At 38.8% G+C, this 136,268-nt stretch overlaps 21 protein-coding genes across 36 annotated transcripts in view; 10 read left to right on the forward strand and 11 right to left on the reverse strand.

Annotated features, from left to right (window-relative positions):
• LOC106651225 (serine/arginine repetitive matrix protein 1) overlaps positions 1–13,580 on the forward strand; it is a 26,648-nt gene extending 13,068 nt beyond the window's left edge. The window contains exon 3 of the mRNA XM_014369665.2: positions 9,844–13,580. Within this exon, the coding sequence (XP_014225151.2) occupies positions 9,844–11,645 (1,802 nt within the window). The 3' untranslated portion in view covers positions 11,646–13,580. The remainder of the gene's footprint in view (positions 1–9,843) is intronic.
• A 14,420-nt stretch (positions 13,581–28,000) lies between these two features.
• On the forward strand, positions 28,001–30,620 carry LOC106651196 (putative uncharacterized protein DDB_G0282133). The gene is made up of 2 exons (XM_014369611.1): positions 28,001–28,084; positions 28,155–30,620. The coding sequence occupies exon 2, from the start codon at positions 28,189–28,191 to the stop codon at positions 30,370–30,372; it is 2,184 nt and encodes a 727-aa protein (XP_014225097.1). The 5' UTR covers positions 28,001–28,084; positions 28,155–28,188; the 3' UTR covers positions 30,373–30,620.
• Positions 30,621–36,052: 5,432 nt separating this feature from the next.
• Positions 36,053–38,515, forward strand: LOC106651165 (60S ribosomal protein L27a-like). Of its 4 annotated transcripts, XR_001339343.1 has the most exons (7): positions 36,053–36,135; positions 36,459–36,522; positions 36,615–36,712; positions 36,889–37,047; positions 37,125–37,261; positions 37,901–38,028; positions 38,491–38,515. XR_001339343.1 is itself a non-coding variant. In XM_014369552.1 (6 exons), the coding sequence occupies exons 1-5, from the start codon at positions 36,133–36,135 to the stop codon at positions 37,251–37,253; spliced, it is 453 nt and encodes a 150-aa protein (XP_014225038.1). In that variant the 5' UTR covers positions 36,053–36,132; the 3' UTR covers positions 37,254–37,261; positions 38,491–38,515. The 4 variants fall into 4 exon arrangements, 3 of the variants coding, with proteins under 3 accessions (XP_014225038.1, XP_023318308.1, XP_014225039.1); XM_014369552.1 differs by lacking the exon at positions 37,901–38,028; XM_023462540.1 differs by lacking the exon at positions 38,491–38,515 and having other exon boundaries at positions 37,901–38,415.
• A 23-nt stretch (positions 38,516–38,538) lies between these two features.
• LOC106651163 (splicing factor 3A subunit 2) lies at positions 38,539–40,201 on the reverse strand. Its single transcript, XM_014369551.2, has 3 exons — positions 39,896–40,201; positions 39,076–39,629; positions 38,539–38,931 (listed from the first exon to the last, which is right to left on the reverse strand). Exons 2-3 carry the CDS (start codon positions 39,619–39,621, stop codon positions 38,647–38,649), a joined length of 831 nt encoding a protein of 276 aa, XP_014225037.1. The 5' UTR covers positions 39,622–39,629; positions 39,896–40,201; the 3' UTR covers positions 38,539–38,646.
• Positions 40,202–42,053: 1,852 nt separating this feature from the next.
• Positions 42,054–50,285, forward strand: LOC106651218 (adenylate cyclase type 9). 3 transcript variants are annotated; one of them, XM_014369656.2, is made up of 12 exons: positions 42,054–42,905; positions 43,088–43,381; positions 43,473–43,743; positions 43,813–44,698; positions 45,379–45,657; positions 46,141–46,631; positions 46,710–46,868; positions 46,992–47,218; positions 47,282–47,620; positions 47,692–48,041; positions 48,116–48,681; positions 48,749–50,285. In XM_014369656.2, exons 2-12 carry the CDS (start codon positions 43,101–43,103, stop codon positions 49,142–49,144), a joined length of 4,245 nt encoding a protein of 1,414 aa, XP_014225142.1. In that variant the 5' UTR covers positions 42,054–42,905; positions 43,088–43,100; the 3' UTR covers positions 49,145–50,285. The 3 variants fall into 3 exon arrangements, with proteins under 3 accessions (XP_014225142.1, XP_014225141.1, XP_014225143.1); XM_014369655.2 differs by having other exon boundaries at positions 42,055–43,381; XM_014369657.2 differs by having other exon boundaries at positions 42,055–43,381; positions 47,013–47,218.
• A 3,204-nt stretch (positions 50,286–53,489) lies between these two features.
• Positions 53,490–55,208, reverse strand: LOC106651199 (TIP41-like protein). Its single transcript, XM_014369618.2, has 6 exons — positions 55,010–55,208; positions 54,672–54,923; positions 54,404–54,583; positions 54,112–54,334; positions 53,885–54,043; positions 53,490–53,811 (listed from the first exon to the last, which is right to left on the reverse strand). Exons 2-6 carry the CDS (start codon positions 54,854–54,856, stop codon positions 53,584–53,586), a joined length of 975 nt encoding a protein of 324 aa, XP_014225104.1. The 5' UTR covers positions 54,857–54,923; positions 55,010–55,208; the 3' UTR covers positions 53,490–53,583.
• A 262-nt stretch (positions 55,209–55,470) lies between these two features.
• LOC106651229 (protein prenyltransferase alpha subunit repeat-containing protein 1) lies at positions 55,471–57,825 on the reverse strand. 2 transcript variants are annotated; one of them, XM_014369667.2, is made up of 2 exons: positions 57,108–57,825; positions 55,471–57,017 (listed from the first exon to the last, which is right to left on the reverse strand). In XM_014369667.2, the coding sequence occupies exon 2, from the start codon at positions 56,830–56,832 to the stop codon at positions 55,531–55,533; it is 1,302 nt and encodes a 433-aa protein (XP_014225153.1). In that variant the 5' UTR covers positions 56,833–57,017; positions 57,108–57,825; the 3' UTR covers positions 55,471–55,530. The 2 variants fall into 2 exon arrangements, with proteins under 2 accessions (XP_014225153.1, XP_014225154.1); XM_014369668.2 differs by having other exon boundaries at positions 55,471–57,029.
• Positions 57,752–63,529, forward strand: LOC106651226 (WD repeat-containing protein 35). The gene is made up of 2 exons (XM_014369666.2): positions 57,752–57,841; positions 57,921–63,529. The coding sequence occupies exon 2, from the start codon at positions 58,016–58,018 to the stop codon at positions 61,754–61,756; it is 3,741 nt and encodes a 1,246-aa protein (XP_014225152.1). The 5' UTR covers positions 57,752–57,841; positions 57,921–58,015; the 3' UTR covers positions 61,757–63,529.
• An 82-nt stretch (positions 63,530–63,611) lies between these two features.
• Positions 63,612–69,849, reverse strand: LOC106651168 (dnaJ homolog subfamily C member 16). Of its 3 annotated transcripts, none has more exons than XM_014369558.2 (13): positions 69,348–69,849; positions 67,638–67,940; positions 67,506–67,572; positions 67,253–67,443; positions 66,881–67,161; positions 66,554–66,744; positions 66,155–66,486; positions 65,775–66,078; positions 65,552–65,700; positions 65,174–65,407; positions 64,886–65,099; positions 64,674–64,769; positions 63,612–64,597 (listed from the first exon to the last, which is right to left on the reverse strand). In XM_014369558.2, exons 2-13 carry the CDS (start codon positions 67,820–67,822, stop codon positions 64,475–64,477), a joined length of 2,367 nt encoding a protein of 788 aa, XP_014225044.1. In that variant the 5' UTR covers positions 67,823–67,940; positions 69,348–69,849; the 3' UTR covers positions 63,612–64,474. The 3 variants fall into 3 exon arrangements, with proteins under 3 accessions (XP_014225044.1, XP_023318305.1, XP_023318304.1); XM_023462537.1 differs by lacking the exon at positions 69,348–69,849 and adding an exon at positions 68,607–69,221; XM_023462536.1 differs by lacking the exon at positions 69,348–69,849 and adding an exon at positions 67,999–69,221.
• Positions 69,850–70,989: 1,140 nt separating this feature from the next.
• On the forward strand, positions 70,990–72,607 carry LOC106651224 (anaphase-promoting complex subunit 10). 2 transcript variants are annotated; one of them, XM_014369663.2, is made up of 4 exons: positions 70,990–71,336; positions 71,410–71,662; positions 71,732–72,424; positions 72,517–72,607. In XM_014369663.2, the coding sequence occupies exons 1-3, from the start codon at positions 71,315–71,317 to the stop codon at positions 72,021–72,023; spliced, it is 567 nt and encodes a 188-aa protein (XP_014225149.1). In that variant the 5' UTR covers positions 70,990–71,314; the 3' UTR covers positions 72,024–72,424; positions 72,517–72,607. The 2 variants fall into 2 exon arrangements, with proteins under 2 accessions (XP_014225149.1, XP_014225150.1); XM_014369664.2 differs by having other exon boundaries at positions 71,413–71,662.
• Positions 72,432–80,176, forward strand: LOC106651223. Its single transcript, XM_014369662.1, has 17 exons — positions 72,432–72,645; positions 74,160–74,296; positions 74,369–74,597; positions 74,678–75,230; positions 75,469–75,631; positions 75,693–76,104; positions 76,173–76,627; positions 76,691–76,833; positions 76,898–77,139; positions 77,213–77,461; positions 77,522–77,698; positions 77,767–77,924; positions 77,989–78,241; positions 78,309–78,549; positions 78,951–79,303; positions 79,366–79,683; positions 79,752–80,176. The coding sequence occupies exons 1-17, from the start codon at positions 72,558–72,560 to the stop codon at positions 80,117–80,119; spliced, it is 4,539 nt and encodes a 1,512-aa protein (XP_014225148.1). The 5' UTR covers positions 72,432–72,557; the 3' UTR covers positions 80,120–80,176.
• A 335-nt stretch (positions 80,177–80,511) lies between these two features.
• Positions 80,512–85,447, reverse strand: LOC106651141 (proton-coupled amino acid transporter 3). Its single transcript, XM_014369531.2, has 10 exons — positions 85,282–85,447; positions 84,177–84,297; positions 83,819–83,931; positions 83,613–83,745; positions 82,053–82,187; positions 81,870–81,979; positions 81,592–81,798; positions 81,185–81,515; positions 80,889–81,116; positions 80,512–80,807 (listed from the first exon to the last, which is right to left on the reverse strand). The coding sequence occupies exons 1-10, from the start codon at positions 85,445–85,447 to the stop codon at positions 80,591–80,593; spliced, it is 1,761 nt and encodes a 586-aa protein (XP_014225017.1). The 3' UTR covers positions 80,512–80,590.
• A 1,160-nt stretch (positions 85,448–86,607) lies between these two features.
• On the forward strand, positions 86,608–89,861 carry LOC106651167 (uncharacterized protein C6orf106 homolog). The gene is made up of 3 exons (XM_014369556.2): positions 86,608–87,932; positions 88,685–89,034; positions 89,112–89,861. The coding sequence occupies exons 1-3, from the start codon at positions 87,778–87,780 to the stop codon at positions 89,216–89,218; spliced, it is 612 nt and encodes a 203-aa protein (XP_014225042.1). The 5' UTR covers positions 86,608–87,777; the 3' UTR covers positions 89,219–89,861.
• On the reverse strand, positions 89,785–91,435 carry LOC106651166 (thymidylate synthase-like). The gene is made up of 4 exons (XM_014369554.2): positions 91,126–91,435; positions 90,790–91,053; positions 90,441–90,703; positions 89,785–90,113 (listed from the first exon to the last, which is right to left on the reverse strand). The coding sequence occupies exons 1-4, from the start codon at positions 91,343–91,345 to the stop codon at positions 89,904–89,906; spliced, it is 957 nt and encodes a 318-aa protein (XP_014225040.1). The 5' UTR covers positions 91,346–91,435; the 3' UTR covers positions 89,785–89,903.
• Positions 91,436–91,685: 250 nt separating this feature from the next.
• On the reverse strand, positions 91,686–93,397 carry LOC106651195 (thymidylate synthase-like). Of its 2 annotated transcripts, none has more exons than XM_014369610.2 (4): positions 93,188–93,397; positions 92,595–93,099; positions 92,268–92,530; positions 91,686–92,204 (listed from the first exon to the last, which is right to left on the reverse strand). In XM_014369610.2, the coding sequence occupies exons 2-4, from the start codon at positions 93,067–93,069 to the stop codon at positions 91,995–91,997; spliced, it is 948 nt and encodes a 315-aa protein (XP_014225096.1). In that variant the 5' UTR covers positions 93,070–93,099; positions 93,188–93,397; the 3' UTR covers positions 91,686–91,994. The 2 variants fall into 2 exon arrangements, with proteins under 2 accessions (XP_014225096.1, XP_014225095.1); XM_014369609.2 differs by having other exon boundaries at positions 92,595–93,127; positions 93,188–93,394.
• A 2,155-nt stretch (positions 93,398–95,552) lies between these two features.
• LOC106651174 (transmembrane protein 184C) lies at positions 95,553–99,811 on the reverse strand. 6 transcript variants are annotated; one of them, XM_014369565.2, is made up of 8 exons: positions 99,585–99,811; positions 98,638–99,419; positions 97,401–97,734; positions 97,289–97,325; positions 96,937–97,214; positions 96,650–96,856; positions 96,369–96,584; positions 95,553–96,285 (listed from the first exon to the last, which is right to left on the reverse strand). In XM_014369565.2, the coding sequence occupies exons 3-8, from the start codon at positions 97,649–97,651 to the stop codon at positions 96,000–96,002; spliced, it is 1,275 nt and encodes a 424-aa protein (XP_014225051.1). In that variant the 5' UTR covers positions 97,652–97,734; positions 98,638–99,419; positions 99,585–99,811; the 3' UTR covers positions 95,553–95,999. The 6 variants fall into 6 exon arrangements, with proteins under 6 accessions (XP_014225051.1, XP_014225052.1, XP_014225056.1 ...); XM_014369566.2 differs by lacking the exon at positions 99,585–99,811 and having other exon boundaries at positions 98,876–99,428; XM_014369570.2 differs by lacking the exons at positions 98,638–99,419; positions 99,585–99,811 and adding an exon at positions 98,554–98,614.
• Positions 99,812–100,001: 190 nt separating this feature from the next.
• LOC106651219 (zinc finger protein 37 homolog) lies at positions 100,002–104,172 on the forward strand. Its single transcript, XM_014369658.2, has 7 exons — positions 100,002–100,196; positions 100,585–100,857; positions 100,930–101,448; positions 101,597–101,759; positions 102,079–102,464; positions 102,541–102,964; positions 103,037–104,172. The coding sequence occupies exons 2-7, from the start codon at positions 100,639–100,641 to the stop codon at positions 103,324–103,326; spliced, it is 2,001 nt and encodes a 666-aa protein (XP_014225144.1). The 5' UTR covers positions 100,002–100,196; positions 100,585–100,638; the 3' UTR covers positions 103,327–104,172.
• LOC106651140 (Bardet-Biedl syndrome 7 protein homolog) lies at positions 104,166–107,480 on the reverse strand. The gene is made up of 12 exons (XM_014369530.2): positions 107,096–107,480; positions 106,820–107,015; positions 106,579–106,747; positions 106,412–106,488; positions 106,070–106,325; positions 105,746–106,005; positions 105,457–105,646; positions 105,153–105,383; positions 104,956–105,083; positions 104,756–104,865; positions 104,397–104,673; positions 104,166–104,327 (listed from the first exon to the last, which is right to left on the reverse strand). The coding sequence occupies exons 1-12, from the start codon at positions 107,253–107,255 to the stop codon at positions 104,201–104,203; spliced, it is 2,181 nt and encodes a 726-aa protein (XP_014225016.1). The 5' UTR covers positions 107,256–107,480; the 3' UTR covers positions 104,166–104,200.
• Positions 107,481–107,564: 84 nt separating this feature from the next.
• Positions 107,565–109,624, reverse strand: LOC106651220 (U11/U12 small nuclear ribonucleoprotein 48 kDa protein-like). The gene is made up of 5 exons (XM_014369659.2): positions 109,384–109,624; positions 109,130–109,301; positions 108,980–109,042; positions 108,628–108,775; positions 107,565–108,555 (listed from the first exon to the last, which is right to left on the reverse strand). Exons 1-5 carry the CDS (start codon positions 109,516–109,518, stop codon positions 107,661–107,663), a joined length of 1,413 nt encoding a protein of 470 aa, XP_014225145.1. The 5' UTR covers positions 109,519–109,624; the 3' UTR covers positions 107,565–107,660.
• Positions 109,625–110,123: 499 nt separating this feature from the next.
• Positions 110,124–115,160, reverse strand: LOC106651175 (protein transport protein Sec24C-like). The gene is made up of 14 exons (XM_014369572.2): positions 114,804–115,160; positions 114,012–114,722; positions 113,849–113,950; positions 113,586–113,765; positions 113,309–113,504; positions 113,112–113,227; positions 112,638–113,048; positions 112,442–112,568; positions 112,204–112,364; positions 111,288–111,669; positions 111,025–111,219; positions 110,755–110,946; positions 110,489–110,682; positions 110,124–110,418 (listed from the first exon to the last, which is right to left on the reverse strand). Exons 1-14 carry the CDS (start codon positions 114,930–114,932, stop codon positions 110,275–110,277), a joined length of 3,240 nt encoding a protein of 1,079 aa, XP_014225058.1. The 5' UTR covers positions 114,933–115,160; the 3' UTR covers positions 110,124–110,274.
• Positions 115,161–116,961: 1,801 nt separating this feature from the next.
• LOC106651139 (ankyrin repeat domain-containing protein 27-like) lies at positions 116,962–118,404 on the forward strand. The gene is made up of 4 exons (XM_014369529.1): positions 116,962–117,161; positions 117,256–117,852; positions 117,940–118,084; positions 118,258–118,404. The coding sequence occupies exons 1-4, from the start codon at positions 116,962–116,964 to the stop codon at positions 118,402–118,404; spliced, it is 1,089 nt and encodes a 362-aa protein (XP_014225015.1).
• The last annotated feature ends 17,864 nt before the right edge of the window (positions 118,405–136,268 follow it).

Raw genomic sequence — 136,268 nt, forward strand, 5'->3', positions numbered from 1 at the left:
GATGAATTTTTCATGAAACGAAGAAAAATCCAATGATCAAAACGAAAAAAATACGATGTGTAAGCTGAAATTTAAAACGATTAATCAAGCGCACCAAGTCAGGCTCATCACTAGATTAGATTAGATATTCATTGGTTACTACTTATCAGAATTGATGAAAAAAATGTCGCTGAGGAGCTTGGCCGATGCTCGGCGGTAAGATGGATGAAAGTTTTGCTGTGCTTTTTTGGCAAACAGAAAGAAAGAAGCGACGGCAAACAATGCCGTTGAACTTGAAGGCAACAATGACACAGTAAATAAATGCCTGGCACAATGAGACGGAATAAATATGCATAGAGCTACCGCCAGCAGAATATTAAAATTTACCGAAAGGAAAAAAAGCTGAAAAGAGAGCAGCAGCATGAGAGCGCAGCAAAGCACGGAAGCGCGCTTGCGTATGAATGAAGCGTGTGCGGCAGAAGCCAGACTGCAAGAGAATATATACAAATGCACATACACACACACACCTTTATGAATGGACGTTGCCACGACGAGGACAGACTTAATGAGCAAGATAAATATAGCAGCGAGTTGGAGCGCGCTCGAGTCCGTGCAGTGTGTGCGAATGCACGTATGTGTGCAGTCAGCAGAGTAGCGGGCATGTCCCCGCCTCCTTGCAGCTGCGTACGTGCAAAACGCGCATATTATACGCGCACTACACGAGTTGCGTATAAAAAGCCGCGACTCTGCTGGCTTTTCGAATCGCTACGTGGCGAGTCGAGTTGGCACTGGAGTCGCGTTTGGTCGCACCAACCCACGCGCGTTCGCTTGCACTTTTCACGATTCGCCTATGCAGATAGCCATTGTAAGCCAGGCATACGTTGTGCGATCTAAAAAAATCCGACCGATTATTGATTATATTTGTGCGCTTCATAGATTCAATGGATCAACTTGAGTCTAATTTCCACCGACTAATTAATCGATAGTTTAACTGGACAAATCTGGAATCAGCGAGCAAAGAGAAAAAGAAAACGTTCACGCCGGCTCATTGTTGGTAGGCGCGATCGCGTCGAACGATCGATAGCCGGAGCTACGTATATTTAATCGCTAGAAACAACGAATAGAAGCTCTTTCAAGAAGTCTCGAGCGTAAAAAACACGAGTACCCTCGGTCGCACGTGTATACTCGCATAATAGCGGTTATATAGAGCGACATCCTCCATGCGGAGCGCGCACTTGTGTAGGCACTCGCGCGCAGGGAGACTCGCATTTGTACAACGACGACTGCCTGTAGCGCGTGCACGTAGCGCGACAGACGACGACGACGACGACCATCGCGAACACGAAGAAAAGGAGAAGAAGCAGAGAAAGAGAGCAAAAAAGCAAAAGACACGAATTTAAGAAGGAATTCTCGGGAAACGAGATGCGTAAATGTGGATTTGCGCGCGCACAGTGCAACAATCGACTTCCTCTTTAGCTCTCTGCTTTATAACTGCTATGGTAATGACAAGCGAGCCGGATATTTTCGCTCTTTTTCTCCTTTCTCTTTTGCTCCTCTGTTGTGTGTATTTCTCCGCACCTATATACCTTCAAATAAGGTATTAAAACGTAGAACACACACGAATGCGGACGACCTTCTTCAGGACCTTGCCATGTCTTGAGCGTGTATACGTAGGTAGACACACACACACACACACACACACACAGACAAACAGACAAACAGGAACAAACATAATTCGAGTCCAAATCTTCGTGTTCGTGATGTATTCGTGCGTACGTACCAGCGAAAGCTCGCACCTTTCTGCATGTTTTAAATCGAGTTCGAGTTCAATTGCCGCCGTTGCTTCTGTGCGAACTATCGAACTTGCGCTCGCGACTACATTTTTCTGGATTTTCAACTAGTAATAATCACCAAGTCACGAGATAATTTGTCCAATCGAGATGCTTCGAATTTAGTTCCGTAGTCTGAGCTCTACAGAAACAATTTAGTGAGCTGTCTTGGTTTTACTTGGACGCAAAAAACGTGCATCTAAATGTAGGAGCTAGGCTTAAGCTGCGCTGAAATCATACACTGGAACACAATATCGGACCCAGTGCTAAAACTCCAACCCATGCGATATCTACGAATTTGCGCAGCCATCATTCTTCGGTCACACGTAAGCAGCGCGATAGACTTTTCGCCTTCGCTATTGTCTACCGTTGGCCTGCAATTGGTAAAATAGGTGAAATTATACGTTCGTTGCTCGTGACATGTCATCCTCGTGAGAAAGAGACTCGCAAGGCAAGCTAGAGATCGCGTCGCTACGCTACAGCCAGTGCAGCGCTACGTATTAGCACTAAATTTCAGCGCCATTGCAGCACTATTGCAGGTAGGCGAGAATGCGACCTTCAAGGTGAATTTCACGCAGTTTATTAATTAAAGATGGAGCGCACGCGGCAAAATTGTACCTACGCGTGCGCTCCATTTCCGACGCAAGCATAATGTCATACAGCGCTGACCATGAATGCCATATTGGTGTAGACTCGTGCAGGTGTATATCGTGCACCGCCATGCCTACATACTTGTGCGCGATGTTTACTTTGAAAAATTCGTCAGCCGATAAGATAACGATTGTCACCGACTCGATGCTCGATAAAAAAAAGCGTAACTCGTCCTCGAGCGCGCGTCGTGATTTTATATTAGTTTCGGAAGTGTCGGGCGCTCGAGCGATAGTTAGGCGCGCTCGTTGCTCCGTCCTCATCTCACAATGAAATTACGAGAAGAAATGAGCCAACGCGGGTGCCGAGTCTTTGCCGCGCGTTCATTCATAAAAGAAAAAAAATAAAAGTATGTCATGCGTGCCGGTTTGACCTTAAACAGAAATTCAATCGGCTTACTCGGCGCTCTACCATATAGTCGAGTTGCTAGTAAATTGCAGAGCAATCGAACTTTGCTATCCGGACATTATTGGAAAATCACTGCTAGATTCAGTCATCGGAGCGCGAACGCGTCCAATTCGCTCGACTATAAGTAGTCGAGTTTTCAATGCAGCAATACGTTTACACACACACGTTATAAAGAGAGAAAGAGCGCGATACAGTATTGACGTGGGGCGAGCGAGCTATGCTAGCTAGCGAGAAAGAAGCGGAGAGTCTCATTCATCTGTTGGACATCAATGATAGCTTCCGCCCATTCATAAAAAGTCGGCCTCTGTGCCCCCTCCCTGCGCTGCACGTTGCTCGTACCTCGACTCTCGAGAGTCTCGAGATTGGCGAGACTCGAGCCGGTCTCGCTCGCGACGAGATGTCGCTACCTACCGAGCGCCGATTGCCAACTTTTGCAGCATTATATGGGAGCGTGTATGCGATTTTGTTCATTTTTTTTGTCTCATCGCCCGGCTATGCATCGAGTTTTTTTTTAATTCACTCTTAGTGAGTCCTTTGGCCTTTTGCTCGCTATCGTCTCCGTCGCAATAATCATCGGGCTAATGATCAAGAGAGCCTGGAGTTGTAAGAGCGTCATCGTCATCATCATCATCATCATCATCATCATAAGGATAACGATGATCATTGGCATCGGCAACGTAGTTGGCTACATCTCTGCCTCTCGCCCACTGTGAAATTGCGCGCGCATGCGAGAACCGAGCGAACGAGTTCTCGAGCAGCGTATATATAAAATATATATATGTATAGACGAGTGTACGAGTGAGCAAATAGTATATGCGAACTCAAGAACGAGCGAGTGAGAGAGAGGAGCTGCTGGCGTGTAGCTCGGTCTCTCTCGCACACGGGATTTCCGGCGTCCGGTTGCACGCCCGCCGTTGCTCTCTCTCTCTCTCTCTCTCGGCCCCGTTCTCTTCTCGCCTTTTCATATGTGTATAGTGTATAGTGTTATATATCTTACAGAGCTATATAGGTATATGGCTGGCAAAGTTGGCTACTCTCGCACGACGGCGGTGGTGGCGGCAGCGGCGGCGACTCGTTGGCTTCGGAGCGGTAGCTGCCGCCACAGTCGCGCTGCACGAGTCGACCTCGCCTCATCTCTCGCAGTCGCACATTCGTTATACACAACAACAAAAAAATACACACTAATCGCCCATCGTATCTACGTATACGCGTGAAACGAGTCGAATGACGTAGAAAGCAGTTATTCGCTGCTGATTTTGCTGGCGCGAATCGGCCAATAAGCTCATAGGTAAATACACGACGACGAGTGCGGCATCCTAAGGCGAGCGTGTAGCAATTGAGCTTCATTCAGGAAAACGTTTGAATGGGCGCGCCAGCGACGCTACGCAAAACTCGGCATAGGAAAAAGAGCCTCGAGCTACTAGCAGCAGTTCTTATAGAAAAATATCGTTGCATCTACTAGTAACGCCCATCGGTCGCTGCTCAAACTGCAAACTGAATTAGTGCGGCTCGATTAAACAGCGAGAGGCTGACGAGCAAGAATCGAGTAAGAATTTTCTTTGCTCGACGAATAAAGTGCCAGGAGTTTTGTGCTACTCTCAGTGAGTCTCTGCCTGTCTCTTTTTCGCTCGCTCGCTCACGATCTATCTTTCTGCATATATATACAGACTGGAGTGTGCGAGTGAGTGCGTGCGTCTGTGTGTGTGTGTGTGTGTGTGTGTGTGTGCAACGTTGGTAGCAGCTCTCTTGGTGCGCTACACATCATCGCAGTCTCCGCGGTCTACGAGTTGTGCTTTCTCTCTCGAGCGCGTAAAGTTTAATATATATAATAAAATACAGCTGCATAGTTGTCCAAGTTGGTTGGGCAGTGTATGCAGTTGGCTGTTGGCGCGCGAGGCACAGAGAGATTCTGTCGCTACAAGTGCAGCGATTTTGCAGTGCGAGTGTGAGCAGCTTGTTGCAACGGTGTCTCTGTGTGGCTGCAGTGTGCCTGCAGTGTGCACGTCCGTGAACGTGTCGCCAAGTTTGTGTCTGTGAAAGAGCCGAGTTGCAGCAACAGCAGCAGCAGCAGCAGCCGAGCATTGTTGAAGTATAGAGTGTGCAAGCGCGCAAAAAGAAAAAGGAAAACGCAGCTCTGCTGCGCTGTGAGTGAGTGAGTCTATGTGTGCGTGTGTGTGTATACCGTGCCAGGCATAAAAAGTACGTGCATCGCATCGTGCTCTCTACTGCAGTGTACTTGTGTATCGCGCTGCGGTTCTGCGTGTGTGTGTGTGCGCCAGTGCGTTTTATTGTATACACGATACACACTGCTATTCTGCACTGCGCTCGTCGTCGTCGTCGTCGTCGTCGTCGTCGTCGCACATCGTTGCTGCACACTATATATAAAAACCGGCACATCGCGGGAAATGCGAGTGCAACGAAGCCCCTGCTACAAATTACAACCATCGCTTCAACTCGTCCCATGAATTTTCGGTGAGTCTGGCCTGCACCATCTGTCTCTTCGTGACCTAGTGTGCTGTCGTTTTATTTATTTATTTTATTTCCCTCTCGGGCCTTTTTATATTTCTCCAAAAACTTGCCGAGCTTGGAAAACTTTTTTTGGGCATTAAAAGCGCCAACGACCGTTGCGCAGAAACACTTTCACGATTCATACGGCGTTATCGCTCGCATGAATTTCGCTACGAGTGTGCGAATGTACGACCGGCAGTATAAATACGCCGACGACTGGGGAGAGCCGAATGCACGCGAGTGACTGAAAGCTTTGACCTGTGGCAATCGGCCGCTGCTGCCGCCGCTGATAGGCGCGCATTCCTTCGCACAACGCAGCCTACATGGCTATATACAACGTAAAACGCGCTCGGCGAAGCAGCTCTTCTCTCGCATGTATGTTTCAATGATCCGCTTGTTTCGCGTGCGATTCTCGCAACTCGCTCCGCTTTCCAAGGGAGTAGCCAACGACCAGAGAAATCTCGACTGCAGTGAATTCTCCTTCTCTTCCTTCTTCTCCTCCTCGTCCTCCTACTCCTCTTCCTCCTTCTTGTGACGTTCGATGCTCGAGCGCAGCTACTCGATAAATGGCCTCGTCGTCTCGCTTCCGGTCTAGCTTTATAACGACAAAATCAACGACAACCATTTAAAAATCAACCGAATCGCCAGATTTTTAACAGCACCGACTTGCAACTATTTTTATCAATGACTGCGTAACGAGTCTCCAAGAGATGCCAAACTTAGCCTCGGTCAATGGACATTTTCAGACACCTTTTTGCAGATTGGTAGTGATTTTTTTTCTGAAAAGTTACATCTATGTCTGTAGAAAACAAAAGCCTTTACGAATATATTTTTTCAATTATTCAATACAAATATACAGAAACATATTTCATATAATTCATATACTCTGCTTATGGTGTACTTTTAACATTTACGCGTAATGTCGGAAAACATTCAGAACAATAGTGTGGAAAATAGCAGAGCTGCAACAACAGTTGCTCATTAATTGTAATTCAACGTATCTGCCTCTCTTTTTTTCTAGAGCCTAAAATTGTAATCGTCGCGTTCAAGGAAAAAAAGAAAATATTTTTTTCTTGAATTCGAAGAGATAAATTATTTCACCTTGTGACATCGGACCGTTGGTTTCTTTTCTCTCTCTCTCTCTCTCGCTCTCTCTGTCTTTCTCCATCCTCTTGTGCGAAAAAGTTCCGGTCTAAATATATTTATGTACATATAAAACGATTCTTCCGGCCTAGTTCGCGGAAGTAATAGGCCGCTAGCACGCACGAGTCTCGCTAAAAAAGTTGAACAATGAAGTTACAATAGAAATGATTTGACGTATTTAAACGCAAAGAGCATGTGTGTGTGTGTGTATATGTGCAAATATATAATATATCTGTCGTCGCGCATATGTGTATGCGTATGATTGTATATGTATCTTTTATATGTGTGTGTACATGAAGAGGAAAAGAGAGAGAAACAGGAAATTAAATGCGCACGCGTTAGCTTATTCATAGTTATACACTCCAGACGCGTTTATGTATTCTTGTTTTGGATAAACTCAAAAATAACCATGGACCGCCGTACGGAGACGCATGTGTGTACGCGTGTGTATTCGAGTGCGCGACTGCTATACTACGACTGGCGTACACTTTTGCTCTATAATTACGGATCTGAAAATTTCTCTTCTCGCCGTGAGCGTGAGATGACTTAGTTCGTTCACCGCTAGCATTGCTGGTCGGACAAAAAGCGCGACCGTGCGCAGACATACCGAGTGACACATCTTCTATTTACCGAGCCCACCAACTTTCTGTAAATATTTCTCCCTCTTTATCTAATAAGCTTATTTTTTGAGAGGCCCTATCGTTCTATGTTAGCGATATTTTGGCTGAGAAATCAAAGACGCGCTAGCGTACTATGTCGTATAAAGAATTTTCTACATTATCTTGCAAACATGCATGGCAAAACTACGAAAAAGATCCCGAGGATCAATTGCGCACGTGAACGACACCGTGCACTCTTTAATTTTCCATGTATTGATTGATGAATCTGCTATTGGTGAATAAATATTTTTAGAATGAGTTTTACACGGCCGTTTGCTAAGCTGGTTAGAATCAAAGTTTGCTCACTTGCTTGCCTACCTAATTTTTTAATACAAAATTTCGGCTTTCAAATTTGTTGTTTTTAAAATTTCATCCTTGCTTTGTAAAATTGAGGTATTGGCTGTAATAAATCAACCCGGTGGTAAGAAATTAATCTTGTTTAGACGATCGGGTGACCTTTCAATGAAATGTATTCGAGATTAACTTAACGAATAAAAATATCTGCGGTAGGTTTGCGCGTTACACGAGTGAAATAAAGTTTAAGAACAAAGCTGAAAATCCATTCAGTTTTTTTTCATGGATGGATTGCAAATCCTTTAATGAAAGAAAATATAAAAATTAATGAAAATTAGCCACGTTACATCAATGAATATAATATAACATATTCGCATAGATCGATGGTCAATCGATGTTGTAAAAGGAGAAATTTTATTTCCGACCCATAGGCATCAAATAAATGTCCATAGTTGATAAAATGCGTTTGTGCAGATTATCTAGACGTTCGGGCCGCCTGGGTAGAGGTATATAAATATGTATTGTAGCATACGACGATGTAGGTATAAAAAAGCTGCATAGAATGCAGACAGGAACATCGGGTCACAAGATTGAAATTCCAGCGTCATAAGTTTCGAGCGACGAGAATATAATGCATGTGTGTGCATTGGTATTAAAAAGCTATACGGCGCGCCTCTTCTCGTCGTCGTCTCGTTTCATGTCCCACGGCCGATTCACCCTCTTTCTCTGTCGATACTTGGCGTGCACAGGCACGGCGACGCAGGTTATGCACAACTTATAAGTGCAGACACTAGAATGAAAACGGGATCAGCGCAAACCATCTGTCCGCGTACGATGCTATCTCGAATATATAAAGAACTCGCGCGTAGTAGCGAGTGAAAGAGAGAAGCCGTAAATGGCCAAAGGACGTCGACGTACGGCGTGGCACATTCGGAGAGACGCGTGCAAAGTGCCCGAGCAAAGTTTTACTGAATCGAGAAAAGAATGGGTGCGAGAGCGAAAGAGATGGACGAATCGTGAATGATGTTTGAGCGAACCTGCTATATGTATGCGTGAGTGCGTGCGTGCCCATCGACGTGCGGGGCGAAATACGAGCGCGCACACACACACACACACACACACATACACCTCGCGAAGAATGGAGAATCTTGCATGTACAGGAAAGAAAAAGACGGAGAGAGAAAGGAGGAACTCTGCACATCTGCCAGGATTCCCGAGAAGTCTCTCTCTTTCTCTCTCTTTCTCTGCGACGAAGGCTCGCAGGAAAGCAGCGCAGCTCATTCAAGCGACTGCTACGAAGCCTTCGTCTTCTCGTGCCTTCGTGCTCATCCACCGCAGTCTTCTCTCCATCTTATAGCAATACTGACTTGGCCTCAACCATATACCTATAGCGGCTCTCCAAGCTCTTTCTCTTTCCACCCGACATTCCTTTGTCGAATATCATCCTCGATACTTCTCTCTCTCTCTCTCTCTTCGATGTTTATATATGAGTAGTTCTTTTATACTTTTAAAGTAAAAGTTCTAAACAAATTAACGCAAAAATTTGGGCTTACCCTATTATAAATGAATTTTTCTTATTATTTACGAAAAACTGAAAAAAGGCCCGTTACTCCTTTCCTGCGTAGTTTTTTTACAATATCAATTTTTTAATTTTTAACGTGCACCACTTACAAATATTTAAAATATTTAAAAAATCAACTGTTTTTTATCAAGATGTGCGGTAGCGCCTAGCCGGAAAAATATACAAAATTACTCGTGTACAAGCGCTCGATCCAGTCGCTTGATGCTCCATTGCATATATTTTTAATCCACAACCACCGTATGAAACCACCTGCGATATATATTTAAATTACATATTGTATAATCAATATAATAATTCAAGTAGCTCATTGATCTTTTATTTTTTTCATTAAACGTTATCGTACTGTACAAGTCGTGTCTGCGACTATTTCATCGATCTGTCCAAGTCTTTACTTTTCTACGTGAAATTCGTGAATAAAAATATATTCTTTACTTTTACAATTCAAGCTTCTCATACATGTCTCGTCAATCGAAATGTATGTTTTAATTCCAAGTAGCAAATAAAAACGAGTTCGATGTAGCACAAAATAGCGAGGGTAAACCCTATACGTATTACATGCGCTATATAATGTGCTTCTTGAAGTCAGATTAATCAAATTTTGGATGCCCTCGCATATTAAATCATATTAGCCGTATGATGAACTATTTAAAACTTTTAGACAGCAAAAGGATAATTTATTTCTATGTAATCATATGTATTTTTCGTAGCTTATCGAGATTTAATTTTAAAACAAAATAAGTTGAATGTAAACAATGCAAAGTAATAAAATGTTTGGTTTGGTTATCGGTTGCAGGTGGGGATGAAGCTCGCTGTGCGAGGGTGGGAGGAAGCGGTTGCGGAGAACCTAGTGGCACCCTTGCTCATGGAAGCCCTTTGCCGCGAGCGCTACCACCTCGCGCCGGCGCAGTATCAGCAGCAGCAACAGGCTGGCCCTTGCAGCCATCCCTGTTCGACACAGCAGCCAGTACGACGAATCCACAGAAGAATCAGCAAGAGCAGCAGCAACAGCAGCAACAGGCATCACCGGGTCGCCCGGTTGCACAACAATGGGCTAGCCAGCATCAGCAGAGTCATCGATTTAGAAATAGCAACGTCCTGCAGAAGAGTTCACAAGAGCAAAGGAGATTCGCGACCACGACCGCCAAGAACGCGCCCCGGCCCCCAGCCGTCCCACAGCGCAACAGCGAGTGGCACTGGCTCGTGGCCCCGACGACACTAGCACCCCCCGTGCCCATCGTAGTCAGCCCCAGCAGCAGCCATCTCATGTCGCAGAATGAGCCGGCCGCGCGGCCGCCCTCCACGACCCCCGCCAGCTCTGGAGTGGCCGCCGCCGCCGCCACCACCACCAACAGTACGCAACAGTCTCCGGTTCTTCGGCATACGAGGCCGTTGCCGCCACCCCGGCCGGAGGGCCCGATCGCCCCCGCCGTGGCGCTTTCCACGCCATCGACACCGTCGCCGACACCCCTACGACCGGCCAGCTCGTTTCGCATGGCTGGTCGCGCTGTCCCGGTGAGACTGGAGAGTAGTAGCACGCCCCCACCGAGTCGAAGCAGCAACCCCGAGCAGCAGCAGCAGCAGCAGGTGACGGTGAGCCTGCAAGCACCGAGACCCGATGGAGAGCGAGTGACCAACGAGTACGTCGAGACGCCGTTCCGAGCCGGCCAACAGCAACAGAGCCGCAGCGACGAGCTGCTCGACGGAACGTCGCTGAAGAAAGAGGGCTCGGGCCCCGTGGCCACGCACAAGGCCCTACGGGGCTGCCTGTCGAAGGGCAGCAGCCAGCACGAGAGGCGAGGCCAGGCCCCGAGAGACGCCAAGAGCGGCAACGGCCTGCTACTGTTGACGCGCAATCAGCGAGGAGGAGGAGGAGGAGGAGGAGGACGAGCGACCGCCAGCAGAGACATAGAGCAGCTGGAGCAGTCGAGCCTACGGGCCAGCCAGCGGCTACAGGCTTCGAGCGCCATCACGAAGCAGCCGGTCTCGTTCACGAAGGAGCCGCTCGGCGGCTCGAGGCAGGACGCCAACAGCGCCAGCCTGTCGATCATGTGCGAGCGATGCGGCAAGTGCCGCTGCGAGTCGTGCAGGGAGCCGCCGCCGCTGCCCTCGCGCTGGCTCTGCGACAACGCCTGCCTCTGCTCGGCCGAGACGGTCCTCGACTACGCCAGCTGCCTGTGCTGCGTCAAGGGCCTGTTCTATCACTGCGCCGACGGCGGCCTCGGGCCCGGGCCCGGCTCCGACAGCCTCGACGAGTCGAGCGAGCTCGCCGGCAACTGCGCCGACGAGCCGTGCTCCTGCGCCGGCCCCAGGTCCGCCGCCAGGTGGAGCTGCCTCGGCGCCCTGGCCCTCTTTCTGCCCTGCCTCCTGTGCTACTGGCCGCTGCGCGGCTGCGTCGCCCTCTGCGAGGCCTGCTACGCCAAGCACGCGACCCAGGGCTGCCGCTGCGATCCCCGCAGTCTCAGGCCGCTGCAGACCAACGCTCGGCACCTGAGCTCGTCCTTGGCCGCGGCTCCCATCAGCACGGTCATGTCGGCCGCCGACACGGCCCGCGACCCCGAGAAGAGGCTGCTCGAGCCAAGCTTGCCCGACCTCTAACCGTCGTCCTTACCCTCCGACGGCTTGCCAATGAGACTGATTCGCATACTAGTGTCGCTGTTGCCTTCGAATTTGCCAAAGGAAGCTCGTCCAACGCGCTAACGCGACATACGTACTTTGCTCGCACGCACGCACGCACGCACACAGACAGGGCGTACGCGCACCCACAGAGAAAGAGAGAAGAAATAGCATGTTTGTGCATCGCCGTAGCCAGCACTACACCACTACATGGCCGCGAGTGCGATGAACTCGCTCACGCTCAGTGACGAGGACGAAGCGAGGCCGTCCAAGGCAACAAGAAGAACAAGCAGAAGAAGAAGAAGAAGAAGAAGAACGCGCCAACGCAAGGGAGGCTCGTTGGGCTCGCTCGCGCTCGCAGTCGCTATCGCAAGCAAACTCTGCTGTTGAGCCTAGCACTGTAGAGCCTCTCGCTCACAGACAGACGCAACTCTGCACTCCAACTTCTGCTTCTACTACGAGTATAAGCAAGCCAGCAAGAGTAAGAGACTGAGAGAGCAAGTGTAAGAGAGAAAGAAGCAAAGAGACTAAGACTGAGGCGACCAAGACCTCTCTCCGCATTGCGCGTTTGCGCTTATAAGAGTTGTATGTGCATAAATTCGCAAACGTGTGTGTGCTTCGTGTCGCACTGTATGCACGCTTATGCATATGTGTACACTACTCTCTTTATCGTCGTCGTCTACTCTTCCAGCAGTATGCTGATTCCCTCTTTGGATTTTTCTCTCTCTCTCTCCCCTCTCTGTTTTAGCCTTTAGAGTGTAGAAAAAGAAAGAAAGAATTTGGCAGGGCTGCGCGACCAAGACCAAGGGCCGCCGAAAGGAGAAAAAGAAAAAAAAGAAAAACACGTATGCATTGCATTAGTACAAGAGTTGCATTTAACGTGTTTGCTGTGTGAGTGTAAGTAAGTGTGAACTCGAGCGTTTGTGTGACGAACTGCATACATGCAGCAAAACAGAACCCAGATGTAGTCAGATGTACACGCATAAACACAGGATACGGAACATTAAGTATGTTTTATTCGTCGATATTTTTGTTACGATTGTTTTATATACGCATCGTCCGAGTAGAATACTCCAAATTAATGAAATTAAAATCAATGTGAAATGAGGCAAAAATGTATCGAGTGCTATAATGCTCGGCTTTTCTTTGAGAACAAGCCTCAATTGCCAAACGAGAGAATGCTGTGTAACTTACGTATCAACGAAACAGTGATGAACACAATCGTGTGATCCGATCGATTCTTAATCGTTCTTTGCGTTCTCTACTATGTGCAAATATCGACTGAATGTGAGAATGAGCAAATGGGAGAAAAATGGAAAACAGCAAAATTATTACGTATATAATTTTAACAATACTCCAACAAATCCATCTTAGTAGCACGATCACGACAAATAATGCGCGAGACGTCTAAGCTTTGGCACAGTATAGATAGCTCTATATACATTATAAATATAAAAATAATTTTTATTACATTGACAATAAATGATGAAACTAAAATATTTATTGTATAATACGTTTGTATAAAGCAGAATTTTTTACGATTAATTTATTCGTGGGCGTATCGCGGGTATATAATTAATATATTTACACAACAAAACGCAACGAAAAAAATAACAAAATATTTCCAATAATACATACACGTATATATTGTACATTCATACGTGTCTGTGTGTATATACGCATATATAATAATGTAGAAATGCGAGCAAAGAAAGTGAGAACGCCTTTTTGAACAATTTTTTAAACTATCGTTTTGGTATACAATTATATAAGTATATGTAAAAAAACGAGCCGAGAACCGAATCCGAAGTTTTCCTCGAGGGAGTATAATACTTTATTACTACTATAAACCGCTGAAACAACTATTATTATAACTATTATTACTATTATTATTATCATTATTATTATGATTATTTTCATTATTATTATTAATATTATTATTATTATCATCATTATTATCATTAATATTAATATTATTATTATTATCATCATTATTATTATTGTTATGATTATTATTATTTATTATTATTAATGTATCATTACTATAATATGCGTCATAGCGACTATCATTTCGTTTTCACTTTACGATCAAAGACATCCATTGAATAAAAAACTCTACTCGGTTCTCGGTCAGAAGCTATAATATTTGCTACGCAAAGATACAGAAAAAAATTAAAACATAAAAATTCAAAGAAGGATTGATAAAAGCATACTATCCCTCGTGGAATTTGGCGGAAGTATTTCGATCGTTGTAGAATGCAGATTTCCGCTGGACACGGCAATGATGTTAAATCATGATTACGGATTGAAAAAACAATTTATTATTTTTTTTATTAAAAAATTTTAAAATATTCATAAAAAAATATAAAAAATCCAAACAGACAAGTTATGTTGTTAGCTAAAAAATAAATCATATAATAAAGAACGCAATCAGTGGATTAAATAATAGTAATCGAGATAAGCTAGGAGAGAGGGAGAATCTTTGCATGAAAAGCTTCTGATTTAAGGGATGTTGATTATTGTGTCGGGTGTTTTGACTTTATTAATTTTTCCAGTATTATCTAGTCTTGCGAAAGTTTTGTCAGCGCGGAAAACCACGGTATAGGCTTTCTTTTTTTTCGATCAAAACAGATTAAAAAACTTTAGTTATATACGTGTGTGGGCGATGTAAAAGTTATACATACATATATAAATGAATATATAGTAAAAATGCGTATACATATTTATAGCGAATGTTAAGAATGTTTCTGAAATATCGATGATTTATAATACTTTTTATGATGACGATTATGCGAATGTGAGCAAGTTGATTATATGCCAGTGTCTTTGTACATCAGTGTATTTGTATGTTTCCGTAAATACCAAAAGAAAAGTGTACATTCTACATTTACATACAAACACAAATTTAGGAAGCTTCATAAGAAAAAACTGGAACTTTGTTACTGCGTTTACACCAAATTATTAAGCCTATATATATTTAATATAATGGTACACATTCATATCAGTAAACGCAGTAACAAAATTCTAACGCACGAGCATTTTATACGCATCGGTGTACGATGTAATTTTGCTAATAATTGAAAAAGCAGAAATAAAGAGGGCACACGCGTTCGTACCTATGTAGACGTGTTGACTGATAAATGTTGATCCAGGCGATATTGGCCAAGTGGGAAGCAGCCGTACATCGGCGATTTTTGTCCGAATAAAAAACGATTCGATTGTTGAGCAGCGAAGAGAGCGTAATGCAAAATGATTATTTTTGACTTGAAAATCAAAGTTGTAATGTTGAAATTGGCTAGACGAGCTTTGGCGACTCATCTGTAATTTTTACACATAATTTAGAAAATCTTTGTTTGACACATGGTCGTTGAAGAAGAGCCTTTTGCTCTTGGCCACAAGGCCAAATATCGTCAGTAAGTATGGGTATAAAAGATCTATTTTACCTTATTTTATATTTTAAAAAATCTTGCTCTCTAGAACATTGTAAAATTTGCCCGATTAATTATAATGTAAACAGTGGCATTATTGCTACTTGCGCGTGTGCGTCTCTGTGTGTACTGTTTGTAAGTGAATAATTTACACTTTTGTACATAAATACATACGAGTAGGCAAAAACATATTGAATGAGGAAAGGTGCAGAGAGACTGACAGACTTTAGTAACCTGCAAATTATTTGGGTCTTGTGTATTATTATTATTACAACTCGTATGGGAGCTTATGGTACATATTGGTAAGAGTAGTACACTTTTTAATGCCAACGAAAAAATACTTGTAATTCATGTTATCTACATATATAATGAACACGCGCATGTGCAGACAGTATACTCATGAACTCGTTGCTCTACGTACGAATGAAGCGAATCAATGGGAATCATCTATTATATCGTTCGGTGCGTGAGTGTGTGTGTGTGTGTGTGTGTGTATGAGTGTGATAGCGTGAATGTGAAAATTCGCAAATGTGTGTACTTGCGATCAGTACCTTTAAATATGTATGCGCATAAGTCTATGTTAATAAATACCGATGTATAAATATCGCGAGTAATAATAAAATTTGAATATATTATATGTTAAAATTATGCGCCGAATAATTATAATTATAAATATATATATATTGCGAATGAACGTTTTTTTTTTGAAATTAAAGATTGATGAGCGCCAAGCGTTTGATTCTTTCTTTTTATATAGGTATACATGGAAGCCCACATACTTGTATATTGTCTTGTAAATATATAATATATATATATATTTGAAAAAAAAATTAATCGATCGTTGTTTTTTGTTATTTTTTCTGCACTTTCCCCTTCCTCAAATTTCAACACACAATAAGTATCCACTACATTTTGAGTAAATAATTTTTTTTGATTCCTTGGCTAGTTTATATGGAAGCAGTCAAACTTGAAAAATTCTTTGAAATCTGCAATGATCGACGAAATGTTAAATGAAAATTACTATACTTTGTGTTACAGGGCGATATTCTTGAGGTTTGGAGAAAATTTAATTTTTTATTTATTATATTAAAAGTTTTTAGAAACATAACAAAAATGAACAGAGTAAAAAGTAAATTTCCCCCAAATTTTGAGTATATCTCTCGGTCAGCAGAAAGTATAGTGATTTTTACTCTAGATTTCACTCAGGATGGGAATGTTGAAATATTTGATTAATTCAAATACTTGGCCGCGCGCATTGACTGAAGAGATTTTTACTGAAAAGGATTCTTCGATGATGTGGCACAAATTTATTAGTAAATAACACGCCAAGATAACAAGGACTTTAAGCATGTATGAGGATGAAATTTTGATCAGTGAAAAACTGGTTGGAATTGCTGGTAAAGGATCCAGAATTCGATTATAAGGCTGCATAAAGCAGCTCTTCCTCGTTGCTGCGTACTTATGATGCAAACGTTGACGAGGAAACTTTCCAATAGCGAGCCTTTTTCCATCTTTTTATGACATCGCTACTCGGAAAACAATTTCGCGACCTCACGTTCGAATGCTTGCCTGCGTACGGGAAATATATGGGCGCGATTTCAAATTTTGACTCACTGCATCATTTTTCTTTTCGACGAAAATATTCACTACAGGTCATCGATGCAGAATGATTTATGCCACGATGTTTTTTAAGTTAAATTCATGACGCTATAGGCCCCTAAATCATAAGATATCACGAGGTTCTTTTTTTTAATAGCAATTTGTTGCTACTACAGCTATATTTATTAGCAAAGTCAACTTTGAATCATAGCAGATTTGAGTGTTTTTTTAAAGTTATCGGTGGAAGCAGCGGTAAATTTTTGTCTTCTCTAGGTTCAACGAAATTCACGACTCATATAATAACTTACACTTCTCATTGTTTTATTTTGTATTTAATGATCGATGTGCACTATATTTTCTGTATGATAAATTCGTACTGCTGGCTCGTTTAAAAAATGTATCGGTCAAAAGTATACGTGGACGTAGAAAAAAACAGAAGCTTATTGACGCCGAAGGTACATATCGATGAAAAAATGAATCGGTATAGAGTCGCGTTGAATCAAGAGACGCAGGAATAGTAAGGCAGTTGGGTTGGATGTGCGTTGGCGGAGTTGAATAGCGTACGGATAGTTGGTGTTAGAAAACGAGCAGCAGCTCGGCACGTTGGCGCGCAGGAAGAAACAAACTGGCTGCAGCAGTCGAGCAAAAAGAGAAAAAACGAGAGTCGTGGCGGTCGCAGAGACCATGAAGCTGATCTAAAAACATGCAATGGACGCGAAGCAAGTGTGCATAACCTCGGGCGGAAGTTTATTAGACTGTATGTGTGTATGCTTGTGCGTGGATAAAATGTACAAGTCAGGCAGAAAAGAGAGAAAAAAGACGAGTCAACGACGAAGCAAAAAAACAAGCAGAAGAAGACGAAGAAGCAGAAGAAGAAGAGGATGTATATGATATAGCGAATACTAGCTGGAAGAGCAAAAAGAGATGAAAATAAAAAAATTCTTGTATTTTTCACTCACGAGTCACAGGAAGGAGAGAAAGAGAAAGAGAGAGAGAGAGAGCAAAATGTGTGTTCGAAGAGCTCATGAGAGCAGTTATGCTGGAACTTGGGGCGATCTTCATGGAGTGTCTATATGGGTATACTCGATATGCTCAAGTTCGGATACTGCAAGGCTTGACTGTGGCTGTAATTTGGCTATATAGTTATCATAACGCCAGTATTTTTTATCGTTTCTTGGCTTTGCTAGCTAAAGTTGTTAATTTTGCCGAATTTAATTTTGTCGTTGTGCGCTCGTTTGCAGATAAAAAAGCACACAGGACGTTGACGTTGCGAACTCATACTCTAGCCGATCGTACGATTATTACTGGTCATCCGGCTGAGATTCGGCTAGCTTTAATGTCGTGAAATATAAGTCTACCGTTGGATCAGAAATAAATCACGAGTCGCATCCGTAGAGGCTCGGTCGAAATTAATTTCAACGAAATCGATTCAACAAGTACGATGTTGTCGCACTAGGTCGAAATCGCGCGCCGTCGACCAGAAGACATGGACAATGTGCTCCGGATAGTTGTTGGCTGAAAACGAGCTATCGGAAAGACCAGTTAGTCGAGCGGACTGCGCATCCGCTGGGTCTACGTAGTAGTAGAGCGAGAGTACCCTCGTCAGCCGCAGCTGCGATAGGGCGACTTTTTATAGACGACGACTCGGACACTTTTTCGTTTTCCTAATTCATTTTCCCTCTAGATTATGGCCGCCAACGTCCGAAAAAACTCGATTAAAGCAGCTCTCAACGTTGCTGCGCTAATTGCAAATCGGATTTTTTCAGATTGGATGCGGGACAAGTATAGGCCCGAGCGAGCTCTCGCACAGGGGACAATTCGATCCCTTGTCGCAGCCGCAGAAATGCCTGAAAAATCATTTTTGCTCGTGGCCCGAAGGCGACATTTCCAGCTGTTCAAGCGACCTGGAGGAAGCGACCGGAGTAGGAACTTCGGACGGGCTTAGCCACGGCCCACGAGCAGTACGATTAAGATATCGTGCAGAAATTTGCCAGCAACGGCCAACAATCGGCTGCGCATGTAAATGTATAGGACGAGCTGGCAAAAAAAAAAGAAGAAAAAACGAAATTCATTTCGAGCAGCCGCCACAAGCATTATAAGAAATGTATAGGACTGCCTGCAGACGACTACTCGAATAACAAGAGTAACAAGGGCCGCTAAATGCGCTACGGGTCCAGTAGGCCCACACGGACGCGGCTAATGGTTCACGATTCGAGGAACGAGCCCCGAGCTCTTGCTGGCAAAGGTGTAATTCATGCCCATTGATCCGACCAATCGTTACTCCATTTCCACGTATATTTTACCGAGCGAAGAGACTGCAGAGAGAGAGAGAGAGAGAGACAGACTAAAATACATACGGCTAAACTGTGTGCGAAGCGTATGCGGAAATAGCTACGTCAGCGACAGGACAATAGTCGCCGAGTAAGTTTACGTTGCTGCAGCCAAATAAAAGGAAAAGGTCGCGATTTCGTGCATGTCTATAGTCAAAAACCAAGTATTTCTCTACTCCTCGTGCACGGAGCCAAGTAGCAAGTCCCGTTATGCCCATTGTGGACTCGAGCAGTATTTATCGAGTTCATTGGAATGACCTCGTGTTGAATGACCAAAAATGGCGCAGCGTCGCATGTCCAGCTCGGGTCTCAAGCGGCAAGGCCACCGATCCCGCATACGCTTCAATTTCCCCTGAGATATTGCACATTTCGAGTGAATGCAGCTCTACGAATCGATAGCATAATCTGCAGCGATCGGTTACTTAATTCTCTTATGAAGCTAACTTGGATTTGCGATTCAAAATGATTCATCTCGCGAACGAACGAATAAAGCCAATTTCAACCGTATGCATGAAAGCTTGATGTAAATTGTTCTAAAGGATTATTAGTCATATGATAACGTGGAATTTTGATGAAAGAAATTTTTGTACAAGTAAAAATCGCGGAAAATCGGGAGTCATAGAAGATTCTGAGGTAAAATATTATTTGTAGCTCGTATAGATCGAGGCAGTAAGTACGTATATAAGAGGAGAAGTTAAAGGGGGCAGGCAAGAGTGAAGTTAACGGACGCGAGCAAGAGTATCTATATATATATATAGGAGCCAAGTTGGCGGAGAAGTTGAGACTTGGTACGCTTCAATGTGAGCATATATATATATATACGTACGATACATAAATGAAGAGTGATACAAAAAATGAAGAAAAATAAGTGGCCCTCTTTGGCTGTCACTGGTTGGCTGCTGCGAGCGAACGAGCGAGAAACGTATTGCAGCGGCGGTGCTGGTGTCACGTGACCGGAAGTAGTCTGTACTCATTCTACCCAACTCTATTCAGTAAGAGAGAGAGAGAGAGAGAGAGAGATGTTGCTGTCTCTGCTCGCGAGCCGCTTGCTTTATATTCTTGTCTCTCTCTCGCACATACACACACACACCTATTTGATAGACATACACAGATATTGGCATCGTACTCGTATATGTGCCGGTCGACGGTCTTCTTTTCTCTCTCTTTCTGATCTCTCTTTGCCGAGCGGTTGCTGCTGCTCGATTTGCGGCACGAAAAGAGCTTCGGACTCGTTCACTTGTTTTGCACTGTGCAATGTTCTTGCCCTCGATGCTTTCTTCGTAATTCAATCTATATCTTTGTGCGTACTTGTATCAGTGATATTGACTTGGCAGATCAGTACGCAGCTCGTTGCTTATTCGCTATTTACTTCATTTAATTTTCCCATTTCCCTTTTTTACGGACAATTATGCATTATTCTTCTATAATGTAAATCGGCGCAATGAAATTCAATGGGAGCCTTTTTTCTGGATGATAAGCTGAAAAATTTCAACTAAATTTTATACCTACGCTATCCGATAGAATCCTGATTAGGCGTATTGCGCAAATGTTAGGAAGCAATTTATTTTTACAAAAATCTTCGCAGTCATCGTGAAATTATTTGCCGTAATTCTCTAAAAATACTTACTGGCAGTTTTATGCGCGATCTCGGTATTTTCATCACGATCAGCGCTCCTTATCACCGCAACTAGCTAGCACGAGTCGGGCAAAGCGTAGAATTACAAATGAAATAATCTTAATTGAGAGAGGAAATGATTTTGCTGTAATAATCGCGCTGAGCCTGCTCAACGGAACTCTTCAATTAATATTATATACATACGCATCATATCGATTACGCTACCTATAACGACGGAAAATCGAATTCATTTCGGTATCTGCAGCACAAGTTGTAACTTGTGAAACCTCTACTTGATTCTTCAATTTTACTAGCTTAAGTATCTAATTCTTACAAGTCTCGTCGAAATTGTTGCTCTCTAAGTATTGACATTTTTTGCTAAATATAATGTGTTTTGGCAGAATAACTCGCTAGCTTTTAATAATTTTTCTAGATTAGAGGCTAATGTGTTTTAAGAAGCTGATTTTTTTTCAAATTTAATCTTAAAAATGGATGTTTCGAGTAGATTTTTTTTCTTAACAACTCGTCGGTTAGTATCACGAGTTAAAATAAGTTATCGTTCAATTGATATTTCGTCGATGTTTCCAACTCTGGTCAAGGATTAAATGTGTTAGTCGTCTGCTCGAAAGCGCCTTCGTATAGGCAAATGGATTTCTATATTAAACTGCCGGGTTCGTCTGAGATACAGACCTGTCTGCGTACTTATATTTGAAGGCGAAGACTTTGCTTGGGGTTCGCCGCCGAAATATATGCAAAAGTTGCTCGCTAGGCCAGCGGCGATGAGCCCATTTTGCCTGCTTTTGATATATATTTTCGTGTTCCCTCCTTTTCTCTCTCTCTCTCTCTCTCTCTCTCTCCTTTAGTTTCACATGTTCTTTATAAGCATGTCGTATCCATAGCAGCGAGAACGACGAACCGCCGCCGGTGTTAACAACTAACTGCTTCCGGAGGCCGCAAATCGTGCTAACGCTCATCCTGTCTCTCTTTCTCGCCCTCTTCCTTCTGCGATAGCTGCTTGGCTCTCGTCTCTTTCAGCTAACCAACTATTTTTTGCTTTCGTTAATTTAACTACATAATCTCGATGAGATCCTAAGACCGTATTATTTCAGAGTTTTTCGTCGTGCAGGCGATAAAGCACCCCGGTGCTGCAATGAAGCAAACATTTAATGATTCGGTCAAAAGTTGAGTCGATGATCGGCGCTCGAGCTCGTTTGCGTCAACAGTCGCAAATTTCGCTCACAACTATCCGCTGTCAACTTTATTTGAAATATAAATACAGAGGCGTACACACCTCGCAGCTCACTAGGAGCAGCATCGGTCAGGGCTATATACATTAAAATTCGCGATATTTTAATCTCGAGTGCTTGTGCGAGCTGTGCCCGTGAATACTCGTGACTAACAAGTATCTACATGGGCTGAATCCATTTACGTCTTTTGGACAATTTTTTTGTCTTCACCTGACAAATCTATAATTTTCATTTTTCGACAAGAAATACAAAAGGATTCAATGGAAATTCGATACTCTTAATGTACAAACGAATTTGATTCAGTTTCGTACATAAATCTCGATTGAAATAGCTTTTATCAACGGCATTTTTCAGCTTGTTTCATGCGTACACTTGTGCGGCCACGACGGTTTTCTTCGCCTTTGCGAATTGCGCAATCCACCGGAAACACCTACACACTTGACGCTTATATAGCCAAGTCTCGGTAAATTCCTGCGATCTCGCAGATACTCGCGTTGAGCCGCGAAAGACGAAAGGACGGGCTGATCGTGTAGTTTGCAATTGTCTGACGTGCGTATGTGTCTGCGTTGATTCCGGAATCTCACGCGTGCACGAAAAAGATTATAGCGGATATGGAGGAGTCAAAGTGCGCGACAAGGCGATTATTCGTTTTTGTCGTGCTTCGCATTGGAGCTTTGTTGCTCCTTTATTCGTCTGAAAAATTCAACGAGCATCTCTTGAGTGGGTGAATATGCGATTTGCGAATTGACCATGCCATTTCCACAAACCCAAACCTATCTTCGTGGAAAGATACCGACAAAATTCTGTGCAGGTGTTGAGGTTGCGAAAAAAATACAAAAAATACGTCCTTGATTGTTATAAACTTAGACATTAAAAATTGTATAAAACTTTTTTTACACTGTTAAGAAAATGAGGGGATCATTTTTTTTATGCCTCAATTAATTCAATTTTTCATGAAAATGCTAAGAGTGCGAAGGAAGAACCAATTTTGAATTTAGAACATGCTACGAAGTAGAAAAACCAAAAGTTCGTGTAAAAGATAATAAAATATTATTAATGGATGCAACCACGTTTGTTCGAGTCTCCTTGAAAACTCGTACTTGCAAAGTCCACTTTTGGGAGAATCGGTCATATTTCCTAAGTATGACTTAAGCAATTAACCATATCGTTAAACAACTGATTTATACTTTGAAATATTTATAATATTGCTACTAACTGAGACAGCTTGAATGTTTCTATAAACACCCACGATACATGCTACATGACGTATAGATAGACAAACGACAAAAGACAACTTTCTCTCGACGAGTTTGTCTGTGCGCTCGCGCTCGCCTCTGTAAATATTCGATTGAGGTTCAATCAAGTTCGAAACGGCGGAAAGCCGGATGAGGTCGTGCAAATATGTATGGGTCAAAATAATACTATTTTACAAAAACGTGCGCACCTATGTCACCGATCTTGACGCGCTTTTGGTTTGTTATAGTACATGGTAAAAGAGATCCCAAAAACAAAATTTTAGACCCCCTCCCTCCTCATACACCCGCTATAAACGTCTTTTTTCTGTTTATATTTATTTCGAAGCCTTGAAGTAATTAAAAAATCTGAAAAAATTCATGACGGTACTTTTCAACAATCCAAACAACCTTGAATTTTTTCAGATTTTTTGAGTGCTTAGTCCTTCAGATAAAATCATTGAAAAGTTTGAATACTTATATACGGTGGCGCTACGATGCAATATAAAGCCTGAACTTTTTTTCACTCATTTTTTCCATGAAAATACATTACCTTGAATTTTTTCAAATTTTTGAGTTAAGGTGATAGTGTCTATGGCCGAAAAACGCTATTTTCAACAATTTCCTCGTCGAATTTAAATAAATTCTGATCCTTTCATTTTTTCGATTGAAGCTTCATAGCTCAATCTAAAGCATCACAAAGATTAATACGAAATTCTGAAGGCATTTGAAAAATAATGTAAGCATGATAAATGTCTTGCTTCCTTTAAAAGCGAGGCGCCCGGCCCAGCAAAGGAAGTCGTCTCTCGCCAGCCAGCTAGAGCACATCGACTCTCGTCCTCGCGCTCGCGTCGAGGAGCTCTCGAGAGTTTTGACCTAGGGCAACTTCTTAATAGTGAACTGGGTCAAATCACAAATACTCGCCTTATAATTTCATCATCTTTTCTACTTTAGAGCTTCTGGCTCGGACGCCAGGTGGCGCAGCGCCACGAAAAACTCGTGCCCGCAAGAAGAAGAGTCGAGTTCAGAGTACATGTATACACACAATTATACGTTATATATCAAGAGAAAATTTTTGAATTCTCATTTTTGATTGTTTGGCTCTTCTCAAAAATTCTTTATGAAGTTCTTCATAAATTTGAATTGCGGACTCGCAGTGTCTCTTAAATTGTAAACTTCGCACCACAATGGGATCAGACTGAGTTGCTGTATCAATTGCGCTATGAATGAGATTCATGATTGCAACAAGTCTCTTGGCATCGAAAGATTTTTCCTCAATAGCAATGTCCGTTTCGTCATTAGGAGCGTAATTTGAAATTTCTTCAAGCTCTTCGACTAAGTAACTCGGTTGCTCCGAGCGTACAATAGGTAAGACATCAGAAGTTGCCATGTCTTCAATTCATTGACGTCGAAACGTCTAGCAATAACAGCCACTCGTTCACCACTTCTCAAAAGATTGAGCACTTTTAATTTTTCCGCGAGATTCAAGCCTTTCCTTGTTGGCTTTAACGATTTCCTTGGACTCGGTGCCATTGCAGTTAAATAAAAATATAAATCAAATGATAGAAAGGACTCTCCAAAAAAATACGTGTACATCGATGTCAAAAAAATATATTATTTAAAAAAATTGTACGCGTAAACAATGAACATTGCTACGTAAATACGCGTCATAGGGTTCCAAATAAATCCGCGTTATATGAGGGGTCGGAACATTCGATAAACCACGTTATCTTATTCTTATATCTTATATTTATATTTTATTTATTTTTTTTCTTTTTTTTCTTTTTTTTTCTCTACTTATAAAAAAGAGAACGGCCAAAAAGTGAAGCCGCGTAAAACGACCTCTGATTGGCTGACACTGACGACGACGCCCGACGCGAGCCGACTCTATACGAGTGCCTGTGCTGCTAACTGTCAACAGATAGTTAGTACTTGAGTGACCTCAAAATACGAATGAAAAAATTGACGCGCGCGAAGCGCGTTTGAAACGTACTATTTCTGAACTATTTCTGAATCTTAAACTAACCTCAAAACACAAAAAAAAAAATTGACACGCGCGGAGCGCGTCTTAAACGTCTAGTAGGGTAAACCGCGTTATAAGAACCCGCGTTATACGAGGGACTCCTGTATAACATATTCTCTTGTACGAACTTTTTCCCGGATCTTCCCGAGACTTTTGCTTCAAGTGCAGATCGTCAGCTTGAAATTCACATGTATTTTTCAATTCTTTTACGATTGATTTCTGTGGCTGCCTCGCCAGCATTGCGTAGATATGGGCTTCGTCTTGTGCATTGTCGGCCTTGCCTATCGGTCGACCCAGTACGTCGGCGAGTACGTTCATCTTACCAGGAATGAGCTTGATCGTCAGATCATAGTCCTGGATCATCAAGCTCCATCTTAATAATCTTTGGCTCAAAAATCGGCTGGTACGCAAAAACGTCAACGCTTGGTGTTCGGTACGCACTTCGATTGGCTTACCGTAGACGTAGCTTCTGAATTTTTCGAGAGCCGAGGTCAGCGCAAGTAGTTCAAGCTCCGTCGTGAAGTAGTTTAGCTCGGGTCCTTTAAGTGTGTGACTCGCCATGTAGACGACTCGGACATGGCTCGATCTCCTGACAGAGCGCAGCTCCTAGGGCCTTGTTGCTTGCGTCCGTGTATAGCACGTAACCCTTGTCTCATTGGTGTTTAAATTGATAAAAAATTCCAAACTATCGATTAAAAGTAATTTGGAATTGAATAAACTTTCAATTCTAAATTAAAAGTAATTTGGAATCGAAACAATTTTCCATTACAATTTAAAAGTAGTGTCACGGTATTCGCATGCCGTTTGCCGAATTGGCACTTTTTGCGGCGGCGAGCTCGGGTGACGAGCTCGCGCAGGTAGGAAGTCGAGCTGCGTAGTCAGTACACGAAGGTAGACTGTAGCATTAACAACTACCAATAATACGAAGTTGACGATCTACTTGTCAGTGTATTTATTTCACCTCTCCTCCTCTCATCCCGTTAACTCTAAGCTAGCGACGACGGGCGGAACCCTAATTACGACCCCCGTGACAGTAGTTTGGAATCGAAAAAATTTTTCATTACAAATTGAAAGTAATTTGGAATGGAGGATTTGTTCGACTTCAAATTACTTTTTTAAATTTAATTTATAATTCTGAAATTAAAAATAATGCAACCCTGAATTATACTGTAATTGTACAGTATACTGTACACTGTAACATTGTATACGCGTGTAGCTGCGGCCATCGCACAGATTGCGCCAGGACCAGTCTCTCGGAGGCTTATTCGAGCTGCTGTACATTCGACTCGATATCGTCGTGGCTTGTTTTTTTATCTCATTTTTTTTCATCTTCTGCGTAGCGTTAGATGGTTGTGACGTATTGCCCGCATTTATCGAGAGCTCGCACTGTCTATAGCTTATGTATTTTTCAGGCCCATCCTATTTGCTGGTAAATGATGCACTGGAAAAAAAGTATGAACGACTCTTGCCACACAAAGTATCGAGTTTTGAAAAGCCTATATGATTTTAGGCACTGTGATTTAATTTGAATGAGTTTATTTTGGAATTGTGTCAGAGGGATTGATGCAACGCCGAAGATTAAAATAATTTCGATTATCGTTTTAGAAACAAATAAGAGGGCAGTTTTGAACGATCTCATGGAAAAGACTCGTCGAATCGAAGCGCAGTGATTACATGTATCGAATGCTAATTTCATTTAGCAACTCAATGTTGCGAATAATAATGTTGATGCAGTGCACTTTTCATTATTACACTGTGGAGAGACTGCTGGGGACTGCAGGGAGCGAGTCTTTCGACTGTTTAAATAGAAATAAAGGGAAGGGGCGCATTAAAGGCCATTAAAAGAGCGACTGCGAGAGGCAGTCGGCTAATCCTCGCTCGCACAATCACGATCATGCAACGACCCTTCAAATTTATGCGCGTATTTGTATTTGAAAAGTCGGCTGGATACGCGAGCTGGCCTGGCTAATAATTAACAAACTTGTTGTAATAATAAAGAAGGCGGCCGGCCATTGTCGCGCGATCGCGATAATTTCATTAGCCAGCTCTCTTTCTGTTAAGCGCGCGGATCATTGGACCGCCTGGCGAATCGGCAAAAGCGCGAGTATAAATTTGTTAAACGCCCTTATACCCTGCTGCAGCCTGCTAAATGCCTGCAAGTATACCCTCGATTCGACTACGAGTGTTTTAATTACGCTTTATCTCACTGGATGCTGGCACGTGTATTACTCGAGCTATCTCCATCGACTCGGAGCTCCATCGACTTTAATTACGAGCCTGCTTGCTCTTATTTTTCCTCTGGACTAAAAAATCTGCTAAGACGAGACAGCTACACATGCAATGATAAAATTTTTAGACTTGGAATAGAAAAATTATAATCCATCATTGAGAGCGTTATTATTTAAAACAGAGATACTGATGTAGGGTAAGAATGAATAATTATTAAAAGCTTTTGATTAAATATTTTTTTGCCAAGTTATATATAAGGTAAATGTGGGTATATTCGCTTACTTTAGCGGAATTCTGAACAAAGCCGACACTAAGAAAACATTGCGAATGATAATTGAGATTTTTAATTATTGAGTACAACAGCAAATAGTTTGAACTTGATAGTAGCACAGTCCAACATTTTTTACATATTTACGATAAATAATGAAGTTTAAGCTTTACGCGTTATGTGCTGGTATTTTCGCTCCCCCATTGGGCCTAATTTCCATGGCTACAAAACACCAAAGTAGTGGAATCTATCTATTTTTGTATAATTTATTAAATATTATTATTATTGAATATTCAAATAATCCAATTCATTGAGCTCATTTTATGTATACCATAACTTCTATAATATAACGTATGTCAATTAAATTTAGTAAACATCTAATTTTGTTATTGAATCATCTGTAAGGCTGAACACGGAAATTTCAGTGTTTATTGGAGGAAGAAGCCGACAGTACGTAGGAAAAGTTGGAAAATTTTTATTAAGTTTAAATTGTTAATAATATAAAATACTTGTTATTTAGTTATTTTTGGAAAACTAAAATAAATTTTAAAAAAATGGACATCGTTGAGGACAGAACCAAGACATTCAAATGTCTTCAATGTGACCATAAATTTATCCACCCAACTACACTCAAGAGGCACGTTGAAAAAATTCATAACGATAATTTTTTTTTTAAATGCACTGTTTGTCACAAAAAATTCTCAAAATCATTCGATCTTAACGCGCATATTAAAAGTGTTCACGAAAAACTGAAGGAACTTAAATGTGATCAATGCGATGAAAAATTTACTCGAGCTCTCGATCTCGATAAGCATATTCGAACCCAGCATAACTCTATTAAGAAATTACTGAAATGCTTCACATGTGGTGCAGCATTCAGCAGACATTGTAATCTTGAAATGCATGTAAAAACTGTGCATACCAACTCAAATTCATTTGAATATATTATATGTGATAAAAAATTCAATTCACAAAATACTTTGAAGACACATATCGAAAAAATACACGTTGGTAATGTAAATCATGAATGTCAAAAGTGCCACAAAAAATTTTACAAAATGGAAAATTATAAAAAACACATCAACATTGCTCACCCTGAAATGAACGAATCTCCAAAATTCAAACGTAATATACATGATGAAAAAAGTAGTAACATAAATTTTATTCATGTCAACATGAATGAGTTGTCAAATAATATAAAAATGGAAAAATCACCAGAAAAAGTAGTGAATGAAAAACTGTCAACCGACCATACGTGTGACATGCTACACCAAGAATCGAATGTGAAAATTTCAAAATCGAATGAACCATATCAAAACTTAGTGATCAGTACGAATGTAATGAATGTAAAAAATATATGTCAGGAATCTCATAATCAAGGTTCACAACAAACAATTAACAATTTCAAAACTGAAAATTCATTGATTCATGCTGTGGAAGAGAATAACCCAAATCAAGAATTAAAAGCAATAGGAGTACCTCAAAATTTGTATATTAAAGATTCAACTATCGGAACGTTTTATTCTACCGAAGAAAAGGGATCAAATAACGCAGCGATGTGGAACATAGTGAGTAAAAACTCGGTTCAAATTCAATGCTTCAATCACAACTTGTCGCCGACTCAGACAATCGAAGCTAATGTACTTGACCAAAATTCAAACCAAATGGAATATATAAATAATACATACTCACAAAATCATTCTACTGCACGGGATCTAAATGCCCATATGAAATTTCACAACGATAAAAATTTACCAAACGTAAATAGCTCCCATGAAACAAAATTTTCAAATGAGGAATACTCATCCAATTCAATATACGGGGCAGATAGAGTTGGTCAAAATATTCTTAATTCGGAATTTATGGTTGTTAACCATGCTCCACAATTAATGCCATCTTACAATGGTAGATGTTTACCCGATGTCTCGAATATGAAAAATGTGGAAAATAAGGCCAATCCTTACTGTCACCAAACAGCAGCCGTTGATGGTGGATTCTTACCGGCAGTAATAAATTCACAACCAGTCACTAATTTTAATAACAATTACTTACCGAACATTTCGAATACGGAAAATTTTGTTTGTCATAACCCACGCCAAACAACGTGTTTTAATGAATTTTTTCCTCAAGTAGTGAATATAGAGAATACACGAGAATCTACCAATACTGAAAGCTATTGTTTTATCAAAGAGGAACCTAGTGTAAGCTATAAAAACTATGAACAAACATTTCCTTCAGAATCATCTAATCAAGATGTGCCCATGAACTTTGAACCAACAAATATGTTTGTTGAAAACGTTAGACAATCAACACCTTTTGAAATTTTCAGCGAATATTCAAAAATTAAAAAGTTTAATGGAGTTATTCCTAATGAAAATATAGAAAAAGAGTCAGTCTACGATAAAACAAAATGTGTCGATAATCAAGAGTTGAATCATGTACCATTTACTTGTTCCGAGACTGAAAATTTTCTCGATGACGTATTTCACTATTATATCGATGAATTTGATAAATTAATCCATGGGAATGATGAGGATCAATTAAATAATTTATTAGACGAATTGAATAAAGCATCGCCTGACATGAAATTTGAAAACATATTGGACAAGATAGATCATTTTAATATGAAAATGGATGTATTGCCCGGTAAATTTATGGAAAATTTGTTTGAAATGGTGAATTTCATTGAGCAAGTTGAAAATGTAAAAAATGGATTTGACAGTAATGTATATTTATGAATAAATATATTTTGACTAAGTATATAGCTAGATTAGCCAATATGCTTATTTAAATATACGAATTTTTTGCACACAAAAATTTAGTTTGTAATATAGTAGCGTTCTTAAAATAGAAAGTATCGCGAAAAAATGCATCTTTATCGAAAAAAATGATCGACGAGTTGGCTTCTTTATGCTGTTGCCATTTAATTATTCAGATCTATTTAGAAAATTATTGGATAACTGAAATAAAGCATGCATTAATGTTATTTTTATGGAATGATTTTTAATTTTGTCCTTTTAGTACTCTTATATTTAATTTGAAATGTGACTCGTGAGTACTTATAAATCTACTTAGTATTTGTAAATGATGAAGTGAGACAAAAATAATAAAAGTACGTTTATTGTTGAATTATTAAACAATTTAATTTAATTTTTTGAAATAAACCTTACTCTCCCTATATCTTTGAACGATTGATTACGTTTGTGGAATTAAATTTTCACATTACTTTTATTTATTTTATTTTAATTGTGTATTGTGTAACGTAGAAACCGTCAAGTTATTATAATGTATAAATGAATTTTATACTAAAATGCGTTATATATTTTGATTATTGCCAACTGTTTTGAAACATCTAGATTGATTTTAATTTAAAAGAAAAAATATTTCAACTCTTTTCCTTCAACTTCGAAATACAATTACCATCTTGCGTAAACGCTTTGATCAATCAACCGATCGGATGACCTGAACTACATGATTACGAATAAATTGTAATCCACAAAAAAAAGATCTACCTAAAACGCATTTTTCTTGAACGGGCCAAGGGATTTTTTTAAGAGAATAATTTATTTTTTCTATATTTGTACGTGAATGACTCATATTATTCTTTTTGCATAAGGTTATAAATGTCAGGCACAAGTTATGATTGGTTAATATTGACGTTGACAAGAGAATACAACGTCTATGTAAAATGCACACATTGCAGACTTCCTGAATGCTTGAGGAGTGGTTTTTTTATTTACTTCATTAAACTTACTTCATACATTAACAGTAGCACCAGCAGCATTTTCCCTGCTGTTTGATTTTTTCTGGAAAAAGGCTCTGCATCATGTAATATATTCTATATTTATATTACTATGTCCAATATAATAATGAACTTAAATAAAGTAAAATAATTACTGTAGTAAGTAATTAAAATGTACGCGTAACAATTTTTTTAACTGAAAAATTTTTAACTTTTAAAATGCAGACTTCTTTAGCATCATAATTTTGATTTTAACCATAATAAAATAAAATAATAGTTTGTAGCCTTTGGTTCTCCGTGCATTATCGAAGTAAATCAAAGAGAAAACTTAATTTTTTGCAAGCTGAATACTATAATGTAATGACTATAATCGCTAAAAGTTGTGCATGTATAATACAAGTGAGTATACGATAGAAACATCGCTCGTTATCCATTGAAACTTTATCGAAGGTCATTTTGACGTAAGCCCGTAAGTGAAGCGGCTTATCTATAATTTTATGAACGTGCTCTGTTGACGCGAGCGATGTACTAGTCTCTATACTTATGGATTTGTGCAAAAAATAAAAATTTGAACGATTAGAGCAGGCGGCTCGAAAGCGGAAAAAGAAAGCGAGTAGACGAACAAGCTGAGTTGGATAATACAAAGTCACCGTGCTGTAAGGGTTGCTTGTGCCAGAACTCGAATGCGGCATTAGTTTCAGTGGCGTGAGATGAACATAATTGTTGCGATGAAAAAAACGTATGAGCACAAGAGACTGATTTATGCAGCTATTAATTGTGATGGCATTTTCTCAGTATGTCATTAGACATTGTCACTGTGATCGTAAAATGAGTTGGGAGGATCGATGCAAGAAACAATTCGTTTGCAATTAATTGACATGGATCGTGTGAGGATAAAAGATGGGATAAAATGAAGTGGTTTTTGAAAATAAGTTCGCGCTAGCGCGTCTATGGACTTTATTGGAGTCGAAGGTGGCCGAAAAGGTACTTGAGCGCTACGTCGAAAAATTGAGCCGACAGTTAAATGTCAGGTATAAAAAAGCCAGCTGGCTCAGTCTTAGGACCCGAACATGGACTAATATGGACAGGGACATTCGTCGTGGATGTGGGCCACACCTACACCTACACTCTTGGCGCGATCTCGTACGTACATAATAGAGGCAGGCTAGCACGTATAGAGCTCTGCGGCTTTGGCGCATACATAGCCGCTGAGCTGCGTTCGGTGCGCGACGTGACTCAATCGAAGCTGCTTTCCATATTCGTCGGCTGGTGCGCGTTCCGCAATTGTCGCGAGGCGCCAATTAACTTATCCTAGTCAATGCTATTCGAGTCAGCAGAAATTCATCTGCATTGCCTACTTTAATTTTCATCCCGAGCACGGAAGAATTTTTCACTTGCTTTTCTCACTCGGCCTTTGACAACGCCATCCTTCCTTTAGTAAGGATAAATTTGACTCTTACGGAGCCGTGTACGACTGAGGATAGCGCGATTTTTAATTTTGCACGACCGGAAGTGCCGATCGCGGTGAGCTTAACGCACACATGTGTAATGAGCAGCTACGTCGTTCGACGCACCATCGACCCTTGCAATACCGTAGAGCGTTCTTTTAATTTTCCTTATTCATTTTGCATGTTTCCATTGATAGCTGCTTGTTGTCCGTCTTTTTGAGCAAATATGAGACTTGGCATTGTAATTCGAAATCACGACAACAATAGTTTCATATGATAACAGTCAAAAATCCAAGCCCGGATAAGAATAGGTTGAATTATTTTAACTCTAAGCCACGTAGATAGTAATCTCATCGTGGGACAGTATTGGATACCAGTATTGAGCGAGTACTGCAAAAATATTTTTTTTTTACTGGATCGATAACGGCAGCTGGTATTGGGCCGGTATTGCTGACCAGTTGTGGTTTTAATGTTCTTATTCCAGTATCTAGTCAGTACTGGACCAAGATGAAAAAAAAGCAGTACTGGTAGCCAGTGCTATGCCTGCAGTATTGGCCAGTAATAATCGTACTGCCAATTCTTACGTGGCATAATCCATCGGATACTGTACTTTGCCTAGCAATCGAAAGCGCTAGAAGGAAGTTTGGCGCGCGTAGAAATTTATGAAAAAGAATCAAACGTTGCGTGCGTCAGTTTTCCCGACGATCGGTTGAATCGTTGCCGTATGGTAGGTTGCATGCAGCAGCAAACGTTGCCGCCTTTCATCCGTGACGGTCCATCTAGCTCGATCTGCGCAATTGCGAAAGATTCGTCACTGAGATCGGATTGTCGATAAGCTGCAAGAAAAATAAATAATTAAAAAGGACGTAGTCATAGGATCGCCACTCGCTCGGCTCGCTCGCTGCAGAGAAAATTCCCCGCTCGAAACGTCATCGCGATTCGACGCCTCGCATCGTTCACGTGCATAATACGTAAAATTGAAATTAGCGATGCGTTAATATGGGCAGCTATATCGACGTTATCTCGCGAATCGCATTACATGCTACACATTGGCAATCTTGGACAACTCGATCGTTTAGTAACGATCATCTTGCACTTGCATTGCTAAAGAATAACAAAATCTTGTATCAGTTGAAAATGATAGTAAATGGCTGGTTTTCGTATAAATCAATGAGCTCTATCAGGACTAATATCGATTTTCTACTTCAGAAGCCGCGGGTCTTTTGAAATTCGATCGATATGGTTTAGGCTGCGGCTGTTACAAGCGTTGGCGTGGTCCGTGCTCGATGCAAGGCTCGAGGCTTAAAGCATGATCTCGAAAAAAATCTCGAAATGATAAATCTGCGCCATCTAAAACAAGAAAAAAAGATAAAAAGTAACGGCATCTTTTTTTCCGTGTATACAAGTACAATATATGTAGGTGCATGTTATATAGCGATATTACTATCATAGTATAGACTCGCCAGCATAGCCGGTGTACTTGCATGTGAGTGACTATAGGTATTAGTCTGACTTTGAAAGAAAGAGAAAAAGACCTTACTTGGTTGCGAAAAATTGACGCGCGATTTTTGCAAGGCATGTGGTACGCATGTGACACGTAGCGCCGACGAGACGATGCAAACAACTCGTCGTCGTCGTTTCTCTCTTCTTTCGACTCATCGCTGTTTGTCCTTTTTTCTCAAAAGAGATGCGCAGAGCTTAAACTAAACTTTGCACGTTTAGTATAGGGTAGTAGCAGAGTGTGTTCTATTATAATTAAAAATTGTCGATTGGGAACTTGCAAAGACTCAAAGGAACAGCGAGGAAAAAGCACTGAAAATGCCTATTTTTTATTGTGTCTTATTGTCTAGAGCTGGAGCTCGGCTCGATCTCGTGGTCTTACGCGCCTACGTCTTACATAAGGCAAAAAATGCGCTGTGCATGCTAAATGTGCGAGTTCGCGCGCGTAATGTCACAGCAGCACATTTCGACGACCACGCAGCGAGCGGAAGTGCGCCCCCGTACGCTTCCTCCGCACATCGCTGCCACAAAACTCGCACGCACGACGCTACTTTGCCATCGGCTTATTTTATGCATGCCCCCGTACTTTCTTGGGTGCAGTCCAGGCGCTTATTATGTATATGCTAATGCACGCTCATCGTCGTCGTCGTTGTCGTCTTCTTCTTCAAAGTGCCGCAAAACATCATCGAATCATTCTTGACTTGCACAAGTTTTCATCTCGTCAACACCCTTTTTTCCATCGACTGTTGGCATTGATTCAATAGCAGATTTTTTCTACCTTAAAATCTTGAGTATTGCAATTCTGTCTTTTACATCTGACTTTGAATTTTAAGTACATTTATTTATTTGCCTCCTATCCAATTACACCTAACATATGATTTCAAAAGACATTGCCAACGTTCAACTCTTTATAGAGTGATTTGACCAATCATCGACACTTTTATTCAAGTTATGGAAACATTTGAAGAAATTTGAAAATTATTATTCGATAAGTGCAGAAATTTTTTTACAACTTATATCGTAACATAACTTATGGAAAAGTTGTGAGATATTGGTGCAAAGGAATTTTCCTCGAGACCAACTACTGACCACTTTTTTTTTTTAATTACAACGTTCACAAATTTTTTCTTCAAAATCTCATTTTGAAATGCAACGACCTTTAAATTTTTGACTGTCAACATAAAAATTTTACCTATTTATTATAATTTTACAAGGAAGTAATAATTATTATAATTTTACAAGGAAATAGCCGGAAGTATCATGCTATTCCCTATTTGTTTGTCGATCATTAAAATTTTCTTTCTTTTGAAAATTTTGAAATTAACAATTATTAATTCATTTGCCAGTATATAAGTACAATTCGATTTTGAAAATTATCACAAGCTTTTCCATTGTTTTCGCATTATTTAATGCATAAAAATCAATCGGTATTTGGTACTTATAATCTCGTGAGATTTTTAAATCAAAAAAAGAAGCACCTGAGGCCTCTGCTTTCAATTGTATGTTGCTCTCCTTCGAGCACATATTATAGTGAATCGTAATTGAATTAATACATTATATATAAAATAATGAGTTAATAAAACATTTTTCTCTTGTCTCCAAGTCGGGTTTGAAATATTGTTTTCGAATAATATATGGGATAAGTGAGGTATTTAATTCAGTATAATAAAATGGGATTTTCAAATATTCACAACTTGAACTGTGGCGCCGCCAGAAGCGCTTGTGCGCAGCAGCAACTCCGTGTTGGGAACTATTAGCGGGTCGCAAAAGCTGGTCTTTTCGTTCGGTGTATCGCGAGAAGGTTAACCATGGTACGTGGATCATTTATAATCCAAAGATTTTTATAACATCGAAAAATTTTCTTAAATAATAATGCTGTCAAAAATCTTTTAACCAACCGTAATTAGGGTCGCAAAAAGTATATTTTTCAGTATTATTGTTTTTTACTAAAAATTTATACTTTTGGTTCTGTAACCTCTAATTTTGCATCGTCGACAAGCGTGCTATTAACGATTCATGTGTTACACTTTTTGTGCTTACATTCTTACAAGTTTTAATAATATTATCAATTTTTTGTACATCTCGTGTTAATTTTATAGTGTCAATATTTATAATTTTATTAATATAATTACAGTCGACACACAAGAAGAAGACCAGAAAGTTACGTGGGCACGTGAGCCACGGTCATGGACGTATTGGTAAGCTTTCCATTCCAGTATCTACATGAAATAATTGTTAATTCAGGTATTTCATTAGTATATGATTCTCATAAACACATTTTTAACTTTAGGTAAACACCGTAAGCACCCTGGTGGTCGCGGTAATGCCGGTGGTATGCACCATCACCGCATCAACTTCGACAAGTACCATCCAGGGTACTTTGGAAAGGTACGCATTTATGATTTATTGTTTAAAATTAGATTAAAATTAAATGATGAAATAATGCTTTCACCGGCGAACTGAATTACATTGAATGTATCTTGTTATCTGATCAATTACTTAAATATCTTAGTACTTTGCTTTATTTATGTGTAGTTATTAACTAATTTCTCTCACTGTTACAGTTAGGTATGCGTAACTATCACTTGAGAAGAAATCAAAAGTTTTGTCCAACGCTTAATTTGGACAAACTTTGGACCCTTGTATCCGAACAAACCAGATTGAAGTACAAAAGTGCTGATTCTGAGACTGATAAAGTTCCAGTAATTGATCTTGTCAAAGCTGTAAGTTCAAAAAATCTGATAATTTTTAAAATAGCAATGATGTATAATTAGTTTTATAATGACAATAAAATTTACAGGGATATTACAAACTTCTGGGAAAAGGTAGAATACCAAAACAACCAGTGATCGTGAAAGCTAAGTTTTTCAGTAAAACAGCTGAAGATAAAATCAAAGAAGCTGGTGGAGTCTGTGTACTAAGTGCATAAATCATTAGGTAATTCAATGACATTCTATTTTCTAGTTCTTTAATTTAAAATTGATAATATGATGATAATGAACGGGCGGACTGAAAGAGTGCGTACAACACTCATATAATCTTGTTGATTCGTTCTATTCTGATTTTAAATTGATGTAATAAATTAATGCTATAACAGAAAAATTTATATTTTATTAAATAGTTTATTAATAATAGTGTTTTTTTTACAGGTAAATATCTTCAGCATATACACTCCATAAATAGGAAAATATCATTCAGACAACTCACAATGTTTCAAAAATTCGAAAACTACTTGATCATTCAAAATGCATCATAAATGTGAACCCTCAAATTTTAAAAACAATTTTTTTAAAAGAAAAGTTCTAAATATTTTTGGTAACTTATCATGCTTTGAAATGATGCTGTAAATGAAGTTAATTTATAGTAGCAACTTCTTTTATAAAAATAAAATTCGTAAAAATTTCGAAAATTTGATATGATATGATGATATTGAACGGGCGGACTGAAAGAGTGCGTACATCACTCACATAATCTTGTTGATTCGTTCTATTCTGATTCAAGATTTTGTAGACATTTTTAATTGTAAACATATATAAAAGTGCGATTTACCAATGGTGCTTCTTTTTTTTGTTCCAGGTAACTATCTTAACCTACACAATGACATTCTTCAAACATCTCATTGGCAATAAAAAAATTTAGTTCAAAAAATCAAAAATTTTCTTTTGAGTTACTTATCTTTTATGAGCTCATCTTCAATGCAAATGGTGAATCTCAAAAAGTAGATTTAAATAGAGAAAATTAAACGGTTTTCACTTCATTGTTAATAATCACTTAAAAGTAACGTTCTGACTAATTTGCACATTACTATTTTTTTTTTTTTTCATTTTTATTTATTTCGATTCATATCATAAATTTTTAAAATTATAGAACTTTTAAATTGATTTTTTTTGTCAGACTTTATGCTATGTCTGTTTTTTATCAACTGTTTTTTTTATTTGAAGAGAAATATAGAAAATTGTTCTTCTTGTGTCACGTAGAGAAATCTATATTATATAAAGTTATTCTCCTAAATGATGATAATGAACGGGCGGACTGAAAGAGTGCGTACAACACTCATATATTCTTGTTGATTCGTTCTATTCTGAAATGAATATGATTTAAGTATTTTCAAATTTTAAATATGAATAAGAGGAAATGTACTAAATAATATTCAATTTATTTTTCAGCAATTTTTCATGGATTTTGTAAAAATAAAAAAAAATTATAAAAATCAATTTTTTTTGTTCTGCTTGAACCCTCGTATTTTATTTTTTTTTTATATGTAAATTACAAATTAAATAAATTAATTCTATGTCTTGAGAATATAGCTATTAAGTAATGGGTTAATTTGTCATTGTTGGTGGTGGCGGAGGTAGAGACATTCCTGCAGCCAACATTGGCGGAGGTGGTGGAACAGGGTTAAACATTGGTGGTCGTGGAGGGGGAGGTGGAACAGGCATCATTGTTGGACCTAATCCTGGTCGCATTAGGGGCACTGGAGGAGGTGGAACCTTTCCAATAGCTGGTTTTTCGTTCTTGAATGCAAATTGTAGAAAAAATTGTTTTGTGTCTTTGTTCCAATGAGTCCAAAATTTATTATCTCCCTTTTCAACTTCTCGGCTTGGAACCTGAGAAAATAAACCATTATTTAATTTTTTTAGATTTTGAAATGATTTTAATTTTCCATTATTCACTTAAAGTTATTAGAAGAAGATTAAAATACTGAAATTTTTGTAAAAACAATAATATTTAAGCAACTGATTAAAATATACCTTGAATGCAATGGTTTCATAAGGTTCAGCTGCAAACAGTAGATACTGCCATTTACGATCTGGTGGTTCAACTCTCTGTTCGTAAGCAGACATAAACCTATGTCGAGGAGTAACATTATCAGCTACTTCTGGATAGTCTACTTGAAATAGTAAACTCTGTTGACCAGATTCAGGATCCCTTTGTTTAGTTACTCTGTAACCTGGCCTACCAATTTTAACAAACTTTTTAGGTTCTACTTTTGGTTTTTCGGGTGCAAGAGTTACAGGAGCTTCCTTAGCTTCTTTGGCAGCCCGTCTAGCTAAATTGGCTTGATGCTTTTTTCCTTGAGTGTGAGCAAGATAACTGCCTTCATTATTGTGAAGTGTCAAACATAATTTACACTCGTAAGAGCCTAAGTGGTTTTTCATAAAATAAGGATCTTTGTTTAGATCAATTGTTTCGAGAGCCAGTTGTCGCAGGCGCTCCCTTCTATCTCTGTTAGTTTCTGACCATGAGGCAACACCTCCTCCACCGGTTTTTCCTCCAGGACGATTTTGAAAGTCCATTTTTATTTCTGTTGACAACAAGTATTTTAAGGTTAAATTGTAGTTTATGAAACATTCAGAAGTATCTCATAATAAAAATAAAAATTATTATTATAATACTAGCTTGTTATTTTATCTAAAAAATATTTGAAATAAAATAGTTTTAACATTCAGTACATGTTTTACAACTGGGTGATGTTAAATTAATATCAAGCATGAAAATAATCATAATTCTTACAATAAGAAAATTATTTTTAGAAATATTTTGTAGAAGAAGGTATTCATTTATACTCACATGGTTATTGTTAACTTTGCATGAAACAATGAATTGATGGTTTTTCAAAATCCATCAACCAAAGCTGTCAGCTTATTTTTTATTTATCTTCGTTCTCTCACTGACTACATTTGACTCATAGAGGCGCTGATGGTCGTTTTAATGTTTGAAGTGTTTAAATTCTCATTTCCAATGGGCAATGAATGGCTAACTGTTTAGCAGACGTAAAGCGCTGATTGTTGTAGTGTAGTGCCTGTTGCCATACAGGCCTTTTTCACTGCAGTCGTCACTATTGGTCACTTTACTGATTTGCCTAGAGGCTAAACAAACATTTTTTTATGTAAAAATACTAGTGGACCCTCTAGTTATCGACCACTGTGAACTATTACTTAAATAAGTAATAATTAAAGTAAACTTATGATGCAATGAATATTATTTCAATTTTTTAAACATTATATATTAAGAAAAAATTCATAACTACGCTTTTAATGATCAAATCTTTTTTTATATGATTTTCAACATTACCCTGGTCAACCCTGATCAAATACTAGACTAATTGTTCAAGTAAGCCATATAGTATTCGACTACCTGCAATAAACTTGAATAATTTTCAGCTAAATGGTTCAATTTAATTTTCAAGAACAAAAATTCCGTATATATTTCAAGACACCTATATTCATATTATAATACTTTCAGTCTTCGACAATAAGCATTTGATTGATAGTTCAGTAGGGTGGTCGACAACTAGACGATTCGCATTTTTTATCTCCAAAACCTTTTCTAGATATACTTCCAGCTTCCTCTGTTCATGTGTAAGTAATCATTCGAAAAGTTACGTTAGTTCAGTTAAGAGCTGAAGAGATTCTAAAAAAATGATGATAGTAATCAACATTATAAATGGTTTCTTGAAAATATTCGCGTAAAATGAAGAAGTTATTATCATTCTTAAGCCTTCAAACGATTAAATAAATACTTTACCTAAAGAGCGATAGAACATGCTAAAGCTCAAGTAGCTTCTCTCGAAGAGAGTGCCTGTAAAAGTTTAAAATCACGAGAAATGCCCGAAAATAAAAAGAAAAAATTACATAAATTTAATTTCACGTCAAGTATAGATTATAGATAGAATGTGAAAAATAACATAAATCGAATTTGAAATAAAAATAATTAAAAAAAAAAAAAAATTGTTTCGCTAAAAACAATTAGATGTCATATAATCGTGATACTTCAATTCTTAAATCTTTATCAATGTAATTAAATATCTATATGGAAATAAAATTTTATGGCTTAAAAAGTCGCGATTAATCGTGGTAATTTCGAAAGAATCTACTTTTCTTCAGTGGAAATCTTAAAAAATTTTTCAAGATAAAAACTTATGACGAAAGGAAATTTTATAATCTAACGATATTTAACATCTTTTAAAGAATTAACTGGGAATCCAATAGTGAGAATCTGCGGGAATAAGCCGTTTTGACACGATATAAACTCTGTTTAGTATTTACCATTAGTATCAGGAGGGTAAAAATATTTAAATAATAACATCGTTAATATGATTGCGTCCGAGCATGATGCGATTCCACCTGAATAACGCTGAAAATGAAAATGACTCTCCTAAAATGAATTAGGCTTGATCATAGGTCGCAAGTAAGGTATAGCGTCGAATGATTGTTATATTACAGCAATTCCAGATAAATATTATATGAATGGTAACAAATAACAAAACCCATATTATTTTTATAAATGTTTCGATAATTTAATCTGTATTATAAAAGTTGAAGCAGCTAACGGATCACGGATGTTATTCAATGTTTGCGCTACGACTTAAAGATCAAATAGCCCCGAGATATTGCCCACGGGTGCGAATAAAAGGTGGAAACGATCATGAAAAAAAATCAAGATCGAATTCACACGTACAGGCACTGCGATATAGTGAGATATACATTTTAAATAAGTTAAGAACGCGTTTAGTGTTATGTACACACTCGCCCAGCTCGACTCTACAGTTGATGTACAGAATTAACTGCCTCAGCAACTGAGCCGAAGATGATGGCGACGATCGACGATCACGAAGAGTCGATGAGTCACGCGGTCTGCCGTGCATGTTTGGCCATGGCGTGGTCGACCATATAGACCTGCAATGACACACATATAATATATAGCCGCGTGCCAGATAAACGGCGGATGTTGAAAGATCGGGAGCTTTTGTTCGCAGTCTCGGCTCGTAGTTTCAGTATAGCGCGCCGCACTCCGTCATACAGTCGCATGTGTACTTTGCGCGCAACTCATTCCCTATATCCGCTAGTGCAGTCAGCTGCAGTTTTGCTATATTACGCCTGTATTTGTATACCTATATACATATGCAGACGAGCAAGTCACAAGTGCCAGCATCGCGTGTGCGAGCTAAAGCCGTCTGCCAGTAGTACCTCAGTCAGCTCCACCAGTGCCGCCCGCGCGTACACATTGACACTCGCGTCAACACATTTACATGCCCGTATAGCAGGTATATTTGTACATATACATCATTATTGCGACAGTTTTGTAAGTTTACGTGTGATAAACTTGTGGTCTGCGCGCAAGCGTACTTCGCTAATACTGCATCAGCTCCGATTCTTTCCAAGTTTCGACTCCTGGCTGCTGGCTCTCGATGCTCGCAGCAGCTAGCAGCAGCTTTTTCAGCTCATTCACTGATCATTATCAGCGACGCCAGTCTCGACTTATTTTTATTTGCTCATCTCGAACCGTTGATGCTGTTGCTGCTGCTGCTGCTGTCACTGTCACCTTGTCTATATGCCTTCTCTGACACCTGACCGTGCAACATTACACCAATTCTTTAAAACATTGTAAACAATGTTTTGAACATGGCGAGCTGCGAAAAACAGCTGATCAGGACTGCTCATGGTGTCTACCTCTAATTATTGGCGCGAAACAGAGCAACAGCTCAATGTCAAACGTTTCTTCGGGACAAGCAGAAGAATGTCTCGAGAAACTAGAATTTACAAGGCCTTGATCCCCTCGCACAGTCGGACTACGTTCGGTAAGAGTCAATAGCACTTGAGAAAATTCGCTGCATTCCAACGCCCAAAAGTTTTCTCCAAAATCATGTTGCTCTAAAGTTCGAAAGCTCCGAGCTTTTCTGCTTCGCTTCGATTCAGTTTCTCATAACTTTTTCGCTTGTTGGTGCTCGTCTGGCAATGGCTATTGCTGTTATTGCAATAGCTTCTCAGTCAATATGTCCAAGTCCGCGTCCGACAAACGTCACTCTTCTGTTAGTTTCACTCGTGCCAAGGATGATATCGGTGATGCAGACGATGAAATCCACATGAGTTTGGCACCGTACCTCGAAGACTACTTAGCCTATGGAGGCCATGGACCAGGATGTTGTGGTGTTGGTCTACCGATGCCCTTTGAAAGAGCTGCTGCCAGATGTTGGTGGAATCCAAAGTTTGATTCTGAAAGCCTTGAAAAAGAATATAAAAATAATGCTTTCCCCCAAATTAGATTGCGCTTCAGGTAAATGCAACATTTTCTTTTCTTCATTCTTTTTCACCTTTTATAAAGACTGTTTCACTTTTAATTGCTAATTACTGCTCAAATTTTACAGATATGCATTGTTATATATTTTACTGGTTTCACTATCATGGTTTATTTACTTTACTGTATTAGGAATAGAAAATAATAGCCAATATTGGTCAATCTCAGCTATTTTATTTGGATTTCTTAGTTTGATAACTACCATTATGTTATACATTACTTTTAAAAATTGGTATAAAAAATGTGTAACAATTATGTCAGTAGTAATTGCAATAGTCCTCTGCATTGAATCATTGGTTTTATTGATTTGTGTTCCACCTCAGATTGATGGATTAACAATGGTAAGACTTTTGATTGTTAATTTAAATAAATTTTTATTGTAAAATGTACATAATTATTCATGTTTTCAGGTTGGACATTTTACTTTGTGTGCTGAAATTTTATTACTCGTCTATACTGTTTTACCAATGCCTTTATATGCTTGTGTCCTAATATGTGTTTTATACTCATCAATATTTGAATTTTTGACCAATTATTTATATGTATATGAAGACACAAAGAGTCAGTATGTGGTACCTGTTGAAAACACAAACAGTTCTCGTGGAGTATACCGAAGAATTATTGCAATGAGCAATACAATTATTTCTAGTTTGGACTCAAATATCACCCAGTCAAATTTTTCTACAAACACAACAGATTCTACATATATCGGTGAAGTCTTCACTGCAGAGAATTTTGATATGGGCACTAACTTAACTATTCACATCATATTACAGTTATGCATTCATATAATTGGTTTGCACATTCTTGTAATGACGTTTGTGCGAATGCGAGGAACTTTTATGAAAGTTGGTCAGTCTCTTTTTGTACGTAAGCAGCTTGAAATGGAGAAGAAATTAAAAGAGAAAATGATACATTCGGTTATGCCACCAAAAGTCGCTGAATGGTTGATGGCGGAAAGCGAGAGTAGACGAGAGAGACAAGACTCTTTAAAAAAAGGATCGATACCGTCAAACAATTCGGACATACGCTCTTTATTTCGACCTTTCAACATGCATTCTATGAATAACGTGAGCATATTATTTGCGGATATCGTTGGCTTTACCAAAATGAGCAGCAATAAGACAGCTGAAGAGCTTGTAGATATACTGAACAACTTGTTTGAGCGCTTCGACGAGTTGTGCAAGTCAAACGAATGCGAGAAAATCAGCACCCTTGGGGACTGTTACTACTGCGTGAGTGGTTGTCCTGAGCCAAGAGACGACCACGCCAAATGCTGCATAGAAATGGGACTAGGTACGTTAAGTAGCATTACGTCATTACTTATAGCGTATGAAGAATAGTTGCTTAAAGTTTGACGTTTGGAGTAGTTTCGGTGATTCGCTTGTAATTTTTAATGGCATCGAGTTACTAGTCGCGTCAAGGAGAAGTCGCTAGTATGTCTCATAACTTATTTAATTTTTGTAACAATTTTCAAGTCCAGTATGAAGTCGTTTGTTTTACGGTGGCAGACACGCATAAACGCACACTTGTTGGCGGTGGCCGCGCCGCGACCGAGATGCATAATTTACCTGCACTCGTCTCATTCGAATTCTTTTGTTTGTTCAATGCGTTGCCTTCGTTTACAGAGCGCAACAGCAGGAAATTTTATTTTACGGCTTAAATACGAGTCACGAGCACTTTTATCTCCAGGCATCTTCGTACTTTGTTGGAACTTTTAAACGTTTCAGAGTAGGAATTATTTGCTCCGAATGATTAAAAACGGCGGAAACGGGACGAGTTACAAAATTTCACTGAACGTCATTTTTTTACAAAGCCAATCGATAGACGTTGGTCGTGTCGTGCTGTCGATCGTATCCGAGCACGATCACGACTCTTAAATGAATTCTTTATGATCGCAATGTATTTTCAGGTGTTTTGCTTGTTGCTTGTCAACGTGCATAATATTAAAACTGAAAAAGTAATTGTTTTTCCAGCGATGATCGAAGCGATAAAACAATTCGACGAGGAGCGAAAGGAAGACGTGAACATGCGAGTCGGAGTTCACACGGGCTCGATACTCTGCGGTATCGTCGGCACAAAGCGTTTCAAATTCGACGTCTGGTCGAACGACGTAACGTTGGCCAATCATCTCGAAAGCACCGGTCAAGCCGGTCGAGTTCACATCAGCGAAAACACGCTCAAGTTCTTGAACAACGAGTACCTCGTCGAGGAAGGCAAACCCACCAAGCAGAACAATTCGCCGAATGCACCATGTGCGTGTGTAATTATAGCAGCTGTGCTCTTTCTGCTTTTCCTATAAAATATATATCGAAACGACGAGCGCATCCGCAGAATTCAATTAAGGAGCGAGCGCCGTTGCTCTCGAGATAATCGCGTGTAATCAATTGGAGCCCGTTATTAAAATATGTGCGTGCACATAGCGACGCTCGCGTGCTCGTTCTATAAACGCTGGCGCGCGGCTCTTTTGTTCTTGATAGGCGCAGATACCGATGCACGCGTATTGTCGTGCAACGGTTGCGTAAGAGCGCGTTACGCGAATCTATTTCAATCGATACGTTACGGCAATAAAAGCTCTCGATACGTTGTTCCGCGTACTCGCGACCGATGACGCTCTCATTGGTCTCTCTTTTTGCAACGACCAAATTTCTCTACGTATTAACTTTATTACGCCAGCATTTCGCTCTATTCTCCTTCAAATTCCAACAATGACTTTTTTCTTTTTCATTTTCTCGCAGATATAAAGACGTACTTTATAACTAAACGAAGGGCGGACGTCGTGAAGCAGTTCGATCAGAATGTGAGTCATGAGCAGGCGACGGATACAACACCCCGTCAACGATTGGCATCCTGCGGCAACAAATCCCGGCCTCATTATCTGCACATGGTCACGAATCCCAGCAGCTATCGCAACAAGGCCAGCTCCCTGCCAAGTATTCTAGATTCGGATAACGATGCCGAGTCTACTACGACCGCCGCGGCTTCCGGAGTCGAGCCCGACGATAGCGACAAGTCGCATTCCTCGACTCCTTGCAAGAAAAAGCGCCACAATCCTTGGAAATATCTGCAAAGACAAAGAACTACCGAAGAGATGTCTCCGCTTGAAATGGAGAGGCGTGAAGACAGCATCAGCAAGAACTTCGTCATCAGACCCGAAGTTGCGCAAGGATTACTTGCCAATATGGCTAATCCTGAAAGTATCGATGGAGACGTAGAAGAAGAGCTCAAGGTATTGCATCTTTAATGCACCAATGTAATTTTCCTACTAAGCTGAATGTGCCATTGATCAACGATTTCTCTTTTCAAGTCTTTCAATATTTGCTCATCCAGAGTCAATGAAGTTGATTCGAATCCTATGCCTTCTAGTCCTTTGTTAACGGGACAGGACTCGCTGAGTCACGCATCGTCTATCTGTAGCAGAAAAGATTCGGGTTTCCGGAGTAGAAGAAGCAGCATACAGCAACAGGTATGCTACAGGCTGCCCATAGCCATGCTTGAAACATTTCGCATAAGACTTTTTTTCTTTTTTCTTTTGTTTTTATCATTATTGCTATTACGTACGTACAACGCCAATCGGTTCCTCAATGAGATATATCAATGTTCTGATCAGTTGTACCTGATGAATGTCATCAATAATCCTAACGATTTACTGGGGCAAAGAGTTAGCGGTTATCACTCAAGTTCGACGATCGATTCAGCCAACGAAGTTTCATCGTCGATTCTTCCAAACCCATCTTCACCTGGAGTTAGTGATAATCCTGAATTTCGTGAATGTTTTCAAAATCTCCGTAAGCAGTCTGACCTGCAATTAATCAAGTAAGTGAACTCTTGAAATTTCCGAATTTTCAGGAACTTTTTAAATACTTTGGTCGATTGCAGATTAATACAAGATAATGTTATGTCACAACGCTCATACTTCGTTAACCCTCCGTTGTCTAAAACAACGCTATTTTTTAAAAACAAGGAAATGGAAAAAGAATATCGGCAACGAGCACATATTGCATCTGAAGAATCGTCTTGTACTCCACCGACTTTAGCCACTCCGCGTTTTAATACGTACTTCGATATTTGGGTATCCGCCATTGTATATACAAGCACATCGTTTTGCTTGTATTTACTTTGTGAACCGAGTAAGCTCTTCTACATATTTTTGGGCTTAGCTACGCTGATACAAGTTGTAGCCGTTTTACTTTGCCTTCATCGATTAGTTAAACCAAAGTAGGATGTGATTTTAATAATAACGCCCTAGAAAAGCGCTAAAAGAAATTAATTACTTACATGTTTTTTAGATCGACCCCTGGAACATTTTCTTACCTGGCAGCTCTTACCAGATGGTATCCTTGGCATGCGTTGGGTGCTTTTTTCGTTGGATTACCAATCGCTTCAATTCTGATAAATTTTTCGTGTAACAGTTTTTTTTCAAACTTTTTCCACCTTGAATATCATTTCAATCTTCTTATTGTTGTCGCTCTTGTGCACTTCTGCAATTTTACTCAACTCAACTGTTGGATGAAAAATTTTTTGGTCTCCGTGTTTGGATTGTTATTTTTAAGTTTAATTATATATAACAACAGCCACGATTCGCAAATGTTTGTCAACACTCGGCTCAATATTTCAAAAGGATTTGACATCGAGACAGGTATGAAAATGTAACTTTTTTCGATATTTTCTAAACTTGACGATTTTATAGGAATAATTTAAACATTTTTTCAGACTCTGATAATACGTCGACAATACTTTCTCGAATACTTTTAAATCATTCAATGTTAAGTTCTGCTAATCAAACACCTATTTTAGATGCCTCGTTTCTCGATGTTGCACAAGAATACACCACACGCTTATATAAGAGGGAAATTTTTCTAAATGTTTTTCTTATTTTACTATTAGTTTGGTTCTTGAATCGCGAATTCGAAATAAGTTACAGACTTAGTTTCCATGGAAATTCTGTTGCTGCTTCAGACAAAACTTGCGTTCAAACTATGAAAAATCAGGCTGAATGGCTATTACACAATATAATACCTAAAGATGTGGCTGATACGATAAAAACTACATCTAAATATTCACAAAATCATAAAAATGTCGGTATCATTTTTGCAAACATTGTCAACTTTAATGAATTGTACGAAGAATCTTATCTGGCCGGTAAAGAATACTTGAGAGTGTTGAATGAGCTTATAGCCGATTTTGATGAGCTACTAGAAAAACCGGAATATTCAAACGTTGAAAAAATTAAAACAATTGGAGCAACTTTCATGGCCGCTAGTGGTTTAAATCCAAGAGTATGATCTTTTGATAATTAATGTTTCAAACAAATTTTCAACTACTTATTTTAATTTTAATAATCAGATACGTGAACAAAATGAGCACGAAAATACGCACCTTCATCAGCTTATGGATTTTGTTGTGGAACTGTTCAAAGTATGCAATGATTTCAATCGTGATCTCTTGGGATTCAAACTGGTCATGCGAGCAGGATTCAACTACGGCGACGTTACTGCAGGTGTTATTGGTGCCACTAAACTTTATTATGATATTTGGGGTGACGCGGTAAACATTGCATCTCGTATGGATTCCACGGGTGTCCGCGGTGAAATTCAATTTCCTAAAAACTGCCTTGACGTTGTAAGCGAATGTTATAATTATGAACCTCGGGGTACAGTTTTTGTAAAAGGTAAGGGAGATATGGAAGTATTTCTCATGAAAGACAAAAAAACCAATAATTTTGACAATATAGAAAAATAAGATTCGTGACAATTATTGTCACGAGTTTGTATGGGCCTTGAAAAATTTCATTCATGGGGGTATTTATTTAACATGGAGTATTTTGGAAAAACTTTATTCATTGAAAACTTGAAGAATTTGATAGTGAATGTACTTGATACTACTGTTCAGTGGAACATGAATGAGTATGTTGAAAATGAATGTTCCCTATTCAATGGTTACTCTAAAGAATTTTACTGTGATAAATATAATTGAAAATGCCTTTATTAGATTTTGCAAAACATTTTTATCGAATTTTTGGATATCAAACTCTCAATTATGCTCTGTGAAACTAAGCAGATAAAAATAACGACAACGTGTGAAAACTCACTACAAACTTTATAAATATATTATTTGTCGATGTCATTTACAAAGAGTAACACGTTTACAGTTTTTGGTAATTTAACCGTGCTACTTTTCATAAAGGGCATCGTTTATATATTCCTATAAATATTCTATTTAAATAGTGCATATAGTTTATTGCAAGGGTCTTGAATATGTTAGTTAAGATGGTAGTATTAATTGTAAGAAAAATTATATTTACGTATTTGTAATTCGTGTTCGATTGTGATAAACGAACGCCTTACTTTTTCTCGTCGGCTGTCTAAAAATGAACTTTATTGTTATATATCTATTTAGAAAATTGATGTACATTTTTTTGTAAATATTAATGTACATTTGTCAAAGTATATTCGATTCATTTTCAGTTGCAACATATAAAGCTGTCGCCGACGAACATTTTGTAATTATAACATATTAATTTAGAGCTATATAATAAGCTTCCATATTGAGAATACTTCGTTTGTAAGTGTAAATAATTTTGTAAAACAAAATAGATTTATATTATCAATAAACGTTTAGCATCGATTTATTGATGTTTGGAGCATAGTTAAGGGTGTTAAAAAGAATTTTATTTTCGCATATACTATGTACGTTAATGATCTCTCAAAGCCCTTTAATTATAATGTAACTAAGATAATGATTGGGTACCTAAGATAATGATTGAATTACGAAGATTACTAGAATCTCGTTGTCTAAACTCGATATGAAAAAACGAATGAAGATTTATTTTGACTATCACCTATTGCGTACTTAAAATAAAAATTGCGCCTAAGTCAATGAATTGCCAGTTTTTTAATAACCACTATCAATACAATTGTATGTACATATAAATCGATATTTATTTATGTAGGTATAGTAGATAATTCAATAGTTTAGTTGATATAGTTTGAAAAAGTATTTTTATGAAAAGATATTAAGCCTGTCTTCCGAAATTTGATATCTTCTATTTTATCACGAGAAATTCACTTTTTAATATCACTACATAGTTGAAATTGTAAAATAATTATTTATATCATTATCAGAGCAAAACCTTTTAATATAACGACGTTATTTAATACAAAAATATTTAAAAACATTATAGCAAAGAAGTACACTCTACTCAGTTAAATAAATCTTGCCTACAGAACATTTTTATAATCTATCATTTGCAGATTTTATTGTAGCTAAGCTATCAAATCATATCATTTTTCATAAATTATATATTTCCTTTAATGAATTTTAAAATTTGTTTATAGCTTGACAAACAATTTATTAATTACTAGATTTAATTAAATTTAACCGACACATTAGCTATATTTGAAAAAGGCTTATCAAGAAACATTAAATAATGAAACAATGAATATTGATTACCAGATCACGTGTAGCAATTTAGATTTTTATAATACATTTGTACAAACTTGCACTTTTATATTTTATTATTGTGCGTTAGTACTCCAGGGTGCAATTTTCCGAATAGAAAAATAATATTTGCCATTACAGATGATGAATAATATTTTGAAAATTTCTAGTTAAAATTACTTGCTAAGTAATCAATTGCATGTGCAGCTAAAAAAAAAAAAGAATTATTCGTGTTATTAAAAGCATTTGTCTTTGAATTTTTAGAAAATTATCTTGTGCCTATTCCAAATGACGTCTCAATGATACTGTTTTATGTATTGATTTGAATTTAATAAATATTATAGATATTTACAGATACTTAGTTCAAAGTTTTTAGTAGATTTCATACATATGAAACTAAGGCAAGTTTTTTAAAATCTTTCTTGATTAAACAAAGTAAATCGATTGAATCATTTTAAATGAACATTCAATCAAGCTATCATATGTTTTGTCATTTTTTATTGGAACATCTTGTTTACAATGTATAGACATATTATACAAAATACACGAAATTTCCGATTCTTTTGATAGCTCTGCGCCATTTTCTTATGTATTTCTCACATCTATGTATTAATTGTAATCAAGATTCCCCAATAGACGAAGAAGCGCAAGAAAATTGAAGCGATTTCCGAGTCAGGGTAAAAATGAAAGTTTTTATTCGTGTTTTTCATATTTTTAAAGAATAATTTTTTGTAAGCATGGACGGCTTTTTTCCGTTAACAAAAAATTTTTTCATGTGCGTAAATAAAATTCATTATCAATTTTTATAGAACTTTGTACAATATTGGAAAAATTAATGTTTCTATGGTTAAAAGCCGAAAAACTTGTGGGTTTATATATACCAAATCAAACTTTATCGATGTTCTACGAGTGAAAGTAACAATAGTTTAATTCTAATCTCTGTGTATATTATTAAACATGAGTTGCAAATAACCAAAGATGAGCATCTGTTCAATTGATTTTACACTGCTTATGCACTTGTGAGCAATTGTGTTTATATAGAATACTTAGTAACAAAGTAAAGATACATATCCACATTATTATCAATGCATTTATTTTCTATAAAAGTATTGAGAAATGTCATAATTTTATCAAATTGTAATGCTACAGATCCTATGATGAATGATAATATTTATTTAATACAGCGAAATATATAAATAAAGATAAACAATCCGTGAACATTTACTGCGTTAATTTTTTTATTATCCTGATATAAAATAATTAAAAACAGTAAAATAGTAGGGCAACTCGTTAATAAGGTGCTATATACCCATGATAAGGTTTTGTAAAAAGTGGGCACCTGGGTACAACTTGTTGTTTGCAGCATTTAAAATAAACGATGTCGAAGATGTAGCAAAGCTTGCATTTATAAGCAAGATAAGTACGATATCGCCTCTCGATAAAGTACTAACTATATTGTAACTAAGTTATTCGAATGTTCGAAACGCAAACGCTGCAAGCAAAGTTCCGTAAAACCTGAAAATTTCTGATATAAAAATCTGAACAGTTATCTTATTATTTTATCTTCAACTTTATAATCAATTTGAGATTTATGTGAAAAAGTTTTAAATCAGAACTGTTCTCATTTTTGAACCTAATTTCCATCACTAGGTTCCTTACCTAAAATATTTTTTGGGGTCTCTAATTAAGTTACTTTCAATAAAGTTCTCTGTGCTAAGTTTGATCTATTTGTCCTTGAAGTCCATTTTTAAAATAATTTTATTCTTAATGAAAAATCTTATAGAGATTTTTTATCTAAAAAAAGAACTACTTGAGATGAAAAATGCATAGAAAAAAAGTCCTAGAATTAGTTTAAAAATATGTATGAGTTTTTTCACGATGATTCATCACTTTTTTTCATTGAGATGCTGAAAATAAAAGATCTTTCACATGTATTTTTTGACTAATTTGCATCAATTTGCATTTTTCTTCGAGTCGGGTCTTATTCGAGATACAAAAATCTCTAATATGTTTTAACAAACAAGAAAACTAAGCATTGGAAACTTCATTTTTAAATGCCACAAGATTGAATAAAAAATTACATAAATCGCGGAGTTGACAAAAGTTGCTTTTGTGGTAATTCACGGTTATCGTGTGCTTTTTTCGCTGAGCGATTGTTTGATTTGTCATTTGTTCAAAGCAATTGACAATTGTTCATTTCAATTGACCTTGATTTCACACTTTGTGTGAGTGCATTTAATTTTATTTTTAGCGTTACTAAAACGATTAATCAGTTTCATCACATTCTCATTTTTTAAAACTCGAAGTAATGGTTATAATAACTCTATAAATATCATGCTTCTTAGAAATATTCAAATTGTTTACATTGAAGAAAGTATCAACGGTTACTAATTATTTTAAATAAAATTATTATGAAAACATTACCACGAATTAAAATCATATTGGGATAAAGAAGTATAAAACAGAATACAGTTGAATTTGTAGCAAATTTCTTCATTTTTTCATTTGTTTGCATTATATATATTCTTGAAATTTCATTTAAAAAATATTTTTTCTGACAAAATAGATTCAGTCTAACAGTAGATTAGTTATAAGAGTTATTTTTATGAATAAAACTAGTTGCTTTTAAATGAAAACATATCAAAAATCGATTTTTATATTAAATAATTAATATTTTAAAACTCAAATTTACATTTTTCAGTTGTATTCATTAACAAATTGATTTCTATTAAAAAAGTACACTAATCTTTTTTTGGAGTATCAACAGCAGATTTGGTAATTTCTATTGAAGTAGTATTATTCTCCAGTCTTGCACTTTGTTGAGAAGAATTAATTAAGTTTTCTGCTGTAGAAGTTGAAGCATCTGGTATTTTTTCTGGCTGAGATACATTAAGTTGATGATAATAACTTTTAACTATAGGTAGATGAGGAGCTATTTCACTTGGTGGCACATACTTTGAAATATTGCCCTGAAAAATTTAAATTATTAATAATTCTGTTTTCTAATTTTAACAAAAAATGAAGGCTATAGGAAAAAATTACCTCAATATCTTCAAATTTGGCTTCCCTTGATGTGTACTCACGTATCATATATGGTTTACCCATTTCATGATACAAACGAGTATCATTTAATCTTATCATTACATTATCTATTCTTAAAAAATATTGTAGCAAAATAAAAAAAGATCCAGGCATCACTCTCTGAAATAAAACATTTAGAATTAATTATGTTCAACCACATAATTTTGGTAATTATAAAAATAACAAACCATTTTGACAGAAAGGGATGCAATTCCATTGTCATGTAATTCATCTTCAAATAATGTAAGATCAACATAAAATAGTATTTTTTCCTTTTTTTTTAATTTTTCCATATTAATTCTTTCTTCTGTATCTATAATTTCAAATCCAGTATAAGTACCCATATAATCAGTTGTAAATGTCCAATCAAATGGTTTGATTTTTTCTTGTAAATATTCTTTATTATCTGATCTATAATAATATTTATAATTATTAGAGTGTAATTAATTAAGTTTATGAAAATAATCATAAAAAATATACCTTGACTCTCTCCAAGCTTCAGCACAAGCTAATTCTATATTTATTTTTCCATTTGAAACTCTTTTCAGAGCATCTAGCGCTGTAAATTCTATCTTGGCTCCATTTTTATGTTTTAAATAGAGAATGTTATTTGGAAATACCATGTCTGGCATATGGGGCATTTCCAGGGCACGGCTATAACTATAACAAATTAACTCAATTTAGTTTTTAAGTATTCAATTTAGAATCAATGTCAAGGAAGCAAACTTTAATTTTTAACAATACTTACGAACAAAATTGACATTGATTAATATCTTCAGGACAACCTTGGTTTTCTTGACCAGTTACTGAGCATTTTGAATGAAGTATGTGAGATTTTGTATATTTCATATACCACGGTGGATAAACATGTTCTTCCTCATTTACAGGTAAACGTAAAATGTCAATACCTCCAGGATTTTTAATAGTAGTCATTTTTCAACTAGTGGATTATCTTCTATAGGAATTATTATTAACTTCAAAAGTCCTTTTTTTAGTATGCCTTTAATAAAAAATCATTATAAAATAAAAATAGCATTTTCAACACAGTAAAAATAAATTCACAATTATTATTGTTTTTGTTTTTACCTCTATAACCTTAGCTTTACTTTTTTCGCAAATAAGTTTACTTTTTGCGAATTTGATAATTTTACAAAATTGAACTCATCCGAGTATTCAAAGCAAATTGAGTATTAGCATCAAAATGTTTGGCATAATCAAAAAAAATTCTTTTCCAACCCGACCGAGAATGGAGACTGAATTAAACACTTTGCTAATGGTGCATCATGATGGGCTCAAAGGCCAATGTCGCACAGCGGCGCATGATGCGCGAAAGCAGACGCCAAAATTTTGCAACTGCTCAAATTGCAATTTCAATTAAACATTCAAAAACTAACAAAACTTGGTTCAGTTTTTTTTTAAATATGCTGATTACTTGAACTATATATAATAAGATAAGATGGGTTGGAAGAAAGAAAATTGAACCAAATATTTTATCTTGATTAAATTTTATCACATTTTTATTACAATAATTAATTTTAGGAAGGAAACAATAATTAATTTTATTTACAAAATAATTTAAAAAAAATTTTGTCCTAATAACTATATTTCTACAGTTTTAATGATTCATTAAGTTGAAGATTGACATAACTTAGTAACTTATGAAAATTTAAAGCCAGTTTTCTTTGACAATTGTTTTCATGCTTTGATTTTTCAATTAAGTTTTCATTGTATAAAGTAAATGCAATACTTAAAAGGCTAGGAGATAAATTTTCATTCTTTTTTGGAACACTTCTACTTGAAATATCTTTGGATATGAATTTCACAACTTGAAAGTTATCAAAGCTTGTATTTTCATAAAAGAAGTTTTTTGCATAAGACTCTTGCATGGTGTTTAATATTATCGCTAAAAATCGTCTGTGACACCATAGTGCTTCATGACCAGGAAACATGCAAATTAATTGTTCATTCATCAAACAATCCTCTATCCAGTATGAAACACTTATAATTGACTGTTCATACGCTATACCAGGGTCCTCAATTGACTCTGTTCCATGTAGTAGATCTAAAATGTCTTTGTGGGATAAGTTGGAGAAATTTGTTGCATCATAATACTCTTTTGCAATTTTTATGAACTTAAAAATAATATCTTTTGCTAATGACAGCTGTGGAGATATCCTATCTATTTCTAAATTATGCAATAATAGTAGTTTCAACAAAACTTGTCTATAACTCAATCCACTATAATCTGAAATGTGAGAACAACACCATTTTCTGGAATCTTGCCATTCCTTCCTTAAAAATAAATTAAATTGTTCTGGATATGATTTTTTTATCTCTGTAAGCACATGGCTTCGGTAACTCCAGGCGTGACAATTATTTTTATATCTTTCTGCTGCCATATCACAAGTTTGCATTTCTTTTTGGAACAGTAACAACAGATTGATACTCAAGTCATTTTTTCTTTGGAGAACATAATTCAAAATCCAACTTCTGTAAGAAAATGCTTCGAAACATTTTGGTTTGAAATATAAAACAATACCAATAAAACGCAATTCTTCCAGTGAATCAATTTTGCCACATCTTACAAATTCTCTTCTCATATTCCAAAATGTAGAAATGTCAGGATTCAATAATAATGCTCCAAATAACCAGCGAGATAGGGTCAATGTATCCGTTCTTCTTAAAATATTTTTTCTTGATTCTATCAAACTATGGTAAACATAACAAAAAAGTGGCTTGACACACCATGATTCTAAGCCTACAGCATTCTCATCATAATGTACTGGTGACTTGTTCCCATTATCTTCAGCGGGTATAATTTCAAAACTTGATAAGTTTTGATTTTTCTTAAAAATATTTTCAAGGTCTGATAAAATCCTTTCAGCCGCAGGAAAGCTTTCCTCCAGCATTTTACAGGCAGCGTCAATTATTGCTTATACGTTTTTCTATCTAAAAGACTTATACTTATCAAATGACTAAAGGTGTCCCATTAATAAATGTAAACATTTGTAATGCTTTGGACAAAGTTTTGCTCTATTACGAGCTCGTACTGTACGCACAAAGTCTAATGTACCAAGGAGTTGAAAAATGCCTCCTGCAAAAATAACTGTATTAAATACATAAAGAAAAACTTTAATTGAAAATGATAATGAATGTGGGTGCTGATAGTTGAGATTTCGATTACCTATCAGAGCTGACTTTATTTCCATTCATGCGAGTATAATATTGTTGCATCGATACGTGCCCGTCAGTCCCATAGACGTAGAATGATGCATACAGAAGAAGTAGATATAACTAAGGTTTCGTCCTTACTAGTTGGCTCGTAAATAGTATATATCTGAGCTGCAGGTGTATACGTGTGTAGCATGTTTTTATACTTATATAGGCAAGTATAGGAGTAAAGAGTAGCGTTGGTGCGCCCTTCAAGTATACATAGCAGGCGGCATAGCACTTGATTCATTTATTGCAGCGCGTATAAGGTGCGACACACCTGCTGAGTGCGGTCACTGCCGCTGTGCGTTAATGCCCGTTGCCGCGGGAGCTGCCGTTATTTTGCCTCTTGGCGTACGTGTAAAGTTGCTGTTGCTGCTGCTGCTGCTGCTGCTGCCTGACGCAGTCGCGCCGATGCACTGACTGCGGCACAAGTGCACTGCCACTATAACGAGTCTCGGAAGTCTCGGAACTGCTCGGTCAGGCTTTATCGTGTTTCGCTGTGTGCGGCAAGCGTTGCAGTTCGCAGCGCTCACAGAGACTTAGGTTATGAGCTTTGGTTTGTTATGATCGTTGACGCGTAAACAAGCCAATCGCAGATCGTACGTTAAAGTCAGTCGTGCGCACGTAAAGCGCAGCAGCCAAGAGCTCAATTAAATCGAGAAGCCCGCAAAAAGATGAGCCGCCCGATGAGCTGCGAGAGATGAGGTACGTAGGGGCAGATTATTCAAGCTATCTATGCGCTACGATGCCATAGCGATAATCGAATCGGCGCTTTTGCTCGCAGGCCTAACGTAAAAAGTTGGACGCGCTGAATAGCTCTGTGATCGTTGAAAGATCGGGAAGTTGGTACAAGGGAGAATCAGCGCTCGCAGCGTCGCGATGTACGTGTACTTGAGCAAGAAAATAGCCATCCCCAACAACGTCCGACTGAACTGTATAGCATGGAACCAAAAGAAGGGCTACATCGCCGTGGGTGGAGAGGATGGCCTGCTGAAGGTCATCAGGGCCGACACGAGCTCGTCTAGTGGCGGCGGCAACAGCCAAACAACATCAACGACAAGCACGACGACGACGACGACGACGACAACGACGACAACGACGACAACGGCTGCCGAGCCGACGAGCAACAGCAGCGGTGGAAAGGGGGGCCGCAACAGCACGAACAACGCGTCGAGCAGCCTCAGCATGAATCAGAGCCTCGAGGGCCACAACGGCCACGTGCAGGTGGTCACCTGGAACGAGGAGCACCTGAAGCTGACGTCGAGCGACCAGAACGGCGTGATAATCGTCTGGATGCTGTTCAAAGGCTCCTGGTACGAGGAGATGATCAACAATCGCAACAAGTCCACGGTCAGAGGCATGTGCTGGAGCTCGAACGGCCTGAAGATCTGCATCGTGTACGAGGACGGGGCGGTGATCGTCGGCTCGGTCGAGGGCAACCGGATCTGGGGCAAGGACCTGAAGGGCCTCGTGCTGACGGCGGTGCAGTGGTCGCCGGACGCGAAGCTCCTGCTGTTCGGCTCGAACGGCGGCGAGGCGCACCTGTACGACGAGCAGGGCACGTTCCTGACGAAGCTCGACAACATCGGCCAGGGCCAGGGCCAGGCGATCGTCTCGCTCCAGTGGTACGACGGCCAGAACGGCTACGTGGCCGAGGACTGTCCGGTGCTGGCCGTCTGCTACCAGAACGGCAAGCTGTACCTGCTGCGGGACGCCAGCGACGACACGCCCATCACCGTGGACTGCCTCATGAGCGTGAGCTGCTGCGTCTGGAACGGCTACGGCTCGCTGCTGGCCGTGGCCGGCACCTCCCTCAGCCACGAGCGTCGCGACTCCAACGTCATCTCGTTCTACTCGCCGTTCGGCGAGCAGCTCAAGATCCTCAAGATCCCCGGCAAGGAGGTGAGCGGCTGCAGCTGGGAGGACGGCTCCTTGAGGCTGGCCCTCTCGGTCGACTCCAACATCTACTTCGCGAACGTGCGGCCGGACTACAAGTGGGCCTACTTCGGCCACACGGTCGTCTTCACGGACGAGCGGGTGGGCCGCGACGGGGTCTGCGTCACCTTCTGGAACACCCGGACGAACGCGCGCTACTTCAAGTACGTGCGGGCTCTGCTGGCGGTGGCGGCGCACGGCGAGCACTGCGTCCTGGCGGCCCGCAACGAGGTCGGCCAGGGCCCCGAGCGCTTCGTCCTCTACGTCTGCAACGCCATCTCGACGCCGCTCGACACCAAGTACCTGGACCTCGAGCCGAGGCAGCTCTGCATGAACGCCACCACGGTCGTCGCGGCGATGCGCAGCCACTTTCTCCTCTGGAACTTTCGAGCCCCGCGCAGCTCGGCCCTCCAGCCGGCGAGGCTGCGCCGCGAGAAGGTCTACCACGTCGACGACACGCCCACGGGCACCGTCGAGATGGCCGCCGCTACGAGCCCACCGAGCACTGCCACTGACTCGCTCGAGCTGCCCGTGGCCCGGGAGAGCTCGGCCGGTCGCCGCGACACCGCTGACCCGATCTGCAGTATCTGCTGCAGCGACAAGCTCCTGCTGCTGGGCCGAGAGTCGGGCATGCTGCAGCAGTACGGCCTGCCCCAGGTGACGCTGAGCAAGCGCTACGCGACGGCGCGACGGCCCTGCCTCATGGCCATCAACAGCGACTCGACGCGGGCCGCCATCGTCGACGGCCAGGCGCTGCTGCGTCTCCTCGAGCTAGCTCCGAGCACCGGACCAAGCTCCGTGCTCGGCCGATCTAGTAGCGTCGAAGCCGCCAACGCCGCCAACGCCGACGACGACGAGGAACGCGAACGCCTCGAGGACGTGGCCAAGTTCGAGCGCAAGGACGCCTGGGCGGTCTGCTGGGCGCAAGACAACCCGCGACTGCTGGCCGTCATGGAGAAGAGCCGCATGTACATCTTTCGCGGCCTCGAGCCCGAGGAGCCGATGAACTGCGCCGGCTACGCCTGCTGCTTCAAGGACCTCGAGATCCGCTGCGTGCTGCTGGACGAGCTCGTGCGACAGCCCGAGTCGGCGGGCCCCGAACTGCTGCAGGACCTCGAGGTCAAGTCGCTGCGCGACACCCGCGACCTGTTGGCTCGGGTCGGCCCCAAGGAGGCCGAGGCCTTCGTGCGCGAGCGGCCCCACCCGAGGCTCTGGCGTCTGCTGGCCGAGCACGCGCTCCGGGCCCTGGACCTCGACGAGGCCGAGAACGCCCTGGTGCGCTGCGCCGACTACCTGGGTATCCGCTTCGTCAAGCGGCTGCGCGGCATGCACGACGCGGGCCTGCGTCGCGCCGAGGTCTTGGCCTACCTCGGCGAGTACGACGCGGCCGAGCGCGCCTACCTCGAGCTGGACCGGCGCGACCTGGCCGTGACGCTGCGGCTCCGACTGGGCGAGCAGCCCCGAGCCCTCCAGCTGATGCGCCTCTCGACGACCAACCTCGGCACCGGCAGCGGCGACGCCCCCTCGAGCAACGTCTTGTCGGACGCGATGCTCGAGCGCGCCGAGGCCAGCTGGGGCGAGCAGCTAGCCCTCGGCCAGCAGTGGAGGGCGGCCAGGGAGCACTTGGAGCGCGGCGGCGCCCTCGAACGCCTCCTCGACTGCCACTACCGCCTGGAGGAGTACGAGCAGCTGGCGGCGGTGGCTGCGCGCCTCCAAGAGCCCAACGCCCTGAGGCGCGCCGGTCGCATGCTCGCCTCCGTGGGCATGGTTCAGCAGGCCGTGGCTTGCTTCGTGCGTTGCGCCGAGCTGCGCCTGGCCGTGGACACGTGCGTGCGCGCCAACCGCTGGGAGCAGGCCCTCGAGCTGGCGCGAACCTGGCGCCTGCCCGGCATCCCCGAGCTGCTGGCCAAGTACGCGCGCCACCTTCTGTCGGCCGGTCGGCGGCTTCAGGCCGTCGAGCTCTACCGTCAAGCCGATCGACCCCTCGAGGCGGCCCGTCTACTGCTGGATCTCGCCCGAGAGCAATCGGCCAGTGCGCCGCCGCTCAGGCTCAAGAAGCTCTACGTGCTCGCCGCGCTGCTGGCTCAGGAGGCTCTGGGCCGCGCCCGGCCGGCCGGACTCTTGGCGGGCCTCGCCGAGGCTGCCGGGGCCGAGGATGCCAGGCTCCTCGAGGAAGCCTGGCGAGGAGCCGAAGCTTATCACTTTTTGCTGCTGGCGCATCGTCAACTCTACGCCAGCGAGCCAGAGGCGGCCATGCGAACGGCCCTCCGTTTACGCGAGTACGAGGAGCTGCTCGAGCAGGAGCCGCTCTACGCGCTGCTGGCCTTGGCGAGCTGTGCCTGCCGTGCCCTCGCGACCTGTTCCAGGGCCTTCGTGCGACTCGAGGCTATCGATCCGCGTTACGAGGAATTGGCTCTGGAGTTGTTTGGGGCGCGCCCACCTCGGGACGCTAAAGCTCCCTCCAAGGCCGAGTGCATCAGCTGCGAGAGTCTCGTACCGGATTACTGCGTTGCTTGTCCCAATTGCGCTAGTCCGTTTCCGGCTTGCGTTGTCACCGGCCGACCTCTCATGAACCTCGCCTCGGCTTGGCTCTGTACCGTCTGCAAGCACTACGCCGTTTCGGAACGCGAAGTTGTTAATATCAACAGTTGTCCGCTCTGTCACAGCATTATCACGTACATGTGAGCTCGTATGGAATTTCTCGTGTTTTCGGCTGCATGTATCCAATTGTCGTGTAATACGTAGTACAAATCAATTAGTTACTGCACGCCCGAATTTGATTCATTGGCATTTTTATGTAGGATTTAAGAACTTGTAAGAGTTACTCGCACACGTTTAATTAATTTCGACTACTTATGATCTCACTGAAAGTATTAATTATGTATACCTTTTTAGTATAAAACTGTTAAGAATTTATCAAAGCCAAAAGATTTTATTAATACTGTTGTATCAAATCAACACTTCACAAGTGCTTTTCAACAAAGATACATCCAAGGAGTTAGATAACGTAAAAATAAACCTAGTTAATAAGTAAAGATGTATTTATTTTTCATGTCATCAAATATGTCGTATTTATGGATTTCAACTATTTTTTTGTTAATAAAATTTTTAAACTAGAAACATAATGTACACTTTTTTGATCCTTCTTAACCAACTGAGATTCAGTAATCAATCGTCTAATAATTATTTTATATATAATGGTTATAAATTAAAAATCGATTCATAAATTATTCGTAGTTGTATCATACAATTTTATTTTATAAATTCAATTCATCACACTCTCAAAATTTAATTTCACGTATAATCGCAACTGTTCTCACACATCATTTACGTTTTACTATAAGAATCGTGTATAGTCACGGATAATTTTATTTAATCAAAGAACCATTAAAATTTATGTTTTTTATATAAAACATTTTGTCATGTGCACGTGTTTATGCTCCTTCTTGATGCATTTGACTCATTCGTGCGAGCGAGTGGCGCGATGCATAAATGAATACAAATAATTAAATAAATCAACGTTCAAGTATAAACATTGAACACATTTGTATACTTATTTATCATATGTTCATGAATTTTTCACTAATGCACAGATATGAGTGAAAGTAATTTATAATTATGAAAAAAAGCACACCTTTTGTTCCCGATAAAAGTATTTCCGATACCTAATATATTTTATTATATAACTGAGGTTATCGAAAATTCTTGATTCGAACAAGTTTTATGATTAGAAGATGCTTTGAAAGAGAAACAAACCGCGTTTAATGAAGTGCTGGAATTTTTTGACTCACTCACAGCTCTTGAAAGATATGATACGGGATGATTATAGTACTAGATTTGTATGGAGACAGACGCGTGACCATGATTTACAATTCGGAGTATCGTCGAAGTTTGTTCGTACAGAATCTCAAGTAAAATCCATATATATATTCTTATTTCTAAACGCGTACAGATTCTGTTTGTATATTTTCGATACTACCAAATGCAAATTTCATACATAATTTACATTAAAATAACGTCATTTATTTCATCATTATAATTCACATTAAAGTCATTCCAGCCTGCACCCGGCGCATCGTGAATTAAAACATTTTTAAAAGCTCCATTGTTAAATATTATCGCTCGTATTCAGCATTCAAATCTCAAAATAAATGCTCTATTTTTCAAACACACTCAAAACGCATCAGCGAAAATAAAAAACGATCGAATTCTTTTGCAACAAAGGTGATCAATCGTTCTTTCAGTCAATGCCTTACATCATAGTATTCACGTATTCTGGTCAAAAAATGACCGAATATTATATTATTAATTAAAATTTATCTAATCTATAACAACTCCTTTGACGCCAAGACTTGAAAATTAAACTTTGAATCTTTAATGTCCATTCACACAGGCTAAGTATAACATTCGCGAATTACAATTTCGACGATTTTGTATGATAACAAATAAAATAATTGCACAGCAAACACGTACTATTATTGTTTTTTAGTAATCCAAATTATGCGGTCTTTCAGCTAATTATATAAGTAAAACTTTGCTATTTTAGGTTTTGTGATTACTTTTATTTTACAAATAATTTACGATGAAGTTGTTCGTATTTAAGTACCATACCGATTGTACGAGATATTTTCTAAGTAAGACATCAAATTGAAAAATAAAAATATTTTCGAAGGTATCTATACATTCATTAATTAATGTACATAAACACCTATGCATCATAATTTTTAATACAAATTTATCAAATGTGTTTTTTTAACATTTCATTTATATAAGTATTTCAACACTAAGCATTGATATTTAATACATGTATATTTTTTCATAATTTTCCTATATTTTTTTTTAAATGTTGTAAACATTATTTCATTTTATTTCATATTAAATTGAAAAAAATTCGAAAACGTCAAATTGAATTATTTGTAAGCTGGCAGTGAACAGGATAATTATTTGTATGTATTCTGAATAAAACTAAATTTCGATAAGTGCTACGATCATAAAAAAATATATCTGACTAGTTATAAATTAATTTATAACAATTTCGGAAATGCAAATATATTTTTCAATACGCAGTGATGCAAAAAACACTGATTATTTTAAGATCCTGATTAAATTTGAAATTTAATATTTCTAATGCATAATCTTTCTAATACCGAGATATTCACAAATAATATAATATTTTGCAGTTCGGTAGTGAAAAAAATTTTACGTTATTTTAATTAAAAAAAAAACTGTTAAATCAAAACAGTCATTGATGATTTAACTAGTATCTTGAAGATAAATATTATGACTAGTAACAGTACTTTATGCACTCACATTGCACACTCACTTTATTTAGATATAAATATATTTATATGTGTATATCTGTCTACAAGTTCAGCGTCACACTTTATTCTGAAAACTATACACTTAGCGTACGGGAAAGTCTGGCCAGTAATTAACATAATAGCGTTGAGTTGAACCTTCAAATAGTCTATCCAACCACATAGGTAATCCTTCTAAAAGATTTTCAGTAAACAGAATTTCTTGTGTCTGAAAATATTTTTAAAATTAAATATCTTTTACAATTTCAAATAATTACAAATCAATCATTTTGAAAAATGCTTACTTCGCAATCGGAATCGGATGAACTGTCAAACCCGATAAATGCCCCAGATTCAGCATCATTTGGATGAGCCAAACGTTTTGTCATCCTCTCCATGCGCTAAAATTCAGTAAATGTATTTATAAGTTTTAGTTCTTCAATTTTTATTTTTTTATGTATGTATTCTGAATAATCTTTTCTAATTGGAATTCCTGTTGTACTTTTTCACCACATACCTTATTACCTTTACCCTTTTTACTTTCAGGGTGTTTTGCATGGTACATGCAAAAATATTTTCGATGACCATTTAATGAAAGAACTGTTCCTACACAGTTTTTAGCGTTGATTTTCAGGTTCCTTTCTTCAGGAAGGCATAAAGTTAATAAATTTTTGTACCACTCTAGACCACGTTCCATGGATAAATGACAAAACATTAATGGCACATTTTTCCTATGAACACAAATATACTTGACATTCTAATATAAATTACTTTTACTAAATGGATAATAAATAATATTTATTACCTATAAGGCCAAACAGCTTTGTGGAAAGCTGGTATTAATTTTAGTTTTGAGTCTTTATCAACAAGCAAAACAATAGTTCTGCATCCAGGTTTTAGCAGTCGAACAAGACGATTGTAAGTTTCCGTTCGCATTTCATAAAGCTTGAGCTGTTTTTGTGTTACTTGTGCTGTTGGTGTTTTGACTTTTTCAGAATTTTTTTCATTTTCAGCTTGTATACTGGCTTCTTCTGCCGCACTGCAATTAAAAATATTGTTGATTTCAGTACAATGAAAGCATTGAAAATACTCAAAATTATAAATGATTAAAGTTTACACAGCATGAACAATTCAATGGATAAATAACATAATATAGATTTAAGTTTAATAAGTTTTTACTTACATTAAATACGTCATTGCTTTAGCAAGAATTACTATCACTATGAATGATCCTAATACAGACAATACCGACAACACTTGTGCTCTGGTACAATTTTCCAAAATATAATCAAACATCATTATTGTTTTTTTTATGAATTTCTCATTTCGACTCTAAAATTGAAGATGATAATTTTTTACTTTAAAAATGTGAGAAAGAGGAGTGAATTTTTTGTACCAAATCTTACCAAAGCATGTTCATCTGAAAGTTCCTGTACTTCAGCAGCGTAAGGTAATGCTTCATTAGAACGCAATAATTTTTTAATGTTTTGCTCTAAATTCAAACGAGTTTGATTCCACTGATCTTCATTAGAAGTTACTTGAGACCAGGCAGATTTGAACCATTCATACTTTACATGACTAGAGTCTCGTCTCCAAATAATTACAATATGATGCAGAGGATCAGATGGACTACTTTCACTAGCCATAAGAGCTGATAAGAACTGTGGTTGTGTTTCTTTGAATAAATAAGCATATCGAACTCTTTCAGGGCTATAAAATGAAATCATATAAGTATCAGCAGCAATCTAAAAGTTGTTAAACTTTATTATTAAAATTAATAAAATACCTGTGAGGTGCAGCTAAAGCAGCTTGTCTGAATTTATGCCTCATTGTTTCATATTCATTAGTATTTTCAGTAATAAGAACAGCACACAAATGTTTCCTTGAATTTTGCCACACTTGAGGGCACACAGAATCCAACATAGCCTGATTAGAAAGTCTTGGCAAAATTAAAAATCGATTACTGTTGATAATATTGTGCATTGTATCAGTTGGAATATCTTGCATACTAATTGACGCAACAGGCTTTTCTACATTTTCATTAAAGAGTAATAAGGTGTCCGCATCTTGAGAAATCTTATACTTTTCCATTATACCTTTAGCGTTTTTACTTCCAGTCTACAGAAAATATGTAAATTTATCAGCAATTTTTAATTTTATCATTGCTAAAAAGTAAAAAATGTACCTGTACAAAACCAAAAGTTACATGGTCCCTATGTTGTAAGGCAACAGCCAAGTACCTAATCCTTGGTTTATCTTTATTTTCAAATATAAGGGCTCTAATTCTATTATCTGTCCAACCATTCAGAAAATTTTCTACATTATCGTCATTTATTTTATGCAGAAGTTTGTATGGAAATTTACTTCTCAGGAAATCTACAAGTAAACAATTAAAAATTTATAATAAAATTTTAGCTTTAAGAACTACATTATCTGGTTTAGGCACAGTACCAAAATGTATTCAATTAATTGTTATTTTAAACTATATTTGACAATTGTTTACAGTACTTACCAACAATTTTTTGAACACTGAATAAAGTTTCTTTGTAAGCAAAAGTATGACCATCGATCGTAAGAACTAAATATGGTAAGGAGCGGACACCCAATTTATTTAATAATGCTGTTTCTTTTTGCGCATGGACAGTGTGAAGGCTAATTCCAAATGGCTCCAGCTCATCAATTAGCCGCCGCCATATAGGCTCGACTTGTAAGCAAGCAAAACACCAGTCTGAGTAAATGAGAATTAAATGCGGCATACGATAACTTTTTGGTACAACAGTATTTTCAAAGGCTCTGAAATGAAAAGCATAAATATGATCATACAAAAACCTTAAGTAAGGATAAAAAAATTTTCATTTAAATGATAAGAAACTGTTAACTCTACTTATAAGTGATGCTCATTTCATGAAAAAGACTGATATCCCTGCTTTGATAATGAAATTTGTTAAATCCAGATAATAAATCTTCAAAGGGATCTCCTCCATCAAAATGATTTTCTCTTTTGTGTACTGGTATTCCTTCTTCAGTAATTCCATGGTAATCAAATTTTTTTCTTCTTTCTGGATCTGATAGAAGCTAAAATACACAAGTTTATGTAAAATTTTCATTGCAGTAGTTCTTTTAATATAATTCTATACCTCATAAGCTCTAGTTATTTCAACAAATTTGGCCTCAGCCTCTGGATGATTAGTTTTGTCTGGATGCCTGAATTTATTAAAAATGTTGATAAATAATTCAAAAATTTCATAAAATATTCATAAATTACAAACCATTCTCTGACTAAATTTTTGTAAGCTCTTTTGATTTCTTTAGAGTCTGCTTTTCGTGAGACTCCTAAAATATTATATGGATTTCCTAAAGGCTCTGCATTCACAGGTGACAGTTGCAAGGTGGCACAGAGCCCTAGTAAAAGTACAGAAACTCTCACTGCACAAGAGGATAAGTTTAATCTCATTATGATTGATTATCTTGTATCAACATTCAATTGATCAGAAATCTCTAAAAAATTGTCACTCTGAAAATCCTATTTTTAGATGCACTCGAAATCTTGACATTGTCTCGATATCTGGAAGCTGGAAATTCAATATTTATTTTTTATAAACAATGTGTCATTTAAACTCATTTTTTTACTTTCTAGAAAGTAACGAGTAGTTCATGGGTTAAACGTTTTCGTGAGCAATAATTTACAGTGTCTCAAAGATGCGCTTTAGCAATGGTGTTTCATGCAAACAATAATCACATAAAACTTGACGCAAATAAAATTCGATGAAAGAAAAAAAGTCAGAATGAAAAAGAGGAATGAAACACGAGATATATCAGAGGACTCGTATTACACCGTGTGATGATAACTTTAATTTCACAAATGTACGGGTGTTTCAAACGAAAACTAGCAGAAGAGATTTAAGTCCACGCGATTGTCAGAGAGTCAGAGAGAAGCGCATGAGAAGATGCAGTTAAACGCGTACTTTGAGCTAAATCTTATGTGAGTTTTATCTTACACGAATGCACATAATGAGATACTGTGCAGTATAGAATTATTAATGCATAAAAAATAGACAATTAATATAAATAAAAATGAATCATTGTTTCACCAACGACAACGAAATAAAGGCAGAAATTTTCACGCGCTAAGGAAAATATCTCTCTCGTATTCAACGAGCCCATAGAAATTTGGAATTTGGGAGCCAGCGATTGGGATGCGCGATCCTGTATCGGTGTACGTTGGTGATTTAGCTTACAATCATCTTTAAAAATCGTTCATCTAGATCGATTTTGATTTTGCTATAGCTATAATACGGCAACGATGGATGGTCCGAAACGATGATCAAGAAAGACAGGTAACGTATACGTAGAGGATGGCAAGAGGTAGTTGATGAAGAGCAGCAGCGGGTGAGCTGTGCGCGCGAGGATCCCGAGGAGGCTTGGGACAGTTGGCCTTTGCTAGAAGCTATAGCTGCGCTGCTGTGCGCGCGAGGGGCATATCAGCATCGAGCAGAGCAGTAGTTAGTCTTGGCGTATACACCTAGCTAGCAGCACACGCACATACGAGCGAGAAGAATAGACAAGAGGCAGAGTGTTACAAAAATAGACTGCGACAGATCAACACACACGGCCGCGGCTACTAGCTACTGGCGATCGTGTCGAGTGGCGAGTGCTGCTACAAGCTACAGCTCGCGAAAGCACAGCAGCTGCGCCTCGCTGACTCGGGGGACACCTCGGCGCGTTCTATCGAGACGAGAGCGATCGTCTCTCGGGGGGACACAAGGTCTAAAGGGAGCAATTGTCGATCGATGCGTTAATTTTGACTAGCCGCAGATTCGAGTGCGGATCGTTGCACGAGGTAAAGCGCAGGGAGCTTTGAGCGCTCGCGCGTCTCGCGGCTGCGATTTCGTCGGACGCACCCTACTCGGGGTTCACGATTGAATTTCCAAGGGGGGCAGAGTGTTAGCTAGCCTCCAAGTTGTAGATGTGGCACCTACCATTGGCCAGCCGAGCGGGTGGCGATCGCTCGACGTCTCGCCGCAGCTACGATCAGCAATTGTTTATGAGTGGCCAGTAGCAGGTCGCAGCGCGGCTGCCCACTGACTCCGAGGAGTGACGAAGCTCGTCGAGCTTTTCAGACACGTAGCGCAGCTCGTCATGGAGCACTACCCGCACCCAACTGTACGCGCACTCGGTTTGTTGTACGTATTCGTGATTGCGCTAAACCACTGTGCTCTGCGGCCACTGCGCCAATCCTCTATGCGCCAGTTTCGCTGCTACTCTTGCTCGATCACGCGAGACTGGGCAATTTTCCCTTGTACCCTGACTACTGACTGCTACCACTGCTCGAGTTGTTGCTGCTGATGCTGATGCTACTGATGTTTCCCTTTGCAAGATTGTCTCTTTCTCTCACTTTTAGCGTATCGTCGTCCCCTCCCACATACAATAGCAGCTCGAACATCGTCGGCTGGTCCGCAGCGAAAGCTCGACTTGCGACTGAACTGCCAGCAGCGCGACTGCTGCTCCCACCCCGCCTCGGTCGCCGCTTGCCACTATAGCGAGCAGCTCGGATAGTAGCACATCCCCTCCTTGAAATTCATCACTCGAGTCGACTGCTATAAACCCATACATATACAGCTTGTGCTTTGCACCTCAGTTTGTTTCCTGACGAGACTCTCTCTCTCTCTCTTTCTCTTGCTCTCTTGAGTAAGCTTTCACCCGCTACCCATGCTCGAGCTTCGACTTTTGCAACATTAATAATGCTCTGAGCCGCGAGCTTTTATTAGTCCATCCAAATACGTCGATACGTCAGTTTAACGCAACGACGACGCTACAAGAACATTTGCTGTCTCATTTTTTTCTTTCATTTTTTATAACTCTTGTTCTGTCCAAAATCTGGACTTACAAAGATACTTGGAAAACTTTTAATCTATTATATTACTGTACAGCGGTAACTTTGTCACGATGTTACACACAATCGGACCCTATATACTATAATGTTTCTAGGCAAACATTATTCAGTAAATAAAGCCAGAAGTACAGCTGTTTTGGACACAATTCATATCGACGTTTTGACTTTTTTTCAAAATCAATACGTGCCAACACGTGGCTATGCTTTTCTTATTTACAAACACACTCGGCAATTTTATTTGTATTTCTTAACATATTTTTCTCTTTAAAAAAAAGAGAACGATTCATCATTTTTTGAATACCATCATTCGTATTTTTTTAAAACTTAAAATGAAACTGGTAGGCAAATCTGACTGTGATAAAAAAAACGGAATTTTCAAGTCTGACGTTATGAAGTCTTAAATGAATTACAGTTTCTAAATTTAGATTCATTTTAAAATATTAAACGTTCGAAAATTTATTCTTACCGATGAGTTTAGTTAGACGAGGTATTTTTTTCTATAACGCAAGAACAAAGTCTTTTAGAAATCATCCGAATTGAAGACTTTCTCTGAACTTTACCTTAAATGCGTTCGTTACATGTTCTTTGATAGCACTACTTTTAAATAATGTTAAATAAATTAATAAATTACATGACATTTTCACGATGCAAAAATTTTGAAATTACGCGCTAATATTTGATAGGGCTTTTTCACAATCGTCACTATTGGTCTCTACGATTTGCTTGGAGGTAAAATATGCAAGGTGTTGCGGGTTTTGTAAAAAGAGAGATCTTGTTTGTTTTGCCTCCAGACAAATCAGTAAAGTGGCCAATAGTGACGACTGTGAAAAAAGCCTATTGTCATACAAATAGCAATCAGCGTGTTTTAAATTTTAATCTGTCCACACACTGACGCAACGCAACCAATAACATCAAAACCAACCTAGTGTTTACCAACGCACGTTGCGGGCAAAAATGTCATTTTTGACAAATTCTCTACAGTCAACGGTGTGATAAATTGACATGTTTCATGAAAATTGGCCACTTTTTTAACAGCATTTAAGATTCATCAAAATGAGCAAAGCAAATGCTTCAGGTATTAATTTTCATGCCAAAATATCAATATGTTTCAAGTTCAAAATATGGCTGATTAAAATGATTGTTTATAGTAGTTGTTGATCCAGTGCAAGAAGAATTAGCTGGAAGGGTTAGAGAAGTTGGAAACCATGCTATTTGGAGCTTATCTAGCTGTAAACCAGGCTTTGGTGTTGATCAACTTCGAGATGATATCACTGAAACATACTGGCAATCAGATGGACAATTACCTCATCTTGTAAATATTCAATTCAGGAGAAAAACTACAATTAGAGACATATGCATTTATACAGACTATAAGTTGGATGAAAGCTATACTCCTAGTAGGTATGAAAATAGTATCAACATTAATGTAACAAAATTCAATCATGATGATAAAAAAATTCATCTTTTTAGAATTAGCATCAGAGCTGGAACCAATTTCAATGATCTGCAAGAAGTTGAAGTAATGGATCTTAATGAACCAAGTGGGTGGGTAGTAATACCCGTAAAAGATCTTAATGAAAAACCTGTGAGAACCTTTATGATTCAAATAGCTGTCATAAGCAATCATCAAAATGGACGAGATACTCATATGAGACAAATTAAAGTTCATAGTCCAGCTGAGGATGTTCTTGGACCTCATTCTCAACTAGTGCCAGGACAATTTCTTACAAATGAGTTTCAAAGATATGCTACAATAAGATAGACATATTTTTTTGACTAAATTAGTTTGTTAACTTTTTGTGAGTTTTTGTAATTGAATATTTTTTATTTTTAAAAACATTTCAAGTTTCCCAGTATTTTGCCATATACATACTCTACTCAAATGAAATATTTTCATTTGAACTTCACTGTGATTATGGAATGTAGAAAGTGTAAACAAAAGATTAGGCTAATCTGTTTGAACTATCAACTACAATTGTAACTCTGTTAGTTAACAGGATCAGTTACATCTAATAATTTGTATAGCTAACATCATGCCTTATAAACAGGTGATCATCATCATTGTTTTTTGTCTGTTTTTACTTTTATTAAAAACTTCAATAAGTGATGACTCTGATAAAATATTTAATAATCAATTTTATAAAGACATGGCTGTAAAGTATGGTATGGATAAAGATTTTTGAAACACTTGATAGAATATTATGTGGTGATAATTTTATTATGTGTTGCTGGTTTATTTAATCATGTTCTTATAGAAAATGTTAAATTTGATAAAGAAGCTCAAAAATTGATCGATATGGAAATCAATCAATTTCTAATAGAAAAGCTTGAAAAAAAGAAGTATTTTCAAACAAGGAGATGGCATAATATTGAAAATCAAATAGGTAAATAAATAATTAAAAATTACTAAAAATTTAGTATTATATTTACAATTCATAACAATATGTACATTTTTAATTTTCATTCATGATTTATTGATGAAAATTTGGCTTCTATTCCAAAAAGTTCCTTGAATGCATGTTCTAAATTATAATTGATTAAAAATTTTGCCAATCGACTTTTATCATTATGCCCATCTGAATTAGGAAAGCATAGTTCTTGAAAATTAGAAAACTTTTTATATGTACTCATATCATTGGTAGGATCAAAATCTTTTTCTATAAATTTTATGAGTATTCTGTGCCAGTTCATGACTTTCAGTTGTTGCCAATAACATTCACAGTCTTTTAAATTTCCCTCGATGCATATAATTCCAGGTTTTCCAACAAAACTAAAGCCAGTTAAAGAATAGTCTTTTGCCATATCTACAATATTTTTTCTTTTTATTTTGCTATAAATATGATGACTGTATATCCAATAACGGCCAAAATTAATTGATTCATCTTCTCTCTTTGAACATTTTGATTTATTTATACTATTATTTATGGAAGAATCTCCAGAAAAAGAATCTGTATTGTCTTGCAGCCATGATATTAGGTTATAAATAATGGGTTCACCTTTCATCTGGGACTTCATAAAATTACTCAAAGCATTATTTAAGTTTGATTGTTCATTTCGATTCAACATTGAACATCTACAATAAACTGTTGGTTCAGCATAAGGATAATCTAACGGCAAATTTACAAGTAATTCAACTGTGCCCTGAAAAAAAATTTCCAATATAAAGGTTATCTAAATGTTTGATAATCTTGCAAAATCGTACACTTACTTTAAGAACTTTAATTTCTATGTCGTATTCCAATTTGAAAGGGAGTTCATTTCTTTTGCCTTCAATAAAGTCATTGATATCTGCCAAATTACCATGATCAGACACTGATACTTCATCAGGGTACACTGCCTGTAAAGTTTCCAATTCTGAAATTTGAGTCACTAAATTTTCTTTTACATCTGCTGATTCTGATGACATTACTGCAATTTGTTACGGTATTGCAAATGAAACTCATATGTTCACTAATTTTTCAAAATTAAGTTGTAGAATTGACAAAAAATGGTCAAAGCAATGAATCAGGAGTTTAGTAAAATTTCAAAGATATGGAATTATACGAATTTATTTTGAGCGAATAAATGAGATTCGAACGAGTACTCGTTTTTACTTTCTAGACATGAGTGCATACGCGCACTGTGTTGTCTCTTGCTATATATAATGTAAGCTGGGGAAAAAAATCCAAGTAAATATGGGTATATCAGATCGTGGTGCACAGTACACACTACGGAGACTTGGAGAATGGATAGTATAAGTACCGCGAAACCAAAGAGAGGGAATAGCAGAGCAGTGAATTGTAAGGCTTTTAAAACGGCGCACACGCAATATTGTTAATATATTGTATAATGTAACTGCTGTATAATTTAAAATCATGCAATATGTTACAAATTTTACTAATCCACGCGTTTATTTCAGATGTTTTCAGAGGACTAGAAGAAATTCTATCTTTAAATATATCGAATTTGCAAGACGTTCATTTTTTCAAGCAAGAAAATAATCAATTCTATGGATCGGTTTTAACTCTTAACGAGATAATTATATATCGTTTCTTTGTAAGTTTCAATAAAATAGTTATAACTATACGAGGCTGTTTCACAATAATAAATGGGTCTTCTAAAATTTAGGATAGTACCATAGAGCAAGTGGCCTCTCGTGAACTTGGAGGTACTTCCAACTCCAGCAAATACGATGTCAAGTCAAATGGAGATGTATTATTTGTACGAAAAGATACGGACGTGGCAATTTTTAAATTTTTCATGGAAGGCAATCGATACGAAATCGAACAGTTACAAAAAATTACCATTTCCGATATCAAAGATGTGTTTTTCGGTCGAGGATCAAGCAAGTTATTGGGTAAATTCATTTTGAACGATCTTTGTGATTCTCATTTTTTCGAAAAAACTCTATCGTGTGAAATTTCTTCGAAATTGCAGGTATTTCAACGCCATCCAAGCTTTATGTATATTCTTGGTCTGGAAAAAAATTCACTTTACTTTCTATTCTACCATTTTCTACCGAATCCGTGATCCCATTCCAGAGCAAGAATAATACATCATTCGTAACTTTGGGCGAAGAAAAGACGCGAATCTTTCAAAGCATCCGCGGTCAAATTGTACCCGTTCAAAACATACGTAGGAAATTTCATGACGGTGCATTGGTGCTGTTGAAGGATTCCAGTGACACCGAAAATCTATTGGCTTTAACGAATGAAAATCAAACAATATTATATCATCAGATTTACGATAAGATTTTCACGCCATTTCAAGAACTTCCAGCAGCCGATCAGGTTGATTCAATACATAATCACGGACAAACTATTTTATTGCTGCTGAAAAATGAGGTTGTCAAAGTGTACTTGTACGATGGTCACCGATTTGTTTTGCGAGATCACGAGCTTTTTGGCGTAGAAAAGATCGAGAAAGAAATTATCAATGACATGGAATACCTACTCGTAAAATGGGCCGATAATACCTGGAGTTTGCATAGGTTTGCCCAAGATTAATTTGATTTTTTGGAAACAATATTTTTTGTATTTCGTTTTGATTTATATTATTATAGAAGTGCCTTTAAATACATACCTATGACTCCATAATGTTTTAAAACTTTTTTTTTAATCGATTATATTGCACAATTGTATTTGTAAAGAAATATTATACATTCAGGAGTCGATTGAAAAAAATATTTAAAAAATTCACAACGATTAATTATAGTTATTTTTCGAAAGGATGCAGTGGGGTAGAATATCAAAACCTGAACTCCATAGAGAAATATTAGCTTGGTGCTTAGCAGTTAAAGATAGAACAAGAACCATACCAAAATCATTTTTAAATTTAGAAAAATCTATTCACATTATTGGAGGACGAATTAGAAGGATCAAAGCCAAAAAGGTGAGTATATGTCTTTTTGCAATTACCAAACTAAAACTATTTTTATTTTTATGATTTTTAGATCAACGGCATCACTATCGAGAAACTTGATGAGCTGAAACAAAATTACATCAATTTGATGTCACATTTCACTGAACTTAACACCCATTACACTGAGTTGAGAACAGTAAAAAGTCCTGTAAAAGTTCGCACTTTTCGCGCATCTAAAGCTCGAATAAATTGTTCCAACAATCGATGCACTGCTAAAAATCTTGTTGTGAAACATGAGTGCGATTTTACGAACAATCTAAGAAAAATTCACGACCATGATGTAGAATTAGACTACGTGCAAGTCAGGGAAATAAGTGGATTTCCGTGTCCTGCAGCTGGAATCGTGTTCAAAGATGTTAACTTTACAGGCCTGCTCAATGGTATTTCTTGGATAAATTTACTGGAAAATACTTTGAAAACAAGCGGCGATCAAATTGTTACTGGTAATTAAATATGACTTGATATAATCAGACATTTTGGCTGGTATAATAATACGTGTATACTAATACAGCCCGACATACATTCGACAAGTTGATCACATCGTCTCTCTTCGCTCAAAATATTGACATAGCTTCATCTTACACTCGTCAATCGGTCAAAACTGACGCGATTTATGCTAGAGAGCTAAAATTAAGCGATGATACCGGTCTTCTACCCCTGGATGGAAAGCCAGTCATCATGTCGGGCACTCTGCGTACGAAAAAAACTGTACTCGCTGGACCCATTGAACTACGCGGTGGCATTTACGGAGCTGGTAGCAAACGATATTCTCCAGTGGTGCACTTCTTAGACTCGACGTATCAACTAAACGGAGACTATGCACTTAATGACCTACATATTATTGGCTCATTACAAGCTAAAGATGTTACTCGACAGAAAGGCCAATCTTTGAAGGAAATAATTGATCTATCAATCTCACTCGATGCCAATGTTCCTGTAAGATTAATTTTGAGTAAAGAAAAAACGGTAAGTCGTACTGCTGCTATAAAGATATTTTTAATGAATTAAAATATTTTTTATAAAATTTAGATTTGGACCAATATCACTGTGAATACGTTACCGCATTGGCTGATGAAGACGAATTCCCATCCGGTCCAAGTAACGGGTTGGAAAATTGCTCCCAAATCTGTCATACTGTCCAACGCTCTCGTTTCGAGATTGCCGCTACCAAAGTCAGATAAAAAAATCCCTATTTATTTGTATCAATAACAATAAAGTTATTTGAATGTATTCTAGGGTAGAAACTCGAATATGCAGTGTTGGCGCCATCGCACCAGGAATCAGAACAACGAATCTGAGAGTTGAAAATATTACGGCAAAATTCATTTTGAGCGATGAAGTTTTTGGCGCTGACGAACTTGATGCTGTTTTACGAGATTCCGTAACGTCATTAAAACAAGTGGATATGTCAAAAAAACATCTCGCGGGTAGAGTGTTCGTGAAAAATGTTTATATTCATGATTTTGAAAAAAATTATGGTAAGTTCATAATTGCTTTTATTATTTTTTAATGGAAAATTTAGTTCACTTAAGGTAGAAATTATCACTGAAGGTTTGCAGAATTCAAAATTCAATTGGCTTACACCGAAAATCATAAAAGGACCACTACAATTGCAAAATTTTGATGTCAATTCAATGAATACCACAGGAACTATGAAGTTTTATTTACCTTATAAAGTCAAAAATTTAGTAGTGGGTAAAGATTTTCATGTTCGTAAGATCAACGATATTGTTATAGATAAATTATTTAGAGAAATCATTTCAAATGATGTTCAAGAGTTTTCAGGAAATATAACGTTTGGTTAGTATTGATTGTATTATTTATTTCTAAAAATAAAAATTACATAACAATTTATTACAGGATACCTTGAGGTTGACGAACTTGAAGCTATTAATAGTAATATTGATTTATCATTTCTGTATGGTAATATTAATATCGGTAATAAGGTAATCGAGACCGATTTAATTCTCGAAAATGACATAACAATATTAAACATATTATCTTTGTCTGATAATATTACTACGTACATGGTGGAAGGTGACATTTCATTCTTATCATAGACCTTCTCATCATAATGTACCAAATAAAATATTTTTTATCTGCAGGATCAGTTAAATTTAAGAAAGAACCAACTATAAAAAATTTGGATGGAAAAAGTTTACCGAAATATATATCTGAAACGTGGGTTCCTTGCAGCCCTTTTCCGCAGCCACATAAAATTCATATGGCTGATATGAATTTAACTCAATCCTTAAACGGATCTGTAAGATTTCCTTTTTTTTGTAATGCGCAGTATCCGAAATTATTTTATCGAAGAAAAATTACAGGCTTTATTGAACTCACCAAAATTTGGATATTGGAAAACTCTTCGTAATCGAGTTCTTAGTGAAACTGATGATCAAGAAATCGATGTTCCCGTACATTTGAGAAAATCTCATGTTCCTAACATCATCACGAAACCAGGTGTGATTCTTTTTTGCAGTGATGAAAAGATACATAATCTTTTGTATCAAACTTTTACAAAAGATGAAAAACCAATAATAAGGATTCCGTGGACTATTGGTAAACTGATTGTCGAAGGTAAAATATCTCAGATTGGTGATTATCAAAATAAAAATTAAATTAAATTTTGTCGATATAATTTTAGGAAATATCAAGTTACAAGGAAAACTTAATAATTTCAATTTGACTTCCGATGTTGCGCGGTACGATGTAGAAGATAACTTTGTGTCGGGGGAAACAGTTGTCAATGAACTGTTTGTTCAAAATTTGACGAGCGAAAATTTTGGTGAATGGTCCAAAGATGCTCTGTTACAGTCGAAAAGCCGTGGTTATAACATCATCTCGGGGCGTAAAGTATTCAGTACTTTTAAAACTCGCTTCATAAAGTTAGTATTTTTTATCATACATGTAAACTATCATACGTTTTTAAGTCATTCATCTCAGATTTCGATTATTCCAATTCATCTATAAAACAATATTTAAAAGAGATGTATAACATAAAAAAATGTTCATACCATTTGTGACACATTTTCATTAATCTGTTAAAGCCCAAAACTCATAAATTTTTGTTTAATTTACGATACCACAATTTTGGGTGATATGGAGGTGTAAAAATTCTACAGCCCGATTCTGAAAGTACATAAAATTATAAATAAGAAATCATGTCATTAAACATTTTACATTTTCGTGTCATCAAAAATTGTCGTATCGACAATGAAAAGAGATTCGGGGAGATTTGAATTTCATAGAAAGCAAATAGAATTGAGTAAAATATATGTTAATGTAGCCTCGAAGGTGATTTAATGGGAAAGAAGATCGAAAACTGTTTTTTAAATGGCAGTGATCAAGTGGTGCTAACTCCAACTTTTATAGAAGGATACGTTACGAGTACTTTGTTAGCCACTCAAGGTCTTGTCAATAATATTAACTTGACATCTTTTAAACACGGTTGTTTAAAGTTATGTGAGTCAGCACAAAACGTAAAATCAAAAATGGTATTCTCCGGTAATTTTAATATCGTTGGAAATCTCATAGTTCAGGAAAATTTTTCAAAAATTATTTTTAATGAGTCCAACGATGAAGAACACACAGCGTCAGGTTTGCTACCGTTAATAACTGCACTCGAAGAAATAAAACAAGGTATATAATTTTTAATTTCAATGTTAATCAAACAATGCAGTGAATTAAATTGTTACTTCTAGGTTACAAAAAGTTTTGGTATGCTTTCGAATTAGAAAAAGACATTGATATGCTTGGAAAAAATCCAATCCTCACGAACTTCAGTCACTCCAACTTTCAAGAATTGGGTGATTGTGTAATAGTGCACTTTTCGAGTATTGTATGTAACGAACTAGAGGTTTATCATCTAAAAGTGTTTATCAATGCAACGAATTTTTTGATAAACAAGATATTATCATTGGACAATGGTCCTATTATTATACAAGTCAGTGCAGGATTGAATAGTAGAATTACGATTCACGCCTACAACTCCCGCACGAAGTTCTTTGACGTTGTTGCAAGTACGAATTTTCGTTTCCTAATCTTGTGTTTTCCTACACTTTTGCATAAACAAATTATTGTACAACAGGTATTCGAAGCCCTGGAATATTACAAGCGTCTGTTGTTGCCCATGAGCAAATCATTTGGATAGTGGCACAAATGAGACTTAGTATGATGATAGTGCGCTTCGGACCGTTTGGAGAGTTAAAAAAGTACCACCTGCCTGCATCGCGATTTTTTTTACTCGATCGTGTACCTGCAAGCAATGAGCTTGTACTTGTACGACAAGATGGAATGTGGAAGCTTGATGGTCTTGATGGTCCAAGATGCGAATTTCATGTCTTAGTAAAAGCTGACCATGTAGAGAGCTTTTCAAACAGTCATGACTTTTTTATAAGACTGATTAGTGCAGGTAATGTTTCGCTTGTGCTGAAGGCACTTTACGTTGGGGTTTAATACTTTATGTAAATTTATGTTTTTTATGTTTTATATTTGTTATTTACTGTTATTTACTGTTATTTTATTTGTTATTACTTATTGTAAAAAGTAAGAAAGTCGATTTTCGTAATATTGTATTTATTAATTTTAATTATACAATCGGATCATTAAAGCTTGTTTTTGAATGCGTATGGAAGCATACAAAAAATAAAAACAATCAAACACAACGATATTTTTAATATTTCATTAAGTTCTGAGGACTAGTTAACAACATCTTTATAAGACCTGTCATACGGTAACCATGTTTAAATTTGTTGCAATTATCGAGGGTACAACCCTTTACTACTTTAAAACGTAATGGTGAACTTTTCCAACACACGACTAAACTAAAAAAACGTAATTCCTCGCAAATAGATAATAATAATTTGAAAAATTCAATTTGGAAATGATACAATTAAACTTATACGAACAAGTTTTGTAGCATAAGTCTTAATCTAATCCTGGAACGAATACGCTAACGTTCATTATGCATGGTGGAATGAACTGAACAAATGTGATGGTATTTTGAACGTTTATGTAAGTCGAAGAAACGGTAATTAATATCCCTATTACAATGATGCAGTATCCAGTCCAATCTAGTAGTCGTTCCTGGGTAAAAATTTTATTTCCTGGCTTGAGATAAGCATCGGGCAATAATTGTTGTCTCCTGCAAGATAAAATATGAATAAAAAATTGTGCATACAAATTACGATGCGTAAGTGGACAATGGCACAAGGGCAATACAAACATTGGTCTCTGCAGCGACGGGCGGGTAGCATCGAGCATCATCGGTAAGCTTCCAGTTCTGGGAATGTCCTTACCGTCGAGCTTTGGGAAGCCACCCTCAAAGCTTTTGATGCTCACTTCCGTGCCTGTATAGGGATTTATTTCGATTTGATCCTCCGAGTCATAGTAGACGAAGGAGTAGCCGTTGTCTCGGTATTCAGACTCGTTTCGAAAGCTGTAGTGCGTCGATCTGCGAATTGTCGCGTGGACGACTAGAATAGCTACGGGAAAACGTGGCTGGACTATTAGAACGCTTACTTGGAATGGGCTCGAGGATCTCGAAAGATGTCGGTCGAGGCGCGGATGCACCTCTCGGGCTTGGTGTAGGGAGCTGGCGTCGACCTGTATCGGGTATCGGGATCCAGGCCCGCTCGGCAGAGATCGTCCGGCGCGGAGGAGCGCCTGATGGTCGTGCGGCGCATGGCCCTGGCCTTGGAGTACATGAGGGGCGGCAGAACGAAGACGAGCGGCCCGGTGAGAGTACCGCCGATGAGCGACATGACGATGTCGAAACGCGGCACGGATTCTCCCAGGGCCACCCCGAGGGCGACGATGGACGAGCGCAGCAGGCAGCGTCGCCACGAGAAAGCTTGTGGGCCGACAAAAAACCATCATTCTCGATCAAAGCTGTCAAATTGTGCAATTGCGTTGGGTGGACTACTAACAGCGCTGGATCTGCAGGTGGTCCTCGATGTGCTGGAAAAGGGCCGAGTGGCCGATGGCGCTGGTCAGGCAGAGCTGCAGGGCCGAGATGAGCACCGCCGCCTGGACGATGGGCCCGGGTGGCATGACCTGCAGTATGTTGGCCGAGGTGTCCCCGCCGTAGCGCCAAACCGCCAGAGCCGTCGTCACGGCGAACAGCGTGCCGCTGACTTTGCCCCGAACAAACAAAGCCTCGATTAGAATGATCGGCCTTCACTACAACACCTTGAGATCAACTCACCGAGGAAGCCAAGCATGACTGCTTTGCCGATGTGTTTGGGCTTTTTCATGTCCACCTGGATCGTCATCAAGGTCGGATGAACGTCGAATTGAAAAGCCAACATGCCGTAGCTGCGAGTCAATGTAGCACAAGGTTTGCATTTTTTTGATTGGTTGGAGTTGTTTGTAAGGTTGGAGTACTCACCCCGCGATGAAGCGCTCCCAGGCCGGTGAGCTCGGCACCGGTGTGTACGAGTCGCTCGCGTCGTCCGAGAAAATCGACCACCAGATGAGCAGCGACGTGACGGATATCGTCGCCGAGGAGATGGCCACGATCGATCTAGCAAAAGTTGACGGATGTAATCATCCGGATCGTAGCTATATAGGGGAGAGGCGGGTAAGTGGAACATGGCTGGTAACCGTGTCACCCCCATAAAAAATGCAATTTTCAACTTAAAATTATGAAATAAATTTTTTCATAGTCCTTTCATCATTTATGATATTTATACGAAAAAAAATTTTTCAAAATCCATTTTTTTTAACAAAAAAAAAATTGTTGAAAATTTTTGACTAAAAAATCCAATATAACCAATATTTCAACTGAGTAGCAAAACGATTAAAAACATTTTTTTGCTTTTGAAATTTATATCACTAGAAAGCTAGAAGCTTGAACTTTAATTTCCTTTTTTTTTAATTCTTCTACGATTAATATTAAAAAAGTTATTAACAAAATAAAGAAGGTACTCAAACCGGGCGCGAGGGTCACCTTCCGTCGGGCACTAGTGTCACATGACGACCTATCAATAACCCATTCACGTCGAGAATAATGAAATTTTTTGTTCGTGATCGACGCGATTTTTTTTTATATTTTGAAACGCAAAAAGATTTTGCGCATACATAATTTCATGTAAAATTTAATGCCCTTTCAGAATCCGGGCTCAAATTGAAGATTTGATGCTTCGTCAAAAAGTTATGGTTGTTTAAACAAAAACAAACGTAAAAATTTGCGCGAAAAATCAACTTAAAGAAATTTTTTCCAAGTGTTGCAGTATAAAATTCGAGGTATAAATATGATGAGAGGTAATTATGGATGTAGAAGTACCGTAAGGAATTTTCCTAAATTTTTTTAGCTACTTTTTCTAACAAAATGGCGTCCCTCAAGTGAAATGTTTATAAAAAACCAAACTTGATTTTTATCTTGAAAACCATTGGGTTTAGAGAAAAAGTTTATAGAACAAAAAAGTCTTAAAATTTATCAAAGAAAAGCCCCAAATTTTTTCAGAATTTTCGGAGACGATTTTCAATTTTCCGACAATTCGTCGAGTGCAATCTCTTAAAAAAATCTCAAAAAATTCTGAAAATATTTGAGAATGTTTCTCGATAAATTTGGAGACTTTTTTATTCCATAAACTTTTTCTCTAAACTTCATTGTTTTTGAGTAAAAAAATATATTATTCTACACATATATGTATTTTTTGCATGATAATATACATGACACTCGTGCCCGACTCCTATGGCACAATTCCCGGCCATTGAAAAAAGACGGGCAATTGTGACAAATTTTTTGAAATTCAATAAAAAATAGAAATTTCATTGTAATTTTTTAATTTTAATATATGTTATAGAGCTTGAGCTCCCCTTTGCAATGATCGTTTCAGATTTAAAAAATTTTAAAAATTCGCTTCAGGAAGCAAGTTTGAAGTTATGGTGTCACTCATGCCCGTCTCTCCCCTAGATGCTGCAACGAAGGCATTTTTCAACTCACTTCATGTCGCGAGGGCTGCCGAGCCACATGATGGGACAGAGCAGTACACCGACCAGCAGCAGCCAGTAACAGAACGACAAGTTGAACTGCATGTCGGAGACTTTTAGGCCAAACAGTTGCAAGTTCTGCGACGCTGTCCAACAAACGCAAACATTTCTATGTGCTCGATTGCGAACTTCCTTAATTTTACTCGTTGCTCAACGTACCTACCAGCAAGTTAGGTATTCCGCCGGCAAAAATAGTCAGGTCCAACAGTACCGACACGCAGGAGCTCGCGCCTTTGCCCAGCGTCAGCTCTGTTACGGCGGTCAGTGGATACCTAATTATAAAATTAAACCTATCGTCTAATAGTTATATTTTGTAGTGGTTCAATCGAACGATGAGACGAAAACCGTGTATGTGAAAACATGCATCATATTATGCTTAAGCTAATTTCGATCAAGGACAGAGCCATTGATCGCCTTACCTCATTGATGAGCCTACTGTATTCGACTTGAGTTAAAAATTCGGAAAAATTATCTTCGACGCTCGCTAAGTATATTGATAAAGTAAAAAGTAAAGTACCGGCTCTTCCTCGTGATATTGGGGTCCAGCGATCTTGCGATGTTCCATGATTTGCCAAGTAAGCTCGCGGTATAAATTTGCAGAGCAAAAACTACGAGCACCAGTGGGACACCAAGCAGTCCTAGAAGAAAATTTGCTTTGATTGATTGCGCTCGTGCAGCTATTTGTACTTGTTCGACTCAAACCTCAAGATTATTCACACAGTTTTTATTAATAAACATATACGGTATATATATCGCGCGGGTATGTGTTTATATAAGCGGTTGAATTCGCTCGCACCTCACTAAGCAACTAATGCCAAGTCTGGGAATCGTATCGTGTAATCAATTTCGCTTCGTAGCACACCACCACTAAGTATATTTTTTTAATATACAGAAGAATGTTTTATTAAAAATAAAGATAAAAGACCGCTGCAAATGCATTGGTAAGGAGCTTTCTAGCCAATTTAGAAAATTATTTCCCACTCTTTACGTAAATGAAGCTCTTTCTAACTTGATTTGATTCGATTCATCATTCGCAATTCGGTAAGTATTCAAATTCATTTTTAGAACAATTATGAAAAACCAAAAAATTCTCATTTTTCTCATTTTTATTTGGAAGCTCATCAACAAGCCTTAACACTTTTTTGTTTTACTTTAGTTTTAGCTGTTCTTCTTTCAAAATCGCTACTCATATGTTGCAAAAGCCACTTAAACCAGCATAAAAATGTAATAAATTTATTTTTTTCGAGGTGGATATCGCCATTATATTTTGTAAGCTGAGAAACGATGACATAAATAAATTGCGCAATGGTATATTCATAAGAGCCTTTGCTAGCGGTTGTATATCGATCACGCAGTGATCCATGTCGCCGAGACGATTCAACTTTTGTCTATCAACGAGTCCCTCGCACTTAATTTTCATTTTAGAAACGAAAAAGACAAGTGGTATTTTTCCGCGATCCGCGAAGCGAGGAATCGAGCTAGCTGGGCAAAGTTAAGCCCGCAGCTTTCAATCGCAAGCTGAGGAAATCGATAGAAGCGCAAGAGGCGGAGGGGCGAATATTACGATGATTTCAACGAATTATTTGGCGATTTGAATTTGATTAGGTAGAAATGAGGCATACCGCACTGGACGATGGCGCGTGGCAAGGCGATGACGGGAAAGACGCCGAAGATGTCGACGATGCAGAGCGTCGCGAAGAGCAGCGAGAGTCCGGGCGCGGGATGCCTCGCCGATGGCAGCAGGGGCCTCTGCTCCTCGGGCTTACTCTTGTAAGTGTAAGTCCTCATGACGAGGCGAGGTCCGGTCGCAACTGCGCAGCCGACTGCTCGAGCCCAACGTCGAGCGGCGTCGGCGTTCCGACTCGCCACAGCGCGAGTAATTCGATACCCCGTTGCGCGACGCGCTCCAACCTCGTCCATACGATCTCGAAGACCCGCAAGTGTACCTCATGCCGATTCGCCAGACCAATGCCTGATCTTTTCAGCTACGTCACGGGCCACTCTTTGCTTCGAGAGCTTGCCTCGCGCCATCGTCCCGACTATTGTCCCTTTTTTCCTTCTGGAGCTCTGCTACCGATTTTTTATCCGCGCTCTGCAGCTCGCAGCTCCTATACGATTAATCCTATCTATTTACCAGCGAGGCTTTAATCCCAGCTGCGTTGCATAAATCGATACTACAATCGATTGCCGCTTCAACTTGCAAAGCTGTAATTTATAATTATAAGCTGATTATTTCGAGCGAAAAGGGTCTACCGCATTGGGGGCCACCACAACTGCGCGAGAAAATTCCAAGAGAGAAAGTGAAACGTCGAACGATGCTTGATCGATCGCGCGCAACGATTCGGGCTACAATTACAAATCGCGCCATCGATCCTAATCAATTTTTTTTCTACCATTCATTGCAATCATTATTAACGAATATTAGTTTAACTGATAAATTATTCATCATCGATGTACTTTAATTTTCTGCGGCTTTTTATTTAGGCTTATACTTTCTGAATTTCTAAAAACTCAAACATGAAAAATGCGCTTCATCAGGGTAGAATCAGCCATATAATATATACCCAGATAGATATATTCAATGGAACAATTTTTATCCTCCCCCAATTTTTCTTGTTGCCACAAATATTCTGCTTTTTCTAATTTAGCCAAAGTAAATGAGAAAGCTGTACAAAGCAAAAAATATCAAAATTCTCCTCGAGTCTCGGAAAACGACATATTTTATTCGTTGAAAAAAGATCTATGTAGGACTAGATAACAACTGCTTCAACAAGTCTCACGACGTTGCCGTTTTGATTATTTATACTGCTATGACTGTTTAGTGTTCATTGAGCGACTATATGAAGGTGCATCTACAATAATATCTCGCTGCGGTCTACAAGTGGTCAGTCTGCAGCCCCCCTCTCAATTCACAACCCCCTTAATCGAGAGTCAGCAATCAGCATGAGATAATGTTCAGACTATCAGTGTAGAAGCACTCGCGAAACGCGAAATGAACTTGTGAATTGAGTTGCAGCAGCAGTTGGATATAGTTGCAGTGTGCTGCAGCGCCAGCAATTTTAGACGTTCGTCATTCGTCGTGCGTGTGCGTGCGTGCTTGGAGAATTCATGTGTGCGTGTGAGTGTGTGTGTGGGGGGCAGTGACAATGAAAAATTCCTAGTCGAAAGTAAGAAAACGTCGCGCTAATCGACTACGATCAACGGATTCGAAGCGAGCCGATGCTCTATAGCTTGCGGGCCAAGCGCTCAACGCGATAGCATTCGAGGCTCAAACATCGGACGGAACCACGGCAGAAAATTGATGCGCGCTCGAGGCAACGACTTGCAAGCCTACAGCAGCAGCAGATCGCCGATCCAAATAACCAATTTGCGCAAGGCACAATAGCAACTATACATATCGTACAAAAGGGCTTCTGCCGAGAATCCTCTGGGCGAGACGTAAGCCACAGCTTGTCTGATTGACTCGAGTTTGAGCAATCGACACTCGGTCCATCGGATCAAGCTCGCACGCGAAATCATAACATTAAATCTTCGTAGTTACTTTACGACAATTCGCAGCCATATATGGCCGACTTCATTACAACAATCTTCCGCAGGCAGTTGATGTAATCAGCTACATACATTTCAGTGACGGATAAAAAAAGCGCGACTGACTGCCTTATTGTGTTTACATATATTCATGTCTAGTCAGAGCAGCAAAAGCAGCAGCATCATTGAACGAGCGCAAAAGTGATGGCAGCAATTTGGTGTTTTCAAATAAAAGGAGCGACTCGGAGAGCTATCTGAACGCGTCAAAACATTGAATGCGCAGCAACAGTAGTAGCAGGGGCAGCAGCAGCAGCAACGTGTCTCTTCCTCTCTCTCTCTTTCTTTTATACACACATCTCGTGAGCCAAGTATCGCGTGCATTGTCGCCTTGTAGCATCGAGTTCGAAAGACGACTTTTTAAGCTGCGCGAGTACGGACTCTGGTGAGACGCGACTGCTATTCGTTATACTCGTACGTAACAAGTGCATATACTGATCTACACGAGGTACACTTGTCGATCGAGAGTCGTGAAACGACGATTACGCTACGCTACTTATACGCTACTCTAAGTTTCCAAGTATACAAACATCATGGACGTGGACGAACTCGATCAGCACTTGCTGCATCAATTCAGTTGCATGGGCACGACCGACAAGGATGACCTGGTCAAACAATTACAGAGAGTGCTCGACGGGAGCCACCTCAACGAGGCCACCGCAGCTTTTTTCCTCGACATGAACAACTGGTTAGTAGCATAAACATTACATGTACTCTTTGTAGACTCGTACTTATTAGCCCGCGACATTGACTTTCAACGGCTCTCTCTCTTAATTTCTCGCCAACTCACGATCCTACACAAATCATTTTTCAAGCTTACCCCTAAATGCTTTAAACATACACCATGTGCGTATTAGTTGTAATGTTTGCATACACAAATTGCAAGCATAGGCACTCGCATACTCTTGCACGCTTGTGCCCCTTTTGTGTATACAAATACAATGCACTACGACGACTCGCCACACACGTATGCATGCGTGAGCTTGGTTTTTTCTCTTCTCATATCTCTCTCTCTCTCTCTTTTTTCTTTCTCTCATTCTCTTTAGATACAACACACTCCTTTGTGTCATTTTCTACGACATGCATACGTGCATTATACGTTGCCATTGCATCTATACTTCATGCACTACAGGAATGCTTACAGAGAATGGTACAAAAAATGACATAACCTACATTAATGACTCATTTTAACTACTCCTAATGCCTTACAGTTCCAATCTACCGTTTTTTTCTGCAAGTAACTCATGCTGCAGCTTACTTTTTGCTTTCAATGACACTGAATCAAGTGACCAAATCTTAAGTTTTCTAATCACCTGCAGATATTGATGCAGCAAATTACTGATAATGTCGCTTTTTAAGTTGGCCCCAAATGAAACCAAATAAATAACCAAATTAATGTTATGATCATCTTACTATTATCATCACTTTAATCCTAATTAGGAACTTACAAGCTGCAATTGGAAGTTACTGCGATTTTGAGGCAACATGTAAGTTACCAAGCATGAACTTGGTATGTGATACCACAATTGGAGAAGGAGAATCTGTACAACCAAACACAAAATTTGTCAAATCCTGGATTGTTCAAAATAGTGGTCCTGAACCTTGGCCAGAAGGACTATGTTTGAACTTTACCAGTGGTGTACAAATGGGAGAAGTCACAAGCATACCAGTTCCAATGTTGCAACCAAGAGCAACTACAGAACTCAGTGTTGAATTAGTGAGCCCTCCAACGTTAGGTGTATACCAAGGCAAATGGCGAATGATGACTTCTAATGGATCTTACTTTGGAGGTATGTTATATTTTATAATTTAAAAATTTAAGAATCATGTTATTAGTTAAATCTAACAACGAAAATCACTTTTTTAGATATCATTTGGGTTATTGTGACAGTAAGTGAAAGTGGTACCTTAGCAGTCACTCAACAACTTCATCACCTCAGTACATCGCATTCAAATGATGACCAAATGTTGTAGCCTTCAAACTAGGCTTGTTACATATAAATTTTCTAATACTTTGAACTCACAAGCTAAAATAATTTTCGTTATACATTAGATTAAAGTTTTTAATCTACGAGATTTGATGGAAGAACTTGGGGTTTTTTTTTTAAATAAGCATCATATTTTCTTCAGATTTAAAAAAAAAACTATAAATATAAAAACAGATTTTAAAATAATCTATTTATTAAATTATAAAAGAGGAATATTTGATTTAGAAGTTTGTTTCTAAAAGATTTAAATTCATAATTTTTAAGTAAAATTTTGGCCTATAAAATGTTTTATTCTTGTGTAAGATATCTGATGAAACTTTAAAATTTCTTTATGCAAATTAAATAGATAGAGCTAACTATTTTGTAAGTTATGCTCATTTGAGCCAAGAATTAGAGTGAATTTAGAATAACTGTAGTCCAAAAAAAATCAATGTAAATTAAAACGAACATGGTTATTCTTTTGTTGTACTTGAGCATAAAAATATATATATTGTGATGTTTTGACTACCAATTTGTAAACAATATTTAAAGTGAAAAGTCATAAGAGTAATGTATATCTTAAGATATGAGTTTATTGAATATACATATAATTTTTATTAGAAAAATAAAAAAATAGTTATTGCTAGAAATAATTGTTAGTATTTGAAAATTCCTTCTTCATTACAATACTGTTAAACAGCCATAGGCATAGAAATTTTTGGATGTGGATGGTAACCATCTAGTTGAAAATCAGATGACTTGAAGTCATCAATTTCTTTAACATTTCTTGTTATTATTAATTTTGGAAAGGGTTTTGGCTTACGAAGTAGCTGCTCTTGCAGAGCAGGTACATGATTGAGGTAAACATGACAGTCTCCCATAGAATGTACAAAATCACCAGGCTGTGAAGAATGAAAATAAGATATTTTTAACTAAATAAAATAATTCTTTCCTGGAATATTGCAGGAAATATATTTATATGCTAATGAAAATTGCTAAAAAGAATCAAAAATGACTTATGGCAATTGTATTTACTAATTTGAAAGAAATTATTGTTAGAACACCTAAATAACTTATATCTTCATCTGTATGACTGCTGTGTAAACTATTGTGAAATAAACTTCTTTTGTTAATGTATATACATTTAAAGCAAGTTTAAGTATTTTTGACTTAGTATCAACATTTTCTGCAATATTCCTAATTTTGCTATTTTATTATAATTTTAATACCTTTAATTTTGTAATATGAGCTATCATATATGTCAATAAGGAATATGAAGCTATATTAAATGGTACACCAAGTCCCATGTCAGCACTTCTTTGATAAAGTTGACAAGAAAGTTCTCCATTAGCAACGTAAAACTGAACCAATGCATGACAAGGTGGGAGAGCCATTATTGGAATGTCAATTGGATTCCAAGCTGACATAATGATTCTTCTATCATCTGGTTTATTTAGAATTGTATCAATTACTTGTTTTAATTGATCAATGCCTAAAAATTTATATAAAAATTTGAAATTAGGATCAAAATTTATTCAATTGTTGAGGGTGATTGTTGAAGAGTAATAATGTAATTACCTTGTCCAGTATAATCTGTATGCATGTTGACATATTTTGCTCCAAAATGCCTCCACTGAAATCCATAAACCGGTCCTAAATCGCCAACTTCTCTATCCGTAAAACCACAGGAATCTAAAAATTCTCGCGAGCTATTAGCATCCCATATGTGAATATCTTTATCAGATAATTCTTTGGCATTCGTTGAACCCTTAATAAACCAAAGTAGTTCTTCGACCACTCCGCGCCAAAATACTCTCTTTGTCGTTAAAAGAGGAAATATACCTATTGAGAAAGATTATGATAGTTTTTTCGGTCGGAAAATTACTATGATGAAAGATATAGCAAATATTATACCATCTCTAAGGCTGAAGCGCATCTGAGTGCCGAAAATGGAATGTGTACCAGTGCCAGTACGATCCGTTTTGACATTACCCTTCTGAATGATTTGTTTAATTAGTTTGAGATACTGATATTCATCGTGATCTTTTGAATCGTCATCAGGGTGAGTGTGTCCATTCTCTCGTTGGTTGTCGAGAGAATTGTTGGCTTTGCTTATTTCACAATTTTCGCTCATTGTTGAGGCTATATAAACTACTAAATGATCAACAACGTGTCTGACTGAAGCGCGCTAAAATTACGCCTCGCTCTTCTAGTGGGGATAGGATAGGACACATCTATGGAGTCACTCGAATCATACGCAATGTCTGTGCCGGCTTTGTGTATTGGTGATTTAGGCCTCATGGCATTGGCTGGACCTATAAAGAAACACGACGACTCATATTTAAGAGAGTTATAATTTAGAATTTGGCGCGAACTTTGGGATTTTTATTATGTATATAATATTATTTAATTTTGGTACGTATTAAAAGATCAAAAGTTGAGAAAGTGGATAAAATAATATCATAGAAGGAGGATATATTAAAAAAATAATCTTTATTTTCGACAGGTTTAACATGCAAAAATGTTAATATATTAAATACAAATGTGCTAATTAATATCTATACAATCGTATGGTTCAGATTATGAAGTATTTACACTTATCGTAAATTCGTAATGTATACATTTATAGTAATATTATTACCTATACATATATGCTAAGCGTATGATTGCATACGCAGAAAAAGGAAAAAATGTAATCATTCGAAATGATGATTAGGTGAAAAGGTCGAGCCAAGTTGCCTGTTAGTCGGACGATCGCGAGCAGCAAGACCAAATAAACGAGTTTACACAGCCATTGGCATGGGGAGTTTAGGATGACAATTGTAATTTGTGATTTCGAAATCGGAAAATTTAAAGTCGTCGATATCATTGACCTCGCGCACTATCCTGAACTTGGGGAAGGGCTTGGGCTCGCGCTTGATTTGCTCCTTGACAGCCTCCACGTGGTTGCGGTAGACGTGAGCGTCACCCATCGTGTGAACAAAGTCGCCGGGCTGCGAACGATAAATCCAAGTTAAAAATAATGTCGATTAATCGAGCAAGTCGAGTCTAATTACCTTGAGCTTGGCCACGTGCGCTATCATGCAGGTGAGCAGCGAGTAGGAGGCAATGTTGAAGGGCACCCCCAGACCCATGTCGCCGGCCCTCTGGTACAAGTGACAGGAGAGCTCGCCGTTGCAGACGTAAAACTGGGCCAGCGAGTGGCAGGGCGGCAGGGCCATCTTCGGGATGTCGACCGGATTCCAGGCGCTCATGATGATGCGTCTGTCGTCGGGATTATTTTTCACTTTGTCGATCACGTCGGCCAGTTGATCGAAACCTGCGGCAAATGGTACGTCAGCTATGGCTAGTGGCATGATATTAATTACTAGTAATTGACTCACCTTGGCCGGTGTAATCCGTGTGCATGTCCACGTACTTGGCCCCAAAGTGCCTCCACTGGAAGCCGTAAACCGGGCCCAAGTCGCCGACCTCGCGATCCCGGAAGCCGAGCGAATCGAGAAACTCGCGAGACGCGTTGGCGTCCCAAATTTTAATACCTTTGGCGGAGAGCTCGTTGGCGTTGGTCGAGCCACGGATGAACCAGAGCAGCTCCTCGGCGACGGCGCGCCAAAATACTCTCTTGGTCGTCAGAAGCGGAAATTGGCCGTCTCTCAGGCTGAAGCGCATCTGAGTACCGAATACTGAATGGGTGCCGACGCCGGTGCGGTCGTCTTTCACTATCCCCTTCTTCAATATCTTTTTGATGAGGTTTAGATACTGGTGCTCCTCGTGCTCCTCGGACTCGACTTTGCCGTTGGCCAGCTTCATCTTTTTGTTGTTCACCGCGCCGTTTTTCAACAAGGTGATGGTCGTCATTCTCCTCCTTCCTATTATTTTCGGCTACTTCTATATACGAGAACCCGAATTCAAAGCTCTGTAAGTTAATGTTCACTCGTTACCGTTGAAATTTCAATTGGTGTCAAGATCGACTTACCGAAATTCAGCGAGTTTCGCGCTGTGCAATGCTGCGCTGCTCCAACGAGAACGATAAAATCGCAAGATCTTTCACGCACTCTACGATCGCCACGGATCGAAAGAAGTCAATCTTGGATGCTGCGTCGGCTTTATATGCGCTCGAGATCGAGATCGGCGCATTTTATTCTCCGACTGCGCTGCATTGGCGCCCGTCACGAGAGCATGCGGGGCACACGTTCACGCGCTATACGTAACCAACGCCACGCGCTCCGACACCACTCGATCTTCAAATTTATCACTTCACTATCGAACTTCTCTTTTTACGTCTGCGATTGTATTTTATTATTACGAGCAATCATTTTTAGAGACTCCTTATTGCGGTCAACAATTGCTCGAATTATCATCAAAAATGTCCCGAAGGGTCAACACTTTAACGTTTCATTTTCATCGGATACATTTTGATAAACTGCACATTTTTACTTGTACTGGCTCGCCTAAATTTATCTTAGTCAAATACTTTTCAATGGCTATTGTACTATCTATAGTTTAATTATTGCTTGTGAGCTAAAAAAATTAAATGCTATATCGTTAAGTACGTATAATACGGCGCATAAAACGATGTTTGTAAATATTGCGCTTGGTGAATGCTTCGAATTTCCGCTGAAATCCAAGGAAAGTTACGCGAAAGCGATTTTTTCACTATAACATAGTTTTACCCAGACTTTATCGTAAAGTACGTTTATTTTTTTTTCTCAAATGTGATTCAACGTTATCGTGATTTTTTTCTCATTGAATAAATTCAATGATGATCGAGAAAATTTTCACGTGATCTTGTTAAAATCATCGCTGCTATCACGTGAGATAAAATAAACTAACAAGAAGACCACCCCATTTTTTTCAGAGACTTGGATTTGACATTTTTCATAGGGGCTTCAGAGACCTTTGAAAACAGGTGACGGACGGCTTTAAAAATTCTGAAAAAATTCAGATCGATTTTTTGAAAAATTGTAAGACTTTTTTGTTCTTTGCATTTTTTTTGTTTAAGTGCTTCTGTGTCGATATAAAAAATAGCCAAGATTTTTTTATAATGTGGAAAATACTTTAGTAAACTGGGCCCTAAGGCCCATGAGATTAAACTAAACACAGGAAGCTTTATTATTGGGCACCAGGAGACACTAAAAAATTTTTGGAGCAAATCCATGACCCGGAGTTAGGGTGGTCTCCTTGTAAGTAATATTTAATATGAAATCAAGCAAAAGCCTATAAAAGTATTCCTGCGCCACTATGATCTACCTACAACTTTATTTTAAAAATATTACATAAGTACTGATTGTGTTAACGACGACGAGTGTCTCGGATAAAAATCAATTTTAAGCGCAATACGTCCCATTGTGCTTATACAGCAATTTTGTTTGAAATTTATTTTATTACATTGTTACAAAAACCGTAAATTTTACTAAAAGTTAATCTTGAAAGAACTTTTTGCCAATCTTCAGTGTCATAGAGAAGCTAAGATAAAATTTATCTCTTCCTTTTTTAACCAATTATCGTCATGTTTGATTCATCATTTTAAATCATCGCATTCATCAGCTTAAAAATGCATGATTCCACATTAGTTTTACTATCATTCGAGATTGTTTCCAATTCGATTTTTTTCTTCTAAACAATTTTTTCATTCAGCAACTTTGAACTTTGAAATAAGTACGGTTTTCTTTGCAGCCAAATTGAATGATTTAACACCGTTTTATAGTGAGGTGTGCAAATAATAAACCCATTTTAAACGTGTGATGAAAGTATAATTATTATTATTAAAATCTTAAATTAAAACATATGATCTAAAACAATTTTTCCAATACAACTAGTTTAAATTCATTTTGGTTTCTTTTATTTCAACGCCATTATGTTCGAAGCAAATATCATTTCTCTAGAATAATTAGAGGAGTATTGATATAATCATTCAAATATTTCCCAATCTTCAATTTACTAAATACATACAAATATCATTTCTAGATATTCTAAGCATAAATTTTAAAAATATTTACAGTATTTGGTGAAATATCATTGGTAATGAATAATTCAAATATCTTAATATCTAAAATGAGTCAATTTGTAAATTCCTTGTTGTTGGCATCAAATGGTTTAGTATCTCAGTTTTCGAACGCATCTTCTCGTATTAATTACGAGTACACGAAGTATAAATTTATGTACAATAAAAAACTCCCTTCGTTAATATTATCACAAAAATAACTATTGTTGTAATATAACATCAACATTCAACATTGTTTTAATCCCATTTTTTCTATACAATTTTTTGCTAGCCAATATCTTAAATGAAAATAACACAAGCTTAATAAGGAATTACAAAGATTATGAGAATGTGAAGATTACATCAAATTTATAGTTAATTTATTAGCGTTGCAAGAAATGAAAACTTTGAATAAAAACCTTGCACATCAGTAAAGGCTATTAAGAAATTTACCTTGCATAAAAAATTAATTAAAGATAAAAAGAGCATTTTTTTAATGTATTGCTCATATGTAAGTCAAGAGACAAGAAATATGATGAAAAATTAAGTTTAAATTTTTTCAAATTCTTTTTAGTCATTAGCCTTTTTAAATTATATTTTAGAAAATTTCACACAATACTCCGTTTGTAACTTAGAGTAAAGTGAAAAAAATATTTACAATGAATTAAATAACCATACAACAATCAACATGAACAGTTAATAATAGCTACTGATAGCTAATTATTAATCTCACTGAAAAAATCAGTTGGTGTCTAGTGGTTTCTCGATTAGAGAAACTGAGAATGTTTAAGTGCTGATGCTTCAGCTACGTCGTCACACTATTGCTTCCACCAGGCGATGGTCCATCTGGGCTAACATCTAAAGCTTCGCCAGAATTCGAAACCTGATAGCCTGAAAATGAAGCTACAGGTGCACTTTTGGAGCTGATCGGAGCACCTGCTGTTTCGGACAATAAAGAAGTACGTTCATCTGCACTACTCCACGCTTGTTGATAAACACTTCGACCTCGTATGCGTCGACTCAACGACGAACCTACTACTCCTAAATGTTCTTTAATATCATTATGAACATCTGAGACATCCCACATTTGTCTAAAAGTAGAAATACATATTAAGATTCGTTTTATTTATACACTAATAATATTAACTTTACAACATTAGTGTGTTGTCATTACCTAAAAGCATCCCACCAAGCTTGATTTTGTGAAGAATTTGCAAAAGCTTTGTAACTAAAACTGTAATGATGAGCAACTGCAGCTAGGAACATTTCGATGCAAATTAAGAAATCTTGAAGTTTTGAGGCTATATTTTTAATATCAGCTTTGTCATCAGTATCAAAAATAGTTGATATCACGTCAAAATATACAAGGAAAGCAATTATAACACCTTGGCTGCAAAAAAAAATAAAAATTAGTATAAAGTTATATAATATAAGTATTTAACATTTTTAACTTACAAAAATGAAAAGAATACAACAGCTTTTATGCATAAAAATTTTCCCACTGGATTCATAGGCTTCAATGCCTCTTTATTGGCACGATAAAAAAGAACTAAACAGTACATAGCAACAAATTGTGATAAATTGTTGAAAGCTATCATGTAAGGAAATGCCACATCTGCTCTGAATTCACTTTCACCATAAACACCATTTAATTCACAAATGCTAGTAAAATAAAGTTTCTGATTAAGAAAAGTGATTAACAACGGTTGGAAAATATTGAAAATTTATAAAACATAACTCACAATGAAATAATTGTTGTTATGGGTCGAACAACAGTGTATTGTAAAATACCATGTTTACACATGTGAACAAATTCTCTACCCATTTCCCATTTTGGAAGACAACAAAGAGGAAACATATGATGTATTTGTGGTTGAATTTCTAATCTATGCTCTAGCTGATGATCCGCGTTAAGATAAGCAAATAAAAACATTAAGAAATTATAAATTACATATGCTTCATAACATTCTCTAATACTGTCCACATATATAGTTCCTTCTGGGTACACTAAGCCAAGCCACTAAAATCAAAATGATTTTATTAGTTGAGGTTTTAATCATTTCCATCAGTCAATTCAAATGTCTTTATATTTACCGCATTGACTGCATAAATAGGTACCATCCATAATACTCTAAAGATAAAAGTAAAATACAATTTTAATATTCTCTATAGCGAAGTTAAATTTTATAAGTATAATGATACATACCTTATAATATATCTTTGAAGTCTTGGCTGTGTATAATAAATCATATGCTGAATGATTTCATAGAATGATATTGGAAGAGCCAACAGAACAAATGCCCCTCCAACCAGTGCACCTTGATCTTGTTTCTTAAATCCATTTTTTATGGAATTGTCTATTAAAATTGGAACCAGTATGATAATGAGTAGAGCATAAAGGCATGTCAGTACTGGAAGGATCCAAAGTCGCCAGTGGCGACAGAAATTGTTCGCCATTGTAAATTCAGAGTACAGTAATATGCAATAAGATCATTTTCATCTCTGTCTCACTCTTTTTCTCGTTCTCTGACTTCTGATAACTGCAATTAAATATAGTAACGATAATAAAGTTTATGTACATTAAATAAAGAATTATAATACTAGTGTAAGTTAGTTTGAACAAATAGCTTTAATGCATTATTTTCTTTTTAAAGTATGTTCATTAATTTTGTTAAAAATCTTAATACCAATTATCTGAAATGAATGCTTCGAGAGAACATTGAAGTTACATTATAAAATTGTAGAGCACAAATTGAATACAAATATTGCATTGATGTATAAAATGTGGAACATGAAAAATAACTCATAGGTACTGATACGTGGGTGATTATACGAAAAAATCGTATTTATACGCAATAAATACCTATCGGTAGTTAATTTATCACCTCGTAAGCGCAAGAAGCGTCCGAGAAGATAAACAACAGACAGTTTTAATGTTCAAGAAAAATAACCTCCCACTTGTATGTAGGAGAATGAAAAAGAAAAATAAGCGAGATGTCCATGAGGAATGCAAATTTGCAACGACTATCGGAATACTCGAGAGACGCTATCGTGCATAACTATACTGATTAATCACTTGCGCGACAAATCTTGTTTGCGAGCTTCAAGTATAGTCGCGCAAAATATAAAGCTATATAGATATAAGGAGTAACATATATCGGTGCACAAACTACAAATACGCGAGGAGTTGTTGCATAGAGATTCATACGTGGGTTCGAGTTGCAAAAACGCCCAATAGAATTATAAATAATTAAGCTTATGCAAATTCACAAGAAAGCACGCAAATTTGAGTAGAGCAGCAGCAGCAGCAGCTCAAGTAGCAGCTCGGGTGATTATATTGCACAAATGATTTGCTATACCGTCGAGTGGAGTAACCGCAAGCGAATAGCGATATTATAACACTGATTGTGTGTGACACATCGTATAGCGAACTCAGTACGTACATAATCAGTAAGCCTTATAAGTCGTCGATTGGCGAGCTGCGAGGATGATCGAGCACCACTGGTATCTTGACACTCTCGACAATCGACTCTAGATTACAGGTGTATGTATGTAGCTATAGCTCGCGAATATCGTATCAGCAAAGTCTTCTCGAGCTCGCTAATGTGTGGTGATTGGCACAATTGAAATACATTTTAATCACCCACAGCCAAAATATAACCCAGGCATGTAGATATCTACCTCTTTGGCTGATGAAGTGGTTTATAAAAAATGTACACTCAAGATTTCAGCATGAGTCGTGACTGAGCAGACGTCATATTCCAATAATCGCACGAGATGCAGTTGTGCGGATAGATTTTAAATTTCATGAATTTTGCTTCTCATGCCGACATCAACTGCGAATATTCTCAAAAATAATGCGCTGAACCAATGTAACACTGAGTTTGTAACAGTTGCATGAGATTTACTTGAGTACGGCGAGCACTTGTTTTTATACTTGTTGCAGGTTATAAATGATGTGTATAATTATATATTATGAATTATCGAGGTGAGCTTTCTGCGCCGCGAGCAGCGACGTTGCCGTGCACAACTGTCAACTGCTGGTAGGCTGCAGACGACTCGACGAACAAATAACAATCCAACTATAAGATTTCAGGCTTTGGTCAAGTATCTTTGATCTTCGGCGGCGTCTGTCACTTGGGATATTTACTGCTACTATCAAAGGTGTTTGTATGTACACAAACACTGTCACCTGTCAAGCCGTAACTAGAAGTTGCACGTATACCTAATATACAAAAATTTTATGAAAAAAAAGAAAAGCTATTTAGAAAGAACAAAATCTATAAATAATAGATTGCAGTCACTCGCAATCTGATGGTTGATAGAAATAAATAATTTTTACAAGTTGCAATAAATATTTAAAGTTTGTATCATTTAGATTCGTATTTACTGTTTGGTGGTAAAGTTTATCATTTGATAATTTTTGCACGTGCGAACGTCAACAACTCGTCGTTACCAACTGATCGATGGATGGTTTGCAGTATAAGTAATTTTTGCGAGATGACGATATTAAATTTACTCATTAACTCAGTTAACGACTGTCATTACCAAATTCTTATAAAATAATAATAGTAATAAAATTATTGAAAAGATATAAATGTAAGAAACTGTAGAAGGCAAGTTATAACTGCATTCTGCACTTCTGCAGTAGCTAAAATAGATGTTAAAACACTCCAAAGATTATTGTTCATGCGCATTCGTAAGGTAACCAGCAGAAGTGCACGGGGCTCCCTCGTCTATCTAGTGAGTCTTTTGGTGGGGAATCCAGCTCAGAAGCGCAGCGCAGACCAGAGCAGCCATCGTCAGACATCCGGCCAAATGGCGACCGAAGAAGCCATAGGCACTGTTGTCACGTTGTGTACTTTGCAGTGTTTCATTAATCATTGTTTACTAGCAGTATCGGCGCACCCGATAGACACTGCCATACTGGTACCGGGGATATCCTCGACGACCGGGGAGGCCCCTTCAAGGGCGAAACCGGCCGCCGACCAATTTTCCAAGGGTAAATAATCTTTCTGCACGATCATTAAGTCGACTGTTGTTCTCTTGCATGGACGCTCGTTGACCTTGGCTGTTCCTCCTCACTGTCTAAACTGCACTTTTTAACTTTTGCAATGCACCTACTTCGTGACTGACAGTTTAGGCCGCCAAATTCGAATTTTTTATTCCATAATACATTCATAATATAGTAATTCCAATACTTAAATTTGAGTCTCTACTTTTTCCTACAATTTTTAACTTACACCGATACAGTGTCTTACTGCATACAGTCATTAGTATATTACCTTTTTGAGGCCTCTGTGTATGATTTTTATATCAAGGTTTCATATATTACGAGTCAAATTATTAAAAGAAGTTTTTAACTTATTACATACTCTGTGTCTTTACAGTTGTTGAATGAAGATTTTGAGATCTCAATTGACTCGATAGAGTAACATTTAATCATGGAGGTGGTTGCAACGGAAGATGAGGCCCAGACAGTTTTGTCATTAGAAGGCATGGAAGGGGCTCAATATATGACCCTTCCTGAGCGATACTCTCTGAATGAAGAACTTATTTCAGAAGGAATGGTCGTTGATATGATTAATGGAGTTACCACAGATTATACTAGTGGTGCACAATATTATGAGAATGATGATGTTTTGCGAGAAGTAATGACAGAAGTAAGTCTTCAGACTTCTATAATTAGTTAAGGTAACAAAAATGTATGTTAATTTTAATAATATTGATTTTAGGAGGATCAGAAACTAGCAGAAGCTCTTGTTGCGGTTCAATTAGAACAGCATCAAAAACAACAAATTCCTATTGATGCAAACCATGGCGGAGTTATCATAGAAGAAGTGTCTAATCTTGAAGATTTACCACCTGTTGACCCATATCAGATGCAAACAATTGAGGAACACAATCAACCTCAAGTTTATTCATTGATTCAAACATTCAAAAGAGGCACTCACATGATAAAAACAGAATTTGTCGATGTTAAATGTGAGGAAGAACTAGATATATCAGCAGAGAGTAGTGAAGATGCAGTACAAACTCCAGGAATTAGAAGGTCTTTACCTCACAAGAAAAGAATTGCTAAAAAATTAAAACAGCAATCTAAAAAAGTTGGACAGAAAAAAGATAGTGCCAGTCTTGATCAAACGGGAGTGATAGTAACAGAAGTAGAATCTAAATCTCAAGGAAATATATTCAAATGTGAAATTTGTGGTATGAGGTGCAATGCTCAACTGACATTTTTTGAACATTTGAAGGTACATATAAAATTGGTATTACAGTCATGATATTAGTATACTTCTGTTAAAAAAAACGTTTTATTTAAACATTAACTTATATATTCTAAACTTTTCTTTTATTAATAAATATTTTGTTAATCAACTAAATACAATTTCATACTTTTAGTCTCACTATGAACCAGTAAAAGAAGAAAAGAAAACAATGAATCAGCCTGTGAATAATAATATAACTATTAATATGCTGGGATCATCGGTTCAAGGAGTTGTCGAAAATGTGATAGAAGAATTTAGTGAACCAGAAGATTTAATGGAAGGAATTCGTGATGTTGGTATGTTGAATTATTCAATGTTTATTATAAATATCGAATTATTATCTGATTTAAGATATCTCAGTTGAAAACTAAATTTCCGTGTTCGTGAACTGAATGCAATTTTAAGTTTTCACGAAAAATCGTGTGAATACCTAAGTCGTTTAAAAAAACCCAACATATATGTTTATCAGCCTCTGCTCTGCCCTTGCTGCTAATTACATGAGCTCTGGGACTTTTCACTGTGGTTTAAATGTGTTATACACTATCATAGTAGAGTAATTAAAAATTGTTGATAAAGTTTAATTTTATATTTTAAAATTGCATTATTGTGACTTAGTTGAAGAGACTGGAGCTCACATCGATGATGATGAAGATGATGATGGCCAAATTGTTGAAGAAGACCCATTACCAGAAACTACAAATGATAGTACGGTATGGACAATAGATGAAGTCCAGGAACATATTGAACAAGAAGACATGGAAGAACCACAAAATATAACCCAACAGGTTTCTTTTGAGTTGGATAGTTCTAAAACCTCTGAAACTGTTAAGAAAAAAAGACAAAAATCTAAAAAACCACCTGATGAATTAACTTGCACAGAATGCCGCCGATCTTTTCATCACAAGAATAGTTTAGTTTATCACATGCGTTCACATAGTGGTGAAAGACCACATCAATGTGAAATTTGTGGAAAAAGTTTCTTTGCTGCGAGTGCATTAAAGGTAAATTTAGTCAGAAATTTTAATCAATGCAATTTAGATTTTTGAAGAGTAAACAATAAATAATTCATTCTTTTAGGTTCATAAACGTCTTCACAGTGGCGATAAACCATACAAATGTGAAGATTGTGGTCGTCATTTTCGACAATGGGGAGATCTCAAATATCACTCAACTAGTTTGCATTCAGAACAGCGACAATTTCAATGTGAATATTGCGGCAAAGATTTTGCACGAAAATATTCACTCATCGTTCACAGGCGCATCCACACTGGTGAAAAGAATTATCGTTGTGAATATTGCAATAAAACTTTCAGAGCTAGCAGTTACTTGCAAAATCATCGCAGAATTCATACTGGTGAAAAACCACATCCTTGCGACGTTTGTGGAAAACCATTCCGTGTGCGCAGTGATATGAAACGACATATGCTAACACATTCGCGCTCTACCAATAGAGTTGATAGAGCTGCAACTAAAACTGCAGTTGCCAAAAGTACACCAAACAGTGAGTATTTTTTAATCATTATTTTTCCCATGTGCTTACAAAGATCTCTTAAACTTTTAATGAATATTTTAGATGATGGCAGCATAGCTGACGAAGAGTCCTTAGATAAAAGAAGGACGATCAACGAGATCGTGCACGAATTGAAGTTAGAAGTCGAACCCTGTGCTGCAGCTGCTGAATTAGCGGCTGCCGTGGCTGCTGCTAGTGCTGGTAACGATGACCAGTCTATTTTGCCTCATGTAAACGTACAAACCCTTGAATACGTGACTCAAGCAAATAATGGTGATACACCTAACGATCGCGATCCGCTCGGAGCTGTTGTCCGGACCGATGGCCTGTTAGTGGATTTCCAGCTTTTTTAAAAGAAAACTTAAATCATGGAACGATTATTTATGACTCATTGGTTTTTTCTCTCACTTTGATATACAAAAGTAATTGATGAACTTGTGAAACTGTAATCGCAGGCTATAGTATGGCGACATTGTAAAATTACGAGGAATTTTTTAATTCTAGCATGATTAAGTTTTAAGAATGAAAACTTAGTTTGAAGTTAAAAATATATATTTACATAATTTATTTTTCGAGTAATTGAACCATAGGAGAATGCTTAATTTTCTTAAAAAGACTGGTTATAATTTCAATAAGTGATTACGATATGCGAACTGTATATTTGGAAGAAAAAAATCAGCTCTGTTGGTACCTAATGTATTTATTGAGATAAAGAAGCTATTGCTTCAACCTTGATATCCCAAACTATACTGAGCTAACTTGTTTAATACTTATATTTTTATTGTTTAGTTTTTATTGGCACCAACATTTGTTAATTTGTCATAATTTAGTTTAATTGCGAGCGAAATATGCTGTGAAGATTTTTAACTTACAATATAAATTGTTCAAGAATTCACAGCGTTAAAATTGATATTGTTATGATTCTAATTTACCTATTAATTAATTTAAAGAATCGGCCTGTATATAAAGCTCTATCATTTCATTAAGTATTCTTAATCATAAAATAAAAAAATCAAGGAATAATCTTATAAGAAAATGCGCATAAAGCTATGTAGCTCTTAATAATAATAATACGTACGTCGTGAGTTAATGTAAATTTTATTTCTCATGAAAATGTGTAACACTTTTATACACCTACACACTCACCTGTCAGTGTTGAAAAATATATTTTTTATTACATAGCAACGTTTACAGAAAAACAGTGTGTTATCTTTTGTTGTTGATCCCTCATTGCAATAGTACAGGTGCTGAAATCAGCCCAGTGTCTTTTATAACAAAAGCTCGTAATAGCGCCGACAGCTCCATCGATTCCAGTGCATCTTGTAGTTTCTCTTCGGCTTGTTTGTTGGATATGCTACAAGCAGTAAGCATCGATCGTCGTATCATAAAAATAAATGTAAAAATCGAAAAAGCTATGACCTACCGGCGTGAACCTTTTGCCCGCTCCCAATCGACGTAGAGGTCTACTACGATTCCTTGAAGCCTCTTTAGAGCATGGGGATCATTTTTGTACTTGGCTCTCAATTCAGTCTCATCGTTGATAATGTGTTGGTACTCGGTACAAAGTTCTTTCGGGTTGTTTTTCATTTCCCACTCTTCAAGCGCATCGAGACACTTTATTCGCTCGAGCAGAGTTTTGGCTTGTGTAAGTTTTGGATAAATCACTTCGATAACTCTATTCATACTAGCTTCGGAGACGTCTACATGAAAAAAGGCCCACACGTGTAATACGATGAACTCTTAGAATTGTGAAAAAAGTAAAGTTTATCGTGAAAAACATACCAAAATAAACTTCAAGCTTGATTTTTCTTTTGGTAGCTTCTTTTGTTAAAATGTCTCGTAAAAGTATGATGGAGGTAATATTTTCACTTTGAAAGTTGGCTACTCCTTTCCTAAAAGAATCGGTACGATCGAGCGTAATAATTGAATCGATACATTTTTTGTAAATTGAATGAGTCGTTGAAAAGACGAATATAACTGACCTGTATCGACACTTGACGATCGTGCCTACGGCTGTAGATCTGTAGAGCAACGAGGCCTCGGCTTCTTCGGCCTTGATGGACGGTCTCTCCGGTACTTCGGGCAAGGACAACGCGAGCCACGCGTGCATCTGCAATTATTTCAGATTACGCTGGACATGAATGTTAGTTTTAGAAAAAGATCAAGGTATTAGTCGCACTTCGGCCATGGAGAATCCGCCGGTCAAGCGCAACTCGTTGAAGGGCCCAATGTGCTCGTCTCGCGGCTCTTGGTCGTTCGCGTGGATTCTCGCGTGCAGCGACAGGGCGCAAAGATGCACTTGAATTCTGCGGCAGCACTTGGGTTGCAACTGCGAAGTCACGTAAACCCGCAGAGTTCCAGGTTGGCCTTCGATGCTGCGGAACTTGATTTCCAGCCGGTTGGTGTTGTCCTAGGATCGTTTTGATGAAAATAAATCGCGAATAGGAAAAATACAGAAAATATAGTTAAAAATATAGTTATACTTGGCAGCGGTAAGTCGCCAAGACGTAGTTGCCCTCGCTGGGATTGCAACTGGACAGACTGAGGACGGCGTTGTTGTTCTCGGAGTCGATGAGCTCCAGCGGCGTGTCCGACTGCACGAGGACGTTGTCGATCGACCGGTCGAGTTCCAGGAAAAACGTGTACGACGCGTCCTCTTGATTGAGCGCCAAGCTGCAACATGCCTCGATTCGATAGTACTATTCGTTCTAATGTTATAATAATAATTATTATTGTTGTTAAATAATAGAGATGAATGGAACGGTTTGTCACCGATGGTTCAGGGACAGAACGAGAGGCTTGAGATTGTCGCCGAAGAAAGGAGAGCCCGTGGGCTCCTTTTTCAGCTCGTCCGCGAGCTGCTGGAGCTCGGCCTGGAGCTTGACGAGGGCCGCATCGCCGTGCTGGTTCTGATCGACCGGTTGGCTCGTCAAGCCGAAGATCTTGCCCGAGTAGGTAGTGACCAACAGCTCGGGGAAGTCGGCCGAGCTTATTCTGCCGCCGAGCACGCAGCTTATGCTCTCGCCGGCGTTCTGTCGAGCAAAGCATCCTGTTTCATTGAAAGCTCGCAAAGTTGAGTACAAGCTCCGATCTTACGTATTGAAATCTCCTCATTGGGATGGGATCGTCCTCGGTTGGGAAGGTGAAGATCTCGATGGAACCGTCCTGTCTGCCGATTATCAAGTCGACCGAGTCGTCGATTTTAAAGGAATCGAGCGACCTCACCTCCGAAGCTGCTTTGTTCAGCAGCCAACTGACTCGGATGTTTTTCTCCTTGTCGAGCATCAATAGGCCCACCTTACCGTCCATCGTTCCCATCAACACGTGCTCGTACGACTCTTTGTCTTCGTCTCTGAAATTTATACTTATGATATTTATACTCGTTTTCCTTCACGTTTCCTATTTGAACGAGTTTGATTCCTATCGATCGGTTCATACCTGTAGGGCGTGAGAACGGTGGGCACGCTCGGCAGCCGCAACACAGCGGGACTCTTGGTACTGTGAAGAACTCTAATCTGAACAAAAGATGTAGGAAAATAATGCGACATTTCGAGTGCACACATTTGCAGGCCATTTGAGATTTGCTAATACAAGACTATAATTACCGCGCAGTCGGCGCAAGCGAGTATGGCGATGACGACGTTCGGGCCAGCCGGAAGCAGAACGACATCGAGCAATTTTTCCCCGGCCAGGTACGAATCGGCATCCTTGCAGTCTCTGTAGCGGTGGTACAGGTCTCGGGCGCAAGCTGCCAAATCCGAACCCAATATGCTCCTTGCAATTTTGGTTGCAAAAAACATTAGTGCATGCTCTCAATAATACCCAGTCAAAATATCCTACACTCACATGGCAGAGATGGGCTCCATTAAGCTCGTATCGAATTCGAGAAAGACTTTTCCTTTTCGCGTGTAGCCCATGACCGTGTTGCCGTGTGCCAGGAAAATCTTGTCTTTCGGTACCGACGCCCCGCCCAGCGAGAGCCTGCTGATTTTTGGCCCTGGCAGTGACTTGAACAGTACCTGCAGCTCTCCTCGCTTTTGACCTGCACCATTTCAAAGCCACTTATTCGTCATCTTTTTCCTATTCGATTGGCAATATTGTTGCTTTCAGCGATTTCGATACCGTAAACGTGAAGGACACCATCGTGATCGCCCACGACGAAGCTCTGAGTGTTGGGCTTGCCGACGGCTGCCTCGCTCGGGGGTAACAACAGAGTAGTGGCCCGCGACGTAACACCTACACTCGCGTAATCAACCCGTGTCAGCTGCAGCGTTTGCAACATCCTATGCCACCTTCTCGCTTCAAACTGCTCACTATTATTGCCTAGCACCAAGTTTCCGCGACTTTGTTTACCGGCTCATTCGTTGATCGAACGTGTACTTTTATTTCTTGTGCAGCTATTCGATAAGCTGCCTCTTGCGAACGCCCGAGTAGGGTGACGCCGACGCGCCCCATGGCAACCATTTATACCAACACGATCATCCTCGCTTTCATTATAATTTCTACTTCATTTTCAAGTAGTACTTTATACATATAGAATTCCAAGCATGTTTAGGGATTATCTTAAATCGAAAATTTATAGAAAATTCGATTTTAGAAAAATAAAAACATTTATTCGTAACAAATTTCAAGTTTTACAATTTTATAAATTAGATAATGAATTCAAAGTATATACACTTTTTCCTCCTCAATCTCGTTCATGTTTTGATTTTTTATGACTTTTATGGCTCTTATGACTTTTATGACTCTTATGACTTTTGTGAATTTTGTGACTTTTGTGATTTTCACTTGAATCGTATTTGTCATCGTAAGCGTCGTACCTTTTTTCTCTATTTTTGTAATATTTTTCTTCTTCGAAAGAGTATCGCGATTTTTCATCTTCTGATTTGCTCCGATGACGCTTGCGTGGTCTTTCGCGATCTTTTTCATGATGCTTATGCGCACGTGAGCCATTATATTGTTCATGTTTGCGATCATCACTGCTACCATCAAAATATTTATCATAATTTTTTTCTTCGCTTCTTTTGCGATAGGAAAAAGTTTCATTAGTTTCATCAGGATACTTAACAATTTTTTTGGCATCTCTGTGATTATTCTGAACGGATGTTTCATTACGCTGTGGAAACAATTTTTTATTCTGCGATTCATGTCTATCATAGTCTCTACTTCTATGTTTGTGATCAGGCTCGTACCTTTTATGAATTTTATCGTTTTTTTTATAATCAAAATCGTGATCTTTTTCAATACTATACTTTGATGAGTCTTTATTCTCTCTATAATTTGATTTACCAATTTTTTCTTCATAGTTCATTTGAGAAACTTTATCGTAATATTTTTCTTTTATTTTTCTTTCATTGACATGTTTTTCATATTTGCTATTTTCACTGTTAACAAGTAGTTTGTTATTAGTTGTTGAAATATGTTCTACATACATTTCCATTTGGTTTTCAATCACTTCTTTCATGATCTCATAGTGTGACTTTTTATTTGTATGCACTCCTCTGTGTTTTGTACTCCGCCTTTTAATATCTCTCTCTTGTGCTAAAAGTTCTAGCAGTGGTGTACTTTTGTTATCTAATTTACTATAATTAAAAATTTATTAAATTATAATGTATAGATCAAGAAAAATTAAAATTTTTTTTAAGTATACTCACTCTGGTTTATTAAGATCAACAATATCTGCACCAATATCAGGAGCTAAAGTATTGGCAACTATGTATTCATATAATACTTTTCTTTCATCTCTTGAAAAGTCACTGGTCATTCTTTGTGACGTTAAAGGAATGAATCTTTCATTACTTCCTATACTCGAAAATTAGATGAAAGAATTAATTAAAACATTTTCAAATGTTAAATTTATGAAATTATGATATTAGAATGTTAAAACAAATATGCAAAAAAGGATATGAGTCCAAAGTAGACACACCATAAAATATTCTGCAAAAAATTATTGAAATTCAATCATATAAAAATATGTTTTGCGATTAAACTTATGTAATGTCATACCTATATTCAATTCAGGATTGTTTGTTTTGGCTTCTTGAAGAATGGTGTATTGAAGTTGAAAATCTGAATAAAATAAATGTGATATTTAAATTATTATTAAAAATTATTTGTTAAATGAAAATTTTTCTTCAGGTTCTTATTATAATTTACCTATAGTAATGGTTGAAGGATCAGATGGTTCAACAGTTGTTTCAGGCAAAAAGACACATTCGTTTGTGTAACCTAAGGACTTGAGTTCACAATTATGTAGATGTCTTGTCAAGATCTTGTCTGTGAGGTTATGACCTTCATTAAACGGACACTTGATATATGTTTTATCATTCTAAACATTAAAAGTGTTCAATTAAAACATGATGGTTTAATTATAAATTAATGTAAGTACAAAGAATTAACGGGGAGCCTACATTGTTAACTGTTTTTCCGACATCCCAATTGAGCGATGAACATGTATCTGAAATAAGTGTCGATGATTCTTCTAAAAGATTTTCTATACTTTTAATAAGTTCGTTTTTCTCATCTTCATTTATTGTCATCGACATTTTATCCAATTATAAAAGGTTAATGTGTTCGTGAAAAAATTAAAAGTTCTTTCACATAACACAAGAATACAGATTGACAGTAAACATTACACATAACATCACACAACAAAACACAATACACAATGTTTCTATCTGTACATGACGTATGTAAGTAGCCAACAGTATCAACAGGTTAAGACTTCATAGAGTGCGCTACGAAATCTTTGATTTAAAATCTACCCGGCTTTTGGTCCTTTAGGCTTTAGTGGACTCTAAAATCGAGTTCACATTGTTGTCTTTATAGGACTTGAAGATTATAGATGATGAATGGTAGAAAAAATCAAACACTTTTTTATTTTAAGCAGTTCATTGTATTAAAAATAGAAACGCACTTGCACATTTTTTAAATACACAAGTTTTTGTATTCATTTGTAGTATTTTATTTAAAAGTTATCGATTTTTGTATTTACAAACTTAAACATTCATTATTGTTAATTAACGATTCAGTTTTTCTTCACAAAACATTCTTTAAAATATTATAAAATAGCAGTTTAAAAGCAATTGATTAAAATACAAAAAAATGATGCAACTTATCAACTTTGTTAAATAAACATTATCAAAAGAAATTTTTAACAAGAATGATTTTTAAAAATATATTCATCTCGTGATTGTAAATTACACAACATGTGTTATATGTGTTCTCTGTGCTGTATACATAAATATATAAATATATAAATATATATATATATAATTTTTTATTATAAACAATAAATGATATCAATTGCCAATAAGATTTTGAACTTCTCTATGCATTGTACACAAAAAGTCTACATAGCCTGGACTACCATCAGGTCCTCGATCTTCTACCATTAATTGCTTCATCATCATTTCCATTTTATCATGTTGTCTCATTAGTATCATCTAAAATTGATAATTAAATGTTATTTTTACATAAAATAAAAACTTATCACAAAAAAAAAATTATAAATACCTTCATGCAATAACGTCTCTCTGACTGAATATCTCCTATTATATTTCTTACTCGAGTATTTAAAGGATTATCCAAAACAGGAATTACATTTTTATCAGTATCAATTTGAATTACAGATGAAACATTAAATACACCTTGAGTCCATTGTGAATTCAAACTCAAACCCAACCACAAGAACATACTGATTCCGTTTTCTGTAATTAAAGATTGTTATTTAATAATTTTTTTAAGATTTTTTTAAAATGATATTTATCGTAATTATTTACCTATAATGTAAGCACCATCGTCTTCAAATTTCTCTATCGAACATCGCATGACAGGAGGAAGGTCTTCACTCAGTGGATCTACGTTGTGAACAGGAAGAACTCTTGGGTACATAAAAGCTAAAGATTCTGAAATTGGCATGGAAGTCACTAACATCATAACATGTGATTTTTGATCAATAGTAACAGCAGGACCTTGGAAGTAATAAATAAATATATTAAAGCGATACTATAATGTTTCCTTTCTAATTTGATTTTATAATTTTGCAGTACCAGCACTAAAAGCGTCGCTCTTGAATATACCACTCAAGTAAATCGGTAAAAGTTTCATAGTCTCTGGAAGTATGAGTTGTCCTGGATTAGTCATTTGTGCACAACTTTTCCTGTAGACAGCTAATATGTTTGCAGCACGCGCCATAAGACCATCTTTGATGGCTTTAGGTGAATGATCAACCATTTTCATAACACCTATAAAATTTTTTATACATGATATGCAAGTTAAGTTTTTTATTAACTGAAATTTTTTTTGAACTTACTTTGCTTCAAGAGGAAATTCAACATGGCATCTAAGTCAGTTAATCTATATATTTCTACTAATGAATTTGTTGTCGGCAAATTTAAATTTATGATTCTAAGTCTTCTAATTCCTCCGCAAGAAGTGTAAAGTAATGCTGCTTGAATGTAAACACTTTCTTCTTCTGCTAACTTATCATCGTGTTTTATTTCGATCGAAATTGTTTTATCAGAATCAATACTACCCAACTCTATATCAGTTGTATTTTGCATATGTAAGTGTCCATAGAAATCTGTTGGTCTTACGCCAGTAGAAGTTCGAACTCGCATTACAGCATCAAATGCGGTAGGTCGATTTATGTTATTAACTATATCTGTGATCAGTCTTTCTCCATCAATATCAGACTGAATCGATGAAAATACGTGAATATTGAATTAAATATTAAAAATAATATAAATAATATCACGCACTTAATTGTTAAAATACATTTTCTTTAAGAGTAACTCTCCTCAGTAAAAACGGAAAATTTTGAATCTATTTCTGTCACACTTTTTTTTTTTTTTTCTCTCTCTCTCTCTCTCTTTAGAAGACACTTTACTAACAATCTTCTACGTTTCGTTTATAAATAAATTATAAAATTTAGTATGAATTACTCCTTCAAGGTCAGTTGTTAATAATTGACTTTTAACTCGAAAGGAGTACTTCATATTAATTTTTTATAGTTTTGTTAAGGTCAACGGATATGTTTACGAAATTTAGAAGATTGTTAGTAAAGTGACGGAAATAAGTTCAATATTGTTAGTTTTTGAAATTTTTCTGTCAGCGTTACCCTTAAAAAAAGCGTATTTGAACTATTAAATTTATGAAAATACGTCAATTTGAATAAATGCTTAAGTAATATGTGCTTATTAAAAAAGCAATGATGTAAAATAACTCACTTGGAAATAAGTATATTTGTAAACTTCTCCTCCTGTAACACGACTAACTTGACCAATGGTAGCTACATCAATGTAAGAATTGTTTAAAAGGAATAGGTCAACACTACATCCAGCAGCAACGCAGTCTTGTCCCAAGGTTGTATAGTAATTAGTTTGAGGAACTAGAAGTAATAAATATGTAGTAAATTTCAATTTTAACAATAAGAGAATAAAAAATGAAAGTGTATATTAAGCTTACCAAGAACAGTTTTTTCTTTGTCTGTTCCTATCAAATTACGTTCATCACGATTTTTCAGCCTTCCTGGAGCTTCACGAGTAGGCAATGATGAATGAAATACCAATAATTTTCCAGCGCATTCAGAAGCCTGCAAAAGTTATGAACAAAAATCATATTATTAAAGTTACTAAAAATATGTAATTTACTATGTGTGTACCTTTAATGCCTCTAAACCAGCTTGAATAGCAGGCCCAAGAACAGTTTCAGTCTCACGAGTTTCACCAAACATTATTGGAATTTGAGCCATCAGAGCATCAATAGTAGATTCACTTTCTTCTATATCACACAGAAAACCTTCTAATAACGGCATAAAAATATCTTCAATATCCCCAACAAATAGCATTTGAGGTTGAGCAAGATTTGCTTTGCAATTGTAGAAATGAATTGAGTTGTTGTACGTGATAAATCCAACCTTCATGTTTGATTTTGTTTGTCCAACATCTACTGGTAAATTGCAAAGAATATTTTTCATTTGAGAACACAACAAATTAACGAAACCAGATTTCACATTGTTGTAAGATACATCAATTACAAAAATCAGAGCCGGCGGTTTTGGTAAAACATTATTCTGAAAAAATTCATTTTATTTAATAAGTTATTAAAAATTCAAATTTATCATACATTAACTTACTCTACAATATTCTTTTAAAGCAACATATTCAAAAGTTCCCAAAACTAATTCTGGCCTCTCATGGCGATCCATTCTTTGACCCGTATGGTCCAAATGTTGGAAATATTCAGTGGGAACTAAAAAAATTAATTTTTTAATGTAATTGATTATTATTTTATATATGAATTTCTTGAATAATTATTAACAAAAATTATTACCATCTGTGGTTGCTTTACAGAACATGCACTGAAATCGTCTACCAGCATCAACAAATTGCATGTAAGGGCACATGTATGCTTTACACCGAACACATCGTACTGGGCCAAGTTCTCCCATATCGACAATAGGCGGTTCATATTCATCTTTTTCAACAAGAGCCATTGGATTTAAAACAATACCAAAAGGAACTCCAGCCTAAAATATTTTTCCAGTATTTATAAGTCACTATACATGTCTAGGTGATCTGATATAAATAAATAATATTTAAAGACATACTTGTTTCATCAAATCCTGAGTAGTAGGAATAGAATATAATGTTGACTTAATAAATCTGGGAGATGCATTGCCCTGGTCTTGAACAACAAATTTTGTTGTAACCATAGGAGGTAAGACATTTTTTTGATTTGTTGCAAATATTCCACTCCTATTTTTTTTATCTTCTTCATAGACAGCAATCTGAAGAGATTGTTTAAACATTAGTTAACTGTATTTTTAAAAACATCAAATGATTATCACAAAATTTTCAGCTTTCAACGTACTGGATTTGGCATATGATCGTTTTGTATTTTACCAGCTTGTTGGTTCTGCAAATTGTTTGTCATACCACCATGATACATGTTTGGCTGATTTCCATACATGGGCTGGAAAAATGTATAATTTAAATAATAAGTTTCTTGAAGAAAATAATAAATTCTTTCTTACTGCTGGACCAGATCCATATTGAGGTTGTTGCATATTTTGATTCATCCCATAAGGAGAACTGTTTATTTGCATTTGACCCATTTGTGTAGATAACGATTGTCCAGGTGGATAGGAATTTTGTCCTAAATTGTGATTAGCATGCATATTAGTCGGCTGATACGATACTTTTCCAGGTAAAGCCGGCATTAATTGAGGTGCATTTTGTCCAATTTGACTCATTGGAGGTGGACCTTGTCCAATTTGACCTGTTGGAGGTGGACCTTGTCCAAGTTGACCGGCTGGAGGTAGTCCTTGTCCAGGTTGACTTGATAAAGGTTGCCTATGTGCAGACGACCCCATAAGAGATGATCCTTGCGTTAGTTGATTTAGATGTATTGGAGGGCCCTGCATAGGGGGACCTTGCATATGAGGACCTTGCATAGGAGGACCTTGCATAGGAGGACCTTGCATAGGTGGACCTTGCATAGGAGGACCTTGCATAGGAAGACCTTGCATAGGAGGACCTTGCATAGGAGGACCTTGCATAGGAGGACCAGAGCGTGGTGGTCCTTGCATAATAGAAGCTGGAGGATGTTGTCCTTGCATTAGAGGACCTGACATAGGAGGTCCTTGATTAGGCTGACTGGGTAGATTTGGAAGTCCTGTTGAGTTGGATTGGCCAAGTTGACCAGATGGTGCAGCATTGTAATTTGGATGATTTCCATTCAAAATCTATGGAATTCAAAGAAATTTTTGAATGAAAAATGATTAATTAAAAATTTTCAAGAATGCATTAGCAAAAGCATGTCCTACCGGTTGTCCAGGTCCATAAGTTGTTTGCTTATTATTCTGGTTTACACCATATGGTGAATTATTGAGCTGACCAGGCATAGCTGGTGCAGCTGGGTACTGTTTTTGCACGGGTATTGGATTGGTATACATATGGACGATGTTACTAGCACGACATATATAATGAAAATGACAATCTGTCGTTTTACTTGTAGGTTGTGCCGCGATAATCGGGTCGATATGTTTGTACAACACACGGCTGATCGGACTGACGTATCTTTTCCATAGGCCCGCAACTTCTGCTGCTGATGCCTTGCTATGTCTACTGCTGCCACGTCGGGCAGATTAACAGTTGTGTTGTGCACCGAGTCTGTCTTTCTTCCCTCTCTTTCTCGAGTAACGTAACGCGAGCGGCAAGTGCGATACAGAGATCTGTTCTGTATTATGTCGTATGTACAACGTTTAGTTGTGGCGGGGGGACAATCGCGAATCGGCCAGTAAAAGTTACAACTTACACGTCATGCTATAATTTCGATTTTGCGCGAGTGATGGTCTTGAGTGCGCGATGCGCTTCGCGTCCAAGTCAACTTTTTTACAACTTTGTCCCCCAAGACGTGTACTTGACTATGGTTGCAAAAAAAAGTAAACTCAGTTCCGATCCGCTAAATACTGTAAAATTCAGGCTTAATCCTTGAATAAAGTCTTTAACTTTTCCGGGCTAAAGTGAGCCTGACATTCTGCAACCCTGCAGACCTTTGGAGTACATCTACAATCATAGGATATTTGAAAAAAATGTTTAAAATTTGGGGTTTTTTTTTTAGGGGGGGAGGGGGTCACTATAAATCGTATAATTTTTGAGTTCAAGGACTAATAAATGGCCGATTCTCTGTCAACTCAATCGGTCAAAATTTTTTTTCTATATCTAATAGGATGAAGACATTGTTTAGGATGTCAGAAATGTAGAAAAAAATTAATAGAGCGATTGGGGCCTTCTATCACCCTTTTTTAGAATTCCAAAGTTGGCTTTTTTCGCATTGTTCCGTAATTCATCAAAGATCGCAAATATTTCATTAAGCTGTAGCTCAGTGTAGAATGACTCAAAAGTAAAAGTGCACGGAAGCTTTTTTGTTGGAAATCGTCCAAATTTTCAGAAAAAATGGGTCCCGAAGCGATCTGAGCACTCTGGAGGCTTCTACAATAGAAATAACCAAGAAAAAACAAAAAACACAAAATCTAATCAAGTATGATCCGGACTTTCCTTTCTACAACTATTTACGAAGCTTTCTCAACATGTCAACTACTCCCTTGTAAGTTTTTATAATGGTTGAGCCTTGGTTTGCCCTGGAGATGCTAATATGTGTCGAAAAACGTGCAAAAAGGCCTCTAAAGCAGGGTAAAGGCTCAGACCTTGCAAGACGAGCTGTGATATGCGTAAATCATGCAAGTGCGTCGATGCACCGCTGCTCATTTTGCAATATCGTTTCATAAGCGATGTATATTAGATCCTCGGCTGCTGCGGTGACTGCTGAGTCAATTGATGGGCTGTCAGAGTGAGAGTACATGGAATTGTACACATCGTGAAGACGCGACCGAGAAAGCTCGAGCGCAGGAGTCGCTGCTCGTCCTTCCCGCATCTTCTCACGACCGCGCAGCTCTCAACGACGTGCATCCTCGCGCGTGATTACGCCTATAGATGATTTACGCGCAAAAGCTTCAAGTTGATAATTTACACGTGTTATTAATGTATAATTGCTGCGAAATGAGATTTCATTCTCTTTTTATGCATGATATACGTTTTTGAATTGAAACTTCTATCGGCGCGTTGGATGGAGATGATAACTTATAAAAATTGAGCGAGCACGTGATAATCGTATATAAGGAGATTTCTCAGAGAAGGGTCCACTAGATTGCTTCTGTATTGTGCCGGTGACTGTTATGGGCGTTTTTAGTCAGTCTTTTACATATATAGCCTCGTGTAACTCTGTATCTCTCTCTCGCGCTCATTTGTCTCGATCGACGCTCGAACGACACATAACACAGTTAGCTTATATAATCCGTTACGGAGCCGTGACTACGCGAAAGATCATCTCTACTCATCGACTGCAGCAAGTGGTTCTCGTAAAAAATAAAAAATATTTTATATTACAACTGAGTGTGTGTGTTGTATGCGAGTGTGTAGACAATGGCCGATGACACCCAAAATCGTTCAAGCAAATTGAAAGATATGCCCGAAAAATATCGACAAATTAAGGATGAAAGTCACGAATTTATTCGTAAACTTTATACCTTCACCAGAGATTATCAAGGCCAACTTCTGAAATACAACGGGATTGAGCTGGAACCTCTGGTCGACTTTCTGATCAAGACCGGCTGCAAGGACGAGCCCAATATTGGATCGAATCACGCCGATACATGGTGTTCCCTACGGGGAAATTTGGAGACCCATCGTCTGCAAACTTTTTCAAATATACGACAGATTCGACGTGAATTACGCCGCCGACTCCGGCGTCACACATTTTCATCTAGCCTGCTGGTTTGACTGCGTCGATGCAGTCAAGGAATTCCTCGAGGCCGGTCAAGATCCCAATTGCATCGCGAGCGAAGAAGGTACACGGCTTCACTTCGCTCTGGCTTTCGAGCAGAAGGAGATCGCCAAATTGTTGCTGAAACACGACGCAAGTCCCAATTTAGCCGATGCAGAGGGTCGGACTCCTGTGCACGTTGTTTGCAAGGAGGCATGGGAATTACTGGACGATGGTGGCTTGCTGGAAATGGTATTTGAAATTTGCAACGAAAATCAGCAGCTGTTGCAGATCGATGCCCAGGACAAGTTGGGTAACACACCATTACACTTTGCTCTGATCCGTAAGGACAGAAAATTAATTGAATTACTGCTGAGAAATGGCGCCAATCCAAACTTGGCCAATGCGGAAGGATCGACTTTCCTGCATGTTTGTTGTCAGGATCGTCATGATGACTACGACGCTTTGGACGTATTCTTTGAGGTCACCGACGACGTGCAGCAGTCGGTGCAAATCGATGATCGAGACAAGTTGGGCCGGACACCGCTACAGTTGCTTCGTTTTTCCCACTGACAGTTACTTTGGTACGAGGTTTGACCTGGAAAGTAGTTATTATAATTATTTTAAATTGAGACTAGCTTATGCGGGGCTGTAGGCGTCGCCGAGCAACTTAAAAATAGAGGATACGATTTGGATAGATGCGATGTCCGAACGATCATGAAATTTTTCGCCAAGCATGGATTGTTTAAAAAGGTGATAGATCTTAAAAAATGTTGGTACGACGTAAGGGAGTGCGCGATTGAAGTGAAAAAAATTATGATAAGAGATGAAGATCCGAGTCTATCGTTCTAAAACCTGATCCGGTTACGACCTGAAAAGGCGGCGAAACGACTTACGTATATGGATTATCACGAGTTTTCGCTTTCTCGCCAATTGTCGGACAGGCTCTCCAATAGGCATTAGGAGCTTTGCACTGTGAATCTGTGCGAGATGATGTCAAGAAGATTTTTCCGGGACTGGGCGCTAGATTGTTTCTGGGAGTTGATACGAGACTGACTACAGGATCTCTGCTGCGATATGATCGTCAAGAAGCTAAGGAATGAAGATTTATATAATATTTGCGAGGTGGCTGGTATAAAAAAAGACAGTAAAAAAAACAGTGTAAACAATGTAAGTAATAGTGCTAACAAAAGACCTGTGAGAACCAGGAAAGCTCCTGACAGGTTAACATATCGATAATTAACTGTTAAACTTTACTGTATTTTGTTCATATTTGTTCTGTTATTCATATTCGCATCTGTTATTATTATTATTTTTGTTTTATTATTCAATTTACTTTGATGTAAATTTTTTTTGTTATTATTTCATTTTAATTTTATGCAAAATACCATAAAGTTTCATATTTTGCAGCTATTCTTGTGCATGAGCTGCTATATCAATAAATTAATTTCGGTATGCATATTAACTTACAGGACTGGTTTTTATTTCTCAACTTGTTTTGATCTTCATTCCAGATACTGCTTTAGGCTCTATACGGTAAGAAAAGCACGACAATAGGTCAACATCTAATAGTAAACACGTAAAAACGATTTTCAAAAAATCTTTGAAAATGCATCCCTATTCATTGGCTAATTTTAAGACTTGTTTATTCTGTTTTTATTTCCTTTGAATTTTTCTACCTTATAATAAAAATAGGGGTGTGCGAGTACTCGAAAAAGCTCGGCTCGATCGAGTTGAGCTTTTTTGTCGAGTACTCGGCTCGAACTCGATTTTTTGAGTACTCGAATTTTTCGAGTTTTGGTCTACTCAATTATACAATGAGCATTATCATCTATTTTGTAATTGTATGGTCATATAAACGCATTCGTATCTATTATATACAAATGTCGTGACATATGTCGTATAAATAGTCCCGTTCGATTACACAGATACTTTTATACAGCGACTGTTCAAGGGAAAATCAGTAATATTGAAAAATTCAATTTTTCAAATTCAACAACAACGGGTCATGAGCTCGATGCAAAACTTTATATACCGCTGCGAATGCACTTATGACCATGCACATGTCATTGCATCTTTAAGTAGTCCAAAACTCGAAAAAACTCGAGTACTCGAGTATTCCAGACTCGACTCGAACTCGACTCGAGCTCGACGAGCCGAGTTCGAGTCAAGTGATACTCGAAAAATCGAGTACTCGCACAGTACTCCTAGTACCCCTAGCCTTCGGTATAAATAAAGCGTCCATGGGTCCTTCTCTTAAAGTTATGATGGTTCCAATTAGTAAAATATGATATCAAGTACAAAAAATGGCGACTGGAACACGAAAATATATAAAGAAATTTTTAACTCAAAAACGTGGATTCTTAAAATTTATCAAAGAACTCATTCATCAGTAAAATTTTTTTCTCAAATCACCGACGACTCACCGGCCGTGGCTCACTCACAGTTGGCCGTGGCAAATCTCAATCCAATTTTGGTCGATGTGCTTTTAGATCATGATGCTGATCTCACCAGTTTCGCAGCAGAGAACAAAAAATGGCTCCCAAACAATCAGTACGGCTTGCGAAAAAGTAATTCTTGCATCGACAATTTAACTAATTTAATAATCACTGTGGAATACGCGTTTAATGAAAACCTTGAAGCCTACGCTGCTTTTCTTGATATTGAGGGCGCGTTTGATAAAGTCAACATCGAACTATTATTACAGAGGTTGGCCGCGAAGGGTGCTTCTTTACTGGTCGTAAAATTTGTAAAATTTCTCAATGCGGAGCGGTCCATTTTCACTGATCTAAACAAAAAAGATCACACTATAGCCTACTACTATTTACGCCGCTTTGATAACGGACAACCTCACCACGGAGATATTCACATCGTGCTTCGCTGATGACATCGCTGTTTACGTCAAATCGGACCCATTTAAAGATAAACTAGCCTTTCTCGAGGAAACTATAAAAATTCTAGACACAAACATCTCAAACATAGACCTTAGCATCGCTCCAAAAAAATCAAAGTTTTTGCATTTTCACAACTCCCGCTTCAAACCAAAGGACGAACAAATTAAAATAAAATCACACATAATCAAATCAGTAGAAAGTAATAGTCTTAAAAGTGAACATTTCAAATAACTGTAAAAAATGTAATAATTGAAAACCTACATGTAATCTAATTTAATTCTGTTTTCTTAAATAAAAATAGTGTAAATACTTCTTTCGAGGCGAACACACTTTAATATAAAAAGTATCTACTACAGCATATATCAAAAAATCAATTTCATTAAAATCAATTAAAAAAATTTAATTCACAATTCTAAATGAACCATTCTAAAAATCAGCTGTATAAGAACAGTTGTAAGATGTGTAACGTCTTCATGTACATGTAAAAATTTAATTGGATACCAAGCAATTCAAGTGATTCAATCGAAAACAAAATAATTAAAAACTTGAAATATAAATTCAAAAAAATTAAAGTATTTCAATTTCCAATTAAAAATTTTACAATAATAAAAAAACCTCGATAAAAACCGCTACAAGATGTGTAACTGAAGTTAAATTTGATAGCAAACAATTTCAAAAATATAATCCAACTAAAACAAAAAGGTATTTGATGTTATGTTTCTAGTGGTTTTATTTGCTAATATTTAAAGTCGTAAGACGACTGTTCCAGTACCCAGCCAGTAATGTTTTAATATCCGGCCATTTTTTGTAAAATTGTGACAAAAAATTACAATTTTAATGTTGAAAATAAAAAATTTGAATATTACTCTTCTAAGCTGTTTCAATTCACAAAGAGAGTAATTTTAAATAAAAAAGTGGCTAGTATTTAGTCTCGAGAAACATCCCTTTGCACCGATATCTGTAAACTTTTCATTGGAAAATATTTCAATGGATTTATTTAAAAAAACGTTGTTAAGCAAAAAGTATCTTTGTTAACTAATAATGAAATTGATTATAAGATTTAAATCATTTTAAAACTTGTCCAAACATTTTTAACTTGATCGAAAACAAAAATTTACGAATTAACGAGAATGATATTTCACGAAGTAAAAAAGTATCTGTAATAAGTCTCGGTTTTGCCTTACGATACGTCAAGTGAGATTATTGTAATGGGAGCTCGTTTGAAACGAGGACAACGTACATTTATTATATATCGAAGAAAATATGTAATGCTTTCACTATGCAAAGGTTTTTTCTAACACATGCTCGAGACTCTGAGTTGAATAATCAGAATCAATAGGCAGGATTGTTTTGTGAAGTAAAGCGTCCTTGTAAGTCAGTTTTGATTGCACGTCAATCGAAGGGATTATTATTTGCAGTTATATACGTCGACGAGTATGTTTGACGGACATAAATCGTATACGCGGGTGAAGACGTTTGCAATAGATGGGTTGAAAAAGAAGTCGGCTGCAGTCGGTAAGTATAGTATATCGGCGAGTAACGACTGCAACGGCGAAAATAGCCAACTCCTTGGATCGAGCTTGCGCGGGCCGGGGAAGAGGAAATGAGCGAGCGAGTCGCGCGTCAGGCTCGTAGAATCGCAGTCGGGCATGTATGGTCGATGAGGCAAGAGTACTCGGAGATTCGAAAGAGTCGGCAACGGAATTATGGCGGAGCTGCAAAGTTGGCGTAAAAGAGATTAACGAGGCGACGCTTATTTAACATCGACGCCTCGGTTGGTCTCGCGAGTCGCGCTAATGAGTACAAATGTGACTGCTTACGCGAGCTAACAGCCCGAGAGTTGGCAATTCGACTCGCTGAGCTTTGCTACTCGGAGACTCGACTCGCTGCATACATAAAATAGTGTACAATAAGCAAGGGCTGAACTAGACGCGCTCGAGCTCTTACGCTCGATTAAACGCGCGCTTCTCGCTCGGTCTGGTGTCGGGCGCGCGTCTCCTTGTTTTTCCTCCTCGAGGCCAAGCAGCCAAGGCCCGCCTCGAATGCTGCGAGGACTTTGAGGATATATCAGCGGGCCGGATTCGACGCGGCCGGATAGCCAAAGTTGCCAAATATAATGCCAGCGTAGATTTACGAACGGGCCCAGCTCGAGCGCTACTTCCTGCAGCTGTTTGTAAACGTACTTTTGGCCCGCGAGGCAGAGAGAGCTATTCGATACGCGTTCGATAAGCTGCGTATCTGCAGCAGAGGGCAAGCTTGCAGCTGCAGCCACAAGTTCGCTCTTCGCTTTCGACGTCGCGAAATTAGAGCAATACATTATAATTGCGCGCTGGGATATCGATGCGGACTTGCTCTTGCCGCCGAGGAGAAATTCTCGCTCTCGGATGCTAGCGATATCACGTTCGGAGTTGTGCGCCGCAATTGTGCGAATCGGCAAGCCTAGCGACACGGCCCTGCCAACTGCGAGTAATCTCGAGCGTAAGCCAAGCAGCCCGAAAAGAGAGAGAGAGAATATATACACGGGGCGTCGGAGTCGTGCCTTTGACTCGCCGAGCCCGGAGCAACTGCTGCGGCCCTGCGCGCACGTCCATAAGCAGCGATAACGATATTATCGCTCGCCATTTATTGCTCCGAGAGCGTCTAATTTCGTCTTTGTACTTTGCACGGTGGCTGTGTATACACGAGCATTGCCTCCTGCATAGATTCGCAACTTCTCTCGCGTCTCTCTCTCTCTCTCTCTCTCTGATTTACTACTTGCGAAACGACTTGCTCGGCGCACACAGCAAACCTATATATTATAATATTATGAATCGTACGCGTGTGCAGCTGCAGCGAGCGGAGCAAGCGAATTTATAGGGCCTCGTCTCTGAGCACAGCTACAAAGTCAACGAATATCGAGAATCGAGCAAACGTCTCTTTTCGTCCTAATGGTATAAATCAGCCGAGTGCGGGGCTTGGCTCGCAACTTTGCCTCATCGAGTCAAATTAGCCGCGCCAGGCCAAGAAATTAGCGTCGACAGAGGCTACTAAAAAAGTTCCCCCGGCTGTCGCTCTTATCTAAAGGGCAAAGAAAGGGTTGTCGCTCGGGCGTCGTAGGCTCGGCCGGTGCTTCGAGCACATAACTTGGAATATACACAGAAGAAGCTGCTGCGGTGGAGCCTGTGCGGGCGCGTTCGGCCGTTAAGCGTGGTAAGCATGAAAAATGGCGATGCCGCCCAGGGGAGCTGCGAGCCCTGCTCCTTATATCCGCGCTAGTTTCGCCACCTCGACAGACGGATCTGCTGTTGGTGCATTATTAAGCCTCTCCTTCATAATTGACGGAGCTCGCGAGCGCTTTCTCAACGGTAGAGGCGCAAGAGTCGACGTTCGATTAGCTCGGCGCTTTGAAGCTCGCCCAAATTTCCACCTGCGAAATTCGGCCAATCGCGACTTATCGACGAGCGGACGATGAACGGCCGCCTACGCAGTTGCGAGATACTGGCAAACACTGGGAAATAGTGCGATACGCGCGCATCGCAATTCCGAGCGATTAATCCATCCTTTTGACAATGATAAACAGCAACGACGAGAAGAACAATAAAGCGCAGCTGCAGGCCGATCGCTGAATGCAATCTTCGACGTTCATTGTGGCTTCGTACGCACGTGTGTTCTCTGCACTTTATTATTTCCAATGCCGACGGCCGCCATCCTTCATATATAACGCGCCAACGCCACCGATCGACTTTCCAGCAGCTATACTATCTGCAGCTTGTGCACTGCCACGCATACTTTTCAGCGAGCTTGATAAGCGCTACCGCCGACTCTCCATGTCCACTTGATTTATCTGCAGACATTATCCGACGTATTAATTTCAATCTCTACTATTATGTCTGGCCATTACATAGTCCGAGTACGCAAAACAACGATCGAGCCGCGAGCTCGACGCTTTCCACCGAATCAATCCTCTTTCAACATTTTCTACTAATTCGTACCCACGTAATTTTATCACAATATGCTATCGAGTGCTACAATCCTCTCTAAACAACTTTATCACCATCCACTATAATTACAATATTTTGACTTTTACAAGTGACACATCGCTTTCAAAGTCCTGTATATCTACCTGTACATGCTCACAGAGTTGCAGAATAGAGATTCATTCGTTCAATTTTTTTTTAATAAGCTCAGTTAAAACTTTTCTTCTTCATCAGGCCATTGACTCGAACACATTTTTCCTCGGAAGCCTTGCTCCTAGTTTCGAATTGAGTGAGTCACAGATCCAAACTTCTTATCCATAAACCTTTTCTTTCATTTTACCAGCCAGTATAAAAATTGAACCGAGTATTAATTCAAACTCACCGAGTGAATTAAATCAATAGTTGATCTGCATATACATTAAATAATAATTTCGTTATCACTCATTGTACCAAATTAATAAAATTGAAAGAGCTCAGTACAATTCAAAGAGTAAAACCTGCTATCGCACGAGTTCGCTATGTGCACTGAGAGAAGGATTTCTGAACAGTTAAGAGAAATCTTAATAGTTAAGAAATATCTTAATAGTTAGAATATACATATAATGTGGAATTTTCTAATTGTAAAGATCGTTTTTTCGTGTTAATAAACCTTTCTCTCAGTGTATCATTTTATACATTTGATAAATTTTTTATGAATTAAACTTGTTTTGTGTGTAAGTAGTCACACATTATATATCAAAGTATCAGTATCAGTAGGAAATGGCATTATCAGAACTAAAAATCAATACGAGTCAGAAAATCCTGTTTTTTCAATTTAACTTTAATTGCAATTAATATTATTCTTAAAAATGAATTTCAGCCCTTAAATTTTTTAATTAAAAAAAACAAACTTCATTTCCAGCATATATAACTCATTTCCAACAACGAAATAAGTTTTTCGTATTTAATCTTTATCACAATCTACAATAGGTACAGTTCATCCCAATACAGTTGGAGTTACACCTTTTTGAGGTAATACTTTACACACGTTAAATGCACACAGATATTCAGACATATAAGCTGACAATTTTTATCGTAAATCCGATCTATTTAATAATTACGTAAAGTAAATTGACTTATAAAATCTGATTCAAAAAGTTACGCAGAATTATGCAGAAGTTTTGCAATAATTTTGTTGTTTCAATTAGTATCGACGCTGCAAGCTTGAAACATTGAAAAAGGCATAAAAGCTTGAGTAAACTATATCGCGAAGCTAGCACAAAATAGTGTCTCAGTTTTGAAATTACAATTGCTCGGGGGCAGTAATTTTTCCATCTTGAAATTCCTAGCCAACGATCCATCTCTCTTGTGGCGCTCTCCATCACTGCCCAGTGGTAGTTGTAGTAGCAGTAGCAGTTGTGTGTTTTTTCTCGGTTTCCTCGATGCTCGGCCAGTGGCCGGGGTTAAGGGAACTGGAGGTGGGGGAGGTATAGAGGGGGTCGGGGGGGCTGGGGGTGGGCGCGCCATCACACGCGAATTTGTACATAACGTCCGCGAGGCGCGCTCGGGCAATAACTCGCCGCCATAAAAGCCATCGACAAATCAAATTTTGACGTGATTCACTGGCCGACATAAATTTCAGGGTGCTGGCCGCGCTCGTACTTGCTCATACTAGCGGGCCAGGCAAGCCGCTCGGCAGAACTAGAGATGCCGGTGACGTGGACATGTGTTTGTCCCTCGCTCTCGCAGCTATATAGTTTCTCTTTCGCGCAGTACGACCATCCTCGAGCTATGCGCTCGAGCTATAGCTATATAGGTGCTTTTGCTCGTCTCTGCTATCTCTGGGCTCGCGGCCGCAACTGGCCACTCTTTTGCACCGTCCTTTTCTATCTTCGCTTTTTTATTTCATCCCTTTGATTTATTACTTTTTCATTTTTTCATCTCTCTTTGATTTTTTCCAACGTACTTGGCAACTACACCAAGTCCGGCTAGTTTATGGATCGAGGTCGGGGCCAGCTCGGACAATAGAGACGGACCAAGAGACAAAATCATGGCGCGAAAATTTTCAACTTTACCTATAGTATACACGCGAAGTAGACGAGCTGTTGAGGTTCTCGCTGACGAGCGCGACCGACCCAAAGTTTTTTCAATTAAACTCGCCAGCCAGACAGCGATTCGGTCAGTTGCCCAAGTGCCATTTATCATTCGTACGGCCAAGACTATTCTGCAGATCTATAATAATTTTTCATCTTCCACTTGGTGCGGGAAGCGCATATACTACCTTCGCATCAGTCAGAAGCACGAATGCGTCCATCACGCAGTTAGCTTTTCAGGCGAGCCGCAAGCGCCAACTCGTTGACGTTTGGTCGGTGAGTTTTGCGCGGTCGATCGCGACAATATTTATCGCGGGTCGCGGCTGCAAATTTCGGTGGACACCATTTGAAAAAAGAAAAAAAAGAAAAACAAGGACGAGCCCAGAAGCGAATCGATCTCTCGGACAAGTGCTCGACGTCAAGGGCGGGTGCACTAGCTCGACAGTAGGGCAGTGCATCATGCCGCAGTGAGCGCGGCTAACTAGACACATGCGCGCGTCGCACTTCATCTCCGGCCTCGGTGCAACGAAGCACTCGGACTTTTTCATCGGCTATTGCAGCTCTCCGCAGTTGCGGGGGATATTTGAGCGATGGCTTGGCCGGCTCTCGCGCGAACCTCGATCTATCGCTGCGCATGTGGATGCCGTGCCGTATCATCGGGCCATCAAATACTTCGAGTGCAGATTTATCGCACGTCCCGCCGCTCTAGTGCTACGATACAGACTACACGTGCCATTTGTTTTATACGCCACAATAGACTCAACGCAAGCGTCAGCCCGCTGATTTATTGGCACGCGTCGATCGATTTCATCGTGCTAGTCGAGCTACCATCTCAGATCGTACGCTTAATCGATTGTAATTATTGCGACTTTCGAACTAGATGCATCTATAGCAAATAGTGCTTTTCGAATTCCCTCGTTTATGCATCGACGTTTTCAAAAGTTTTCATCGCTTTCTACGGTGTACCGCGAGAAATTGTTTCCATGCGTGCCGCAATTGGACTTGAGGCCTTGCTCGAATGAAACTAGAGAAATAAGACTCCAAGTACCCGCGGCGAAATTTTCAATTCCAGCGCCTGTGTGCTCTGTGTGCTTGCGCGTCGAGAAAGCGACAAAAAGAGGAGGCTCGAGCTTTTCTTATGTCTGAGCTTTCTTCGAGAAACGAGCTACTTCAGCAGCTTCTTATGTCGCCGACTTTTTATGGATAATGAAAACAAGTGACAAAGAACATCTTCTGAAAAACTGTCTTTTTTTGAAGCTAAAAAAGCCATTGTGCTAATACTCTCCGCGCTGCTTTTTGAACTTTGTCTCGGCTTTAAAGAAATTTCCTCTTTTCTTCGATAAAATCTATTGCACAATTTCACGATTCGCCTTTTAAGTAATGTTCGCCTCGAGAATACTCAATATACAGACATTATATTGTTAAAAAAATTTTTTTTTAATTCAGTAATTTCAATATAAGCAAAATATTAAGCTCTATCTGGCCTTATTTGGTAGTTTACCCGGTAGATGGCGATCGCAGTGCCAGTAGTTTGGAAGTATAATAAAAGCTACCTAACATTTTCTTTGATATTGAAACAAAAAACGACTGACATTCCTTCAATAAAAAATGGCCGCATTTATGCGATGGAAAAATCATTCGAATGAAAAGTTGAATAAAATTTGAAGCGTATCAAGTGGTGGTGTTGGATTTAAAAAAAAGTTAGTGGGCTTACGTGGGTGGACATGTGCCATAAAGTGTCGAAGCTGTTACATCTGTTTCAAGTAATTCTCGGCCGAACAAAGTGAAGCAGGTCGTGATCGATGTATCTCGCCTAGAATAGAGTAACAAAAAAGCCAATTCGCATTCATGTATCAGAGTTTGTCCGCAAGTGCAGTATTTTAAAAACAAAAGCTTTTTAGTACATTGAGTTTGCGTAAATAACCAATGGTTGTATCGGCTCTATGAAAATAAGTGCCAGTGCTAGGACAAGTGCCGTTACAACTGCTAGCAACTAGAGCAGAGGACGTTGAAAAAAATCATTTCAGGCCGTAATTCAGGGCAAAACGTGGCGCGTCCCCGCCTAGCTCGGAGCTTTAGTCTGATCCTGCGGGAAAGCCGGGTGTCACCAAAAACACGATCCAGTCCAACAAGCTAGGTACAGGTAAAAAAAGCCTCCATGAAAATCAGAGCACGAATAGCACAGATCCGGGCAACAAATTTTTTTGCGTTTAAAAAAAAGAAAATAATGGCTCGAACGCGTACGCGGGATAGGGAATAGCTATCAGAGTCGAGCCAGTCAAAGCAGGCGTCGCGCGAAAAAACAAACGGCAACAAGGTGAGCCAATGGAGGGCGGCTGCAGGCGTGACGCGAAATAATAAATATAAAGAGGGAGAGAGAGAGAAAAGAAGAGCGGCAAGCTGGTGGATTTGTCGAGGAGCTCGGAAAGGATTCTCGGATTTGGGTTGCGCGATCGGCCGTGGCTGTGCGCGATTTGGCCGGGAGCTTGCAACGGAAAGCGAACAGCGGAGTTTACGGGCCAAGCGTGACGTAGACGCTCGAGAGGTAGATACAGGCAGCTGCGGCGCGCGATACTTTGCACGAGGCTGCAATGTTATATGGAGAGAGCGTGTGCGCCGCGGCTAATTTGTTCCTGCACAATAGTCACGTGCCGCAGCCTCGAGCTTGCGTACACTAGCTTGCGTATACTAGCTCGCGCAGCCGACTGCTATCTCGGGCTCGAGCGACCATATCTCACTTTGCATGTGAGCATCGAGACAGCAATACCATAATATAAACACGTATAATCGCGATTCGCGTCTATATCGCCAGACAAATAGACAACGTTATGCCTTGCAGATAGCTGCTGAATCGTCGCTAATTTAAATGTATAGAGAGCGCCGATACGTCTGAGCTGGCTCTCGTAGCTTCGACGAAAAGCCTCAGCTTTACCATTGTCTATGCCAAGTGCATTAACGTAGCGAGGGGCTGGATTTTATGCAGCGAGCCACCAAGTATTCGTAAATTATGATCGATACGACTCGAGGCGCGCCAAACGTCAATTTTCCAAGTAGTTGCTGCGCGATTTCGCAAACGTTTGTGCACCGAGACAAAGACGCGATCCAGTTGAGACTTTTTTTTACAGCGAGCTAACTCAGCCAATAAGATGAGAGGCTAAAAACGAGTGGTGCAGTCGTAGTTCGGGTCAGGCGAGTCGAGCACATCTCTCGAGCGCACATCGTCACGCGATCCGTTGCTGCTGCTTCGCGTCGGCTGCCAAACAAAAGTCGCAACTCGAAAGTCGAAGCAGAGGCCCATAAGGGCGATAAGCTCTGGCAGATAGGCGAGGATCGTCGACGAAATGAGTGCAGCGTACGCGAGAGAGTACAAAGTCATCAAGTCCTTGTCGCGCATTGGATGTTGCTCGCGGAAGAGTACGAGAGAGCTCGAGATTTGCCAGGCTCCCGAGTCAGTTATCTCGAGCAATTAATATGATTGAGGAGACATCTCTCACGTCTCGGTAATATCCAGCAATGGCCCAAGTTCTGATTGCTTCTCCGGCCTCGACGCCTTATATATATATATAGCTATCAGCGGCAAGCCTCGGCCTCGTGATACGACTCGCGTACCTACATGTATAGCTTTCTCCCTCTCTCTTTCTCCCTATCTAGCTTTCAGTTGTGCGCTAGAGCCTCGACGTTCTGCAGCTGAGACATGCACACACACACACACACAACTCACGCACGTAGCAGCAGTCGTCCCAGTGCGAGTCAACGAAACTGATATTGTCTTTGCAATGCCGCAGCAAAGGAATGACCCTTTACTCGTCTAATGGCCGGGTTTCGTGCTCTCGCTCGATTTTGAAAGTCTAGCCGAGCATATCGCAGTTGGAGCTATGTTTTACAATCGCATTTCGCGTGGATTCTTGGGACGTGGAACGAGCTGCGGAGGAGCAACGGCCTTATTATACGTATACGCTTCGGAGCTGCTCGCGAGAGTTTGCTGTTGGCAGCGAGTTTTTTCGGCCGTGTCAGCGATACGATGCTAAACAAGATGCAGATGCACGTACGCACGCATAGATATTGTTTTGCCTGGATATATAATAAGAGAGAGAGAGAGAGAAGAGCTCGTAACGAGGCCTTCCTGCTGACGCGTACGTGCATTGCTGTCGAGTGCCCTTATCGTCGCCGTCTGGCAAATTCTTGCCGCTCGCTTTGGCTTGGGCGTTTGACTTTTTTCCTCGCTGCTCTCTGCTCTTGATCGTTATGCGCCAATCCATGTGTACTCTCATAAGACGCAGCTCCCCTTCTTCTTCTTCTGCTCGCGATCCAACTGCAGACGAGAAAAAAGACTTTGATTTTCCAACGACGAAACGGCTCGCATAAGCGAATTTAGCAGCTCGCGTCTCGCTCGAACATGTTTTACCGACCGTAACTCGACCGTGTTAAACACCTTCCTTCTCTATCTTCTTGAGACCAACTTTGTTACTTTATTTTATAATTTTTATTAATAGTAGCTCTCGAGAGTTTTGACCTAGGGCAACTTCTCAATAGTGAACATGTTCAAATTATAAATACTCGCCTTATTATTTCATCACCTGTTTTACTCGGGAGCTTCTGGCTCGGCCGCCAGGTGACGCAGTGCCACGAAAAACTCGGCGTTTAATTTAATCAAGTTATATTACTTGCTACGATCATGTCGCTCATGTACTTGTTTTGAAAATGTGCAATAATTTTTAGTACATCTATCCTTTTCCGGGATTACTTTTTAATCCATCATTCATCTCTGTCTGAGGTTTCTTAACCGAGGCTCAGCGCCCCTAGCTCTGGAATCGGATCTTCGGATTCCGTTTTGATTCCCATATCAGGATGATCACTAACATTACTGCAAATTATAATATGTTTGTTCACTGTATCACAATAGGGTGAGACTATCAGTACGACAGATTTCATTTTCTAGTGATTTTTATATAGGCATTCATTTTAACCTTTTTTATGCCATCCTATTTATGCCAACAATTCGTACGAATCGTGTATATTGGCGAATTCGAGCCGAGAAAAGGAGTAAAGATCGTTAGTCGATGACAAGACAAGTCGCTCGATTCGTGTCGCAATGTCGCGATGGCCAGTAATTGTTAGCCGAGCTATTTTTGTGCTGGCCGCTGCAGCGCGCGAGCTACGGATGAGCCCGAGACAGATCCAGCCTTGTAAATGCTCGCTACGTGCTCGCTCGGCCAAGCTCGAGTCAGCGTATATAAAACAAGCTGTTTGCGAGCATTTCTAGCGGTCATCGGAGTTTGCCCTGGCCAAAGCTGCAGAATCAGCTAAGCGTATAATATGAGCGTGTAATCTTGTGTCAACAGCGGAGCGCGAGCTTTCGTTAATCATCCGACGCGTTTCGAAGAAAAAGCTCCACTACTCGCCCTCCCTACACACCGAGCCGACTGACCGATGCGATCTACTGTTTTCTCATCCGATTTTACGGTAATGACGCGAGGATCTTTCCGTAGCTCGCTTCGCGTGTGTCCACTTTTAGATAAGGCCAACAGTCGAAAAACAGCTGAAAAAAGGAAAAAAGAATTGGGTAAAGAAAGGAAAATCTGCAGCTCGGTCACATAGCTGTGCAGCGATAGGTTGGACTACTCGCGCTGATTACTCGAGACTAGTCTCATATTTTCTCTCTAGCTGCGAGCACGGGCACGAGTATATACATGGTCGGTTTTGCACACGCCTCTACGAGCCGAGCCAAGTGATTTAAATCTGGCACGCTGCAATAACGGCACCTCGTATAGCATAATGAAAATGAAATTTTTTTCTCCATCATGATTTTTAGGCTGCGGCATAATCAAAGCTGCTATATACATCTATATATGTGTATCGTGCAAGGCACAAGGGGTGCGCAGGGCTGAAACTGCGGCCCGTTGGGCTAATCTATCTGGCTCAGCTGCAGCTCTCTCTCTCTCTCTCTCTCTCTCGTAAAGCTATATCGTAGATCGTCGCATTCGCTGGATCGGGCTTTTATTAGGTCGCCTGATTGCTATATAGAGAATAGTGGCGTCGAGTCGCGTTCGCAGTTTAATCGGCGACAATCAAGTTTGAGCCTGGGAGCCGATTGGCCTGGCCGCAGAGCCGCGCAGCTATATATACACAAACTAGCCGGCCGTGTTGCCGCACGGCACAGCAGCAGCAGCAGCAGCAGCAGCAGCTATAGCTCGATACACGTATGCTGTTTAAGTGTACAAACGTATAGGTGTGCGGTCTAGAGAGGCGGAGACGCGCAGTGCCGATATGATGTGCTGCTAAATGCCTCCCCAACTGCATATGTATGAGAGAGAGACGTGCAATCTCGCTGCCACGAAGCCGGAATATGTGTACAGAGAGGTCGACCAACTCGTCCCCTTGCCACTTGCCACTTGCTACTTGCATTGCAGCGCTTGAGCGCGGTAGCGTGTCATTACTCGTCATTATCCAGCTGCCAAATCGCTCAACGGTATGAATATCGGTGCGAGCTATTCTCTCCGAACGTCCCTCGCCTCTCGTGTTTATGTGTACGCGTGTAGGAGCGACGCAAAGTACTCACGAAGGGAGCAAGTAGATATTTACTGGCTTCGTAGCGGGCCTGCAGCTATATAGAATTCTGCTCGACTCGAGCACTGCAGCCTCGCACTGGTCGTGCTTTGTTCGACTCAGTGCCGCTGCACTTGTTAAGCTCGGCTCCTGCCGAAGACACATCGCTTCGCTTCCAGCTCATTTCAAAGCTATCTCTTTGTAAAGCAGCTTTGCTTTCTTTAATATAGTATATGGATTGTCTTTCTGATCATTGCCGATCAAAATCATTGAAAGAAAATGGACGAAGCTTTCGAATAGCGAGCTTTTCAAAAAGCTCAAATGAAATAGAAGGCTTCGCATCGCTAAAGTTGGTTGTCCTGTACATGTCATGTCTCGACGTCACTGTGAAGCAGTGCAAAAGTTTGCCTTCAAAGAGAGTGCTAAAAAAGCCGAAGAACGAGCTGGTCCACTCAAGATTCTCGCAAATATCTAGAAAATATCTCGCAAATATCCGCCTACTCGGACTGGCGCAGCTGGCCTCGGCGGGCTTGGCGCGTCGTACGTAAGCAGTACAGTATAACTCGTGCGCTGCGCATATAACTCGTGGGCAACGGCTAAAGAGGCCGATGCTATTGGCAGCCGAGGCTGTAGAGGCCATAAGTCGACATGATGGATGCTTGACAGGCCGAGCGCAAGGCAAGTCCTAGGCTGGCCGCTTCCAAGCTCTCACATATAGCGCGGAGCTTGAGCTGCTCTGGCAGTTATAGTAAATTATGGCCCGAGCAAGCCTTGCGGGAGCTGAGAAAGCCATCGGACCGCTTCGTCGTCCTTGTCCACGTTCTACATTGTGTCCGTCGTCTTGGGCGCACTCCGAGCGGCTCTCCTAGCTCCCGACGCAATAACAACAAATCTTGCCCATATTAATTCCTTCAATGACGTATATAACTCTCAACAAATGGCATCGATGCCGACAGCTACTCTCGATGGCCGCATATCTCGCCGCTTATCTGCCATTTTTATCGTCAACGGCGATAGTAGGCGCTGCGACTGGCTGCAAGAAGGATCTCTCGGGTTCGATCGGTCTCTCGCTTTAGTGCTTTTTGTCCTTTCGCAAAAATGCCTCGCTATCCCCTGCGTGCGCTTTTGGCACATAGAGATAGGATATAATGGTCAGTCGGTGGCCCAATCGTGCGCTCGTGCAGGATCTGCATGCGTCGTCTCTCTCTCTCTCTCTCTCTCAATGATCGCACATCGCCTTTAAATCATCGACTGTTGTATTATCTGTTATTGGCAATGCAATTAAACGTTTATATTCGCACGCTTTAAAGGCAACTGCGCGCGGATATTATAGACAAACGCTCGGCTAGTCGACTGCAAGCTGCGCTCGTCTGCCTCGAATTAGAGGATTCGCGCCAACAAGCTGATGCTCGCTCGTTTTCTGCCTTTATATAAAGAGATCCAAATATCTGCTCGCTACCCTCTCGGCTTGTCCTAAATTTCATGCCTAGTACGAGAGAAGCGGCTGTTTAAACAGCGGCGCAGCGCAAATCTCACTTTGTCCTCTCTGCTCGCGCGCCTGTGTATCGCGTGTGGCTAATCATGAACATTTGCAAATGCTCTACCGGAGAGAGACCGAGGGAGGGAGCCAACGCAGTCAAATGTGCGCTCGTTATTGCGCATTCGATTATAATTTACCTTTTTTCTCTTCTCTCACCAAAGTAATTCGAGCGTGTCTGATTATCCTTTTGTACCCGTTTAGGCATCATTTATCTCCAATATATATTCCATTATTATATTTTATCGTCAATTATTTCTCTCTTCGTGATAAAATATTTTCAGCAATTTCATATTACCATGTATACATTGAAATAATTAATTAACAATGAGCTCGGCTGCATGTAATTAATACCATCACAAGCAATTAGTGCGTGCAAAAAAAGATCATCTTGGAAGCGTACTCGCGCGTTCAATATAATCTCCAACAGGCCGATTCACGCAATTAGAAGGCACCGCGTGATAAGACCATAAGGCCAATAAGATGCCTGCAGTAATGGCACCTAACGGCCTTGAAGCAATTATCTCGTTTTCGAACGCTCGGTATTAAAATCCATATGGGTCTTAAACTCCAAGGAAGGCAAATAAAGGTAAACATATTCCAGTTGAAGAGGAGGGGCTTGCAGCAGTACACGCAGAAATTGCTCGAAGGAGAATCGAGTCGAGGCAGCGCCACCGAGTCGCACCTGTGAAATTGTCAGCTAAAAGCTTTCTTCGACTCGCGGCTACATACAATTTTACGCTAAAGTAATTCGACTAATCTCTTTCTCCGTAGCGAGAGTATGCCACAAGAATGTGATTGTATTCCAATCGAACTTTTTCCCACAGTGGCAAGACAATTTGCCAAAAAAATCGTTTGTTCGTCGCTCGATTACGTGTTAATGTTTTGCTCTTTTCAGCCACCGACTCGAGCTTAATTTCGAATGAGATTATACATTTTTTCAATGAAGCATACGTACATCGGGTGTATTGGGCTTTTAAATGAAAGTTTAACAGCATAATATCATCAGAGAAAATCAAAGGTAGCTCGCTGGTTAGATTTCCACGAGTAAACGATATAGCAAGGTAGAGAATTAACTCGTAGTCGCAAAAGAAGAAAGTGAGACAACGATATGAGGGGGAGGGGGAGCTGTAAGGAAGACGCCGGCTTAAGGTGTTGAATCATAACAAGGACTTAGTGGCCGAAAGCTCAGGCGCGCGACAAGAAGTCTCGAGTGCTCGAGACTCATTGGCTGCGTGCTCATGTATGTGCGAGCAGAGACGATGTTTGGGAAGCGCAACTGGTATTAGCGAGTCGAGCTTTTCTCATTCCCATTCCATATTCATGACTCCTTCTAGTCTTAAAAATGAAATACCCAAGAGGCAAGTGCAAGACGATCGTCATATATTCAACCGAGCTCTGCGACGACTGAAAACTTTTAAATGTTTTTTTTTCTTTCTCCTTGCTTCTTAACAGTGACGATTGTTGTAGCATGATATTTTTCTTACAAATATATTAAATTTCCATTATAGATATGGAGGATAATTCGGAGGTCGGTGCAGAGGTATCGGTCTACGGTGAAAATTTGTGGAGGTCCGAGGATCGAGCTACGAAGCAAAGCTCGAGGTCGTCGACGTCGCTGCCAAGTATAAGGATTTACGATGCAGCTGGCAGATCGAAAGCAGGCGCGCTTCGAGGGATTGCAAATCCCTCGCGTTTGAGGATCGCTGATAGCAAGTTTTATGTCGGACATTAGTAGCTCTGGGCGTGGCTATTTGACTGGTAGACGCGACGTGGCTCCCTTTTCTGCTTTTCTGCAGAAGCCGAGTCTCGAGAAAGTAGGTGTAGGTAGCCGTGCCAGCCATAGAGTATAGCGTCGCAATATAGCCGAAGCAGTTGCAGCAGCAGTAAAGTTGCAAAGAGGGCCATGCAATAAATTAGCTCAAAATGAAAGACAAATCGCCTCGAAGCTGTCCGCCCGCG

Source organism: Trichogramma pretiosum, unplaced genomic scaffold (assembly GCF_000599845.2).
Source record: "Trichogramma pretiosum strain Unisexual culture from Peru unplaced genomic scaffold, Tpre_2.0 scaffold8, whole genome shotgun sequence".
NCBI lineage: Eukaryota > Metazoa > Arthropoda > Insecta > Hymenoptera > Trichogrammatidae > Trichogramma > Trichogramma pretiosum.

What these genes read in the sequence shown, in the direction of transcription:
- LOC106651223 (XM_014369662.1), top strand. Translation starts at nt 72,558, where the DNA reads ATGGAAATCAATCAATTTCTAATAGAAAAGCTTGAAAAAAAGAAGTAT. An exon ending in TAATTATATATCGTTTCTTT is followed by an intron (nt 74,297 to 74,368) that starts GTAAGTTTCAAT and finishes TCTAAAATTTAG; the next exon opens with GATAGTACCATAGAGCAAGT. An exon ending in GAAGGATCAAAGCCAAAAAG is followed by an intron (nt 75,632 to 75,692) that starts GTGAGTATATGT and finishes TATGATTTTTAG; the next exon opens with ATCAACGGCATCACTATCGA.
- LOC106651218 (XM_014369656.2), top strand. Translation starts at nt 43,101, where the DNA reads ATGTCCAAGTCCGCGTCCGACAAACGTCACTCTTCTGTTAGTTTCACT. An exon ending in CTGCATAGAAATGGGACTAG is followed by an intron (nt 44,699 to 45,378) that starts GTACGTTAAGTA and finishes TTGTTTTTCCAG; the next exon opens with CGATGATCGAAGCGATAAAA. An exon ending in AGGATTTGACATCGAGACAG is followed by an intron (nt 48,042 to 48,115) that starts GTATGAAAATGT and finishes ACATTTTTTCAG; the next exon opens with ACTCTGATAATACGTCGACA.
- LOC106651166 (XM_014369554.2), bottom strand. Translation starts at nt 91,345, where the DNA reads ATGAGCGAAAATTGTGAAATAAGCAAAGCCAACAATTCTCTCGACAAC. An exon ending in GCGCTTCAGCCTTAGAGATG is followed by an intron (nt 91,054 to 91,125) that starts GTATAATATTTG and finishes CTTTCTCAATAG; the next exon opens with GTATATTTCCTCTTTTAACG. An exon ending in CTCATATTACAAAATTAAAG is followed by an intron (nt 90,114 to 90,440) that starts GTATTAAAATTA and finishes CATTCTTCACAG; the next exon opens with CCTGGTGATTTTGTACATTC.
- LOC106651165 (XM_014369552.1), top strand. An exon ending in CCACGGTCATGGACGTATTG is followed by an intron (nt 36,523 to 36,614) that starts GTAAGCTTTCCA and finishes TTTTAACTTTAG; the next exon opens with GTAAACACCGTAAGCACCCT. An exon ending in ATCCAGGGTACTTTGGAAAG is followed by an intron (nt 36,713 to 36,888) that starts GTACGCATTTAT and finishes TCACTGTTACAG; the next exon opens with TTAGGTATGCGTAACTATCA.
- LOC106651195 (XM_014369610.2), bottom strand. Translation starts at nt 93,069, where the DNA reads ATGACGACCATCACCTTGTTGAAAAACGGCGCGGTGAACAACAAAAAG. An exon ending in CACGGATTACACCGGCCAAG is followed by an intron (nt 92,531 to 92,594) that starts GTGAGTCAATTA and finishes CATTTGCCGCAG; the next exon opens with GTTTCGATCAACTGGCCGAC. An exon ending in CGCACGTGGCCAAGCTCAAG is followed by an intron (nt 92,205 to 92,267) that starts GTAATTAGACTC and finishes TATCGTTCGCAG; the next exon opens with CCCGGCGACTTTGTTCACAC.
- LOC106651141 (XM_014369531.2), bottom strand. Translation starts at nt 85,447, where the DNA reads ATGAGGACTTACACTTACAAGAGTAAGCCCGAGGAGCAGAGGCCCCTG. An exon ending in GATCCTCGAGCCCATTCCAA is followed by an intron (nt 81,117 to 81,184) that starts GTAAGCGTTCTA and finishes GACAATTCGCAG; the next exon opens with ATCGACGCACTACAGCTTTC. An exon ending in CCGTCGCTGCAGAGACCAAT is followed by an intron (nt 80,808 to 80,888) that starts GTTTGTATTGCC and finishes TTTATCTTGCAG; the next exon opens with GAGACAACAATTATTGCCCG.
- LOC106651140 (XM_014369530.2), bottom strand. Translation starts at nt 107,255, where the DNA reads ATGTTGCAAACGCTGCAGCTGACACGGGTTGATTACGCGAGTGTAGGT. An exon ending in GTTCTGTCCCTGAACCATCG is followed by an intron (nt 105,647 to 105,745) that starts GTGACAAACCGT and finishes GGCATGTTGCAG; the next exon opens with CTTGGCGCTCAATCAAGAGG. An exon ending in GCGGATTCTCCATGGCCGAA is followed by an intron (nt 105,084 to 105,152) that starts GTGCGACTAATA and finishes AAATAATTGCAG; the next exon opens with ATGCACGCGTGGCTCGCGTT.
- LOC106651139 (XM_014369529.1), top strand. Translation starts at nt 116,962, where the DNA reads ATGGCCGATGACACCCAAAATCGTTCAAGCAAATTGAAAGATATGCCC. An exon ending in AAGACCGGCTGCAAGGACGA is followed by an intron (nt 117,162 to 117,255) that starts GCCCAATATTGG and finishes AATATACGACAG; the next exon opens with ATTCGACGTGAATTACGCCG. An exon ending in TTAAAAAATGTTGGTACGAC is followed by an intron (nt 118,085 to 118,257) that starts GTAAGGGAGTGC and finishes GCTCTCCAATAG; the next exon opens with GCATTAGGAGCTTTGCACTG.
- LOC106651174 (XM_014369565.2), bottom strand. Translation starts at nt 97,651, where the DNA reads ATGGCGAACAATTTCTGTCGCCACTGGCGACTTTGGATCCTTCCAGTA. An exon ending in CTTCAAAGATATATTATAAG is followed by an intron (nt 97,326 to 97,400) that starts GTATGTATCATT and finishes TTTTATCTTTAG; the next exon opens with AGTATTATGGATGGTACCTA. An exon ending in GCTTGGTGGGATGCTTTTAG is followed by an intron (nt 96,286 to 96,368) that starts GTAATGACAACA and finishes TTCTACTTTTAG; the next exon opens with ACAAATGTGGGATGTCTCAG.
- LOC106651229 (XM_014369667.2), bottom strand. Translation starts at nt 56,832, where the DNA reads ATGCTGGAGGAAAGCTTTCCTGCGGCTGAAAGGATTTTATCAGACCTT.
- LOC106651226 (XM_014369666.2), top strand. Translation starts at nt 58,016, where the DNA reads ATGTACGTGTACTTGAGCAAGAAAATAGCCATCCCCAACAACGTCCGA.
- LOC106651168 (XM_014369558.2), bottom strand. Translation starts at nt 67,822, where the DNA reads ATGAGATTAAACTTATCCTCTTGTGCAGTGAGAGTTTCTGTACTTTTA. An exon ending in AAATAACTAGAGCTTATGAG is followed by an intron (nt 67,444 to 67,505) that starts GTATAGAATTAT and finishes TGTGTATTTTAG; the next exon opens with CTTCTATCAGATCCAGAAAG. An exon ending in GAAATGAGCATCACTTATAA is followed by an intron (nt 67,162 to 67,252) that starts GTAGAGTTAACA and finishes TTTTCATTTCAG; the next exon opens with AGCCTTTGAAAATACTGTTG.
- LOC106651224 (XM_014369663.2), top strand. Translation starts at nt 71,315, where the DNA reads ATGAGCAAAGCAAATGCTTCAG. An exon ending in GAGCAAAGCAAATGCTTCAG is followed by an intron (nt 71,337 to 71,409) that starts GTATTAATTTTC and finishes GATTGTTTATAG; the next exon opens with TAGTTGTTGATCCAGTGCAA. An exon ending in GAAAGCTATACTCCTAGTAG is followed by an intron (nt 71,663 to 71,731) that starts GTATGAAAATAG and finishes TCATCTTTTTAG; the next exon opens with AATTAGCATCAGAGCTGGAA.
- LOC106651220 (XM_014369659.2), bottom strand. Translation starts at nt 109,518, where the DNA reads ATGTCGATGACAATAAATGAAGATGAGAAAAACGAACTTATTAAAAGT. An exon ending in TCGGAAAAACAGTTAACAAT is followed by an intron (nt 109,302 to 109,383) that starts GTAGGCTCCCCG and finishes TTTAATGTTTAG; the next exon opens with AATGATAAAACATATATCAA. An exon ending in GTTGATCTTAATAAACCAGA is followed by an intron (nt 108,556 to 108,627) that starts GTGAGTATACTT and finishes TTTTAATTATAG; the next exon opens with TAAATTAGATAACAAAAGTA.
- LOC106651175 (XM_014369572.2), bottom strand. Translation starts at nt 114,932, where the DNA reads ATGTATACCAATCCAATACCCGTGCAAAAACAGTACCCAGCTGCACCA. An exon ending in CTTATGGACCTGGACAACCG is followed by an intron (nt 114,723 to 114,803) that starts GTAGGACATGCT and finishes TGAATTCCATAG; the next exon opens with ATTTTGAATGGAAATCATCC. An exon ending in GAATTTCCTCTTGAAGCAAA is followed by an intron (nt 111,220 to 111,287) that starts GTAAGTTCAAAA and finishes AAAATTTTATAG; the next exon opens with GTGTTATGAAAATGGTTGAT.
- LOC106651219 (XM_014369658.2), top strand. Translation starts at nt 100,639, where the DNA reads ATGGAGGTGGTTGCAACGGAAGATGAGGCCCAGACAGTTTTGTCATTA. An exon ending in CATTTTTTGAACATTTGAAG is followed by an intron (nt 101,449 to 101,596) that starts GTACATATAAAA and finishes TCATACTTTTAG; the next exon opens with TCTCACTATGAACCAGTAAA. An exon ending in TTGCTGCGAGTGCATTAAAG is followed by an intron (nt 102,465 to 102,540) that starts GTAAATTTAGTC and finishes TCATTCTTTTAG; the next exon opens with GTTCATAAACGTCTTCACAG.
- LOC106651163 (XM_014369551.2), bottom strand. Translation starts at nt 39,621, where the DNA reads ATGGACTTTCAAAATCGTCCTGGAGGAAAAACCGGTGGAGGAGGTGTT. An exon ending in ATGAAACCATTGCATTCAAG is followed by an intron (nt 38,932 to 39,075) that starts GTATATTTTAAT and finishes TTATTTTCTCAG; the next exon opens with GTTCCAAGCCGAGAAGTTGA.
- LOC106651196 (XM_014369611.1), top strand. Translation starts at nt 28,189, where the DNA reads ATGGACATCGTTGAGGACAGAACCAAGACATTCAAATGTCTTCAATGT.
- LOC106651167 (XM_014369556.2), top strand. Translation starts at nt 87,778, where the DNA reads ATGGACGTGGACGAACTCGATCAGCACTTGCTGCATCAATTCAGTTGC. An exon ending in TTCCTCGACATGAACAACTG is followed by an intron (nt 87,933 to 88,684) that starts GTTAGTAGCATA and finishes AATCCTAATTAG; the next exon opens with GAACTTACAAGCTGCAATTG. An exon ending in TAATGGATCTTACTTTGGAG is followed by an intron (nt 89,035 to 89,111) that starts GTATGTTATATT and finishes TCACTTTTTTAG; the next exon opens with ATATCATTTGGGTTATTGTG.
- LOC106651199 (XM_014369618.2), bottom strand. Translation starts at nt 54,856, where the DNA reads ATGACTACTATTAAAAATCCTGGAGGTATTGACATTTTACGTTTACCT. An exon ending in GAAGCTTGGAGAGAGTCAAG is followed by an intron (nt 54,335 to 54,403) that starts GTATATTTTTTA and finishes ATATTATTATAG; the next exon opens with ATCAGATAATAAAGAATATT. An exon ending in CATCCCTTTCTGTCAAAATG is followed by an intron (nt 54,044 to 54,111) that starts GTTTGTTATTTT and finishes GTTTTATTTCAG; the next exon opens with AGAGTGATGCCTGGATCTTT.